At 40.3% G+C, this 121896-nt stretch overlaps 1 protein-coding gene and 1 long non-coding RNA gene across 11 annotated transcripts; both read right to left on the reverse strand.

Annotated features, from left to right (window-relative positions):
- Window positions 1–17497: 17497 nt before the first annotated feature.
- On the reverse strand, window positions 17498–19868 carry LOC114286007 (uncharacterized). Its single transcript, XR_003637381.2, has 5 exons — window positions 19242–19868; window positions 18918–19079; window positions 18252–18824; window positions 17996–18171; window positions 17498–17873 (listed from the first exon to the last, which is right to left on the reverse strand). It is a non-coding gene; the product is annotated as an uncharacterized LOC114286007 (long non-coding RNA).
- A 35546-nt stretch (window positions 19869–55414) lies between these two features.
- Window positions 55415–114523, reverse strand: LOC114256689 (serine carboxypeptidase-like 7). 10 transcript variants are annotated; one of them, XR_014332479.1, is made up of 17 exons: window positions 114295–114522; window positions 114031–114176; window positions 113433–113509; window positions 112315–112437; window positions 111959–112076; window positions 102096–102133; window positions 95842–95940; window positions 95128–95214; window positions 94864–95016; window positions 86194–86265; window positions 85712–85830; window positions 76241–76354; window positions 76096–76141; window positions 71991–72149; window positions 71659–71828; window positions 57003–57139; window positions 55415–56906 (listed from the first exon to the last, which is right to left on the reverse strand). XR_014332479.1 is itself a non-coding variant. In XM_082874011.1 (14 exons), exons 1-14 carry the CDS (start codon window positions 114423–114425, stop codon window positions 74526–74528), a joined length of 1407 nt encoding a protein of 468 aa, XP_082730137.1. In that variant the 5' UTR covers window positions 114426–114520; the 3' UTR covers window positions 74147–74525. The 10 variants fall into 10 exon arrangements, 7 of the variants coding, with proteins under 7 accessions (XP_082730143.1, XP_082730137.1, XP_082730138.1 ...); XR_003627283.2 differs by lacking the exons at window positions 55415–56906; window positions 57003–57139 and having other exon boundaries at window positions 71429–71828; XR_014332480.1 differs by lacking the exons at window positions 55415–56906; window positions 57003–57139; window positions 76241–76354 and having other exon boundaries at window positions 71429–71828; window positions 114295–114523.
- Between the last annotated feature and the right edge of the window lie 7373 nt (window positions 114524–121896).

Raw genomic sequence — 121896 nt, forward strand, 5'->3', positions numbered from 1 at the left:
TAAATTTTGCCAAGGCCACCCTTCCGAGTTTTCAACCTTGAGAGCTATGTTCTTCTCTTCTTTTCAATTCTTTTCATTTTCTTCATTTTTTCTTTTTCATTTTTTTTTTTTCATTTTTCTCTTTTTTTCTTTTTCTTCTTTTTCTTGCTCTAACTTTTGCCTGGGTCGCCCTTCCGGGTTGTCGGCCCAGCGAGCCTCTCAAGGGTAAAAGTTTAGGTTTGTCCATGTTGAATGGTTTGAGATCTAGGAGCCATTTGAATCCAAGAGAATGGCTGCTGTTCGCTGATGATGTAGAAGTCCATCCAATGGAGGGTGAATTTGCCCCTAGTGTTGTGGATAGGAACTTGGTTGTCCTTCAGCAATACTTTCTTCCTTCCCCCTTATGGGATTTGGCATTCTTGCCAGTCTTCCCTGGTTTGCAGAAAAGGCTCATCTTTGACTCTTCGAGCGCATCTGACATTTTTGCCCCTAGTTCAAGGGCTGCTTTTGATCTAGCATCGCAAGCTTCCTTTGATCACATCTGATATTCTCGCCCCTAGTTCATGGGCTGCTTCTGATTTAGCCACACGGGCCTTACATTGTGGTTGGCCGTTGAACATTCTGAATTAAGGTTCAAGGTTTGGAAGCAAAGGGGTTGAGTCTTGAGGCTGAGAGCGATCCTAAGCTGCACAATCTCAAGAGCGATTCCACACAGTTCTTCGCAGGACCGCGCAAAACATTTTTTGAAATCTTTTAAGAAAGCGACTAGTCATTCGAGCTGAAGATAGTGCGGTACGAATCTGTATCAAGCCAGGATCCTTCTCAGTAGTCACATTAACAAACATGATCTCATTCATTAAGGGCATAGCACGCCTCTCTTTCTCTCAATTGATCAAATTTTGCAAATCCCAAGGAATTCCTTCCTCTTCGTTTTCATCACAATGTTCAAAAAGTTTTGAAAAACTCGGGTAAATATAATGATTTCAAAGCACAGAACATATTCACCCAACCAGTCCATTCCCAGAATAATATCAAAATAGGCCATATCAAGAGGTAACAAATTGGCATATACCCGGATATCCCCAAGTTGGAGTTCACAAGCAACATATACAGAACCACAAATTATAGGGTCTCCCAAAGGTGAAGACACACACAACATATAAGACAGTTTTTCTTCAGTTTTATCAAAATTATGAGCAAATAGTTTCGACACAAAAGAGTGGGTGGAGCCAGAATCAAACAATACATGAGCGAAATGACCGTGAACAATAAATGTACCTGACACCACTGTTGCCGCATTTTGTACATCTCCCGAAACCAATGTGAACACCCTGCCTTGTCTCGCAGTGTCTTTATTGTTAGTAGGTTTAGCAGTGGTCTTGGTGTTGGAAGTTGGTGCAGACCCTGCTGAACTTGTAGCGGTCCTATTATTACTCTGTTGATTTCTTTGAGGGCAATCCTTGATCAAATGACCCGTCTTACCACACTGAAAACAGGCTCCAGACTTCTGGTAGCATGTTCCACGATGCTTCTTCCCACATTCCGGACAAGTCGGCATTGAATCCTGACTAGGGGTGGAAGTATTTGAACTCCATAAAGTCTGCTTCTTGTTTGGTGGAGTAGGTGACCCCTTCGACCATTGAGTATTTTGCCTCTTCCTTTTCATTCTGAAATTTGACTCTGAGTAGCGAGATTCCCTTCCGCTATAACAGCCATCTCCAACACATCAACATAAGTGGGTAACTTCAACATGTTGACCTTATCCAGGATAGCGCTCCGTAATCCCCCATTCAAATTTACGCGCCTTCTTATAATCCGTGTCCACCATATGAGGTGCAAACCGAGCTAATTCTGCAAATTGGGCTTCGTATTCGGTGACGGTTTTGTTCCCTTGTCTGAGAGTTTTGAATTCTGTTACCTTCTTATCCCGCATGCTTTGAGGGAAGTACTTATCATAAAACAATTCCAAGAATTTGTCCCATGTCAATCCTTGGTGTATAGTTCTTGTAAGCATCCACCATCTGCGTGCCTCATCCTCAAGAGTGAAGGCAGCCAGTTGCACCTTTTGAGCTTCCGTGCAGGGAAAGACTTCGAATAACTTCTCTATTCCCAACACCCACGCCTCAGCTTTCATTGGTTCTATTCCTCCTTTGAAGGATGGCAGTTTCATCTTTTTAAACTCCTTAGTAAGAGTGATAGTCCTATCTTCAGCATGGAAATCTTGTACTGCCGGAGGAGGTACCGGTGGTGGTGGTGGCAGTTGTTGTTATGGCTGTTGCTGTTGTTGCCGTAGGGTCTCCGCCATTTCTTTAATCATTCTCTCCATTCTATCCAGCCGTGCAGAAGTAGCATCTTCTGTATCTTCTGTCATTGTTCTCACCATTGCCTACATAATAATCATTTATATACAATAGACATATTTCAAAAGTGTTAGCATCATCAGAGTATACTTAACGTTGCCATCGCTCTTTCATATACTTTCAGGATGTCATGCAAGATGCCTAAAGCTTTTCTAGACACCCAAAAGCTTAATGGATCCGTGTGTGAGATAGCAACTCGTGCTCTGATACCACTTGTCATGTCCTCCAAACTCGCCCCTACAAGTTTGGGCATGACCCGTTCAAAAATGAACATTTAACCTGTTGTACATAACATACGGGGCCTTATCGGAAGCATATAATAAGAAAATAACGATACGTATAATCTCCATTAAGCTACATCTATATGCCAGGACCTGACATGCATCATAAGCACCATAGAAAATAGGTAAAGTTCCAAACTATATCTCGTAGTATTGGTTACATACAAACATACATACAGTCCCAGCCCCATCATGGGCTTATATGAAAATCATTGAAGTTCTATACATTCAACCTTAAATGGGTAATCAAAGGTAAGCCAATATCTTAATAAACTTTACAAAAATAAATGGCTTCATGCAATGCGTGGACCCTCGAAGGTTGACAAAAGAAAATGGGTGTCAGGGCTAGGACTGACCACCTGGTTGGTTACCTACAGAAACAGACATAACACAGAGTGAGCCAAGCTCAGTGAATAGTAATACATAAATAAAATAATGCTTGACTTGAAATAGAATACATCAAAGCATAAAAAGTTGCACACATAGTTGGTTTGAATCTGTGTTAATTTCATGACGGTCTTGGCTCATTCTTGAAACATGGTAGCTTGCAACATGATATCTTGAAACATGATGGCTATAAGCCCTTAAGCGTAATGGCACAAGCCCTTAAACATGGTGGTGTTAAGCCCTTGAACATAGTGGCACGAGGCCCTTGAATAAGTTAGCATTAAGCCTTTGAATCATGTGGCACTAAGCCCTTGAGTAAGTTGGCATTAAGCCCTTGGACATGCTTGTATGAACTCAAGAGGTGTCTCACACGGATTCTAGAGATGGCTCACATCGTAGCACTTAGTTCCACGTAGCACTTTGTTTCATATTACAATAACCGAATAACTTGGTTTCAGAGTCTTACTGAATGAATGTTTTTCATCTTTCCCATTTCTTTCTTTACATGTTTTGAAACATAACATAGTTGCATTTTATGCATGAACATAATACTTATGACAATCATTAGCTACATTTGAAGCATATAACGGTACTACTACTCACAGTATTGTAACGACGTGCTTGTTCCTCCCGAAGTGTGCCCTGTACACATTCAAACTTACATATTAGTTCATTTCCCTTATCAAATTACTTTCTATTCCGCTTTGCTTCGAAGGAATTTATCAATATCGAGAAGGCATCAAATATACATTTCGAAAACATTAGAGGGTCCTACACACAAAACGGAGCAACTCATATTTTTCAACATGTGCCGCACGTGCGGCTAGGATCCTCGCACGTGCGGCGGCTGGTCCCGCACGTGCAGCCCGCACGTGCCTTTTAGGCAGAATCAAAACTCCAATTTTGTTCTTCTCCCGCACGTGCGGCCACAACCCCCCGCACATGCGGCGATTGGCTCCCGCATGTGCGGCGATCCTGCATTTTCTGTCCGAAATTTGCTTCAAAATCACATTCTTTTGGGACGTTTTTATCAAGCTCAAATTAGCATGTTTAATTAATAAAACATAACCTAAAACTCATGTTAATTGGATCTCCAAATACATACATATCAATCTAGACATAAATTAGATCCTTGATTCTCAAACATAACTTAATTTTCTTATGCATTCAACATCACATATATGTATATATAGTGAGTTCTTCATGATTCTCATGAAAAAGGTAAGAAACAAAAGATAATTTCTCCACATATATGCATAATCAACTTAGATCAAAATCATCCAATTTGAAAGCATGTTCCAAGTCTAGGTTGTACAATTATGATGGAATTACACTTAAATTTGAAGAGAGGAGTCAGAGAAGCTAAAGACTTACTTCTGAGCTTAGATCTAGACTATTCAATCTCTAATCTTGTTGAAGTTTCCCCTCTAGGTCTTCTCTTAATCAAACCTTCCTTGCTCCACTCTCCCCTTCACTTGTCTCCCAAGGGGTGTTTTTTTATGAGAAACTTCTAAGTCTTAAGTTCAAATGCTTCTCATAGACATACATACATACATACATATATATATATATATATATATTGAATAAAGACAAAAATCAATCGTTTAAACATCTGAAATTGAAATTTCACAGAACCGCTTAATATTACCTAAAAATTATGCTGATCACAGATATGAACTCAATTTCAGATAATTAAGCTCCTAAGGCTTCCAATTCCTGCTTCAAACTTAGAGATTTAACAGATACTTTCTTTGTCTAACAGATAGACATCTCTAAACATGAAAGTCTCTTACTTAACCATAATTTTTCGAAGGATTTCATAATAAGCATTCAAAAACACAAAATAGGGTCTGAAAATATATCAAAAAACATGCACGAGGATCGGGTTATTACATTGTTGCATTGCATTGTGTTTGAAATGTGTTGCATTGCATTGTGTTTGGATTGAAAGTTAATCCAAACACGAGGAACGAGGGACGTTTCATACTTGAAGAGATGAAACGTGCCTCATTTCTCGGTCGCCGACCCTCTTGATCATGCATGATAGAGGTTAAGGCCCTTTTGTGTTATTTGTGCATTCATTGACATTGAATTGTGCAAACTTGGCTTCTCAGCCATCATACATTAAGATGCTCGGTTAGTGGCCTGAGAGCCGAGTACCGCACTTCCTTGAGCTTAAGAAATGATAGGGAGGGTGGTTGTGGACACATACCTTGCAAATACACTGTTGTGCCCCTTCTTGTTCTCCGTTGCAGTAAATTGGAGCTTGGCAGGAATTTTTGGTTGGAAGACTAGAAAAAGTAGCTGGCCGACCACTTTTTCTGGTCTGCAGCATGTTTAGGTGGTCTACAGGTGGTCTACAGCACCATTTTCTGGTCGGCAGCCCTCCCAGAGGTCTCCATGTTGGAGTAGAAGCTATCTGGAGGTTTGTGCAGTGTTCTGAGATCAAATGCAAACAGAGACAAGTTTGGGCATGGCAATGGACTTTCGAACAAGGCAAATCGAGCATGCATGCACTTCTCGCCCCGGGGGCCTATCTAAACTGCTTTACGCAGCTGCTTTACTTAGTTAGCTAGTTTGTCAGTTTTATACTTAATTAGTTAGCGTGCTTAACTAATCAATTTGTGTTGTAATAACTAATTAGTTAACTAGGATTAGTTAATTTGTTTTGGTTTGTAATAATTAGTTTAATTAGCTTAGATTAGCTAGTTAGCTTATTATTCAGACCCTTCGTCGAGAGGGTACATTTTTGTAATAAGCGTACGTGTGTGTGTGAATGTCTTCTAACCCCACGTCTTTCTCCCTTTTATTTATCCGCTTTCGGTGGTTAGATTAGGGTATATTTCAATTAGCATCATTATGCTTGCATGCATCCATCATTCATTTGTCTTGCATGCACCGGGCTCGGCGCATCATTCAAACTGCATTGAATCTCAATACTTACTTGAATACGTGTCTCAAAGCATGTTATCAAGTGTTGCATTCATATGCCATTCTAGATAGCCGAGCCTATTTTAGTTGCATTTTGCATGTGTTGCATTAGGCATTGTTGACATAGTTAGGATCATGCATCGATTACTAACTAGCTTCTGTTTTGGCTCGGAGTACTTAGTGAGTGTTTATGCTTTAGCATCTTTGCATAAGTGTAACTGACTGCCATGATAGCATGCTTGCCATGAGGACAACAGCTTAAGTGTTTAACTGTATGAATGCCTGTAGATGAAGGCTTCATTACTTGAATTGGAACAATTCATCAAAATATGCATTTTAAGTCTACTTGAAGTGGCAAAATCATGTTTTTCTAAGTCCACTTGAGGGTGGCAAATCCGCGACTTAGCCTACTTGCGAGTAGCAACTTCCAAACCATTTTTGAAAAACAAACATGAGATGTTTTGTTCCAACTCAAGTGATTTATTCTATACTTGTATACAGTGCGCATCACATAGTAAGGTTAGCTAATAAACCGGAATAAGAGCACGTGTGTTTTCAAAAACAACATATCATGTTAGTAGAGGCCGATCTTTGATCGGGCGAGCATGGGTGCTCATTTCAGCACCTTCCCTTCTCGTAGCCAAGTTCTCGAGCCGAGGCAACTTTGGTGATGACGGGCACGTGGCCTTAGGCACGAGCCAGGGTTTCCTAAATTTCGTAAAAATAAAATATTTAGGTGGCGACTCTGAAATCTGGCAAAGTAGTCCATGTTTGGCATTTCTTGATTAAAATCTATTTTCTAAAACGATTTGCCGGATTTGGACTCTTTGGTGATTTATCAGTCTTACATTGCACTTTGTGAGATTAGATTTAGAACCGTGATAGGAGTCCGAACTGTATTAGCTATGAACACGATTCGCGCCCTCACGCGCAAAGCGGAGTTTCGGGTGGTCTACAGTTTCTGGCGACTCCACTGGGGACAAGAGAACTTGACTCGAACTCATGATATGTTGTTTTATCTACACGTATGTGTTTCTTTGCATTGCATTTGCATTGGTGTGCCTAAGTCACAGTGTTTGCCATCTGCTATTCCTGAATGGTTTGTCGGAGGCTTGCTTGGAAAAGCATGCCATAAGGCTGACTGGTTACGGGCTCTGCCACGATGGGAACACAAACCTCGGTTTTTACCAAGGCACCATTTTTGACCATTCGACTTACCTCGGTTTTTACCAAGGCACCATTTTTGACCATTCGACCTAGTTACATATCGGAAGCCGTAGTGGCCATTCCAAACTAGGACAGGTTGCTTACCCGATTGTAGGTTGTTTCAAACCGCTGTGTGCGTAGTGAAACCCTAGCTCCTGACAAGATAGGACGGGGAAACCATACCCCTCCATAGGGGTGTTTTGGTTCTTACTTGCTTGATATGTGCTGTCAGAGTGTGTCTCTACAGGTTGTATGTATCAGTTTGCAAGTCTAGGTATCTGGCCTGCGGGCATCAGTATTTGGGAGAATCAGTTTTACCTGAGGGTATTAGATTCGGGGCAGTGATTTGGGAACAGTGATCAGTATTGAGAACAGTGTGTCCAGCTTACAATGTCAACTGTGTGTTGTCTTAATTTTAAGCCGAAGTGCTATCCATTTTTTTGCTTATTATTTCCTTATTATGCTTTATTTCTCTGTTTGCAAGGTAGTTTAGCGTCATTGCTTCCGACCAAGCAGATATTCCCCAAGCACTCTGGATCAGAGGTCGAAGACTTCATCAATCCGAGGATCCAGTTAACGGACAAGCAGTGTTCCTTTTATTACCCCCGGTTACTAGACGAAGGTCAGTTAGGCACAGTTCATCAGTACAGCGGTTATCAGATCAGCGGTCCTTATCTACCCCACCAGTGAGTAGTCGGGCTGAGGTTTCCATTTCTACCACAGAGAGAGATACACCTGTTGTTTAGTTAGATCAGCACCTTATGACAGGTATGGAGGACATGAAGCGCCAACTCCAAGAAACCATGCAGGCCATGCAGCGGGATGCTGCTCGTCAAGTAGAGTTTGTCACACGTCAGGCAGAGGTTGTGGCTCAACAGACATAACTGATTGTCAGGCTTCAGCAACAGCAACAACCACAACAAGCTGGAGCACCTGCTTCGCATCCACGTCCACCCCCACCTAGAGTTCCAACACTCAGGGAGACTGCAAACGTCCAGGATAATACGGACGTCCCAACGGGGCCAGTTCCACCCCCAATCCTACCTCAGCTGTCCAAAGCACCAACTAATCTAGTGGATACACCGTTTGAATTTGTCGTGGATCGAACAGTGCTGAAAGTGAGCAAGTTACAAAAGCTGTTCAAAAAACTTCAAGGCGTTAATTCCATTCCGGACATAGAGAATGGATACACCGACTCGGCGATGACTTTGCCGGACCAGTTCAAGATGTCGCATATAGATCGTTTTGACAGATCTGGGGACCCCATGGTACACCTGCGGTTGTTCTCAGATATCCTAAGACCAATAGGCCTCTACATATTGCAAAAGCTTTCTCTCTTCGACCAGACCCTATCGGGTGTTACGGCTATTTGATACGCAAAGCTGGAGCACTCTATCAAGAGAAGCTGGGAGGAGATGGCTGTGGCCTTTATAGCTCACTACTCTTACAACACGTAGATCGAGATCACAACTCGTGATCTCGAGACAACCAGACAAGAACTGAAAGAGCGCTTCTCTAATTTTGTAACCTGTTGGAGGGCCAAAGCTTCTATGATGACCATCAGGCCGGTCGACAAGGATCAGATACGGGTGGTTGTGCGCAACCTCCAACCCAAGCTGATGCAAAAATGATCGTCTTACCCCTTCCCACCTTTACGGATTTACACGAGATTGGGGTACAGATTGAGGACGCCATGAAGCAGGGTCTGATTGACCACGAGAGAGAGCAGCCCAAGAGGGCATTTACCCGCAGTTTGAATGTAGGCACGAGTAGTGCTGCAGCTCCCAGAACTTTCGATGTGGGCACGGTCACTACCACCACTCCAAAAACAGCCAATCCCTTTGCTGGTACTTCCACTTCAAAGCCCCAAACTCTGAATTATCCACCCTGAGGCAAAAGGGTTTTCACCCCATTGCATATGCCTTTGTCCAAAGCTCTGGGAGTCCGACTCAAGAAAGGACATCTAAAACCGTTAGAACAACGGCCTTTAGCCGATCCTCTCCCTCCAAAGCATGACACAACTAAATACTGTGCCTTCCATCAATAGCACGGTCACGATACTGACCAGTGCTTCAGGCTGCGTCATGAGATCTTGGATCTCAATGACAATAAGGTAATTGCGTCACCACAAAAGCCAAATGTCACCACCAATCCACTCCCACCATATAACCAAGCTCCACCTCCCAAACACATCAACTTGATCCAAACCACGGTCATTCCATATGACCCAAGCATATATATCACGCCCTCCCACCTACCCAATCCTAAGGTGTTCATCCCTGACAGCACGGACTTGTGCATATTGAGCACCTCCCTAACCCAACCCAAACCGGTGGTGGTGACTGTCGAAGACAGAACCGGGATGACTTTGGAGGCAGATGGGGATGTTGATTCAAAGCCAGAGGGGTCTGCAAGCTTTGCGTACAACCCGAGTGGTTACATCACATCAACAGACTAGGCTAAGCCAAGGGTAGAGTTGCCAGCTGGGGCAGAGGTCAGTGTGGTTCAAGAGAATGGACCTAGTCAGGGGTTAGATGACCTAGCAGAGCTGGAAGAGGATATTCCCAACCTTCAGTTCGTCAATGAACAGGATCTGGGGGACGTGACTGTCAATTGGTTTGATCTAGCTGGATTGGCAGAAACACAGGGTGGCTCAGTGACGAGCTAGATGTTGTTGAGCAGCCTCAACCAGAACAGGGACCGTCAGGAACGAGAACATCAGCAGTGGCCGAAATGGTTGAGAATTAGAAAGCATCGCCGAAGAGCACCAGTGTTAAGAATTTATATTAGGATCTGGGCAGTTTGAGTACAGTAGATACTGAACAGCAGGCTACACTAAAGCGGCTTGAACAGGAAAAGATTGCGGATCTTGAGAGGGCTAGGAAGGCTAAAGCCCCTGCGGGGATGGAATATGCCGTGAGCACAAGAATAGTTGCAACAGAATCGGACAGCTGTCTGTCGGTTGCCGACGGGATGTGGTGGGAAGACGATGACTTACGTCTTGCCCACACTGACGAAGATTGTGGGCAGAACCAGCCGGCTGACACCTGGTATTTGAGGAGGTTGACCATATGACTAGGAGTGGGCGGTATTTCAAGCCCCAACACTTGGATCAACCAGAGGCATCTGGAAAAGACAAAGAAGCGGAGAGACAGAAGGAAAAACTGCTAGAGGAGGAGGCTGTGCTGAGACAGCTTAAGAAAATCCAAGCAGACATCTCCATTTGGGGACTACTTATGGCTTCAAGAGTCCACAGACAAGCTGTCCTTTCTGCAATGGATAGAACCAAGCTTTCAATCGATACCACGCCTGAACAGTTGGTAGGCTTGGTTTTCCCGGGAGGAACTTCCCCGACCTTGACCTTCACTAACAAGGAACTGCTGCCTGAGGGCTTAGATCATAAGAACCCTCTCTATATCTCTGTCGAGTGTAGAAAGAAATGGATACCGGTGGTCCTTGTTGACACAGGATCTGCTATTAATGTGTGTCTGTCGAGAACGGCATATGCTATCGGGTTGAAGCCTGCAGATTTTGTGCTTACTGCCTAGGTGATACGGGCCTATGATAATACAAGCCGAGAGGTGATGGGGACTATACAGATTCGGACTCAGGTTGGTATGGGGCAACAGGACATTGATTTTCATGTCTTGGATGTTCCCGCCACCTTCAATCTACTCCTGGGGCGGCCGTGGCTGCACTAGGTGAAGGCTGTCTCTTCCATCCTGCACCAAATACAGAAGTACCCTCACGGGAAGGGGGTGACAATCGTTTTTGGGAATTCTTCAATACCTCCGCCGCCAGAGGTTTCTACACCAGTTCTGGAGATTGAGCATGGTGCAAAGGATGTATTCTTGTCAGGATTTACCCTAGTTGAGGCCTGGGTTGTACAAGACATGCTAGTTATTAATGAGGGGCTATACGTCAATGCATAATCTGTCTACCTTATGAACAAGCTTTAGCATATGCCCGGAATGGGATTAGGGCGAAGTGGCCGGAAAGGCGTCGCAGCATCGGCCGAAGTACCGCATAACCCATATACCTTTGGCTTAGGTTATCTTCCTACCAAAAAGGATTGGGCGAGGAAAGGAAAAGAGATGGTCGGAAGAGCCAGGGCAAAGTAGGTCATGAAGCATTATGAGTTGGTGCACCGACTTATCCAGGGACCCTGAATGGACGCTTTGTCCGGGAGGAGGAAGGTTTCCCGTTCTGCGGCTTTCCAGAGCCATGGCTAAATGTAGAGAGACGACGCTTGCCGGGATTTGAGATTTTCTTTGACTTGCAATTATCCGGGGATGAAGTTGCCATAGAGCAGATAGACCCACCAGCTGAGGCTGAGCAGTGCAAGGAGGAGGATTCTAAGAGCACGAAATTTGAGATGGGGGTAGTGCTGGCTTGTCTCCTTGCAGATCTTCAAATCATATTGGAGTGCTTGGGGGATAACTTCTCAGTTTCCATGATCAGGAATGAAGCGGCTATGGGCCCATCTTTAGGCATTCTTGATGCATCCATCTCACCCTCCTTCGTCTGGCAATACGAGGAGGGCTTTTTATCGAGCAGTACCGGGTCAGGTAGTGAGCCAGAATCTGATTCCACTAAGTCTGTGGAGTCGGAATCAGGTTCCAGCTCGTCTGAGTCTGAGTCTGAGTCCGATATTCTTGGGGGTGATAACCCGGATGCCACTGTCCTGTCCAGGTCGTCTTTTTCATTTTCCTTTGAGTGTGTTGTAACAGAGGAATCAGGCGGACTGTATGTTATTAATGAGAGCGGTATGGTTGTGGCTTCCGAGTACTTTTCTGTGCCCTTAATTTATTGCATTAATCAGAATTTTCAAAATTTTCATGAAAACGACGAGGAAGAAATTCCTCCAGTTTTACAATGTTTGATTGATCAAGAGCAGGAGAGGTTTGTAAAACCATTGGTTGATGAAATCACCATAATTCATGTTGGTACCGAGAAGGATCCGCGGTTGGTCCAGATCGGGTCGACGTTGTCTTCGGAGGAGCGCGAGCGCTTAGTCGCTTTATTAAAAGATTTCAAAGATGTTTTTGCATGGTCCTACGAAGACATGCCTAGAATCGATCCTGAGATTGTACAGCACCGGATCCCTCTTGACCCAAAGGCCCAACCTATTAAGCAGAAGCTCCAAAGGATCCGCTCGGACTGGCTCTGAAAATCAAAGAAGAGGTCACCAAGCAGATTGACGCAAGGTTCCTGTTAGTATCTGAATACCCTACTTGGTTGGCCAATATAGTTCCGGTACTGAAGAAAGACGGCAGAATTCAGGTATGTGTAGACTTCAGGGATTTGAACAAAGCCAGTCCGAAAGACGACTTTCTCTGTCGCATATCGATAAATTAGTGGACTTCACTGCTGGGCATGCGCTGCGCTCGTTCATGGATGGGTTTTCAGGCTACAATCAAATTTTTATGGCACCCGAAGACAGGGAGAAGACTGCCTTCACCACCCCGTGGGGAACCTATTGTTATAGGGTAACGCCGTTTAGGTTGAAGAATGCCGGAGCTACGTATCAACGGGCTGCGACCACAATTTTGCACGATATAATCCATAAAGAGGTTGAGGTGCACGTGGACGACATGATTTTCAAGTCCAAGGAAAGAGAGGGTCGCTACACCGCCATGCAGAAATTCTTCCAACGGATCAGAGAGCATTGGTTGCGGCTGAATCCACAGAAATGTACATTTGGTGTTACAGCAGGGAAAATGCTGGGGTTCTTGATCACACAGAGAAGTATTGAGGTCGATCCCTCTAAAATCAAGGCCATCTTAGAAATGCCACCACCGAGGACTGAAAAGGAGGTGCGAGGCTTTCTAGGTAAAGTGCGATTCATAAGACGGCTTATTGAAAAATTAACCTTGACTTGTGAACCACTGTTTGGTCTCCTGAAGGAAGGAAAGAAGTTCCAATGGGGCGACCGATGCCAAGTTGCTTTCGAGCAGATCAAGCAATATCTACAGAACCCACCTGTGTTGTCACCGCCTGAGCCAGGGAAACTATTGATTCTGTACCTATCAGTGACTGAAACGACAACGGGCTGCATGCTTGCACAGGAGTCTAAGGACAAAGTGGAGAAGGCTATCTACTACCTGAGCAAGAAAATGCTAGATTACGAGACTCGCTACACTCTGCTGGAGAAGGCTTGTCTGGCCTTGGTATAGGCTACCAGGAAGTTGAGGCATTACCTGTTAGCTCACTCAGTAATACTGGTTTCGAGATTAGATCCCATCAAATATCTCTTCGAGAAACCAGCACTTACGGGTAGGCTAGCCCGTTGGTTGCTTCTGCTTTCCGAATTTGATCTAAAATACATGACGCCCAAGTCAGTGAAAGAGAGAACGGTAGCGGAGTTCCTAGACAACAACCCAGTTGAAGGGGATAAAGCAGTTAAGTGTCTATTCCCAGACGAGGCCAGTCTGCATGTCAAAGAAGAGACTTGGACTATGTACTTTGACGGAGCGTCAAACCAATACGAGTATGGGATACGGGTGTTGCAGATAGCACCTGACAATTCCTGTATACCTCTACCATTCAAACTCCGGTTCAAAGTGTCAAATAATGAGGCAGAATATGAGGCATGTATTGCTGGACTAGAAGCCGCCCTGGAACTAGGGGCAAAACGGTTGGATGTCATCAGGGACTTGAACCTTGTTGTATCTCAAGCTAAAGGAGATTGGAAAGTTAAAGATGAAAATATGAGAATCTATCACCAGACCTTGGACGTTCTGATTCCTCGATTTGACAAGCTGAATTTCGCCCATCTGTTAAGAGAGAACAACAGGTTCGCTGATTCATTAGCAACTCTATCTTCTATGATAGACATCCCTTTCGGAGTCTGGATGTGTCCGATCATCATTGAATAGAAATTCGTGCCGGCCTATGAGTTGATTGTTGCCATAGATAAGGTACAAGATCAGAACCCTTGGTATTACGACATCTGGAACTTCTTGGAAAATGAGGTGTATCCACCAGGGGTAAATGCCAAAGATAAGAGGGCAATTCGAAGAATGGCTACTCAGTTCATCGTCTACGGGGGTAAACTTTACAGGAGGGGTCATCTCGGGATGCACAAGTTGTGTGTAGATGCTGAAGAATCCAAGCACCTGGTGGAGGCCTTCTATGGAGGAGAGTGCAGAGTGCACATGAGCGGGGTGATGCTAGCCCGGAAGATCCTTAGACAGGGTTATTACTGGTCGACCATGGAGGAGGATTGTATTGGCTTTGTCTGGCGTTGCCACAAATGTCAGATCCATGCAAACCGCATGAACATTCCGCCGTCGAAGCTGTACAACATGACTTTGCCATGGCCGTTTTCAGTCTGGGGGATTGATGTGATTAGGGCTGTCACTCCGAAGGGGTCCAACGGGCATGAGTACATTTTGGTAGTGATAGACTACTTCACGAAGTGGGTTGAGGCCCAATCTTACGTGGTGTTGAAGGCATCGCATGTTGCTAAGTTCATCAGGAACTACATCATCTGTCGCTCCGGGGTCCCGAATGAGATTATTTTGGATAATGGTTCCCACTTCAAGAAGGAGGTGATCGACTTGTTGGAGAAATACAACGTGACTTTTCATAAGTCATCTACATATCGGCCGCAAACAAACGTAGCAGTTGAGGCCGCCAACAAGAACATCAAGCACATTCTGTAAAAAATGGTGGAAACCTACAGGGACTGGCCAGATAAGCTGCCATTTGCTCTTTGGGGCTACCGGACTTCAATTCGAACTTCTACTGGGGCAACTCCGTATTCCTTGGTTTATGGGATGGAGGCTGTTCTACCTATCGAAGTTGAAGTTCCGTCATTACGGGTATTGGCTGAGTGTTAGATAGCTGAGGCAGATTGGCAGCAAAGCAGGTTCGAAGAACTCATGCTCTTTGATAAAAGAAGGCTGAAAGCACTGTATCACGTCCAGGGTTATCAACGAAGAATTGCCAGGGCTTTCAACAAGAAGGTTAAGTCCAGGAATTTAAAAGAGGGGGATGTAGTGCTCAAAGACAACCGAGCCCCCATCCACGACCCTAGGGGCAAGTTCAGACCCAATTGGACTGGTCCTTACATCATCAAGTCTATCTGGTTGGGTGGAGCTGTCATTCTGATGGACCTAGATGGCCTTGAGTTCTCCCAGCCGATCAACATGGACAAGTTGAAGAAATACTATCCTTGAGTGGCTCGCTAGGCCGAAAACCTGAAAAGGCGACCTAGGCAAAAGTTATAGGACAGAAAATTTGGAATAATAAAAACTGAGCTCGCAAGTTTGAAAACCCAAAAAAGGGTGGCCTTGGCAAAAGTTAGAGCGCAAAAGGAGAGTGTTAATACATGAGTGAACCTGAACCGAACTACGTAAGGCTTGATTCCCATCTTTGGGATACGTAGGTAACTTCATTTTGAAGTCCAGCCATAAACACTTCCCCGATCAACTTTGTCCATGTGATCATTTTGGTCATCTTTGTCTATTATGCATTCAAGAGCTCAGTTGTGATCTCCAATGCTGTGTTATTCAGACTAGGGGCAACTTTCCAATTGCTAGATCCGGCGTTGTGCATATCAGTGATAGATCTCAGGCATGTCCAGTTTTGATCCATATTGAAAATGGTTTTGAAAAGTTTTAATAAAAGTTGATTTTGCTCAAATTAATCTTTTATGACTTAGACCATTTGTGGACCAAACGAAAAATTTCCAGTACCCATAAGCTTCAATTACATTGATTTTAGTACAGAGTTCTCCTATTCTTGAATACAAATTGAAGTTGCTTTTTATTACATTCATAAAAAAACTTGAAAGTATTGATAAAGCAAATAAATTCGGGGCATAGTCAGGTGTTCCTGCGTCCCCTCCCAGAGCTTGTGGAAGCCTCTGATGCCAAAGTAGGCCCAACCTGCGCCTCTTCATCGAGCCAAGCTATGCACTCATCAGAGACGGTACAACTAAAATTAGAATAGAGATGTGCACGTGGAGAGAAAAGTGAGAAAAGGGTTTTGAGAGAAAAACTGAGCCTAAGGGCCGAGTGATGTGAGAAATATATGTGAGATAGGGTGGGAAACATTACCTGCAGCAGTAGTGGGCTCCCCATGAATCTAGTCGTCTCCTGGCGATGGAAGGCATCCAAACGCATCAGTGTCTCAGCTAGTGTCATGGCAATACAACTCTTGCCCTCTTTTAAACCTTGAGCAACCTCCATCAAACGGATGCTAGACCCTCCAGAGCTTGGGGCAAGCAAGAAATGAGACAACATGCACAAGCAGAGGGCGTGTCGCCGAAAACCCTGCTAGTGATGATCGTCGCAGTCACCGGCATTAGAAAACCGATGAATCAAGCTGGGGATGTCCAATTCTCCATCGCAAATCAAAGACCGAACGTCATGCAAAGTAAGCCCACGCATCCGTCCTAAGGCTTGGATGTGGCCAAAACGGAATTGGAGCAAGATCTCTTCATCGCGCTCGGACTCCATCAAAGCTTAGAAGTCTTCGAAAATGGGACACATCTCTTGTCCGCCAAAGCTAAAACATGAGTTACCGGATTCCAACACCTTGCCGCGGCATGGAGGAACGGAAAACGCAGCGGGGTGCGGCTCAGCGTGAATAGTGCATTTATTTCGAAGCCCTAGAAATTTAGCTTTTCCGAGCTATCCAAGTTAGCAATCCAATTTTTGAGATTTTGAACAAGAAATGCCTCCATTTGGTGCAAAAACTGAGTTAGAATGAGGAAACCATGAAGCTGGAAACTTTATGAAGGATAAGGCACTGTTTAGAGGACAAGTGGCAAAAATCTGGAGGTCCCTAGCCTCACTAGTCAGCCGACCACTTCTTATGGTCGACCAACCATAGTTTCTGGTCTACATACCACAAAAGTGGTCGGCAAGCTATTTTGGTGGTCGACAATGAGCAAAAAATGGTCTACAGCCACTTCTTGTCTCCAGCGGAGGGTTCCTAGCCTTCTTATGTGCTGAGAATGCTGAAGGTCTGAGTTTATTTATGCTTCGGATGCGTCCTCTGGCTTTGTTTATCCGACATGCATTTGCTTATTCGAGTTGTTAAGTTTTTCTTAACGAGTTGTTAGTCTTTGATTATCGATTTGTTGCTCCTTGCTTATCGAGTGGTTTTTAATTCGTTAATCAAATTGCTCTTTATTGTTGTTTTGTTTGTTATGTTGGTTCACTATCTGACTTGGCAATACACGAATGTTCAATTTCCATCAATCTCATTTTTGTGCAAAATGATGCGATGCTTAGAATACAAATGCAACACTTTTTGAACAAAAAGCTGTTTTCATTCCATCATGTTTTCTTTTTACAACAAGGTACAAGTTTTAAGGAAAATAAAATTGCTTAGCGCTGTACAATATGCTATAACTACTAGCAAAAAAAGAAAACAAAGCAAAACAATTGAGTCGGTGCTATCTGGCTCAAGGTCGAGAGGCCCTCTTCACCCTCTTCGGCTGAGCAGCCTCTGCACCACCGCCATCGGCACCCCCGTCTAAACCAGAGCCGCCATCCTCAGAATCCTGCTCGGTGTGGCCTCCGCCCTTAGAACATGAATCGGTGTCATCACCTCTGCCCGCGGATGCCTCTGACTGATGATGTGCTGCCTCCTCCTCCTCACTACACTCATCACCACATCTGGCAAGCGCTCGACGCCTCCCTCGACCACATGTTCAGATCCCTCTCCCTGCTACTCGAGAAGGCCTGGATGGCCAAGGCTGTAGAAGTGAGACCTGAAAAGGCAGTTTGAATACATCAGCCAGAGTATGTATATCAGATGCAAGTATGGTGCATAGAGTGAGTGCATGAAGATATAGTATGTGAATGTGATGTGTCGGGTGTGCTCTGTACATACAGTAAATTAGTGTAGTGAAGTGTTGAGCTTTGGCATGTCATCAGAAGTATGATAAATACAAGCAAACTGGAAAGTATCGGGATGTCGGGGGTGTACAACATCGTCTTCCTCCGCAAGACCACACCCTCGAGTGAGGCCATCGCCTTGAGTAACCCCTCAACATATCCTCTGGGAGGCTGCAGATGCAAGTTCAAGTCATCAGTGAATCAATGAATGTCTAAATATCTGAATGATAGATGAAAGCTGTGGAGCATACCGACGTTGAGTCAGGGGCACTGGCATATCGATGATCTGGCAATGGAGGCTCGAGCAGAATCTGGTAAAGCGTCCCATACCGCCAGCCTGTCAGCTCGGTCGGAGGATCTGGCCACCCAGCACACTACCAAATAGGGGGCATCACTCTAGTCTGACCTCTCGATGTGCTGGCCCTACTAGTCGAAGGTGTGTCTGTAGCTCGGGTGAGGCTCGATGAAGGAATGTCAGCAGCTCTCCTCATGGGGGCACAAACACCTATCAGCAGGGGCATCATGTTTGTGTGAAGGTATGTCGTGTACTCACCCTCCTCCAGGAAAAGGACTGCGTCAGCACCTTACATAAGGTCGCTAACCTCCCAGGGAGTGAGACTCTCTGTGGTCCGCATGTCTGATGGAGGCGGTGAAGGGATCTCCTGAGCGGGATTACCAGGTGTCTAGCACATGAAGCACTCCCCGAGAAACCAGGCTCTGCCAACTGGTCCCTCAAACAAAATCTGGTATCGGGAGGCGCCCCATGCACCAGCAAACTAGAACCAAGAAAACCCTGGCATCGCCACCCAAGGCTACCAACTGATCTGCGGATAGCAAGTGCATGAATTTATTAGTTGTCACAGATATGCAAGATGAGCCGAAGCAAAAAGCATGAAGAATTGAGAGTTCTGGATTACCTCGATCGCCCATACGATGTCAAAATAATGCCGGACGTACAGCAAGGTCTCTCGAGGTCTGGGCCAGCATCGACCCTCAAATCTGCACGAGTATGGCACCTCAAGTGATGCCTGAACCTTCGGATCAGGAGCAAGCGTCGGGAAGTAGGCGCATATCCACAGCTGTGAAAGGCAAGACAGTGGCAATCAGAATACAGGATGTACAAAAAATGCAGAATGCAGAGTGCAGAATGCTGAGTGCCGAATGTAATATGTGTAATGAGCAAAGTGTGCAATGTACAGGTAATGAAAAGCAGAAATGTAAATCAAGAGGGAAGAATATACCTCCCAGGCTCTCCAATAGCCTCATACTATGTTCCCGCACCCGCGGGACGTTGCGCTCATATAGCAGTAAAGGGTAGCAAGGCCATCGCCGCCCCAATCGAAGTGCTGAACCTAGGATAGGTCTACTAGAGCACTAAGAAGATATAGCCTGACCGTGTTCCCCCTGTCGGAGAACAATGTGGTCCCAAGAAGGAACATTAGAAATCCCCGGGCGTACTGCTCTGTGGCCTCAATAGTATCGGGCACAGTCCCTTAGTACTTGTCTATAAACCAGGTGTCTCTGACCATGCCCGATGATCGGCAGATCGGCGGATGGGCTCCGAGTAGATAAATTCAGGCTGCCAACCACTCACCCATATCGAAGTCATATGGGATTGGTCGACCTCCTATGTCGAGGCCCATCAGCATAGAAAAATCGTATAGGGTCATCGTCATGTCCCCAGTAGCTGAAAAATGGATGGAGTTGGTGGTGTCCCACCATCTCTCTACTAATGCGCCCAGGAGGGTCCTACTCGCCGGAAGATGCGACAACCCCACACAAAATGGGTCGAACCCCGCCTCATCTACAATCTATCGAGCACAGTCTGGGAGCTCCGTGTACCACTCCCTCGCTATGATCGACCCATATCTCCAAGTAAAATGGGAAGCCACCTGCGTTTAGAATGAACAGAAATACAATGTGACCTGCGTTCAGAATGAGCAGAAATACAGTTTGTGAGCGGTGTGCAGAACGAACAGATGTATTCAGTTTCAAGATGAACAGAATGCTGTGTGTGAGCTGTGTTCAGAATGAGCAGAAATACAGTTTGTGAGCTGTGTGCAGAATGAACAGATGTATTTAGTTTCAGAATGAACAGAATGCTGTGCGTGAGCTATGTGCAAAATGAACAGAAATGCAGTGTGTGAGCTGTGTTCAGAATGAGCAGAATTGTTGTGTATGTAAATATGTTTAGAACGAGCAGATATAATACATAACGAAAGCATGAAATCTGTAAGAAACATAAAATACATCACAGAAAATGTAAAAGTGAAGTACGCACCTCACGCACATGATGAGACAGGTGGGACTCTGGCTCCCGTAGTAGCAAGTCTGCGGGTGCTCGTCGCGCAAAATCTGTGAAATGATGAAAAGTGCTCGGTGGTAATACGTGCTCCTGAGGGTGGTACCTCTCCGGCTCGAAAGGCTGAATCTTGGGTGGCAATGGCATGATGTCAGGCTCGTCCTCTACTCGCGGAGAACCCCCATCGTGTGGGATGTGGTCAACCATCTGAAAAAAGGTAGAAAATGAGCAAAAATGAGCGAAATGAGCCAAAATTGCCGAAAGTCAACAAAAGTCAACTCTCGGGAAGAGAAAAAGTCAAAGAAAGTCAAAGCCCGAGAAAAGGTGCTAAACTTCGAGAGAAACGTACCTCAAATGGTGAAAATGGAGAAAGAAGCTCCGAAAACAAATTCTGATCGGTTCAAAACGAAGAGAATCGAAAGTTTTCCGCGAATCAACTTCGCGTGGGGCGTTGGCAAACGCGTGCAAAGCCCGGATCTAAGAGAAAAAAGGGTCTAGGAAGGGAGAGCATGAGATTTCGGCACTAGAGGTGTCAATGAAATGAAGGTGAACACTTATAGAACCGAGGCCAAAAGACCAAACTGCCCTGCATTTCATTAAACTGGTCGACCGACCAGTTTTTCAGGTCGACCGACCACTTAGGTGGTCTACAGGTGGTCTGCAGGTAGTGTATGTGGTCGGCAGCCCTCCTGGGCGGTCTTCACGGTCCCATTGTCCTCCCTGCGTGTTTTTATGCTGATTGGGGTCCTTGGCTCTCAAGAAAGTGCAAGAAAAGTTCACTATTTTCGACTCAAAATGTTCCCGCGGGAACTTCGACTCACGTATTCGATGCACGGCTCATCGTCACTCATCAAGAGCAAGGTGTATCCTTTTTAAGTATGTTGTGACCCCTCTGAGAGGTTGATCGGAGGTTGCATTTGAATTGGTCTCGTTAAGGCGTGTATTTCCTTATTTGGCATTTTACTTTAAACATGCTATTGATGCTGCATTGAAAATGCATTGTTATTGTGCATGAAATGTGTATGACACGTTGCATTGTTATGCACTTTTCACTTGCATTGCTATGCACTTTTCGTTGCATTGTTATGCACACTTTTCACTTGCATTGCTACGCATTTTTCACTTGCATTGCTATGCACCACTTGCATTGTATGTGCACGTGTTTATCTCGTATTGGAATTGTATCTTGATGTAACGTTGAACATGTGTTTTTACTATATTGTACCTGTTGAGTCTCTTTCTTATGCAGGCACGATATTGTATGTACGGTTCATTTGAAGTTGGCGCAACCAGGCGATATTGTATGTACGGTTCATTCAAAGAAGTTTCGTTTAAGATTGTTCACCTAGTGTATCTATCACACATCCTCACTTAGTGTGCCTATCACACTTTATTCACCTACTGTATCTATCACACTTTGTTTATTTAGTGTATCTATCACACTTTGTTCACTTAGTGTATCTATCACACTTTGTTTCCCTTAGTGTATCTATCACACTTCGTTCCCCTTTTGTGTATCTATCACACATGTTCACTTAGTGTATCTATCACACTTTGTTCCCTTTTGTGTATCTATCACACATGTTCACTTAGTGTATCTATCACACTTCGTTCACTTTTGTGTATCTATCACACTTTGTTCACTTAGTGTATCTATCACACTTCGTTCCCTTTTGTGTATCTATCACACATGTTCACTTAGTGTATTTATCACACTTCGTCCACTTTTGTGTATCTATCACACTTTGTTCACCTAGTGTATCTGTCACACTACGTTCCCTTTTGGGAATCTATCACACATGCTCACTTTGTGTATCTATCACACTTTGTTCACTTTAGTGTATCTATCACACTTTCTTCATTTAGTGTATCTATCACACTCTCTTCACTTAGTGTATCTATCACACTTTGTTCACTTAGTGTATCTATCACACTTCGTTCCCTTTTGTGTATCTATCACACAAGTTTACTTAGTGTATCTATCACACTTCATTCTCTTTTGTGTATCTATCACACTTTGTTCACTTTGTGTATCCATCGCACTTTGTTCATTTAGTGTATCTATCACACTCTCTTCACTTAGTGTATCTATCACACTTTGTTCACTTTGTGTATCTATCACACTTCGTTCACGTAGTGTATCTATCACACTTTGTTCACTTTGTGTATCTATCACACATCCTCACTTAGTGTATCTATCACACTTTGTTCACCTAGTGTATCTATCACACTTCGTTCACTTTGTTCACCAAGTGTATCCTCACTTAGTGTATCTATCACACATGTTCACTTAGCGTATCTATCACACATGTTCACTTAGCGTATCTATCACGCTTTGTTCACTTTAGTGTATCTATCACCCTTTGTTCATTTAGTGTATCTATCACACTCTCTTCACTTTATGTATCTATCACACATGCTCACTTTGTGTATCTATCACACTTTGTTCACTTTGGTGTATCTATCACACTTTGTTCATTTAGTGCATCTATCACACTCTCTTCACTTAGTGTATCTATCCCACTTTGTTCACTTTGTGTGTCTATCACACTTCATTCTCTTTTGTGTATCTATCACACCTGTTCACTTAGTGTATCTATCACACTTCGTTCACTTTTGTGTATCTATCACACTTTGTTCACCTAGTGTATCTATGAAACTCCGTTCCCTTTTGTGTATCTATCACACATGTTCACTTTGTTTATCTATCACACTTCGTTCCCTTTTGTGTATCTATCACACATGTTCAGTTAGTGTATCTATCACACTTCGTTCACTTTTGTGTATCTATCTCACTTTGTTCACTTGGTGTATCTATCACACTTCGTTCCCTTTTGTGTATCTATCACACATGTCCACTTAGTGTATCTATCACACTTCGTTCCATTTTGTGTATCTATCACACATGTCCACTTAGTGTATCTATCACACTTCGTTCCCTTTTGTGTATCTATCACACATGTTCGCTAAGATTGCATAATTTTCTTACATCCTTTCTGCATGAGATGTAGTTTGGTTCGTGCTTACTTGCTTATGTACGAGTTTGCTGTAGCATTTCTTTGCATAAGATTTGCACTAGATGTTTCGTTACAGCCCTCTTTGCATGATCATAAGTTATGTTCTGCATTGTGCATGTCATTTGCATCTTGCCCTTGCTTGCGGGCGCATCTCCTTGTTATCTTGCCTCTTTGTCTAAGTCTTCGGCCTTGTCAAAAATGGGTCGTCTCTGGGCTTTGACATTTACTCTCGTCACTTCTTGACTTCCGAGTTCTGTCAAAGTGGGGCAACTGTAGATGCCCCATTTTTGACCGACTTTAAGAATCAGACGTCATCATTTGTGAACACGATGATCGCGCATGTTTGTGCTCATTTCGAGTTTCTGGAGTTTTCGGCTGAGTGCCTTGCCCCTGGGCCTCAGAACTTTTTATGTTTTGGCTTGGTTTGTGGACCATGCCTTGTTGACATCTTCTGGAGGGAGGGAGAGGCCTATAGACCACTTCATGTAGTCGTAGACTATTTTTCCCTCTTGTAGGCTAGTTTCCGCTTTCCGGAGCCTTCAGCTGAGCGCCTTATCTCGGGACCTCTCAACTTTCTCCTCTTGCCCTGGTTTTTGGACCATGCCTTATTGCCTTTGCTTAGAGGGAAACGAAGGTCTGTAGACCACTTTTTGTAGTCACAGACTACCTTTCTCTCCCGCAGGCTACTTTTTGGACCTGTAGACTAGTTTTCGAGGCTTCTGGTTGAGTGCCTCACCTTGCGGACTCTTGTCTTGCTTCCTTTTTGGTTTGGTTTTTAACTAAACCTGGTTATCCCTTGCCTGGAGAGTGGAACAAGGGTGTAGACCAGTTTCTTCCCCTGTAAACCACTTTTCTTTCCTGCCAGCCAGTTTTCTGGTCGGCCAGCTAGGGTGGGTGGTCTGTGGACCACCTCAAGTGGCCGGCAGCCATGCCATCACCTTCCTCTCTCTGTGCAGACCACCTCTCCCCCCTTGCCGACCACTTTTTGTCCTTGCAGGCCACTTTTTCTGGTCAGTCGACCAGTGGGAGTGGTCGATCGACCACTTCAACTGGTCCGCAGCTTTGCTGCACTTTCTGCAGATATTTTTGATGCCAGCTGTGCCAACTGTTGGGCACAGAAAGCATCCTCCATACACAAGCTTCTAGCTTGTTCAACAAACTTCAAGCTTGGAATTCTATATAAGGGAGCCTCCTCCCTCTTGTCTCAGGCTGAGAATTTTGCATTAGGGCTATACATATCCCTCTATCTCTATACTTCTTCATTTCTCTCTATATTTGTGCTTAAAAGTGCCATTTCTTCACACTTTTTCATACAAACACCTAGTGAAACACCTTTGCTTTGGAGCTGAGGCACCTTGAAGCTAGTTTTGAGGTTTTTTGGATTGCTTTTGGTCCAAAAAAGTTGCTGGAGTTGCTGCTTTGTCCTTGTTTTTCAAGGGTAAGAAACTAGCCCCTTAAAGCTTTGTTTTTGATTAAGTCTTTGGCCCTATTTGCATGATGTTTTAGGCCTAACTTTAATCTGCAAAAATATTCATTTTCAAGTGTTTGAAATGTTTGTTTAAGGCCTCTTTGGTGTTGGGGGTGGTCTACCCCCTTTTGTGCCTTACTTGGCCTTGTTTTGAGTCATCTCTTTTAGGCCTTTGGATCACCTTTGTTTGGCCTTTCTACCACTAAAACTCAGAGAAATTTCAGTGGTGGAAAGTGTGTTTTAAGGCCCTAAATGGGTGGGGGTTGTCCCCCCCTCCTCTTCTCTTGTGTGCTTGTGTTGATGGCTCACTAAGTTAGCATGTTTTTCTACCTCCTTGAGGCCCCATCTTGGCATGTTTTAGGCCTTATTTTAGCATGGCATAACACTGTTTTGGGTTGGTTTGGTTATCTCTTGCATGCTCCTTGCACTTGTAGTGCAATTCCACTTACTAGCCTAGCATGCATCTTGCTTTGGACCATCATTCTACCATGTTTTTTGCTCCACTCCAACAAGATTTAACTCATTTTTTTCCTTGCTTAAGCTCTATTTTAAGTTGTTTTGGTCATACATGCCTTGCTTTGTATAGCCATAGTTCAATCTTGCTCACTAGCTTTGTGTTTTGAGTCCACTAGCATGCATTGCTTGGGCTATTTGCATGATTTAGCATCATTTGATACATAATTTCAGAGTATGTTTCATTGTCATACACTCACATGTGTCACTCTTTCAATGCTTTTGAAAGGTTGTGCTTTATGCCTTAAATATGAGCCAATATGTATGCCATCTTGTCTAAGCATTTGGGCTACCATATCAGTGTATTTTTGGTGTTATTTTGCCATGATACAACTCTATTTTTGGCTGGTTTGGCCACTTGTGGTTTCCATCTTGTACTTGTACAGCAAATCTCACTTACTAGCCTTGCATGCTTGTTGTTTTAGCTCATTATCCTAGCATGTGTTGGCTCCCCTACGACATGTTTTTGGCCTCGATTTGACATGCTCTAGGACTGTTTTGGGTTGTCTTGGCCATATGGTTCATGTATTGCATAGCTGTAGTGCAATGGGCTTAACTAGCCTTGTGTTTTGATGCCTCTAGCAAGCTTTGTTTGAGATGTTTGCTTGCCATGACATCATTTAACATGTTATTTCAGAGCATACAGCATTGTCATGTTCTCACTTCTTTCACTCTTTGAGTACTTTTAGGAGTTGTGCCTTTGTGCCTCGTTTATAGGCCAATGTGTATGCATGCTTGTCTAGGCTTTTGGGCTCCCATCCCAACATGTTTTGGTCTTTGTTTTGACCTAATTGAACTTTGTCTATGGTTGGTTCAATCATTTGTGCCATGTATTGCATACCTCTTGTGTAGTCCCCTTTAGTAGCCGTGTGCCTTAGGCCCTCTTGCATGCTATACTTGTGTTGTTTGAGTGATTTGGCATCATTTCACACATGATTTCAATGCATATAGTGTAGCTACACTCTCACATTTGTCACTTCTTCATCATGTTTGAGAGTTGTGCTCTTATGCCTAGTTGATGAGCCATTGCATGAGCATGCATTTTCTTGCTTTTAATACTAGTATTTCGGAGCATTTTGGCCACTCTTTGGGCATGCATGAGGTGTATCCATAGTTGGTTTAAGTCCATTAAGCATTATATTGCATGCCTCTTGTATGATGCTCTTTACTTGCTTCGATACTTTAGCCTCTGAACATGCCATGCATGCATTGTTCATATGTTAGAATCTTGTCCATGCCATTCTAGAATTGATAGAAGAGCATGTTGTTGGCATGTTGTTACATTGCATTGTGCTTGCATGTTGTTGCACTGCATTGTGTTTGCATGTTGTTGCATTGCATTATGTTTGAAATGTGTTGCATTGTATTGTGTTTGGATTGAACGTTAATCCAAACGCGAGGAACGAGGGAAATTTCATACTTGAAGTGATGAAACGTGCCTCATTTCTCGGTCGCCGATCCTCTTAATCATGCATGATAGAGGTTAAGGCCCTTATGTGTTATTTGTGCATTTATTGACATTTAGTTGTGCAAACTTGGCTTCTCGGCCATCGTGCATTAAAATGCTCAGCTAATGGCCTGAGAGCCGAGTACCGCACTCCCTTGAGCTTAACAAATGACAGGGAGGGTGGTTGTACACACGTACCTTGCAAATACACAGCTGTGCCCCTTCTTGTTCTCTGTTGCAGCAAATTGGAGCTTGGCAGGAATTTCTGGTCAGCAGACCAGAAAAAGTAGCTGGCCGACCACTTTTTCTGGTCAGCAGCATGTTTAGGTGGTCTATAGGTGGTCTACAGCACCATTTTCTGGTCGACAGCCCTCTTAGAGGTCTCCATGTTGGAGTATAAGCTATCTGGAGGTTTGTGCAGTGTTCTGAGATCAAATGCAAACAAAGACAAGTTTGGGCATGGCAATGGATTTTCGAATGAGGCAAACCGAGCATTCATGCAGTTCTCGCCCCGGGGGCCTATCTTAACTGCTTTACATAGCTGCTTTACTTAGTTACCTAGTTTGTCAGTTTTGTACTTAATTAGTTAACGTGCTTAACTAATAAAATTGTGTTGTAATAACTAATTAGTTAACTAGGATTAGTTAATTCATTTTGGTTTGTAATAATTAGTTTAATTAGCTTAGATTAGCTAGTTAGCTTATTATTCGGACCCTCCGTCGAGAGGGCACATTTTTGTAATAAGTGTGCGTGTGTGTGTGAATGTCTTCCAACCCCACGTCTTTCTCCCTTTTATTTATCCTCTTTCGGTGGTTAGATTATGGCATATTTCAATTAGCATCCTTATGCTTGCATGTGTGCATCATTCATTTGTCTTGCATGCACCGGGCTCGGCGCATCATTCAAACTGCATTGAATCTCAATACTTACTTGAATATGTGTTTCAAAGCATGTTATCAAGTGTTTCATTCATATGCCATTCTAGATGGCCGAGCCTATTTTAGTTGCATTTTGCATGTGTTGCATTAGGCATTGTTGACATAGTTAAGATCATGCATCGATTACTAACTAGCTTCTGTTTTGGCTCATAATACTCGGTGAGTGTTTATGCTTTAGCATCCTTACATGAGTGTAAGTGACTACCATGATAGCATGTTTTCCATGTGGCCAACTGCTTAAGTGTTTAACTGCATGAATGCCTGTGGATGAAGGCTTCATTGCTTGAATTGGAACAATTCATCAAAATGTGCGTTTTAAGCCCACTTGAAGTGGCAAAATCATGTTTTTCTAAGCACACTTGAGGGTGGAAAATCCGCGACTTAGCCTACTTGCGAGTAGCAACTTCCAAAACCATTTTTGAAAAACAAACATGAGATGTTTTGTTCTAACTCGAGTGATTTAATCTATACATGTATGTTGTGCGCATCACATAGTAAGCTTAGCTAATAAACCGGAATAAGAACACATGTGTTTTCAAAAACAACATATCATGTTAGTAGAGGCCGATCTTTGATCGGGCGAGCGGGGGTGCTAATTTCAAGACCTTCCCCTCTCGTACCCAAGTTCCCGAGCCGAGACAACTTTGGTGATGACGGACACGTGGCCTTAGGCATGAGTTAGGGTTTCCTAAATTTCCCAAAAAATAAAATATTTAGGTGGCGACTCTAAAATCTGGCAAAGCAATCCATGTTTGGCACTTCTTGATTAAAATCGATTTTCCAAAACGATTTTCCGAATTTGGACTCTATGGTGATTTATCAGTCTTACATTGCAATTTGTGAGATTAGATTCAGAACCGTGATAGGAGTCCGAACTGTAGTAGCTATGAACACGATTCGCGCCCTCACGCGTGGAGCGGAGTTTTAGGCGGTCTCCACGAGGGTTAACCAACCCTCAAAGCAAATGAAAAAGTAAAGAAGTGAGGGAGGTTGCAGATACGTAGGTGCTGGAATTAGGCATGAAAAAAAAAATTAAAACATGCATCCAACTCAAAAGGGTGATGATTAAAGCATTAAAACATCAAACTAGTGATGGGAATTGTACTACAACCATGCAAAACAAGCCTCAAATGAATCAATCAACCCAAAACAGAGTCATAACAGGTCAAAACAGTGCCCAAAACATGCTGAGATTAAGCTACAAAATGCTAGAAAAACATGCTCACATGTTAAGCTATCTAGGCATGCAAACAGACACAAGGAGGGGTGGCTAACCCCTCCAATTTTGGACTTCAAAAGAAGGTTTTTGTCACTGAAATAAATTTGATTTTTAGTGGTTAAGAGGCCCAAAAAGTTCGATTTGAATTTGAGAAAAGACGGCACAAAAAGCTTCACAAGCTAAGGAACAAAGGGGGGAGGGGCAACCCCTTAACTCACAAAGACTCAAACTACCATTTTTATGCCTAAAAAACAGAGTCTTTTATACCACAAAAACAGCCTTAAAATAGTTGAAAATGATGGTAAATTAAGCATACACAATAAGCTTAAATGAGGTAAGTTCTATACCTTTGAAGCAAAATGCAATTCAGCCACAAACTCAAGCTCAAATTCCCTTCCAAGGCTCAAACCAAGATCCAAGAGACCTCAGCTCAAAGGTGAGAGTGTTTGGTCAAGGGTTGATGTGCAAAAGTGTAGAGAAAACTAACTACAAGGCACAAAATAAAAAGAGAGAGAGAGAGAGAGAGAGAGAATTTTGATCTAAAATGTCTAACCCCCCAAAATGGGGAAGAACATTCCCTATATATAGAAAATCAAGATTTAAGCTTGTATTCATCTTACCATACACGTGTATGAAGATGCAGTTCAATGAGCAACAGCTGGCATAGCTGGCAAACAAATATCTGAAAACGGGGACCAATGGTCGTTGGCCACCATCGGTGGTCATCGGCCACCACTAGTGGCCGACATGCACAACTCCTGGCCGACAGGTCGCCTTCCCTTCCAGGCAAGAAGCAACAAGCTCTTGGTCCAAAAACATGCACAAAACAGATAAGTTTAGAGGCTCAAAGACAAGGTGTTCCGCCGAGGACTTTGGGTGCTCAAGACGAACACAAACAAGCACAATCATCGAGTGCACAAATGATGACGTCCAAGTCTTGAGGACGGTCAAAAATGGGGTGTCTACAGATCATCTCCCATAAAAACACAACCCAGCCAAGTACTGTGCGTTTCACCAGCAGCATGGTTGCGACACCGACCAATGCTTCAAACTGCATCATAAGATTCAAGACCTCATTGACAATAAGGTGATTGCACCACCCCAAAAAGCAAATGTAACTACCAACCCTCTCCCAGCCCACAATCAAGTTCCCCTACCTCACAATCTAAACCTAATCCATACACTGACCATCCCCTATGACCCCAGCGTATGTATTATCCCTTCCCACCTACCCAGACTGACCGTGTTCATTCCTGAAAGCACAGATTTGTGCATGATGCATGTGTCCGCACTTCAACGTAAACCTATGGTGGTGATAGTTACAGTAGAAGGGAGGCTGGCCTTAGAGGAGAGTGCGAGTCTGTTGCCTAAGTACTCTAAGGACTTGTATGAGGGGGAATATGATCCAAGCTGCTACGTTGCGCCGATTGACTAAGTCAAGCCGGAAGTGGTATTGCCAATTGTAGTGGAAGTCAATGTGGTTAGGGAGGATGGCCCAGGAGGACTTAGACAACCTACAGTTCTTTGACGAACAAGATCAAGGTGATGTGCAGATTGACAGGTTTGATTTGAATGGATCAACCGACGACTCTAGGTGGTTGAGTGATGAACCGGTGTGGACTCACCTTGTTCCGTGCCCCGCCTTTCGGAAAGGGTTTGAAAAGAAAGGCCTCACAGTTCGGACTCTACCGGGGTTCTGAATCTACTCTCACAATTGCAATGTGAAACTGATAAACACCAAAGAGTCCAATCCGACAAATCTTTTTGGAAAATCAATTTTAAATCAAATAATGCCAAAATTGGACTGCTTTGCCAGATTACAAAGTCGCCACCTAAATATTTTGTTTTTGGGAAAATTTAGGAAACCCTGACTCGTTGCAAAGGCCACGTGTCCGTCATCACCAAAGTTGCCTCAGCTCGGGAACTTAGGAACGAGAGGGGAAGGTCCTGAAATGAGCACCCCTGCTTGCCCGATCAAAGGATCGGCCTCTACTAATCATGATATGTTCTATTATAAACATCATGCATTCTTATTCCGGTTATTAGACTAACATTACTATGTGACGCACACAAGCAAGTATAGACTAACATTGCAAGGATTGGAACAACTCAACTCATGTTTGTTTTCGAAAATGGTTTGAAGTTGACACCCTCAAGTGGGCATAAAAGATGCAGATTTGCCACCTCAAGTGGGCTTAAAACATGATTTGCCACAACAAAGTGGGATTAAAACACACATTCATTGAATGATTCCAATTCAAACAATCAAACCTTCATCCACAAACATTCATGCAGTTTAACATTTAAGCACATAACCTCATGGCAAGCATGCGAAACATGGCAATATGGCAATCACACTCATGCACTCATGCAAGTATGCTAAAGCGTAAAGCTTACCGAGTACTCCAAACCAAAACAGAAACTAGTTAGAAAGATGCATGATCCGAACTATACAAGATGCCTAATGCAACACACGCAATATGAAATTAATAGGCTCGGCTACTAATATGGCTTATGATTGATTCAGTTTGATAACATGCGGTTAAACATGTGTTCAAAGCAGTATTGAAATTGCAATACAGTTTGAATGATGCGCCAAACCTCGGTGCATGCAAGACAAATGAATGAATGCAAACATGCAAGCATAAGGTATGCTAATTGAAAATGTTCCTAAACTAACCATCGAAAGTGAATAAATAAAAGGGAGAAAGGTGTGGGGTTGAAAGACATGCACATACACACGCACATTTATTACAACATTGCGCCCTCGCGAAGGAGGGTCTGAAAGAATAAGCTAACTAGCTATGCTAATTATTACAAAACTCAAAACTAATTAACTATTCTAGTTAATTAATTATTACAAAGTAAATTAAGCCGAATTAAGCTAATCAATTACAAAATGAATTAATTAACTAAATAGTTACAACACTTGTATGAATGAATTAGCTACAATTAACTACTTAAACAAAGCAAGTAAATGGCCTCAAGGGGTGAGGGATGCATGCATGCTCGGTTGGTTTCCTCCCGAAAATCCACCGCCTTGCCATTGTAGCCTCTGCTTTCACATCATTTGACCACTGAAAGTTGTGCCAACTCCCAAAACACCTCTGACCCCTTTCAAGAGCACACTGAGAAACTTTTCTATTGATGGCTAGTCGGCTACCAATGGTGGTTGTCGGCTACCATTGGTCGCCGGTTGGCCACTGCTGGTGGCCGATAGGCCACCCCTTCCCTGAACTTCTCTTTTTTCTTTGAAGCACAACAGAAAACAGCCACAATAGCATACTTAAACCTTCTTCCAAAGCTCAAACTAGGCTCCAAGGGACCTCAGCTCAAAGGTCGTCAAGTTTGGTTAAGGGTTAGTGTGCAAAAGTGCAGAGAATACTAACTACAAAGCACAAAACAAGAGGGGAGAGAGAGAGAGAGAGAGAGAGAGAGAGAATTTTTGTCTTGTGGACAAGTGGTTTGGAAATACTCTTCTGATCCTAGGAGACGCTCGTGATCTACTAATAGTCACCTGAAAATGAATAAACGCTCCGGTCGGGGATGCCGGAATTAGCACTCCTACGGACAAGTCAGTCTCCACACTAAAAAATGCTTGTATTCTAAGTTAAGCACAACAATTATCACATACCTCTTTCTGGCTGATGTTTTTCTATTTATATCTTTTCTTCCATGGGCCTCGGGATTAGGTTCATTTCCAACACCATATTTGGCACATTTTGTAGTAGACCGCTCTTTACTCGGCCCCTTGCTTAATCGGCTATTTGGCCAAGTAAAGTTGGATTCGAGCTTGTGAACCGATGCCGAGTGCCACGAATTTCGACTCTCCCAGGTCCGACTATCCAAAATCTCTATGATTCCCAATATTCAGCCCCCACTAACGACAGTTGGCTGGAGTGTTTGGCTCCGAACTAGAAAAGTCAGAGCCAAAATTCGGCAGCTGACCATATTCCAACGCAAATGTCTGAACACATGCTTCTCGGTTATCATTTCAACTTCCCGCCTCTTCGTAAACTTCTATTTATTGTGATTGAAAATTTTGACGTCTTTTAAAATGCATACACGCTTTTAGACACTCGTCGCTGGACTGCTTCCCGAACTACCTCTGCAACTTCCTTCTCTTCTCTATCTTCTTCGCCTCTTGTAAGTTCTCTCCTTATCTGCTTTGAATCTCATTCCTTGCTTTGTTTTTTAGCTTAGCATATTCCTATTGGCTGGGGAAAATGGCGAAACATTTAAAAGATCTCCTCTCATCGGATCGAATTTTTGGCTTCCGACGTCATTTCTCAATTCCTGATGACATCCGTCTGTCACTTGTGACAGACGACACCCTCGATATGGAAAGGATTGATGAAACCACGATCGTCTTCCCTCTCTTATCAATCGCAGAGGGTGGAGTCCGTTTCCCCCTTCACCCACTCCTTAGGGTCGTGCTCTGCCATTGGGGCTTAATCCCTTTACAACCCAATGTCAACTTTTTTAGGATCGTGATGGGGATTATCGCACTAAACAATCGCCACGGGCTTGGCTTGGCATTCCCACTATTCGACATTGCTACGCCTTGGCCAAGTCTTCTGGTCGGCATGAGCATTATTTCCTTAAGGCGAAAGACACCGACCATCAACTAGTGACCATGCTTTCCATCTCTGGGAAGCGAGTCGACGATGTTATGGTTGTCGTCTAAGGAAACTGGGAATTCAGTGAAGGCGAGGACCGCCTTGATCGTATTCCTAAGCGAAGGGGCAAACCAGGTGGCCAAGTATCTTCTTTTAATTATTTACTTTTTGTTATAATTTATGAAGCTTCATTTTCGGGACCTCGTGGTTTTGCTTTTGCAGGAAACGATTTGAAGAAAGTCTCAACCTCAATCGACGACGCCGTCCTTTCAGAAATCCAGGCTGCGCTAAAGTATTTCGGTCGGCCGAGTCTTCAGAAATAGGGGAGGGTGGCCCACATTCTGCTCCGCAACGAGTCCACTTATACAACCTTTTTGGTGGCAGAAAACATCCCAATTCCGAAGGGTGAGGAGTTTCTTATCGCCCTTATCTTGATTGATTTCAAAAATTTAAGGCAAGTCGGTGTTGCGGGATCAGATTTAGAGCGACCGAACCAGCTGAGGTCGCCAAGTTAGACCAATCCGAAGCCGAGGTCGACGAGGCTTTGAAGTTAGCATTCGAAGAAGCCGGCCTTAATTCAATTGATCCTCCATCCACTTCAGGTCAAGAGGACCTTCCACTTGATGATATTTTTCACGGTCTGGAGGATCTTCCCGGTGCATACACAAACAATATGGCTAGATTGAGCCTCACTAAACTTGCCAAGAAGGCGAACGCGGAAAGGATGACTGTGCGGAGAAGGGTGGAGGCCATTCAGGTTGCCGACTCTCAGCCCTCACCTACTGGCGAGTCCCAATCCTCCTTGCCTATTATTGAGGAGGGAACGGCAAAAAATGGGAGTGTCAAGGCGGAACCTTTTGTGCAGGCAAGTGTAGAGGTTTAGCAAAGGGTGGAGAAGTGCACTGCCGAGGTCGAGGCCGGCTCAAAAGAAGACCGTGCCGACAAACGACCTCGTTTGCAAGGATCGGATGTGATTGCACCTTTTGTTATTCAGTCGAAGATAAATAATACGGCGATCTCCTCCGATGCTTTGGTAATCAAAGATCCAGCGATCGCACTCGGCATGGCCACGTCCGTTTCACTGCCTGCTGACAAGGCAGCTTTTCGGGCGGAGCCGGATCTGGTTGCAATTGCGTTGGCCGCGCAATCGACTCTTTTGGTATATATCTTGACTATCTTTTGACTTTACACGTATATTGTTTTGGTCTAAACTTCCTATTTTTCAGGCCATCGGAAGGATAGCCGAGATGGGCCGTCGCCATCAGAATGCCGTCGAGCATATTGGCCATTTACAAGAGGAGGTTGACGGCCACAGGAGTAGGACCGAGTTCGAGGTGGAGAGAGCCCGCAATACTGAAGAATTGAGGTTGGTCGCCAAGAAGAGGGCGGATGCGAGCGATGACGCGCTTAAATTGGCCCATGAGGCGATCTCTAAATTGGAGGCTGAGTTGGAAAAAATAAAAGCAGCAAAGGAAACAGCCGATCTGAAGGCTTCTAGCGTATTCGATGCCGGGAAAAAATATGCTTTTGATGAATACGTAGACGAAGTCCCCAAATTTGAAAATTGGGGATTCAAACACGGCTGGCTCAAAGCCCTTGCTGTTGCCGATGTAACATTGGCTACGCCAATACCATACGAGCAAGTGGATGTTGAGCCGCTGGAGTCTGACTCCGAGGACTAATTTGGGCGGCTCTTGTTTTTGTTTTAGGATTTGCGTGTATGTTTTCAGCTTTTTATTTAGTAACTTTCATATGTAAAATGGCTACAATTTGTGCCCAATTTACTTAATGAAAATTCATTTTGTTCTTTGCTGTATTTAATGAATGGTATTGTTTTGTTGCTGTTTTAGATCAAACATTCTGTATATTTGCCGACTATATGATTAGGCCATTTTAGCAAGCCAAAAATTAGTGCATGAAGTGGCCGTGGCACATATCAATCGGCATGGGGCCGAGATGCTCGGCCAGTTTAGATTAATAAATCTGCCCTTACCTCGGCCAGTGCATAGACTTCAAGGCATTCACCTATAATTGTCGTTTAGATAATTAGGCCGTTTTAGCAAGCCAATAATTTGTGCATGAAGTGGCTGTGGCACATATCAATCGGCATGGGGCCGAGATACTCGGCCGGTTTAGATTAATAAATCTGCCCTTGCCCCAGCCAGTGCATGGACTTCAAGGCATTCACATATAATTGCCGTTTAGATAATTAGGCCGTTTTAGCAAGCCAAAAATTAGTGCATGAAGTGGCTATGGCACATATCAATCGGCATGGGGCCGTGATGCTCGGCCGGTTTAGATTAAAAAATATGCCCTTGCCCCAGCCAGTGCGTGGACTTCAAGGCACATATCAATCGGCATCCGTCGTTTAGAGACTGCCAAAAGCGTTAATGAATTTGTCTCGGGGTCGCTGCATACCTACAAATAAATGGGGCAAGTTCGCACCAGTGGATCCACTTATTCGTATCCAGACTCGATTTGGACTATCTTGGGGCGAGGGCGAATGTCAAACAGATTGTTTTTCAGCAGCAAAGGAGAGGGACGAACGCTGGCTGAACTAGATACTGCAATGAATCGCAGCAGCGAACCTGCGCGTTCGGGAGGAAGGACGCCCAAGGAAAGCGAAAAAACGTCAACCTTCAAGCCATCGAAGCAGATCACCCCGAAGAGAGAAGCATCAACGGGGAAGCTCCCCGCGACCACGACCGAGGAATGAGTCAGATGCGACGCCACGACCATTGAGTTTTGCGGTGTTCGTGAAGAATAGACCGATGACTGAGGAAGATTCCATCGTTAATGATCCAGGTGTAGCGGTCGAGTTCGCTCGACAGATCTTTCCACCGGAAGTCCAACAATCGATGGTTGGACGACAAGATTTCGAAGTGTTTCGGGAAGGTATTCATGGGGTGGTGAAGGGGCTGTACACTGCCTAGGAAGTCAGGATGCATCTGCGTGTCGCACGGCGGGAGATGGAGAAAATGGACGAACGGGTCCGCCGTTCGGAGGCTCATGCAGAGAAAGCCGAGGGTGAGCTTAGGGAGCTTAGGAAGGTTAAAGTCGCCGATCTGCATACGGCGGGTCAATCTAACCTGATTGTGGACAAGAGGGTAACCCAACGGCTATTGAGTCATGCCATCCCCGACCGAGATACGGCAAGCATGTTCGCCGTAGAAAATGCGAGGGCCAAGGGTTACGAGCAGGGCTTCCATGTGGCTGGAAGGTTGGGATCGACAAAACAAAAGAGACACTTGCTGAGGAGGTCTGCCGATGTGAGAATCGGGGCTTTAAGCATGGTTGGATCGTGGCTCTTAAGGCCGCGAAGGCTCTTCGAGCGAAGGGTGTCGATCCTAACTTGTGTGGCCTGGATCATCGTGATCATTTGCCCTTTTCTGCCTTTGAAGTTGAAAAGAGCGATGATGAGGTAGACACCGAATAAAAATATTCGTGGTAATGTCCAAATGCGGATTGTGTCTAAAATTATGTCATAATTGTTTGATCGAATGAAAAGAATGTTATTTTCAATGTTTTGTTATGAGTTTTGTTCGGCACACACGTGCTTGCATGTGTTTTATTATATAAATGCTTAAATAAACGTATTTCAGACGAGTGAATGGACATTGTTTAGCTTGATTTAACCAACATCGTGTTACGCACGAGCCGAAGGCTTAATTGGCCCAAAGACGTCATGCACCGATTGGGCTCCGAATCCGGAGACTTTATTTGGCCAATCGTGATATCCATGAAGGGCACTCTGAATATGGAGGCTTGATCGGCCCAAAGACGTCATTCGCCGATGGGGTTCTGAATCCGGAGACTTTATTTGGCCAATCATGATATCCACGAAGGGCGCTCTGAATCGGAGGCTTGATTGCCCCAAAGACGTCATTCACCGATAGGGCTCCGAATCCGGAGACTTTATTTGGCCAATCGTGATATCTACGAAGGGTGCTCCGAATCCGGAGGCTTTAATCGGAACATCTTTGAACTAGATTCTGTAGTAAGTGAATGAGAATCTTTGTATTACAGAAAAAGAGATGTACATGGCGAACAGTTCGGAATAAGCACCATGTTCCACAAGTCGGGTTAATGATAAAATTTGCGTAAATGCGCGGAATTCTAGGGCCGTGGCAGACTTCTTCCTGACATGTCCTTGAGCCGATATGCCCCTACTCCAGAAATCGAATCAGTCTGATAGGGGCCGTCCCAGTTAGGACCCAATTTTCCATCGGCCGGTTTCCTATCAGCTAGAAGTACCTTCTTCAGGACCAACTCTCCTGGTGTGTAGCGGCGCAGCTGAATCCGTTGATTATACGACTTTGCCAGCTGCTGCTGGTACCGTGCCATGGACGCAAGGGCTTGTTCTCTTCGTTTTTCGATTAGAGTCAAATCCAAAGCCATCATCATGTCGTTCGACCCATATCAAAAACTTGCAACTTGAGAGTCGGGTGGCCAATTTCCAAGGGTAAGATTGCCTGGGTTCCAAAGCATAGGGCAAACGGCGTTTCTCCAGTTGATCTTCTCGGTGTAGTTCGATGAGCCCACAATACACTCGGCAATTCTTCGACCCATTTGCCTTTGGCTTTCTCCAGCCTCTTCTTGATGCTGTCCAAGATGGATTTATTAGAGGCTTCGGCATGGCCATTGCTTTGGGGGTAAGCCAGTGTAGAAAAGTAAGGCCGGATACCATATTTGCTGCACAGCTCTCGGTACACACCATAATCAAACTGGGTGTCGTTGTCTGAGATAAGAGCTTTGGGAATGCCGAATCGTGTTATGATGTTCCTCCACACAAAGTGCTTAACGTCAGCATCTCGAATGTGTGTTAATGCCTCCACTTCGACCCATTTTGCGAAGTAATTTGTTGCGACGATCAGGTATCGCTTGTTCCCTGGGGCCCTCGGCAATGGTTCTACGATATCAAGCCATCACTGGGCAAACGGCCAGGGACTGGTGATAGAGTTCAACTCTTCAGCAGACAGATGGTTTAACGGGGAGAAATTCTGGCACTGTTCACACTTTTTTGCATAACACTCAGTGTCTGTTCTCATTGTCGGCCAATAATACCCCGGTGTTATAGCTCGATGGGCCAAAGAGCGTCCGCCAGAATAGGCAGCACAACTGCCTTCATGTATCTCAGTCAGAAGCTCCTAAACTTTGTCAGGGTGCACACATTCCAAATATGGGCCAGAGAGTGACTTTTTATAAAGCCTTCCTTGCGGATCCAAGTAGTATCGCATGGCTTTGTTTCGCAGGTTGTGCACTTCTTTCTTGTCCTCTTGGAGTTGTTCAGAAGATAGGAATGCAACAATGGGATCCATCCAACTTGGTGCAGATTCTATAACATTGATTTGGAATTCCTCCGAAGGGCCAATGCTTGGCTCTGGGATGAATCCTACTTCGATGGTCTGTTTAATCTCTGAGTTGATTGCGGAGGCTAGGCAAGCCAAGGCATCTGCATGCGTGTTCTGATCACGTGTTATCTGGTTCAACTCATGATGGTCAAATTTTGCCAACAAGGAATTGGTCGTTTTCATGTAGGCCGCCATACGGTCGTTTCTTGCCGCGTACTCCCCTTTTAGCTGATTGATCACCAGTTTTGAGTCGCAAAACACAAGCCGACGCCGGGCACCCAGAATATGCATATTCCGCTAACCGGCTAGAAGGGATTCGTATTCGGCTTCATTATTTGATACTTTGGAGCCGAACTTGACGACCTGCTCAATTATTGCACCATCGGGGGTCATGATTACAACTCCAGCTCTACTGCCCCGCTGATTGGACAATCCATCACAATACAACTGCCAGATGTCCCCAACATAAATCCGCCAGTTCGGCTTCGGTCGAATTTCATCTGATTTGAAGTCGGCAACATTAGACTTGAAGTCGGCAAGGCCCCCAGTGAATTCAGCGATAAAGTCGGCAAGCACGTGTCCCTTGATTGAGGTTCTGGGTAGAAATTGAATATCGTACTGGCCAAGTTCCAGAGCCCACTTTGAAACACGTCCAAATGCTTCTGCACCGCGTAGTACTGATCGAAGGGGATAATCTGTTAGTAGCCCAATGCTATGCCCCTGAAAGTAATGCATGAGCTTCCTTGCCGCCATAACTAGGGCTAGGATGAGCTTTTCCAGCGGAAGGTAGCGTGTTTCGGCGTCAACCATTGCCTTGCTCACATAATACACTGGCCGCTGTTTCCCCAGTTCTTCCTTTATCAATACGGCACTGACGACTCGGTCAGAAACTGCCAGATGCAAAATGAGCGGATTGCTAGCAGAAGGTGTTGTCAGGAGTGGTACTGAGCGGAGGTAGGTCTTCAGGCTGTTGAAAGTGGCTTCACACTCGGCGGACCATTAAAAAGCCTTGCCCTGCCATAGTGTATGAAAGAATTGTCGGCAACGATCTGTGGACCGGCTGATAAACCTGTTGAGTATGGCAGCCATCCCATCAACTTTTGAACCTCTTTTACTGAACGAGGGGAGCCGAGCTCCAGGATTGCTGTGATTTTCCTTGGGTTGGCTTCGATTCCTCTATGGTTGACAATGTAGCCCAAGAATTTGCCAAAGCCGATACCAAACGCACATTTGGAAGCGTTCAACTTCATTCCATATTTGCGTAGGATGTCGAATGTCTCTTCCAGATCGGCTATATGATTCTGCTCTTCTTTGGACTTGAACACCATGTCGTCAATGTACACTTCCATAGTTTTGTCGAGTTTCTCCTTGAACATGGTGGTGACCAGTCTCTGGTAGGATGCCCCTATATTCTTCAGCCCAAAAGGCATTACATTATAGCAATAGGTTCCTCTTGGGGTGAGGAATGTAGTTTTCTCTTGGTCCTCCGGATGCATAGCGATTTGATGATAACCTCTGTAGGCATCAAGGAAGCTCATACGCTGATGGCGCGCCGTAGCATCTACAAGCTGGTCTATCCTGAGAACAGAAAAACAATCCTTTAGGCAGACTTTGTTTAGGTCTGTGAAATCGACGCACACTCGCCAAGTTCCATTTTTCTTCTTCACGACTACTGTATTAGAGAGCCATGTGGGGTAGGTCACCTCCCTAATTGCCCGGCATCAAGCAACCTATCAACCTCCTCAACAACGGCGGCAGTGTGCTTTGCGGCTGACCGCCGGCTTTTCTAAATGATCGGCTTGCACTTAGGATCGACATTCAAATGGTGCTGCGAAACTGACGGATCTATACCCGGCATCTCGTACGGAGTCCATGCAAAGACATCAAGGTTGCTGAGCAGGAAAGATATTAGCTGCTGTCTGTCGGCCTGACTCAAAGAGGCGCCGACCATGAAGAACTTGTCTGGGCTTCCAGCGATTTCAACTCGTTCTAGGCCTTCCATGGCCTTTTCATTTGGGAGCCGCCCAACATCGTCGAGGCTTTCTCGATCCGACATCTCAATGGAATTCACTTGTAGTTCCTTTGGCGTTTTCTCAGCAAGGAGATAACATGTCTGTGCCGATTTTTGGGAGCCACGGATTTGCTCAATACCGCGTTCTGTCGGGAAGCGGAGCAGCTGATGATAGGTGCTTGGCACAGCTCACATAGTATGCAACCAGGATCGCCCCATGATGAGATTATACGGCGACGACAGCTTGACGACCAAGAATCCTACATCCACTGTTCGGCAACCTGCTCGAATGGGAAGTCTGATTTTCCCCAATGGGTACTCTGGATTGGCGTTGAAGCCGAATAGTGGATACGGGGCTGGAGAGAGATCCGATTCAGAGAAGCCAAGTTTGCTGAATGTCTTGTAGTACATAATCTCTGATGTGCTCCCCGGATCAATGAGGACGCACTCAACTGTGGATCGGTTTACGCGTAACTCAATTACCAAGGGATCAATGTGGGGCAGTATTACTCCGGCCAAATCCGAATCATCAAAAGTGATAACCCCAACTTCATGGGGTCGTTTAGTCGAAGTGAGTTGCTCTTGAGAGTTAGACTTTGACTGAATCGCGTGCACCACCATTGACATTGGCAGGTTGTATATCACGTGGATCAAGCGGAGCGGATGTGAATCCTATCTCAAGGCTATTTCTTTGGTTGGGTTACCTTCTCGGACGTACTGTCGTAGCCGGCCATCTTGCACCAATTTACCGTCGTACAAGGTGAACGATGGTGCTTTGCATTTCTTGAATAGCACTGTCCTTGCAATCCGTCGTACAAAAGATCGTGTTGATCTTCATCCAAACTGTTTCTTCTTTATTTACGCGTCATACGGGGACTCTCTTCAGAAGAACTGAAAATTTCAGATCGTCCCTTCTTCTTGGGCTCTGAGGACAATGGGTCGGAGTTACTATCAGTGTCTTGTTGTCAAGCTCGAGATCATCGACCAGCTGACCTCACAGGTCCTTTCGGGCCTTGGTATGCGGCTTGTTTGGACTTCGCCACCTCCAAGGCCAAATCCTGACGGAGACGTTCATTCTCTACGATCATGTTCTCCAATCTTTGTTCGTTTTGCTTTGCTTGTTCCACGATCGCTTGCATTGCTTCATGCTCTAAAGTCGAGGGTGAGGCGAAGTTTGGAGCGCGTCTTATGGCAATGATCTCCGGTCCAAGCATGTTTGATGGAGTGAGGTCGCCTCTCTCTATGGTTTCATAAGTGACTATCGAAGGGTCTTCCGTTATGCCCGCCATGGATGTGTTTGAGCATTCCTACAGACGGCGCCAATTGTGGAGAAGTGGTTTGGAAATACTCTTCTGATCCTGGGGGACGCTCGTGATCCATTGATAGTCACCTGAAAATGAATAAACGCTCCGATCGAGGGTGCCGAAATTAGCACTCCGACGGACAAGTCAGTCTCCACACTCAAGAATGCTTGTATTCTAAGTTGAGCACAACAATTATCACATACCTCTTTCTGGCTGATGTTCTTCTATTTATATCTTTTCTTCTATGGGCCTCGGGATTAGGTCCATTTCCAACTCCATATTCGGCACATTTTGTAGTAGACCGCTCTTTACTCGGCTCCTTGCTTAATCGGCTATTTGGCCGAGTAATGTTGGATTTGAGCTTGCGAGCCGATGCCGAGTGCCACGAATTTCGACTCTCCCAAGTCCGACTATCTGGAATCTCTATAATTCCCAATATTCGGCCCCCACATGTCTAAATTGTCAAACCTCTCCAAATGGGGGAGAGCACCCCTTATATGTAGAAAAACAAGATTGGAGCTTGTATTCTTCCCTCCATACACGTGTATGGAGATAAACTTCAGTGAACAACAGCTGACAAACAAATATCTGAAGAAGGAGAAAAATGGTCATCCGCCATCATTAGTGGCTGACCGGCCATCAAAGTATTCGATCAACTATCAACATAGCCGACCGACTACCATTGATGGCCGACAGCCGGCAGGCCATGGGGCAGGCTGACAGGCCACCCTCTCCTCCAAACTTGAAACAACAAGCCTTTGGTCCACAACCAAGCACAAAACAAATAGGTTTAGAGGCTCAAAGACAAGGCGCTCCATCGAGAACTTTGAGCACTCAAAACGAACAAAAACATACAAAATCATCGAGTGTTCAAACGATGACGTCCAAGCCTTGAGGACGATAAAAAATGGGGTGTGTACAACTGGATAGGGAGGAAGGAATTGAAACGAAACTGGAGGAAAAGAATGCAAGAATTGCTGAGGTGGTCAGAATGGCAGATGACAAGGGGAAATTACCGGAGAGTATCAGTATGGAAAATTCAGCTCAAGAACTGGGCACTGGAGTACTGTGGACACAGAATAGGAAGCTGCGTTGAAGCAGTTTACATAAGAGAGGATTGAAGACAACCAGAAAGCTGTATTGGCCCAACACCCTGCGGAGGAAACTTGTGATGTAAGAGTGATTAGAACGGGGTCTGACAATTATTTGTCCGCTGTTAGAGGTGTATGGTGGGAGGATAACGATCTACTTATGGCTCACACCCACAAAGACTGGGGTGAATGCCTTCCAAACAACACGTGGTACATAGAAGAGATAGACCATATGACAAGAAGTGGGCAGTATTTCAAGCCACCGCACTTAGATCAGGCTGAGGCATCTGGGAAAGATAAAGAGGTGGAGAAATAGAAAGAGAAGTAGTTGGAAGAAGTAGTGTTGAAGTAACTGAAGAAAAATTCAAGCTGACATATCAATTTGAGGTCTTCTTATGGCCTCCCAAGGACATCGACAGGTTGTACTATCAGCGACGGACAAAGCTAAATTGTCCATTGATACTACCCCTGAATAGCTCGTGGAATTGGTCTTCCTAAGTGGTGCATGCCCAATCCTAACCTTTTCTGATAAAGAACTGCCGCCGGAAGGCTCAGCTCACAACAAACCCCTGTACATATCAGTTGAGTGTAAGGAAAAATGGGTGCCAGTGGTGTTGGTTGACACCAGTTCAGCCATCAACGTTTATCCTTCCCCGCATAGCTTATGCCATCGGTCTTAAACTAGCAGACTTCGTGCCCACTGCCCAGGTGATTCATGCATATGATAATACCAACAGAGAGGTTATGGGCACAGTGTAAATCTGAGTCCAGGTAGGCCCAGCTTAATAGGATGTCGAGTTCCATATCCTAGATGTCCCGGCCACCTTCAACTTACTGGTAGGGAGGCCCTGGTTGCATTTGGTGAAAGCTGTCTCCTCTACCCTCCATCAAATGTTGAAATACTCTCACGGGAAGGGAGTGGCTATTATTTTCGGGAATTCATTCATCCATCCCCGCCAGAGGTAACTACACCTGTGTTGGAGATCGTTCATGGCGAGGAGGATGTTTTCCTCTTAGGGTTCGCTCTGGCTAAGGCCTGGGTAGTGCATAACATCTTGGCAGCAGATGAGGGCATGAATGTTAACACCCAGTCTGTATATCTCATGAACAAACTGCAGCATGTACCAGAAATGGGACTTGGAAAAAGTGGCAGAAAAGGCATCACAACACTGACCGACGTATCGCACAATCCATATGCCTTTGGTCTAGGATAGGACTAGATCAGGAAAAAAAAAGAGATGCCAGGTAGAGCCAGAGTTAAGCAGGCCGGAAAACACTATGAGCTCGTTCATAGGCCAATCCGAGGAACGTTGAATGGCCACCTTGTTTGGGAGGGTGAAGACTTCCCCTTTATGGCTTTCCCGAGCCCTGGATGAATTCTGCAAAGCAGCGTGTCCCGACTTCGAAATCTTCTTTGACCTGCAGTTGCAAGATAGTGATAATGAGGAAAAAGCTGAACCAAGTACTGAAGCTGAACAGAGCATGGAAAATTATTCAAACAACAGCGAGTTTGGAATAAGGGCAGCATTGGCCTATCTCCTTTCAGATCCTCCGGTAGACTCAGAGAACTTGGGGGATAACCTTACCATCACCATGATCGGGGACCAACCGAGTGTCAACCCATCCAGTAGCATTTTGGATGCATCTGAAGCACTATCTCTTATCTGGTAGTTGGAGGAGGGCTATATGCATAGTTCTGAGTCGGGTGATGAGCAAGAATCTGATTCCATAGAGTTTGTGGAGTCAGAATCAGATTCCGATTCTTCTGAGTCCAAGTCTGGTATTCTTGGGGCTGATAACCCAGATGCCAAGGTCTTATCCAGGTCCTCTTTTTCTTTTGCTTTTGAGTCGGTTGTAATTGAAGAGATAGACCTTATGAATGAGAAGGCTGCCGATTTTGAGTAGTTCTCTGTGCCGCTTGTTTATTGCATTGAACAAGATTTTCAGAATTTTAATGAGAATGAAGAGGAAAGAATTCCTTTGGTTTTGAAAAACTTAATTAATCGAGAGGAGGAGAGGCTTGCAAAACCCGATGCTGATGAAATCATTGCTTTTAATGTGGGTACTGAGAAAGATTCGCGTCTAGTCCTGATCGGGTCCACATTGTCTTCGGAGGAGAGCGAGCGCTTAGTCACTTTATTTAAAGATTTCAAAGATGTTTTTGCAAGGTCCTATGAAGACATGCTTGGAATCGATCCTGAGATCGTACAGCATCAAATCCCTCTTGCCCCCGAGGCTCAACTCGTCAAATAGAAGTTGCACAGAATTTGTCTGGATTGGGCATTGAAAATCAAGGAGGAGGTCACCAAGTAGGTCGAGGCAAGTTTCTTGTTAGTATCTGAATATTTGGCTTGGTTGGCCAACATCATCCTAGTGCTGAAAAAGGATGGTAGAATCTAGGTGTGTAAGGACTTTCGAGATTTGAACAGAGCCAGTCTGAAAGACGATTTTCCTCTGCCGCACATCGATGAATTAGTGGACTTCACTGCAGGTCATGCATTGCTCTCCTTCATGGATGGATTTTTCAGGTATAGCCAGATTCTGATGGCGCTCGAGGATAGAGAGAAAACTGCATTTACTACACCATGAGGAACCTACTGCTCTCGGGTTATGCCGTTTGGACGAAGGAATACCGGGGCTACCTATCAAAGGTTTGTAACCACTATTCTGCATGATATGATCCACAAAGAGGTCGAGGTGCACGTGGACGATATGATTGTCAAGTCTAAAGAAAGAGAGGGCCACTACACTGCCTTGAAGAAATTCTTTTAATGGATCAGAGAATACAAACTGAGGTTAAACCCCCAGAAATATACTTTCGGTGTAACAGCAGGTGTGGACTCGACTTTCTTCGCATCCCCTTTCGGAGAGTTAAAATTGGTCTCTTACAGTTCGGACTCCTGTCACGGTTCTGAATCTAATTTCACAAAGTGCAATGTGAAACTAATAAACACCAATGAGTTCAATCCGGCAAATCATTTTGGAAAATCGATTTTGAATCAAATAATGTCAAAGCTGGACTGCTTTGCCAGATTACAGAGTCGCCACCTAAATATTTGATTTTTGGAAAATTTAGGAAACCCTGATTCGTGCCAAAGGCCACGTGTCCTTCATCACCAAAGTTACCTTGGCTCGGGAACTTGGGTACGGGAGGAGAAGGTCCTGAAATGAGCACCCCCGCTCGCCCGATTAAAGATCGGCCTCTACTAAACATGATATGTTGTTTTTGTAAACACATGTATTCTTATTCCGGTTACGCACACAAGCAAGTATAGACTAAGTCGCAAGACTTGGAGCAAATCAATTCGTGTTTGTTTTCGAAAATGTTTTGAAAATGTCACCCTTAAGTGGGATAAAGTGCGGATTTTCCATCAAACATGATGGGCTTAAAACATGATTTGCCACTTCGCAAAGTGGGCTTTAAAACATACATTTGATTAATTGTTCCAATTCAGGCGACAAATCCTTTATCCACCGGCATTCATGTAGTTAATCATTTAAGCACATAGCCTCATGGAAGCATGCTAATCATGGTATTATGGCAATCGCACTCATGCAAGTATGCTAAAGCATAAAGCTTACCGAGTACTCCAAGCCAAAACAAAAAGCTTGTTAGAAATATGCATGATCCTAACTATGCTAAAATGCCTAAAGCAACGCATGCAACAATGCGATTAATAGGCTCGGCTATCTAAGATGGCATATGATTGCAACACCTTGATAACATGCTTTGAAACACGTATTCAAATAAGCATATTGAAATACGATGCAGTTTGAATGATGCGCCGAACCTCGGTGCATGAAAGACAAATGAATGATACAAACATGCAAGCATATGGTATGCTAATCGAAATATAACCCTAAACTGACCATCGTAAGTGGTTAAATAAAAAGGAGAAAGACGTGGAGTTGCAGACATGCACACACACACGCACACTTATTACAACATCATGCCCTCGCGAAGAAGGGTCCAAATAAATAAGCTAAGCTAATCTAAGCTAAGCTAATCTAAGCTAAGCTAATTATTACAACACAACTAATTAACTATTCTAGCTAATTTGTACAAACTGAATTGAATAACTAGCTATGTTAAGCTAATTAAGGCAATTAACTAATTAACTATCTAAGCTAATTAATTACAACAGTTGAATTGAATGATTAGCTACGCTAACTAATTAAAGCCATTAAATGGCCTCGCGGGCAAGAGAGACACGCATGCTCGGTTGGTGTCCTTCCGAAAATCCATTGCCTTGCATTCGGCTGTCTCTGTTTGCACTTGCTTTGATCACTGAAAATTGTACCAATCTCCAAATTGCCTCTGCTCCAAAACAGGAACACAATTGCACAAAAATGGATTGGTGGCCGGTCGGCCACAACAAGTGGCCGGTCGGCTAGTCAAGTGGCCGGTCAGCTATCTCAAGTGGCCGGTTGCCCACCCCTTTTTCCGAACTTCTATCTTTGCTGCAACAGAGAACAACAGAGGCAAAGCAATGTATTTTGCAAGAAATGTATGTACTGCCACCATCCTTATCATTTCTCAAGCTTAAAGGAGTGTAGCACTCAGCTCTCAAGCCACCAATCAACCATTTTCATGCATGATGGCCAAAGAACCAAGCTTGTACAAGCTTAATGATTGCACAAACAAGACTTGAAGGACCACCACCCTATCATGCATGATCAAGGGTGACGGCGACCAAGAAACGTGACACGTTTCATTACTTCGAGTATGAAACGTCCCACATTTTTTGTGTTTGGATTAACGTCTGATCCAAACACATGCAATGCAACACAAACATGCTTAACTTTCTCAAGTTTTACTTGTCATGTTTTATTTACACATTTTACATTACCGATTAGTTCTTCAATTGACTAAGTCCAACGCGAGTGTCCTCTAATGAGAGAGGGGTCAACTAAAGGATGGTTCAAGACATGAGAGAGATCATGCCTTTGATTAGTAGAAACCCTCAAAAGAGGATTAAAACTATAGAGCACAAGCTCTATCTCAAGCTTAAACACAACCTTAAGGCTAACCGACCCTCAAAACAAATGAAAAATGAAGAAATGAGGGAGGTTGTAGATATTTCAGCACTGAAATGGCATGCAAAATGATAGTACAACGTGCAAGCAACTCATGCACAACATGTTTAAAAGCCAAAAAGACCAAACTAGTGAAGACCACTACATTATAGGCATGCAATACAAAGCTCAAAAGGGACCAACAGTCCAAAACAGTCCTAAAACAACCTAAAAGGAGTTCTAAAACATGCTTGAAATTAGATAAGAAATAGCTAGAATGAAAGGCTAGCACATAGCACAAACTAGGCTCTCAAGCACAATTGCACTACAAGCATACAAAGCAAGCCTCTAGTGACCAAAACAGCTTAAAACAGAGTTCAAACATGTCAAAATAATAGCTAAAACATACTGAAGTTAAGCTAACATAAGTTAGAATAATAGGCTAAAACATTAGGCATGCTAGACTAGTAAGCACAATTGCACTACAAGTACAAAAAGCAAGCAACAAGTGTTCCAACCAACCCAAAACAGAGTTGAAACATGTCAAAATAGAGCCTAAAACATGCTTGAATTAAGTCACAAAAGGTAGAAAAGCATGCTCACAAGACACATGGAGGGGAGGCCTCCTATTTTGGACCTCAAAACATGGTTTTTGTCACTAAAAAACCTCTGAGTTTTAGTGCTAAAAAGGCCCAAAAATTTTGATTGAAAACAACTTTGAAAGATGGCACAGCAACTTAGCAAGCAAGCCACAAGAAGGGTGGACCACCCCTAACTCCAAAAAGGCCTTAAACCACCATTTTAAACCTTAAAAATAGAGGTTTTTGTAGTAGAAAATCAGGCCAAAAACAATTTGCAAAGGTGGCAAAACAAGTGTGCAAAATAAGCTCAAATGGGGTAAGTTCTATACCTTTGATGCAAAGCACACAATAGGCACAAATATGAGCTTAAACCACCATTTTAGAGCTCAAAGAAGGCTCCAAGAGAGCTTCAAGCAACCTCAGCCCAAGGATGAATCACTTTGGTTAAGGGTTGACAGGTTAAAGTTTGAAGTATGCAAGCTTCTAAGCACAAATGCTCAAGAGAGAGAGAAATCTAGAGAGAGAGAGAGAGAGAGAGAGAGAGAAAGAGAGAGATTCTAGAGAGAGGGGCTTCCAAACTTTCTAACCTTGCAATATGATAGATATGGCCTCTATATATAGCAAAAATACAAGCCTTGGTCAAAAATATCAATTCAGAAATATCTAGAGTAGTGTATAACAGCTGGAGGGGAAATATCGGCAAATTCTAAGCTTTCTGGAGACTTTTGGCCGACCGGCCACCATTGGTGGCCGACAAGAACCACTTTTGGCCAACCTATGGCCGGCAAGCACCATTTGTGGCCGGCACCCTCCACCAGTGGCCTACAGAAAAAACTGGTTCCTGACCCCGACTTCAAACAAGCATAACTCCTTTATCTGGACTCATTTTCAGGTCATTCTTGAGTCTAAATTGTAGCCCCGGAAGTATTCTTTCCAATGGAAGAAGCCTAAAATCAAAATTCAAATTTTTCTAAGAGATATCCCTCTTTTAGTGAAGACTGCTCAGTTCCGGTCCAACCGGATTGATGCCTAACTTCAACCAGCCATATCTCCCTCATCCGGACACGGCTTTAAGAGATTCTTGAGTTCAAAATGAAGCCCTGGAAGTCCACTTTCCAATGGTGGTGGCCTCATAGCTAAAATCCAAGTGTACAAATGGATAGACCTAATTTCGCGAGGGCTGCTTGGTTCTCTCTTAACGGTTCATGCCCAACTTCTTCCCCGACTTGGTTTCTTCCCACTCCTCCAATTTCCTTCAACCCCAAACCTCTAAACAAGATGTTTTAAATATTTTCTCAAAGAGTTCACCTCTCTTTCATTCATTTCTACTTTTTTCTCGCTCAGTTTACCGAAAGGCACAACATTTAACGAAATGCGAGCCTCAGAACATCGTAGGAACTTTGTTTCAAAAATATTTTGAAAGAGAAGAGGGTTTTATGGTCTAAAATCTTTGGTCAAAATTGTTTTAGTCCAAAAATCGGGTGTGAGGTTGGGATTTGACGCTCTCCTTGCCGAGGAAATCGAACATTTGCACAAGATAGCATGTATCATCAATTAAGCAATCAGCGGTGCCCAAGTCTCAAGGGCGGTCGAAAATGGGGTGTCTACAGAAAGAAAAATACGGGGCTTTTTGATCACATAGAGGGGCATCGAGGTAGATCCTCCCAAAATCAAGGCCATCCTAGAAATGCCACCACCAAGGACTGAAAAGGAGGTGCGAGGCTTTCTGGGTAAAGTGCAATTCATTAGACGATTTATTTCCAAATTAACCTTTACTTGTGAACCATTATTTGGTCTCCTGAAGAAAGGAAATAAATTCTGATGGAATGATCAATGTCAATTCACTTTTGAGCAGATTAAGCAGTACCTCCAGAATTTGCCTGTGTTATTGTCGCCAGAGCCGAGGAAGGCTTTGATTTTGTATCTGTCAGTAACAAACACCACAATGGGATGCATGCTCATTCAAGAATCAGAGGACAGGGTGGAGAAAGCCATCTACTACCTGAGCAAGAACATGCTGGATTATGAGACCCACTATACTTCGTTGGAGAAAGCTTGCCTAGCCTTGGTGTAGGCTACCAGGAAGATGAGGCACTACTTGTTAGCTCACTCGGTAATTCTAGTTTCGAGATTCGATCCCATCAAATATCTATTTGAGAAACCAGCGCTTACGGGTAGGCTAGCTCATTGGTTGCTTCTCCTCTCCGAATTTGATCTCAAGTATGTTACCCGCTAGTCGATCAATGGGAGAGTTGTAGCAGAGTTCCTGGAAGATCACCCAGTAGAAGGGGATAAAGCAGTGGAATATCTATTCCGAGATGAAGCCATTCTGCAAGTTGAGGAGGAGACTTGGACGATGTACATTGATTCAGCATCCAATTAGTATGGTTATGGGATAGATGTGTTACTGATAGCACTCGACGACTCCCATATACCTTTAGCCTTCAAACTACGGTTCGAGGTATCCAATAACGAAGCAAAATATTAAGCGTGTATCGCTGGTTTAGAAGCCGCTCTAGAACTAGGGGCGAAAAGGTCTGACGCTATCGGGGACTCAAACCTAGTTGTTTCTCAAGCAAATGGAGACTGGAAAGTCAAAGAAGAAAAGATAAAGATTTATCACCAGACCCTGGATGTTCTAATTCTTAGGTTTGAAAAGCTGACATTCACGCATCTACTAAGAGAGAACAACAGGTTCGCTGATGCTTTATCAACTCTATCTTCTATGATAGACATCCCGCTTGGAGTCTGGATGCGTCCGATCATCATTGGGCAGAGATACATGTCAGCCTATGAAACTATCGCCGCAATAGATGAAGCACAAGACAAAAACCCATGGTACTACGATATTTGGAACTTCTTGGAAAAGGAGATTTATCCACCAGGGGAAAATGCCATGGACAAAAGGGGAATATGGTGAATAGCCGTCGAATTTATCATCTGCGGAGGTAAACTGTACAAAAGAGTTCTCTGGGAATGCACAAGTTGTGTGTCGAAAAAGAGGAATCAAAGCGCCTGATGGAGGCCATTCATGGGGAGAGTGCGGAGCACACATAAACGGAGTGATGTTAGCCCAGAAGATTCTCAGGCAAGGTTATTACTAGTCCACTATGGAGGAGGATTGTATTTGTTTTGTTCAGTGATGCCACAAATGCCAAATTCATGCCAATCACATGAATGTCCCGGCGTTAAAACTGTACAACATGACTTCGCCATGGCCTTTCTCAGTCTGGGGGAATCGACGTTATTGACACAGTCACACCAAAAGGGTCAAATGGGCATGAATACATCTTGGTGGCAATTGATTACTTTACAAAGTGGGTGGAAGTTTAGTCCTATGCAGTGTTAAAAGTATTGCATGTGGCCAAGTTCATCCGAAATAATATCATTTGCTGATATGGAGTCCCAAATGAGATCATATCATATAATGGCTCCCACTTCAAGAAAGAGGTGATAGACTTGTTGGAGAAATACAATGTGACTTTTCACAAGTCATCTACATACTGGCCGCAAACCAACGGAGATATAGAGGCCGCCAATAAGAACATCAAGAATATTTTGCAAAAAATGGTTGAGACCTACAAGGACTGGCCAGATAAATTACCATTCGCACTCTGGGGCAATAGAACTTCAATCCGAAATTCTACAAGGGCAACTCCTTTTTGTCTCGTCTATGGAATGGAAGCTGTTCTACCAATTGAAATAGAAGTCTCGTCACTGCGAGTTATGGCTAAGTGTCAGATAGTAGAGGCGGACTAACAATAGAGCAGATTCGAAGAGCTGATGCTGTTTGATGAGAGAAGACTAAGAGCATTGTATCACGTTCAAGGCAATCAACGCAGAATTGCTAGGACGTTTAACAAGAAAATCAATTCTCGGAATCTTAAAGAGGGAGATGTGGTGCTGAAAGACAACCGAGCTCCCATCCATGACCCTAGGGGCAAGTTCAGACCCAATTGGACTGGTCCTTACATCATCAAAACTATCTTGTCAGGTGGAGCTATTATTCTCATGGACCTGGATGGCCTAGAATTTTCCTAACCGATCAACATGGACAAGTTGAAGAAATACTATCCCTGAGAGGCTCGCTAGGCCGAAAACCCAGAAGGGCGACCTAGGCAAAAGTTAGAGCATGAAAAATTAGAAATAAAGAAAAACTAAGCTCGCAAGGTTAAAAATCCTAAAGGGAGGCCTTGGCAAAAGTTAGAGCGCAAAAGAAGAGAGTTAATACTCGAGTGAACCGGAACAGAACTACGTAAGGCCCGATTCCCATTTTCGGGATACGTAGGCAACTTCGTCTTGAAGTTCAGCCGTAAACACCTCCAACTCAACTGTCCTGTCCATGTGTTTGATCAAGTCATCTTTGTCTATCTTTCACTTGAGAGTTCAGTTGTCATCTTCACTTTGAGAGAAGAGCTGGTTACAATGCAGAGCAGCGGTGTTCAATCAAGGGTAGTTATGATCTTTTGGATTCGGAGTTGTACATCTTGAGGATTGACTCCATGCGTGTCAGGTGGTGATCCTTTTCGAAAATAGTTTTGCAAATAAAAGTTGATTTTGTTCAAATTTTACCTATTACAACTTAGACCATTTTTGGACCAAAAGGAAAATTTCCAGTGCTCATAACTTTAATTTCATTGATTTCAACTTAAATTTCTCCAACTCTTCGATACAAATCAAAATTGTTTTTATTACATCGAAAAACTTGAAAAGAAAGGTCAAAGTAATAAATTAGGGGCATAGGCGAATCAGGTGCTCCTGCGTCCTCAGCTTGTGCTTGTCCAAGCTTCTGAAGCCAAAGTGGGCTCGGTTTGTGCCTCATCCTCGAGCCAAGCCAAGCATTCGCCAGAAAGGGCACAACTGAAACTAGGGGCAGGGGCTAGAAGCTCTCTCGTTCTCCAAGCAATGAGGTACTTGGCCAAGTGTGAACCACGGATGGGGAATGAAACTGGGTACTCTACCCTCTCTTCTAGGCGAATCTGATCATGCCCAAACTGACGTCTGAACCAGAAAGGAAAGTAGAACACACGGTGTATGAGGCCGATCAGCTATATTCCAGGTTGCTGAGCCATATTGTAACTCACCTCGGTCAGATTAAGCCAGGTGCGGCAGCGCCAAGCTATGTCAGCAGCAGACCTGTTGCACATCCAATGGAACCACCATCCCTTATTCAAGAAATCCACTAGTCGGAGGCGGAAAAAATAGCCTCGAGCTAAGTACTTAGGGCAAGAGTCCACTACCTTCAGCTTATCCGTAAGCCACACCTGGGAAGGGATGAAAGAAAAGAGAGATTAAAGAATAGAGAGATGTATGTTAAGAGAAAAGTAAGAAAAGGGCTTTGAGAGAAAAAACAGAGCATGAGTGTCGTGTGATGTGAGATATACATATCAGAAGTGTGGGAAACAATACCTGAAGAAGTAGTGGGCTCCCCACAAATTTGGTCGTCTCCCATCGATTAAAAGTGTCTAAGCCCATCAAAGTCTTGGCCAGTGCCAAACCAATGCAAGTCCTGCCTTCTTTCAGGCCTTACGCCATCTTGATCAACTAAATGTTGGACCCGCCAAAACTAGGAGCAAAAAGGAAATGAGCAAGCATACACAAGCATAGGGCATCTTGCCGAAAACCTCGCCAGAGAAGGTCGCCTCGGTCACCGGTGTCAGAAAATTAATGAATCAAGCTAGGAATGTCTAGCTCTCCATTGTGGGCCAGAGATCGAGCCTCGTGCATAGTAAGCCCACACATCCATCCCAAAGCTTGGGCGTGGCCAAAACGGGGCTGAGGCATATTTCCTCATCGCGCCGGGATGCCATTAGCGCCTGAAATTCTCCAATTGTCAGGCATATTTCTTGTCCCGCAAAGCTAAAGACGTGTGTAATCGGGTCCCAGCATCGTGCCGCGGCATGAAGGAACGAAAAACAAAGTGAAGTTCGGCTCAACGGAAAAATTGCATTTATGTCGAAACCCCATAAATTCACCTTTTCCGAGCCGTCTACAGCAGCTATCCAACCCGAGAGCTTTTCAGCAAAAAAATGGCTCCATTTGTGAAAAAATTATAGGTGAAATGCAGTTCTGGAGAAGAATTCGTGAAGCTCAACCTTTTGTAGAAGATAAGGCAATGAGTTGAAGCCAACTATCAACAATCTGGAGGCGCTTCACATTGATGGCCGGCAGGAGCCCGAAAGACCACCTCTTGCGGCCGGCATATGGCCGGTAGGCTCTATCTCTGGCCAGCAGCCTCCTTTTCAGGCTTGACTATCCACCTGTGTGCTAGGCAATACTGAAGGCATGTGTTTTGTATTTGATCTTTGAGTATTTTAAGGTCTTGTTTTGAGTCTTTTTGGTTTTAGCAAATTTGTTTCTTTTGCTTTTGAATTGTTTTGTTTTTGTTTATTGAGTTATATTTTGTATTTTGTATTTTGTATTTTGCTTGTTGGTCGGTTCATTACCCGATTAAGAACATGTTTTAATCAAGTGCTCTTAGCCAATTCAATTCCATGTCCATTTCATATGGTGTTTCTGATGCAAATATAATAACACTTTTTTCTATAAAAATTGTGAGGTTTTATTCCGATCATGGTTTTTACAGAAGAGGAGTACAAGTTTTAAAGCAAAATAAAACCTATCTAGAGCTATACATGTGCTAATGCTACCAACCAAAAAGAAACTAAGCAAAAATAAAAAATCAGCACCAGTAGCCTCATGCTCGAGAGGCCCTCTTCGTCCTCTTCCACAGAGGAGAAGACTCTGGGGCACTATCTCCATCAGCGCCGCTGTTTGATTCAGTCTCTAAGCCAGAACCAGAGCTAGCATCGTCTCCACTCTCTGCCCCAGAACCCTCCTCTGCATCATTGCCTCCGCTCTCGGAACCCAAGCTAACATCATCATCTCCACTCTCGGACGACTCAAAATGCGGACTCACTACCCCTGCGGAGTCCCTGGTCTCAGCCTCATCATGTCGCAAGATAGGCTCTGGAGGACTGCTCTGGCCTTGGGTACTCTTATCTCTCTGCCTCTCCTCCCTGCTACTGGAGGGGGTACTGCTAGTGCTGGTGCTGCTGGTGCTGCTGGAGCCATCGGTATCGATGGAATAAGAAAGTGACGGTTGTCAACATATTAGTTATGGTGTGTGTATCAGATGCAAGCATAGTATACAGAATGAGTGTATGCAAAAAGCAATTACAGTGTATGAGTACAGTGTGTGAATACTGTGTGCCAATGCAGTGTATCAGTGCAGTTTAGAACAAACTATAGTTAAAATACTAGTGCATCAATGGAAAGATGATAGCATGAAGTACAAACTGAAGAAATTATCGGGATGCCAAGGAGACCGAACAGCGTCTCCCTCCTCTGCACCATACCCATGAAGGAGGCTATCAACTTGAGATCACTCCCTGTGTACTCTATGGATGCTTGCAAATGCATTTGGATGATCAGTGTTCGCAATAAACATATCTAAAATGAAATGTGGGGTGCAAAAGTATGGTCCACACCTTAGTCAGGCCTCGAATCCCGACAAGCTCATGCTCAGCCGTTGCAGGCTCAATCGGGACTTGGTAAGCAGCCCCGGTATGCCGTCAGCATGTGAGTGCGGTAGGAAGCACTGGCTAACGGGTGCTCTACTCTACACGAGCAGCCCCTCTAGCACGGGTCCTGGTCGCCCTAGGTGCCTCTTTCGCCGCGGGAGCCCTCGCCCCCTCGCCTTCACGAGCGCCTGTCAGAGGTCGCATGAGACGTGTTTGGATAAGGTCGCGTAGTCACCCTCTGCCTTAATGTAATAAGCATCCAAGCCCACCATGAACTGTGTAACTGCATCAACGGATAGGCTATCTGCTGATCTCATAGGCTCTGTCAGTGGCATTGAAACGATCGGATCTAGTAAGCCCACAGTCTGACAGACGAACGGCTCACTCAAGAACGAAGCCCAGAAGACTGGGCCCTCAAGTAGAATGCGAAAGCACAACATGGCCCAGGCCTCTGCATACTACTCGTGTATCCCAGCCGGCATCATGGCCTAAGGTTGCCATATGATCTGTAAATAGAGTGTGTACAGATTGTTAGTTTATTTCAGTTTCTAAAGTGTGAATCGTAACAGTTGTAAAGTGAAACTGACTATGTTTTGGGTTACCTCGCGGGCAGCCATTATGTCAAAATAATTGCGAAAGAATACGAACGACTCGCGGCTCCAATGCTAACATCTGCCATCATATCGCTTCGAGTAAGGAACGGTCAGTGGGAGCTCCTCCATGGGCTCTAGGGCAAGACCTGAAAAATATGCATAAACCCACAACTGTAAGCAAAAAGTAGTGATATGTGTTCAACAATGTCTGAACAGATGCAGAAAGTGCAAAGCAGAAAGCACAGGTGTTGAATAGATATAAAGCAGAAAATGTAAAGTGCAAAGAGGAAACTAAAATGCATACCTCCCAAGCTTGCCAATAGCCTCCGATCAGCTCTCCCCTCACGCGGGATGTAAAGCTCACATATTCGTACCGGGTAGCAAGGCCAGCTCCGCTCCAGTCATAGAAGCCACTTGGGAAAGGGTCACCAAGGCACTCAACAGATACAAGCCCATGATGTTCCACCTGTTCGAAAACAAGGTGGTACCAAGGACAAACATTAGGAAGCCTGGGGTACTCCATCTCCTCTAATGTCTCCGGCTTGCTTCCTCTAAGCTGCTCAACAAACTAGCTATATCTGTCCATAGTTGTTTGGTACAAAGGTGGACACGCTCCTAGCAGCTCTATCCAAGCCGCCTCTCACTCCCCCATGTCGGTGTCAAATGGGATTGGATCACCCCCCATTCCTAAGCTGGTGATCATGGCAAAGTCGTAAGGAGTGATCATCATCTCCCCAATAGTGGAGAAGTGGAAGGAGTTGGTAGTGTCCCACCACCTCTCCACAATCGCACCTAGAAGAGGATGGCTCGTAATAATCTGTGTCAGGCCGGAGCAGAAAAGGCCGAAGCCAGTCTCATCCATAATGTCATGGACCCCTGCAGGGAGCTCGTCATACCAATCTCTCGCATTCGTAGCTCCGTAGCCTCTAAAGGCACGAGCCTTCCCTTGTGGCAAAGAACAGATGAATTAGATAAGCCAGTGATGAAAGTACAATCAGATGGAAAGCCAGCTCCCTCAGCAGAAGGTCCTCCGGTGCACTTAGATCAAAGTCGTTAAATCATCTAATGCCTCCGGGTGGCAAGATATCTATGCGGAGATAATACCTCGCTAGATTAAAAGGTCGTACCCTCAATGGTAGTAGGTCCGGCTCAAGCTCAGGCTCAAAGTCTGCCTCGAGGTCGACCTTAATACCCTAAGCCGCCTCGCCAGCGTCAGCAACGACCGGCTCCTCTACTTCAATAACAAGTGGGAATGTGGGGGAAACCTCAGGAGGGGCCCCGTCATGTGGTAAATCATCTGCCATTTGGAAAATGGGTGAAAAGTAGGTGAAAAGTGAAGAAAAATGATGAAAATAGGGTAAACTTGGAAAAAGTCAGCCCTATGAGAGAGAAAATGGGAGAAAAAGTCTAAGCCCAGAGAAGTTCACGAAACTCGAGGAAAACAAGCCTAGAAGGGTGAAAATGAGGAAAAAAGTGTCGAAACCAAATTTTGATCGGTTCAAAAGTATGAGAATCAAGAGGGTTTAGCGAAGAAAATATGCGTGGAGCATTGGAAAACGTATAAAAAGCTCGGATCTAGAGAGGGAAAGTGTCTAAAGAGAGAGGGAAGAATTTTAGACCTAGCGAAGTGAGGAAATGAAGAGTCTTGATGTATACTTAAAAACCCGTGAGTGAAATGTCCAAAAAACCCCCCAACTGCCATCAGTGGCCGGCAAGGCTTTTTGATGGCCGGCAGATGACTGGCATCCTCCCCCTATGGCCGGAAAGTGGCCTGTGGCCGTTCTCTGTGCCTTGATGTTGTTTTGTGTCTTTGTGTCCCAAGAAGTGCAAGGAAGGTTCATTGTTGGGTTCAGATTGTTTCTAAGGGAGCTCAAAACTGTGTTTTGGCGCACGATGTTCATCACTTGTCAACATGAATGAGGTGTATCCTTTTGAACATATTGCAATTCCTCCGAAAGATAACTCGAAGGTGCCACAGAGTATTGTTTTATTCAATTTAAGCTTTTGTTCATTTCTGTTGCATAAAATGTGCATCCTATATTGTATGCATATCTCGCATCATTTATATTTCGCAAAGAATATGCTTTTGTTTCTTGCATGGAATATGCTTTCAATTAACATTATACGTCGGTTGTCTATCTCGCATGGTGTATACTTTATGCATATATCGCACTTGTTCACCTTTGTGCATCTATCGGTCACCTCTCTGTTTCATCTCGAGATGCGTGAAACGTGAGCCCGAGCAACTTTTCTTATCTCAGGAAGCGTGACGAGCAGCCCTAGGCAGGTTGGGACTCGTGAAGTGCGAGCCCGAGTGACTTTTCTTGTATCTTAGGACACGTGACACACGGCCCTGGGCGTGTTGTGTCTCAAGACTCGGGAAAACTGTGTCCGAGCGACTTTTGTTGTATCTCAGGAAGCGTGACGCGCGGCCCTAGGCACGTTTTATCTTGGGATGCGTGAAATACGATTCCAAGCGGTTTTCTTATCTCAAGACGCGTGACGCGCGGCCCTGGACGGGTTTCATCTATGGACACGTGAAATGCGAGCCCAAGTGGTTCTCTTGTTTCTCAGGAGGCGTACAATGCGAGCCCGAGTGAATTCTTGTTTCTCGGGATGCGTGAAGCATGACCCCAAGCGGCTTTTCTTTGTTTCTTAGGATGTGTGAGGCACGATCTTGAGCAATTTTTTTTATTTATCTTGAGATGTGTGTAACACGACCTCGAGCAGTTTTGTTCTCAGTATCTCAGGATGTGTAAAACGCAACCCTGAGCAGTGTTTTCTTTCCTCGTCTCTTGTTTTGGCATGATTAGAGTGTGTTTTATATTTGCATGAAGCCTATTGGTTTTAAGCTTGAAGTTGCTCATTCTTTTGTTTATATCTCACTTATCGTATCTTGCTTATTGTATCATCTCGCATGTTCATGAGTTTTCAAAATAGCTTGCTTTACGAAGCGTGTGAGTCCAGCTTTCAAAATTGCATTGTGCATATCATTTGTATCTTGCCCCAGAACTACGCTGGTTTGATTCCTTGCAAAGGGATACGCAGGTAGCCTGCCGGCGCGACCATTTATTTATGTCTTGATTGTTTGTCCAAGTCTTACGGCCTTTCCAAAATGGGTCGTCTCCAGGGTTTGACATTCACTCACGTCATTTCATGACTCCGAGTTCTATCAAAGAGGGGCAACTATAGACACCCCATTTTCGATGGCCATTATGACTTGGACGTCATTGCATGCACATCTGATGATGAGTCAATATGCTTGTCAAGTGCTCAAAGTCCTCAGCGGAATGCCACAACTTTGAGCCTTTCAAATCCTGCACCCCTGTTACCTCATTCTTGGACCAAGCCATGGTTCTTCAAGCCTGCAGCTTCTGGTGCCTTGTCGGCCGCCTTTTTGGGCTGCCGGCCATCACTTCTTGGTTGCCGGCCACTGATGTGGCCTACCGGCCACCAGTGATGGTTGGCCGGCCACCAGTTTCTTTTGTAGATATTTTGTGACAGATGTGCCAACTGTTTGCACAGATGCATGCATTTGCCCTCACGTGTAGGATTGGATGTTCTTGACGAAAATTCATGTTTTCTATATGTAGGAGGCCTCTCTCTCTCATGTTTTAAGGTTAGAAAAATTTGAGATCAAAATTTTCCTCTCTCTATAGCAAATTTCTACACTTTTGCCTACAAATCCTTAACCTTTGCCTATACACCCTTAACCAAATCTTCTCATCTTTGAGCTGAGGTGCCTTTGAGGCTTGTTTGAGCTCTTCAGGGTGTTGTTTGCTTGGTTTTGTTGCTTCCACTTCATGTTCTCTTCAAGTGGTATAAGGCTTTGCTGATTCATTTGCTTTGTCTACTCCTTTTCTTGCAATTTTCCAACTATTTTTGGGCTATAAAACTTTTTTTTGGGGGGGAGAGGGGGAGGGGGGTTGAAACTTGGGTTTTAAGGCCATTAAAGGTTGGGGGGGTGGCTCACCCTTTTTTGTACCTGGTTTTGAAGGCCTTTGCCCTTGTGTTTCCCACCATTGCATCATCTTTTTCTAAGTTTTTAAACACTGATTTTCAGAGCTTTTTTAGTGGCCAAAATCATGTGTTGAAGTTCAAATTTGGAGGGGTTAGCCTCCCCTCCTTGTGTCTTGCTTACTAGCCTAGCATGTGCTATGTTTTAGACTAATAATCTAGCTATTTTTATCTTAATTCCGGCATGTTTTAGGACTTATTTTAGACTATTTTAGCACTATTTTTGGTTGATAGTTGCATTTGAGCTTTGTTTTGCATAGGGGTTTATTATAAATGGCATGACATCTCTTTCATGTCTTAAGTTAACTCTTGGTTTGGTACTTCACTCCATTGGCGGACTTAAACTCACCATTGGACTCAATTTAATAAAGAATGGATATTAATAAAGAATGGATATTAATCTAAAATGGAGTAATAAAATTGAGGCTAAAAATAGTGAAAGATAATAATTTGGTTGCGCTCAATCGGACGTTAATTGAATACATGGAAGCTTGAGGTATTTCATACTCATTAATGATGAAATGGTTCATGTATCCAAGGTCACCACTTCCCTTGATCCATTCATGAAAGGGAAGAGGTATGACTCTTATTTTGTTGCATTTATTGAACTTGCAAACTTTGGTTCACAAGCCATCATGCAATGAAATTGCTTGAGTTGGTGGTTTGTGACTTAAGTTCACTACTCCTTTGATTTGTTCATGAAAATGAGGGGTGAGTTGTGCAGACAACCCTTGAGAATACCATGTGCGTGCTCTGTTTGTTCTCTGTTGCAGCAAGTGGAACCCTGCAGCAGTGGTCGACAGGCCACCTTTGATGGCCGGCCGGCTATCACTGGTGGCCAGCAAGCCCTCATCACTGGCCGGCCAGCCATTGATGCAAAATTCAACAGTCTGTTTGTTCAGCAGAGTAGAGTTATTCTAGAAGTAAGCAGCAGTGTATGTGTTCTCTGTGCAACAGAGGCTCTCCGGAAGCAAAATAGTGGCCTTTTCGAGTGGAAACCGAGCATGCGTGTGAACATCTCTCACTTCCCAATGCGGAGTAGTTAGTGTAGTGCTTAATTGTTTAGCTTAATTACTTCTTTTAATTGCACTTGTGTTGTAATTATTTAATTAGTTAAAGTAGTTAACTAGTTGCTATGTTGTAATCATTAATTAACTAGAATAGTTAGTTAATTCATTTGTTGTAATAATTAGTTAAGTAGTTTAGCTAATTTCATTTGCTTTGTACTAATTAATAATTAGCTTAGTTTCAGTTACTTAGTTAGCTAGTTAGTTCATTTGGACTCTCCTTCGTGAGAGTGCAATGTTGTATTAACGTGTATGTCTTCTAACCCTACGTCTTTCTCCTTTTTATTTACTAGCTTATGATGGTTAGTTTCGGGACATCATGTTTCAATTAGCATTCTTCATGTTTGCATCCATTTGTATTGCATGTACCGAGGCTCGGTTCATCATTCTAACTCACATTGTTGTTTTCAATACTTCTTTGAATACATGCTTAGATTGCATGTTATCAAAATTGTTTCATATGCCATATTAGTAGCCGAGCCTATTTAGATTGCATATCGCATGTGTTGCATTAGTCATATTGCATAAAGTTAGGATCATTCATTTTTCTAACCCTTTTGATTATTTTTGCTTAGAGTACTAGGTGAGCCTTTACTCGCTTTGGCATAAATCACATGCGTGTGATTGTTGCCATATCTAGCATGCTTGCTATGAGGCTAATTGCTTAAGTGATTAATTGCTTGAATGCTTATGAATGAAGGCTTGTTACTTGAATTGGAATAATTTGAGTAATGTTTATATGCGATCACTTTTTCAAGTGGTACATATTTCAAAACAAACATGAATCAAGTGTTCCAATTCTTGCAAAATTAGTCTATACTTGTGTGTATGCGCATCACATAGTAATGCTAGCGTAATAAATCGGAACAAGTGCATGTAATGTACATAAGATTCATATCACGATTAGTAAAGGTTGATCTTTGATCGGGCGAGTGAGGGTGCTCAATTTATTCATGACCTTCCCCTCTTGTACCCAAGTTCCTGAGCCGAGACAATCTTGGTGATAATGGACACGTGGCCTTTGGCATGAGTCATAGGTTTCCTAAATTTCCCCAAAACATAAAATATTTAGGTAGCGACTCTGTATCTGGCAAAGTAGTCCATTTTTGAAAATTTGATTCAAAATCGATTTTCCAAAAGATTTGCTGGATTTGGACTCTTTGGTGATTATCTATTTTGCATTGCACTTGTGGAATCGGATTCAGAACTACGGGAGTCCGATACTGTAGGGCTTGTTGGCCTTCCAAAAGGGGATGCGGAAAAATCGAACTACAGTACGAGGCCAAGTTCACTGAATTGGCTAGGTTTGCTCCACACATGGTCGACACCGAATATAAAAAGGCAAGAAAGTTTAGGAGAGGTCTTCGCAATGACATTTTGGAAAGGGTGAACGTGTTGAAACTGCCCACTTATGTTGACGTGTTAGATCAAGCATTGATGTCAGAAACTAACATGACCAATTAGAGTAAACATCAGCTGATTGAAAAGCTAAGAGGCAGGGCTTTTTCTCAAAAAAGAGATTGTCAAAAAAGCAAAATACGGGATCCTCAAGCACTTTAGGCTCTACTAGAGATACGACACCAACATGTACTTAGTGTGATAAGAAGCATCACGGGGTTTGTTACTGTATTTCCAGGGCTTGCTATAAATGTGGTGAAATGAGACATATGGCAGGGGATTGCACTCAAACTGAGCAACAAAGAAATAGGAAACTGGCTGCTAGTTTGACTGGATCCATCTCAAAATCGGGCAATACTACGAGGCCTGCAGTTACTAGACACGCAATAAGATAAGGGAGAGTCTTTGCACTTGCCCCAAGAGACACACGAAATATTGAAGTAGTTGTCTCAGGTACTATTTCTATATGCAATCAAAATGCTTTCATGTTAATCGATTCCAGCTCAACGTATTCCTTTGTGTCTACTATATTTGCATCTAAATTGACTAGACCCCTAGAATCATTGCCATATTTGTTATGTGTATCTGCTCCATCTGAGGAATCTATATTATGTACATCTGGGTATCGTGTTTGTGATATGCAAATTGGCAAGGCTACCTTGTATGGATTTGTTACCCTTGGACATTAGGCACTTTGATGTAATTCTGGGTATGGATTAGTTGTCTAAATACTATGCCACTATCGCCTATTTAACAAAACAAGTTGTGTTTAGACCGCTAGGACATATTGAATTTGAATTTAGGGTTACGTTTGTAGTATTTTGACTAAACAATCTATGAATGTTGAAATGGATAGTATTCTTGTTGTTAGAGAATTCTCGGATGTATTTCCCCGATGGATTGTCAGGGGGATTGGTTGACAGAGAAATAGAGTTTACCATTGATGTTGTCCCAGGCACCTAGCCTATTTCAAAACCCCCTACAGAATGTCTACTGTTGAAACGAAAGAATGGAAAGAACAATTGCAAGACTTTCTTGAAAAAGGTTTATCCGACCAAGTACTTCGCCATGGGGCACACCGGTGTTATTTGTAAAGAAGAAAGACATGACTTTATGTTTGTGCATTGACTACCGGGAACTGAACACGGTAATGACCAAAAACTAATATCCATTGCCCCGAATTGATGATTTATTTGATCAATTACAGGGTTCACAAGTATTTTCAAAAATCGATTTGAGATCCGGGTACCAACAATTTAAGGTGAAGGCAGAAGATGTTGAGAAAACCGCATTCAGAATAAGGTATGGTCACTATGAATTTCTTGTTATGCCATTTGGAATAACTAATGCACCTGCAACATTTATGGACCTTATGAACTGGATTTTCAAAACTTACCTCGATGAATTTGTTATGGTTTTCTCATTGATGATATTTTGATTTATTCGAAAAATAGTATGGATCATGAACAACATCTGAGGACTGTTTTGCAAACACTTAGAGAAAAAAAAAATTATTTGCTAAACTAAAGAAATGTGAATTTTGGTTGGATGAGATTGTTTTCTTCGGGCATATCATCAACAGAGGGCGGATTTTAGTAGACCCATAGAAGATAGAGGCAATTGTGAACTGGCCTACACCAACAAATGTAACGAAAGTCCGCAGTTTCATGGGTTTAGCTAGGTACTACAGAAGGTTTGTGAAAGATTTTTAAAAATAGCAGTGCCTCTTACCCAACTTACACGCAAAGGACAACCATTTGAGTGGAATGACGAAAGAGAATCTGTCTTCCAAGAACTGAAAACTAGATTGACTATTGCACTAGTGTTGACATTGCCCACAGCTATGGAAAACTTTATAATTTATAGTGATGCATCTTACAAGGGTCTCGGTTGTGTGTTAATGTAAAATGGAAAAGTAATTGCCTATGCCTCCAAACAATTAAGATTGCATGAAAAGAACTACTCGAAGCACCTAAAATTGGCCATAGTTGTGTTTGCTTTAAAATTTTGGAGACATTACTTGTATGGGGTAAAATTGAAGGTTTATACTGATCATAAGAGCCTGAAATATTTCTTCACCCAAAAAGAGTTAAACATGCGACAAAGAAGATAGCTCGAATTGATAAAAGACTATGATCTCCAAATTCTATATCACCTGGGAACTTGACTTGCCTACTCACTGAATATAAGGAAATCCTGCAAGACTTTGAGAAGTCTGATATAAAAGTGGTATTACATTAACAAAATGGGTTGATAGCCACCATTGCAGCCCAACCGGCAATTATTGATGAAATCAAGTAGAGGCAAAGAGAAGACGAATTCTTCAAGAAGATAATTGACGAAATTAAAGTGAATCCAAAATCGGGATGTAGTGTTGAAAATGAAGTGTTGAAATTTCAAGATAGAATGTGTGTGCCGAACATTCTTGAGTTAAAGAAGAGAAATCTAGATGAAGCTCATAAGTCAATGTTTGCAATGCACTCGGGAAACAACAAGATGTACCGAGATTAGAAACAAAGCTATTGGTGGCCTAATATGAAGCTCTAAATTGCAGACTATATGTCTAAGTGCCTTCAATGTCAGCAAGTTAAGGTTAAGCATCAGAAACCGACAGGTCTACTTCAACCTCTCCCTACTCTAGCATGGAAATGAGAGCATATAACCATGGATTTTATTATAGGACTACCTTGAACCCTAGAGGTATGAATTCTATTTGGGTTATAGCTGATAGACTGACTAAATCTTCGCATTTTCTTCCTATAAAGACTTCTTATGATGCTTATAGACTTGCCTCTTTATATGTTGATGAAATTGTCCGTTTACATAGAGCGTCAGTATCTATTTTGTCGAATAGAGATCCCAAATTTGTATCTAGATTCTAGAAAAGCCTTCAAGCAGCAATGGGGACAAAACTCAGATTCAGTACTGTATTCCATCCACAAATCGATGGACAGTTAGAACGGACTATACAGATGCTAGAAGATATGCTTCGAATGTGTGCCTTAGATTTTCAGGGGAGTTGGGAAGATTATTTACCATTGGCGGAGTTTGCATATAATAATAGCTTCCACTCCAGCATCGGCATAGTGCCATATGAAGCTTTATATGGCAGAAAATATAGGTCACCAGTTTGTTGGACAAAAGTCAGGGATAGAGTTTTGCTTGGGCTCAAAATCATACAAACTACCACCGAAAAGATTAAAATTATCTAACAAAAACTCAAGACAACATAGAGTGGGCAAAAGAGTTATGCGGATGTTAGAAGAAGGCCTCTTGAATATGAGGTTGGTGGTCATGTGTTCGTTTGTATAAATCCAATGAAAGGCCAATTGAGGTTCGGTAAAAAGGATAAATTGTCACGCCCTTACATTGGGCTGTTTCAAATTTTGAAAAGATTTGGTCCAGTTGTTTATAGAGTTACTCTACCACCAGGAATAGAACAAATGCACAATGTATTCCACGCATCAATGTAAAGAGACTATCTGCGAGGTCCATTCCACGTAATTGATTATCACCGAATAGCCTTTGACAAAAATATAAAGTAGAAAGAATGGCCAGAATGGATCATTGACTGACAAGTAAAACAATTGAGGAACAAATCCATTCTGATGGTGAAAGTAGAGTGGAAAGAACATTATAGAAGGGATGCCACATGGGAGAGAGACGAAGAGATGTGACAACACTGCCCACATTTGTTTTCAATGGAAGGTAACATAAGTTTGGAGGACAAAACTTCCTAAAGGGGGAAGAATGTGATAACCCCGTTCTGTGATATACTGTTAATCGTTAATTATACTTGTGATTTGTGCTTTGATGTGAATTTAGATGCTAATTATGTGACTATGTGCATTTTTGAATTCATATATGTCCATCGTAGGAAAAATATGTCCAGTATTCTAGTATAAACTGGAAATTGAGGGTCATAAAGGCGACTAAAATCAAAATTGACTATACCATTGTGATTAGCATAATTTTTAGAGTCTATGATGAAATTTAATTAAAAATTGATTCGGATCAAAATAATTAGATTAAATTGATTAAAATAAGTGCAATTGATTAACTCTAAGCAAGTATGATTAAATTAAGCTAATCACCACTATATATGTGTGTAGTTAGTGCTTAGGCTCAAGATATTGAGCTCATTTTCATCTCTTGGCTAAGTTTATACACTTTAGAGAGGGAAAACACTTGATTTAGAGAGAGAGGGACCAAATTCTTATAGAATTGACTTAGAGATTGAAGATTTGGGAAGCTAGGCACAAGAATTTGCTAGAGTTGGAAGGATTGAAGGCTCCAAGTGAGTATTTGAACTATAATTCATGAGTTTAAGCCCATAGTAATGTGTATTCAAGAAGAATTGGAAAATAAATATTAGATACAACCTTAACATGAAGAATTTTGTGTCAAAACTCACATGTATGCATAATTTTGTTGAGTCTCATGAATTTGAGCATCATTGGTACCATTTGAGATGGAATTGGAGACTATATTTCACATGCATGCATAATTCATGAAGTTGTGAAGCTTGATTGCATGAGTTTTGAAGTTATCAAGAAGAATTTGTAATGGTTTGGGACTTGCATGATGAATTCATGATGATTTGAACTTCAATCTTGTAGAATTGACTCATATGATCATGTTAGTCCTTGTATGACTCAAATATAGGCCATAATTTGTGAGTTGTACCATTTAAAATCATATTTTGAACCTCAAGCAACATTCTGGAAAGCCCAGAATACGTGCAAGTCGCTTGAGCGAAGAAATTGTAACTCGAGCATAAAATGCAAGCTCCCAGTACTTTTACAGACAAATTGCACAGTGGCTCGAGCAACAAAAGTTGCTCTCAAGCGAACCTTGTTTTGAACTGCTCTTTGCTTGAGCAACCAGCTCTTGCGCTCGAGCCTAAAAATCAAGCAACCAGTACTTTTGCAGAGCTTTACAGACCGCTCGAGTGAAGGAAGTTGTGCTCGAGCGGAGTGCCCTGTTTTAGGAACTTTTGAAAAGTTGTTTGATGTTCCAATTTCCATTCTTTTTCATTTCTGAGCATTCGTAGGCACACATTGAGCATCCTAAATGAATTAAAAGACACGAAAGAAGCCTATGAGAATTAAGCAAACTAAAGAACGGATTGAATTGTATCATGACCCAATGTTTTGTGAATTATATATGGCCAAGTGCAAGGACGAATCATGCATCGGAACACAGTGAGTAATATCTTAGTAAAGATATTTTTTGGTGTATATGATATTTTCTAAATGTTAACTACGTAGTAAGTTTCTAAACTTCCGAATTGGTACTATGAATAAGTATTTTATCCGTTTGATCTGTAATGGAAAATGTAAATTGATTGATGTATGAGTATGAAATGGGCCCAAGGCCATTCGGTATATTTGACAAGGATACAGATTGGCCCTAAGGCTGTTTTGTATGGTTGTTAAATGGACCAAAGGTCATTTTGAATAAGGAATTGATTGGACCCAATGTTGTTTTGCATATGATGGACCTAAGGTCGTTTTGAATACGAAAGCAAATATGCATATGAAATGTTGGACCCAAGGTCGTTTTGTATATGAATTGGACTCAAGGTTGTTTTGCACATAATGGACCATGAGGTCGTTTTGTACATGGATATGATATATTGGACCCGAGGTCGTTTTGCTTTGTTATGATCTACAAATTTGACATGAATGAGGAGAATATTTCAAATGTGTAATTACAAGTATGATTTACTTAATGAATCTCATTCATGAACCCCTTTACTCTTGTATTATTCACTAGGCGTTAGCTTACTCTTTATTTATATGTATGTAGGGAAGTAGCGGGATGTCCAGCCCCAGTCCCAGTGACATGTGAGGGAACTGAGTTTTAAGGAATCAACCAAGGTCGCCTCACACAAGAGGCCTTACTTTTAATTTATTTTCTTTTGTTTCTTTTTGTGGTCATATGTGAACAACTTTGTGTATAACCTTGGTTTTGTTAAGACTAAATTTGGAATAATCGTGTATATAAGTATATTCATACTTTGGATGTTTGTATAGTGTGAGTGATTACATAAATAAGAAGAGTTTTTATTAAACCATGTATGCACAACTCATCGGATAATTTTTGCAAGTTCTGCTTCCGCAATTTAGCCTTCCTATTATTAACTATAACTTGTTTTATGACAGAGGCCGTAGGTAATCTCACGTGTACTGGCCGATTATGATCCTAATCCATGGGAGCGGGTGTGGGTCATGACAAAATGACATATATCCAAATATGTGCATTAATAAATATATATCCAAATCTATTTTTTTGAAAACCCATAACTAACAAAAATAACATATAACGAAGCTAAACAACATGCATGCCATTAAAAAAATCCCTACCTCCACTCCAGAAGAGGAGAAAGCCCCAAGTTCCCAGAATTCAACGTCGACGAAAATACAAACTTTTCATATTAGAACGAAGACCTCGACGAATTCTATCTTTTCTCTAAAGGACAAAGGTATAAAGATCAAAGGGTCATGGTGTATTTGAGGTTTAAAGGTGAGTTTTAGAGAGAGGGATAATAGATCTAGGTTTTTGAAATGTTTAGAGAGAGAGATAGAGAAATGAAATAGTGATCTAAAAAGTGACTTTTGCAGACTGATATACGAGCAGACCGCTCGAGCGACCAAAACACTGCTCAAGCGACCAGACACATTAAGTGAGATCGATCGAGCGAACAAAGTTACCACTCGAGCGCACAACGACACCCATCCAGAATTTTTGTAGACAAAGGCTAACTACTCGGGTATAAGAGGGATCGCTTGAGCCAAGACCGCTCGAGCGCAAGAAAGTTCGCTCGAGCTAAAAGCACTACACTCCCATAAGTTTTGAAGACCTGCAAAAGTACTGGGAGTTCACGAAAACTGCTCGAGCGCAAGAAAGTTCACTGGAGCGGACAAGCAGAAATTTGGGCAATAATTCCTTTGAAAGAAAAATTCCCAACCTGTTTTAAACGCAACCACAATACTCAAACAATTGAATTCAACAAGGAATAAGATGAACAAGGTTATGAACAACCATCAAGACAAAGAATCCCGGATCCAAAAAAAAAAAAGGGTCGGGTCTAAACTGGAATCGTTATAACCATGCTTTATTTATATATCATCTTCATTGTCATGAGAGAATGTTATTATTTATTATTGGTTCATATTCCTCAATGGAATGAATGGTTTAAAAATGGTAATAATATAAAGGATTTGGTAATGGATTCGGGTAATAAAAGTCGAGGCGTTACATATTCTGCTCATATTTTCAATCTTTCACTATAGACTCTTCTCACCAACTTAATCTCATTCCTTTATGTATTATATGGATTCACGATGACCATTCAATTTAAAATAATGATCTTCTAAACTCAATGTAACAACACATGCAATTCTAACGGATTTGCATCTCATGAATTCAACAATTCAATATACATCACATGAGTTTCAATTCATCATATACTGATGATTTCTATAATGATGTCATTTTCCACCAATGGCCAATAATAAATCATTACAATATGCAAGAAGTTCACAATTTAAAGGTATTCAATTGAAACAAATTAGGTATAGCGATCGATCGCCCCAACTTTGCGATCGATCATTCTGCCTTAGAAAGTTTGGTTTCAACTCTCCTATACAATGCCACTAACACCAATATCAACTTCTCAACTCCCAGACATGATTTATTGTTTTAGCAACATCATGCACGTGTGAAAATGATACATATAAGCAAATGTACATGCAAGACTAAAAAGGGTCGTGCCCAACATCAAACAAATATGAGTAATTAGGTCGAATAAAGACCCAAAGTGTTACAAGTATGGGCAATAACACATGGATGGATAAGTGGATAAATAAATGACACTTGGACCAATCGGTGATGTGGATAGCTAGACAAATAGATAGGGTAACATGGTCTTTTCAAATTATTGTATACTTTTTGAAAATCTCAAAATCCTCGAGATATTGATTTGTGATTACGTATCAATTTTAAGCAATAAATAACAATCATAATCAAACAATCAAAGACAAATCAACACAACGATTTAACGTGGAAAAACCACAATTGGAGCGCCTCCAATTGTGATAAAAAAAACCAAAGGAAAAAATCACAAAACAATCCGCTAAGAAGACAAAAATGAATTACACAAGTGTAACCTCAATTACCTAGTGAATCCACGATCGAATTGAACCGACCCCTATATGTCTCTTCCACCACTATCTTCACCTCAGAATTGTCTTGCCCAACATTGAATCGACAACGCCGATGTCGAATCCACGACGATGAACCACTCCGAAATCCACAAAAGCTTCAGGCCCAAGTTCCACATAATCTACTGAAGAATAACTCTCTCTTTTGTGAATAACACAAAATAAATAAACCCTTTGATATAATCCACTCAATTCATGATGTAAACTCTCACAGATATCAAAGGAAACAAGTAAAGAAGCTCTAAATGAAAATCCTAATACCCAAGGAAAAGATCTAGAAGCCATACCCTAAAATCTGGCTGAAAGACAACTTTATAGCAAACAGAGCCGCATTGGTCGCTTGAGCGAACAATAAACCTTCCCAATATTTTTGTTGTTAGTGAAAACTTCTGGGACTAAAGATTCTTCGCTCGAGCACACATTCCTTTGCTGGAGTGAACAAACAGCTTGATTCCCGACATAGTCAGCGAAGTAACAAACATGAAATAATTAATATCAAAAACTCTTCTGCAAGGAACAATTCGAGTTGGATTCACATTTAAAAACTCATAGCCTTCATTTAAATAAAAGATCAAATAAAATATAACTGAAAGGAGTTTTGTCAAACAGAATTGCCAATAACAAAAACCTAACACTTTTGAACTTACAAAAATACTAGACCTCAGGGCTATGGTCCCAAAAATTTTAAAATTAGACTTTACGAAAAAAACCACCAAACTGTTTGTCATCAGCTAAAAAATCAAATATAACATCAAATATTTTTTGTTTTCATTAATCAAAAGTAGTTTTTTAGTAATTTCTCAAACACATTTTAGGGTTTTAAATTTTTAAAAAAGCCAAAAATCAATTAAAAAAACAAACTTAAACAAAGAGAAAAGTGGGTTTGGTAAATTTGGAGAAAATGAAAGGAGTTGAGCGTCATGTTATGGTTGCAAGTTATGACATTTGTGGTGTTCATTATCACAAATTAATGTCATAACTAGATATTTTTAAGTTATAATTTTAAAAAAAAAAAAAGTTATAATCAAATCCCATATAAGGTACGACAAAAGACTTTTTTAAATTATAATAGAAATACTATTACAACTATCATATCAATAAGTCGTAATCAAATTATAACTAATATTACAATAACTCATAATCAATAATTATGAAAGTAAAATACATATCTAGAAAGATGTATATATAGTAGAATTTCCCTAATTTTTAATTTAATTTATTTTTTTTTAATTATGAAAGCATTAGCAGCAACACGCGGGTCACAAAGAAATTATAAAATCACCTACACAGTAAGAGATAAAGAATCAAAATCTGTAATAATTGAGTAGCTGGACATTAATCGAGATCTGTGTCATTATATTTTATTTTTAATTAAAAAATATTATATATTGCTGGCTTTTTTTTGTCCATATTTTGTATTACACCTTATAAAGAATATTAATGGTTGATTATCTTAAATAATTACTTAATACAAATAATACCTTATCACATATATCTTGATGACATAAAAATCTAAAATAAAATAATATATAGGACGTGTTTCGGTAACATTTAAATTTACAGTTATATGTTTATAGTTACAGAATTTTTAAAAAATTTATTCAAAAACTCCTTTAATTCTTGTTTTTATTTTGAAAAAAGTTGTAATTAGTTTAGTAACCACACAACAAAAAAAAAAAAAAAAAAAAAAAAAACCAAGAAGAAGTTGATTTCACTTTTTTATTTATTTATTCCATTTCTTCTTTTTTTCTCCAATCTTTTTCACCAACCCTATTGCACATCACTACCATCGACCACTATTGCCAATGACCTCATTTGCCAACCACCTCCCTCGACTACAAGCCACACCTTCTACCACTGCCAACTATCTTCCTGCGACAACCACTTTTGCCAATTGATCACAATCCCTAATCGTCGACAACCACTTTTGACCATTCCTTCCCACGGTCGACAACCACTTCTAACGACCACCAATTACCTCTTACCAATGACAACCATCCTTAGTCACCGACTCTCGCGTCCGCTAACTATCCATGACCGTCGACAATTACATCTTTCACTTGTTTTCAAAATACAAATTTTAAAATACTTGTGTACTAAGGATGAGTTATATGGCACCAAAAATATATCTGTGACATGACACCAATTATATTATTGAAGTGAATTATATATATATATATTCTAAAGTTTCATCATTGTATGGCACATTTGTTACTAAAAAAAGTAAATAAATAATTGCATGTGAAAAGTCCATACTTATGATGTCATATATGTTATTTGGTCTAAGATTTATATTTTTTTGGCGATAAGGGCACGCGTTGTCGTTGCAATAAAATTGGCCAAAAAAAGTCATTGGGCATCGAAGGAGGTGGCTGGTGGCAATGAGGTGGACAAATATGTGATATTAGCCAAATATGTGACATTTGGACAGATTGGTGTCAGCTTTTGGACAAATAAGTTACATTTTAATAGATAGACATATAAATAAACTTTTGGACAAATAGATGTGCTTTCCAACAGGTAATGTCTTGTTGGCCCCAAAAAATTTACGCATGGGGCTATTGGGCCAATAATTTAAGAAGTAAACATTTGACCTGAATACCATATTTTATTTCTAGATCCACTGGGATCATTTTTCGCACAAGCTAGTGAGCATGGACACTTGAAATATACGAGCCTATCCATTTATTGATCACTTTCTCATAGTATAAAAATAGTTGCATCAATAGATAAGACCATGTCTCCTATTGGAGTTTTCGCAGCTTGAAAATGATCACACTTTTGGGTGTTGGCACATCCATTTGGCTAAGGTAAAACATTGATCATAGGGGTTGATTAGAAATCCATCTTTCGAACATAGCACGACATTCAACAGGCTTGTCCTGTGGAGCTATATGTTCTCCTCCCTGTTAACACACACAGAGTTAACACACACAAAGGCAAAAAAAAAGGGAGGGGGGGGGGGGGTTAATTTCACTTTCTTTTATACTTTTAACTATTGTCATTTTTCATTTTTAATTTTATTCTTAAATTATTAATTTTATTTATTTAGTTATTGAAGTATTGAGTACAAACTCATCTAAAACCTGAAGTTGCTTGATAAAATGGCAACTTTGTTGTTTATATTATATTTTTAACATGCCCCTTATGTGTGCTCGAACTTTTATTCTTCATAAGAAGCCAAACATATGCAAACATGTTTTAATTATTGGGTAGGTGGTGAGGCTGAAAGACATGATATTTTGTCTGCTCATATACCTTATTGAAATATTGACTACAAACTCATCTAAAAGCTCAAGTTGTTAGAGGGAAAGGGCAATTTATTATTTATATTATATTTTTGACAGTATTCTATAGAGTGTCTTATTTATTTATGTTTCAGTTCATATGATCCAGTTCAAGATAAAATGTACAAATTAATTGTGGTGGAATTCTAACCTATTACATCCATACAAAAGTAGTTTTATAATCCGCACAATCTAAATCATATGATCAACCATTTGTCTTCTCACTCACATTATACTAGACAACTCACAACCTATAACCAAATAATCCATATTCTTCTTCACTCCTTATTTCAAAATAACGAGCAAGAAAAATGAGTGTCTTGTTGTGTGGTTTAAATTGTTTAAATTTTAAAATGACATTTTTGCCCATCAAATTAGTCTTAGTGGTTATATTTATTCTTCAATGGGCTAGCTTAAAAGCCAACTTATTGGTGAAAAAGGTTTATTTGCTAAAAAGTCTTATATCTTCTGACTAATTCATGTTTGCGAAAAAGTGAACTTTAACTACTCAATAAACGTTAAGAATATGCCAAATAAATTAGTTTTGTACGTTTTTTGTTGACTTATTTTTACCCAAGAAACTAGTTTTGAAACTAATTTTCAATAAACAATCATCTCCAAATAGACTAAGTCCACCCTCAAATTAGAAACCTAGGAACGAATTAGACAAAATTGATACAAATAGAATAAATGACGATAATTTAAAAGATAAAAGTGAAAATGACCTAAAAAACCACGAAGAACGTAAACAAAAAATAAAGAAAGAAAAAACAAAAGAATAAAAGAATGTACTTCACCTTTTGTACTATTTTCATTTTTTTCTTCAAAAAATAAAAAAAGAAAAAGAAAAATGATGCAGAAAACTCGTTTGGCTATTTTTTTTTTTTTTTTTATAAATATTTTTCAAACGTCTCCTTTGTTTAGAAATACTTTTCTCAATTTTTAATAATCACTATTTTCACCCAAAAATAAAAAGGAAAGTGTATTCATTTTTTTTTAATTATTTTTATTTTAAAAAACATGAAAACCAAAGATAAAAAATTCGAAACGATACCACACACATTTAAAAAATATGCGAAACAAGTGAAGACAAAAAATATCATACCTTAACCGTAGCAAATGTCATCCGATTGGAGTAAGTCCTTGTATAACTACACATTGTCAATGAAAAATAAATAAATAAATAAAACAATATTTGCAATAAGCCTTCTTCTAAGAAAAATGAATATGAAAAATTGAGGTGAACCCACCCGGCAACTTGACCTTGGACCCACCATGAACGCCAGTCATCAACAATGGAATAGTTGAGAGCTCTAATCCACGCTTGGGTTCCCAAGAATGGAACTACCATGTCGTGATCACCACTGTTTCAGCCATCATTACACCAACAACTTCTTTATTTTTATTTTTATTATTATTATTATTATTATTATTAATTTGTTGTTGTTGTTGTGTGTAGGAACCAATTCTCTACCATTAAAGAAAAATTCGGTTATGTCTTTAATGATCTAAACAGTTTATTACATAAATTTTTTGCATATTGACTTTTCAAAAAAAAAAATTAATTAAATTAAATTGATCTAATAATGATTATTATATATAATTTCATTAGATTTAACTTCAAAAAATAAAGGTAGGTTCTTTTCACCATGAATCTTAGTTGTTTAATTGTGTTTCAAGAAAATATAATGAAATCATGTGACAACAATTTATTACTTTTTCTTTTTTTTTTTTGAGTGTGTGTAGATGATCAATACTCAAAAGACTTAAAAAAATAAAAAGTTAGATAATTAAAATGCAATACGTGACAAGACTGACTGCCAATTGGACAGAATTAAACTTCTCTCCATGTAGAAGCCAAATCCTTTTTTTCTTCTTTTTGGATTTTATTTATGAGAGCCTTTATTTGTCCCCACAAATCAGTCTCTTTACCCTCACCATTTTATAAATTTTGTTTATTACCATTTTATCTCTAAGTAAATTACCATTTAAAAATTGAAACCTGAAAATGATACAAATATTGCATCATTGCTAAACCCTCTCCCTTTGTCATCCCATTCACGATAACGTCTTCTCTACACCTCACTACCCTTCCCCACTTGCCACCCGCTCTTCCCCACCTTATCACCATCTGCATCGATCCCTAGCAACACTTGCCTCTTCTTCTTCTTCCTTCCTTCCTTGCCGCACTCGTCCACCTCATTTTTAGTCTTTCGCACCAACTATCCGATACCATTCCTCTCTTCCGCCCTCCTCATCTTCCTACTTGCAATATCTTTCATTTCCACTACCCTACCTCTTCATTCCCTTACAATCTACGTGACATCCCCAGTCCCTTCCTTGCTCTCCTCACAACCTCCACCACCTAAAATCCTAGTTATCGTCATTGATGTTGCCTACAAAACCCTCAACTGAGAGATCTAGGTTCATCTTCTCCTACATATGAAGTATGAGAGAGAACGGAGAGTAAAGAGAGAGTGAAGAAGAGAATGGATGTAGAGAGATGGAGTGAGGTTAATATTGGACCTAAACGCATCCCTAATTTTTTTATTACAATATTATTTCCATTTCTAACCTTTCAAACCCTAACCCTAACTCTACACCACCCACTGCCACCATCTTTGGCTGCCACTCCTAGCCCTTACTAACCCTCTCTCACTGCTCCCTACCACCATTAACCCCTTCCTATTCCCACACTCTCTCTGTCTTACTGAAAGTGAGATAGTGAATGTGCCAAAAGCATGTATTGCCTTCCTGGGTCAGTCTTGGTTTCGAATCCACATCAGGAAAGGAAAGCTAGAAAGGAAGGGAACGAGGATGACATAGAATCATCTATGGTCTCAGCTATGATGGCTCTTGCTTACCCCTAGCCCCAACCTCACCCTCTTTGTAACACTTTGTACTTCTTAAACTCATGGGATTACTTTGACACTCTTATTATTGTACTTGGAGCCTCTTTGGCTGATGTTAGAGTATTGATTGGGGTGATATCACAATGGTAAAGTAAGATTAGACCAAAAACATTTATTCGAATAATTGTCCCACGAGTAGTCTTCACTATTTTGCCCTTTTCTCTTTCCACACTTTGAATTTGAATGTGCGGCTAATACCATTGGAAAGCTTGTTTCCGGGGCTTCGATTTGGACACAAGAATGACCTGAAATGGAGTTTGAATAAGAGAGTTTTGTTTGTTTGAAATTTGAGTATTTGTGGTAGAAGTAAGTCTGCTCGAACGAACTTTGCACCGCTCGAGTGGTTTACGCGAATTTCGGAGATTCTGGGAGCTTCTTTTCACTGCTCGAGCCATGCTACGACCGCTCGAGCGGTCTGGTCGATATCAGGCACTTTAAAGTCACTTTTTGGCCCAAAATCTTTATTCTTGCTTCATCTCTTCTCTTACCTTAGATCCACCCTAGATACTTCAAGGAGGTTGAAAGGCAAGCTTGGATCAAGAGTTCTGCTGATTATTTCGTAATTTTGCAAAGTTTCAAGTGGGTTCTCATCCTCAACTTCCAATCTTCAGGTAGAGGTGCCTTTAACTTGTTATATCTTTAATTTGATACCCACATGTGGTAATTTCATTAGATATTCATCCTTATATATATATATATATATATATATGTATATGGAGTGTGTTGGTTAATAAATGATTTGGAAGGATGTGGTCAATAACTCATTCATTTTGGATGGAATTATGTCTTTTATTGATGATTTTCGATGTTGATGAGGAAAAGTAGTCCTTAATTCATAAAAGAGAGAAAACCCCAAATTTTCCATAAACCCTAGTTTTGAGATTTGTTCAATAAAGAGGGGTTTTGCTCAATTGGTTTCAAAAACATGAAATTGAATGTATTTACTTAACTTTAAGGTTAAAATGTAAGCTTTGAACTTTTTTCTATATACACCTTGAGTTGGTGAAGGTTGTTAATGAGGTATCCTCTATTATTGATGTGTAAAGTAGTGAATTGTTATGAATTGAAATCATTGTAGGGAAAATTGAAGATTTATAAATTCATGCATCATATGCATTTGAAATTTCTCTTTTGACACTATGATGAAGTGATTATTGAAAAGCGGAAGGGGGTAAGTAGTCTATGAGTCCGAGTAGTGAGTCGGGTTGGTTTTTGAATTGTGTAATTGTAGACACCCCATTTTTTACAGACCTTAAGACTCAGACGTCATCGTTTGAGCACACGGTGATCGCACATGTTTGTGCTCGTTTCGAGTTTTCAGAGTTTTCGACTGAGTCCCTTGCCTCGGGGCCTCTGAACTCTTTGTGTTTTGGCTCAGTTTGTGGAGCATGCCTTATTGACCTTTTCTGGAGGAAGAGAGAGGTCCGTAGACCACTTTTTGTGGTCGTAGTCCACTTTTCTCTCCTGTAGGCTAGTTTTCGATTTCCGGAGCCTTCGGCCGAGCGCCTTTTAACGTTCTCTTTTTGGCCTGATTTTCGGACCATGCCTTGTTGCCTTTGCCTAGAGGCAAACAGAGGTCTGTAGACCATTTTTTGTGGCCGTAGACCACCTTTCCCTCGTAGACCACCTTTTTGTGCTCGTAGACTAGTTTTTGAGGCTTCCGGCTGTGCGCCTTGTCCCGCGGGCTCTTGTCTTTCATCCTTTTTTGTTTGTTTTTGGCACAAACCTTGTTTTCCTTACTTGAAGGGTGGAATAAGGGGTGTAGACCAGTTTCTCCCCCTGAAGACCACTTTTCTTCCTTACCAGCCAGTTTTCTAGTCGGCCAGCTGGTCTTGGTGGTCTTTGGACCACCAAAAGTGGTCGGCAACCATGCCACCACCTTGCTTTCTTTGTGCAGACCACATCTCCCCCTTGCTGACCAGTTGGTCTCCTTGCAGACCACTTTCACTGGTCGGCCGACCAGTACAAGTAGCTGGCCGACCACTTCAACTGGTTGGCAACTTTCCTGCACGTTCTGCAGATATTTTCCATGCCAACTGTTAGGCACAAAAAGCATCCTCCATACACGTGTACGGAGGGATTGATTCAAGCTTCAAGCTTGCTCAAAAGCTTGATGCATGTTTTTCTATAAAAGGGAGCCACCTCCCTCTTGTCTCAGGTTTAAAATTTGCATAGGGCATATACATATCATCTATCTCTATACTTCGTCATTTCTCTTCATATTTGTGCTTAAAAGTGTAGTTTCTTCACATTTTTGCACACAAACACCTACTCAAACACCTTTGCTTTGAAGTTGAGGCACCTTGAAGTTGGTTTTGGTGTTTTTGGATCACTTTTGGTCCAAAAAGGCTGTTGGAGTTGCTGCTTTGAAGTATTTCTTCAAAGGTGAGACTTTAGTCCCTTAAAGCTTTGTTTTTAGTTAAGTCTTTGGCCCTATTTGCATGATGTTTTAGACTTAACTTTGTACTGCAAAAAGCTTCATTTTCAAGTGTTTGAAATGTTCGTTTAAGGCTTCTTTGGTGTTGGGGGTGGTCTACCCCCTCTTATGCCTTGTTTGGCTTTATTTTGTGCTATCCTTTTAAGCTATTGGGACCACCTCTTTTTGGCCTTCTCACCACTGAAACTCAGAGGAATTTTAGTGGTGGAAAGTGTGTTTTGAGGTCCCACATAGGAGGGGATCATCCCCTCTCCTTGTATATTGGTTGCTTGCCTTGTTGGCCTCATCTTTGAGCATGGTTTTTTAGCATGTGTTGGCTTGTTCTCAACTTGTTTTTGGTGCTATTTTGACATCGCATACCTCTTTTTTAGCTTGGTTGAGTCACCCCTTGCATGCTTTATACACTTGTAGTGTAAATTTTGCATACTAGCCTTACATGCTTGTGTTGATAGCTCATCTTTCTAGCATGTTTTGGCCCTATCTCAGCAAGTTTTTAGTGCTATTTTAGAATGCCTTAACTCTGTTTTGGGTTGGTTTGATAGCCTCTTGCATGCTCCTTGCACTTGTAGTGCAATTCCACTCACTAGCCTAGCATGCATCATGTTTTGGACCATCATTCTAGCATATTTTTGGCTCCACTCTAGCATGCTCTAGGTCTGATTTAAGTGTTTTGGGTCATGCATGCTTTGCTTTGTATAGCCATAGTGCATTTTTGCTCACTAGACTTGAGTTTCCAAGTCACTAGCATGCATTGCTTGGGCTATTCGCATGATTTAGCATCATTTGGTACATGATTTCAGTGCATGTAGTGTGGCCATACACTCACATGTGTCACTCTTTCAATGCTCTGGAGGGTTTGTGCTTTATGCCTTAAGTATGAGCCATTGTGTATGTCATCTTGCCTAAGCTTTTGGGCTGCCATATCAGTGTGTTTTTGGTCTTGTTTTTTCATGATACAACTCTGATTTTTGTTGGTGAAGTCATCTCATTTTTCATGATACAACTCTGATTTTTGTTGGTGAAGTCATCTCATGCTTGGTTTTGGTAGGTGTAGTGTAGTCCTCTTTGTTGGCCTTGCATACTCCATGCTTCATGCCCTTCATGCTAGCTTGTTTTGGCTACACTCCATGTATGTTTTAGCCTCATTTTGACATGCTCTATGACTGTGTTGGGTTGTCTTGACCATTTGGTTCATGTATTGCATAGCTGTAGTGCAATGGGCTTGACTAGCCTTGTGTTTTCATGCCTCTAGCATGCTTCATTTGCGACATGTGCGTGATTTGGCATCATTTCTCATGATATTTCAGAGCATGTAGCATTGCCATGTTCTCACTTCTTTCACTCTTTGAGTGTTTCCAAGAGTTGTGCTCTTATGCTTAGTTGATTGGCCAATGCATGAGCATGCATTATCTTGCTTTTCATGCCATCTTTTCAGCATTTTGGCCACTGTTTTGGCATGATTTAGGTCTGTCCATATTCGGTTTAAGTCCATTAAGCATTGTTTTGCATGCCTCTTGTGTGATGCTCTTTCCTAGTTTCGATGCCTTAAGCTTCTAAACTTGCCATGGACGCATTGTTTGCATGATAGAATCCTGGGCATGCCATCCTAGCATTGGTAGAATAGCATGTTGTTTGCATGTTGGTGTATTGCATTGTGTTTGCATGTTGTTTGCATGTTGTTACATTGCATGTTGTTTACATATGCATGCATTGCATTTTGTTTGCATGCCATTAGCATTGTTAAGTTGATCATGTTGCATTGCATTGTGTTTGGATAGGGTGTTAATCCAAACACGAGAAATAAGGGACGTTTCATACTTGAAGTGATGAAACGTGCCTTATTTCTCAGTCGCCGACCCTCTTGATCATGCATGATAGAGGCGGAAGCTCTTATATGTTATTTGTGCATTCATTTACATTGAAATGTGCAAAGTTGACTTTTCGGCCATCGGGCATAGCGATGCTCGGTTGGTGGCCCGAGAGTCGAGTACCGCACTCCCTTGAGCTCATGAAATGATAGAGAGGGTGGTTGTGCACACATACCTTGCAAATACACTGTTGTGCCCCTTCTTGTTCTCTGTTGCAGCAAACTGGAGTTGTGCAGAATTTTCTGGTTGGCAGACTAGTAAAAGTGGCTGGCCGACCACTTTTTCTGGTCTGCAGCAAATGTAGGTGGTCTACAGGCGGTCTACACCACCAATAAGTGGTCAGCAGCCTTCCTGGAAGTCTCCATGTTGGAGTAGAAGCTATCTAGAGGTTTGTGCAATGTTCTAAGATCAAATGCAAACAGAAGCAAGTTGGGGCATCGTAATGGATTTCTGAACGAGGCGACCGAGCATGCATGCACTTCTCGCCTTGAGGACCACTTCTTACTGCTTTACTTAATTGCTTTGCTTAGCTAGTTAGCTATTTGGTTCTGTACTTAAGTAGTTAATGCACTTAGCTTCTCATTTGTGTTGTAATTAGTTAACTTGTTAGTTAATTAGTTTCGTTTTGTAATAATTAGCTTAGATTAGTTAGTTAGCTTATTATTCGAACCCTCCGTCGAGAGGGCAAATGTTGTAATAAGGGTACGTATGTGTGATGCGTGTCTTCCAACCCCCATTTCTTTCTCCCTTTTACTTATCAGCTTTCGATGGTTAGTTTTAGGGCATGTTTCAATTAACATCCTTATGCTAGCATGTTTGCATTCATTCATTCATCTTGCATGCACCAGGCTCGGCGCATCATACAAACTGCATTGTATTTCAATACCAATTTGAATATATGTTATCTAAATTGCATTCACATGAAATCTTAAAATAGCCGAGCCTATTTTAGCTGCATTTTTTGCATGTGTTGCATTAGGCATTGTTAACGTAGATAGGATCATGTATTGATTACTAACTAGCTTCTTTTTTGTCTCGGAGTACACTGTGAGTGTTTATGCTTTAACATACTTTCATATGTGTGAGTGTTGCCATGATAGCGTGCTTTGCATGAGACTATTTGCTTAATTACTATAACTGCATGAATGCCTGTGGATGAAGGTTGGATTGCTTGAATTGGAACAATTCATCGAAATGCGAGTTTTAAGCCCACTTAAAGTGGAAAAATCATGTTTTCCTAAGCCCACTTGAGGGTGGCAAATCTGCGTCTTAGCCTACTTGCGAGTAGCACCTTCAAACCATTTCAAACAAACAAACATGAGATGTTTTGTTCCAATTTGAACGATTTAGTCTATACTTGTGTGCTGTGCGCATCACGTAGTAAGTTAGATTAATTACCGGAATAAGAATGCATGTGTTTTCAAAAATAACATATCATGTTAGTAGAGGGCGATCTTTGATGGCGAGTAGGGGTGCTCATTTCAGGACCTTCCCCTCTCGTACCCAAGTTCCCGAGCTGAGGCAACTTTGGTGATGACGGACACGTGGCCTTAGGCACGAGTCAGGGTTTTCTAAATTTCCCCAAAATAAAATATTTAGGTGGCGACTCTAAAATCTGGCAAAGCAGTCCATGTTTGGCGCTTTTTGATTAAAATCGATTTTTCAAAACGATTTGCCGGATTTGGACTCTTTGGTGATTTATCAATCTTACATTACACTTTGTGAGATTAGATTCAGAACCGTGACAGGAGTCCGAACTGTAGGAGCTAAGAACAATGATTCGTGCCCTCGCGCGCGGAGCGAAGTTCGAGCCGTCTACAGTAATGTAATTGGTACCCGTGCGGGGAGTCAAGGTGCCCAATGGCCCTGTATGCGCATATCACCAAATGAACGTGGGAAAATCTTTTTGGATGTCCATGAGTCCGCCATTTCTAGAGCTGGCAAATGTGGAAAAACATGGTTTTTGGGTGCCCACAAGCCCGCCGTTTCTAGAGCCAGCAAATGTGGAAGGGAAAATGCTTTTGGGTGCCCATCGCCCTACCGTTTCTGGAGCCGGCAAATGTGAGACTTTTTTCAGTATACAAAACTATATTTATATATGTATGCTTTGATTTTTGGTTCATACTTGCGATGTCATAGTATATTTACCAACCGTGGATAACGTGGAAAGATTAAGCAAATTTCATGCATTGCATGTTTTCACTCGCATACATAGATACTCATATACATCTTCATTTCTATATTTCAAATGTTTGCATTGCATGTCTTTCAATTAATTATATAATTTGTTCAATTCATTACCTACTGAGCTTTGCTCACCATAAAGCTAACCAATTTCAGAAAATGAAAACTAAGCATCTCCTAACTGATTTCTTGAGAAGAAGAAAACCCTTTTGGAGTGTGAAACCTTTCGTTGAAATATTTTTGTGTTCAAGACTAAGGTTGTATTGTTATTGGATGTCACTTTTATGCTAGTGTCACAAAGAACACATTTTTTAAAGAAGTTGACTTGCGACTTGTGTTGTTACATATTTTCTTACTTTTGAACTATTTTCTTTTGTTTATGGATGTAATGAGACAATATTGTAAATCTTAAGGGATAGATTAAAAGGGAAGAAAATGTAATAAATGTTATTTCATTATTTTTGTCTCTATTGGTATGGTGTGTGTTGTATGGCAGGAATGCTCAAGTGAACAGGATTGGGAGGTGTTCTCCCAGGGAATTACATTCTTTAGTCCTTCTTTACTATTTATCACCCCTTTCTAGCCTATCCTTACCCTCTTCAACCTCTACCTCATCATTTCACTTCCCTGTGCAACCCATTTGATAGAGAAAGAGGAATTGTATAAGAGTGCATTTAATAAAGAGAAACAGGAGGAGGAGGAGAAGCTTAAGAAAAAGAAAAATGAGAGGTATCCAGGGAGGATAAGTAGGGGTTGACGTGCTAAAGAAGAAAAAAGAGGGGCTAGGGAAAGGCATGGGAGGGTGTAAATGGGGTTAGAAGCTAGTGTAGTAGGTAGAGGTGGGCTGAAATGTAGCAACAAGGTGAGGGATGGGTTACTTGAGGTGAGGTAGAGGTAGGGGCTAGGGTTACAATTTCATATGTTAGAAATGAAGGTAGAATTGAGATTAAGGTTGGTGTTCAAAGAAGGGTTGGTGGGGATGGGGGTGGGGGTGAGTGAGGGCGAGCTTTAGGGTGGCAAAGGTATGGGGGATGGGCTACTTGAAGTAATGGTGGAGACAGGGGGCTAGGATTAAAATTTCATATGTTAGGGATGATGATAGAATTGAGATTAAGCTTGATGTTCAAAATCAAAAAAATAAAATAAAATAAAAATTATGGTGGTATTGAAAGAAGATAGGGGTCCCAAAAAAATAGATGAGTGCTATTGGCAACGTTATTTTAAATAGGCACAATGAGGTGAAATATTGTGTAACTAGAAACACCATTATTTATTGCACTTAATTTCTTTGTTTTAACGCAAGATACATAGTGATCTCACCTGTATATGAGAAACTTGTAACCTTTAGTGCTGAGGTTCACATGATATTGGAAACTGTCCCAAATTGATTGAGTGTAAGGCAATCCAGAGGCGCATCTTTTCCATTCCCCTATGCTTCCCTATTTTAAGAAATACAATTCATTTTCATGATATTTTTCTTATAAATAGTTTTAAATATCAATAGAAACATAATTTTTTTCCCTTGATGCATTTCAGCAAATCAATGAAAAGGGGAAAAAAAATACATGTATATTGGCCAATTCACAATATGTAGCAATTTGTACCTGATACCATTGGTTCATAATATTGATACGACAAGTTATGCTACTATAAAACACATTTTTTTCACGGTTAATGATTTAAAAAAATTTCACAACCCATCTCTTAATTTTGAGACATTTCACTTGATCGTCTCGATACTAATTTTTCTCTCAATACAACTATTTAAACTTCTTATTCTAAACAAACAATGAAAAGTGTACCTTTCGGATATGAAGCGCTTCTCGGACTCTATCATCATTAAGCCACAAATGGGAAAGTTTATATGCATGAATCTACAATCAAGGAAGACAAGTGAAATAGTCATAAGACACAATCTCTTTCTCAAACCATACTTATGGGATCATTGGGATAAAATGCAATTTCAAATGATATATTAAAGCATCAACAGTACTAAATCTCATTGTCATATTTTAGCTATGTGACAATACAAAAAGATCAAAGTTTAGGAACCGTGCTCCAATTGAATAACACAGTTAAAGGTTTTCCATTAGGGTTTTCACTCGTCTTGGTCGTCATCTACTTTTGGAATACTTTATCATTTTTTGCACAGCTATCCAAGTAATGTTGTATCTCTATAATATATATATATATATATATATATTGTAAATCAAAGTATAATGCAGTGGGTAAAAAATTCAGATCATACCTTAGGTGATAGAACCTGAAGCGAAAAATCTCGTGGGTAAATCATGTGCTTCAAGAATACGAACAACGAACTCAGAAGTGGAGTGATACCACAATATGAGTATCACCCACACAAGTCACAGTGCAAAAAGCTTGATTGTTGTTTGCTAATGGGAGAGAGTCAGTATGGGAAAAACATACGTTGTTTCATTATGTCATATCCCATATATCATGTCAGATATATAGGATAAATATATCATCTATCCATATCAGTTGATATGATAGATATAGATATCATGAGTGGTTATCCAAATAAATTTTGAATTCAAATTCAAACTTACATGGATAAGGTTCAAAAGGTTCATGGGTCATGCCACATGGGCGCCCAATTTCTAACATCTCCCACTCGCACATGAGTTGGCATGACACTACCACATCTCTATCTTAATCTCCCCAAAAATGAACAATCTCATACTAGCCAATGCACCGTGCGACCGCTGAGAACACCTGCATGTGGGAGCTCTATACTAGAAACTCAATATGAGTCAGCATAAAGACATAAACCCAAAATGAACAGAAATAGTGTCTCATGTACCCAGACCCATCTAGCTACATCGGTCCAAAAACATCTCTAATCTCTCAAAGAGCATGTTTGACTCTCCTAGGTCCCACATTATATTCACACCCAATCAGCATCCCATAGAGAGCGATGTAAGTGGTCGACACTGAATATAAAGCAGAGATGTAGGACTAGATGATCTTCCCTTCACCCTCATATCATTTAATTTGAAATTGACCGCTTTTCTAGAAATGTCCCTTAAAGCCGAATCATACATGACCGCAGGCAACATCCTAAAGTAGCTGAACATCAACTCCTCATCTTATGACCTAGTCAAAGGTCACAAAAGACACAAAGTGAAGTCATTTAGGGAACAATGACTTTTAGGACTCACACGGTGAAGAAGCAGGGATCCATTCTTTCACCTTGCTAACGGGTTGATAAGCACATGCAGCACGAATGCATGTTATAGTGGAGTGACTCTTCCAAAGAGTGATGTTAAACTCACACACCATACAGATCTTAGTCAAGTTGCTCTTAAGCGCACAAGTCGCTTCCTAGCGTCTAACTCAAAATCTCTATTTGCTCGCCTCTCAGGCATCAAATGAGATCTCGCATCTAGCTATCCATAACAGGCACATCATGGAAAAATGGGTACTCTCATATCCATGGTCAGTCTCTAACAAGACCTCATCTTGGCTCCAACCAAGGCGACATAGCTAGTGGATAATTTTAGTTTCTCTATTTGCTCCAAATACAGTAAGCCACTAGTCTCATCCTTGCTCGCTACCTAGCGCTAAGGGCAATTTCTCGTGTGAGTGAGCCAATCTTGCCTGCTAACATCAATTTATTTATTCTGTGTATGCTAATTCACAAACCATTGCAAAAAGTAGGAAACATAAATGTGTAATAGAAACAAATATGAATACTAATGGCATAAATATCCCAAAAAATATGAGTTCAACTGAATACACATAAATATATCACCACCTACATAGTCCTAAAACCCTAACATGACTAAGATAAATATCTCTAGCAATGGGCTTAGTCAAAGGGTCCGCAACCATGCAACTCATAGGGATGTGCTCCAAGATCACTTCTTTCTGCGCCACAATGTCTCTGATAAAGTTGAACCTCACATCAATGTGTTTGGTTCTGCCATAGTATTTAGGATCCTTAGCGTAAGCGAGTGCAGCCATGCTGTCCCAATGGATAGTCACAGGGTCTAAAGTGTGTGTGACAACATCCAAATGTTGAAGGAATCTCCTCAACCAAACGGCTTCCTGAACGGTAGATGAACAAGCCACAAACTCAGCCTCCATAGTCGATAAGGTGATACGGGATTGCTTCTTACTGCTCCAAGAAATAGCACCATCGCTAAGCATGAAAGCATATCCTGAAGTAGACTTATGCTCATTTAAGTCTCCTCCCCAGTCAACATCACAATAGCCAACTAGATATAGATTTGAACTTTGGTAGCAAAGTGTGTAATCTGCAGTCCCTCTAAGATATCGTAATATCCTCTTAACTGCTTTCCAATGAGCTGGTCCTAGGTAGGATGGGTAACGACTCACCAATCTGACTGCATAACAAATGTCAAAGCGTGTACACATCATAGCATACATCAAGCTTCCAACAACATTTTCATAGGGAATACAGGCCATCTTTTCATTTTCTTCTGGAGTCTTAGGACCCATACCAAGGCTTAGGCTCTCGCCTTTTGTAATAGGAGTGTTAATGGGTTTGCAGCACTATATCTGGAATCGCTCTAGGATAGTTTTAATGTAAGTCACTTAAGACAAACCAAGAAGTCTCCTAGAGCAATCCCTAAGGATCTTAACACCGAGCACATAGCTCGCTTCACCCATGTCTTTCATCTCAAATGTTGAGAACAACCACCTTTTAGTGGCGGCAATCATCTCCTTGTCATTTCCAACCAATAATATGTCATCTACATATAATGACAATATCAGAAAAATGTCTTTGCACTGCTTAACGTACACACAGTGATCTTCATCGATCATCGTAAACCCATTAGAAATAATGGCTCGATGAAATCTCAGATTCCACTGTCTAGATGATTGCTTTAAGCCATAAATAGATCGTTAAAGCTTGCAAACTTTGTGCTCCTGACCTACTACTATAAAGCCTTATGGTTGATCCATATAGATCTCTTTGTCCAATTCTCCATTGAGAAATGCAGTCCTAACGTCCATTTGATATAGCTCTAAGTCCAATTGAGCTACTATGGCCAGAATTAGGTGAATAAAGGCAAACCTTACAACTGGTGAAAAAGTTTCCTCATAGTCCACACCCTCTTGTTGGGTGTAACCTTTCGCCACAAGACGAGCCTTATACCTTTCTATGGAACAATCCGCTTTGCGCTTGATTTTGAGAACCCATTTGTTCCCAATAGTCTTGCGCCTTGGCGGCAAATCAAACAAGTCCCAGACATGATTTTTCTTCATAGACTCTATTCCTTCATCAATTGCAGTACTCCATTCTTTACTAGCAGGGGATAAGAGAGCCTCTTTGAGATTCTTAGGCTCCATCTCATCACTCGGAGCAATCATGAATGCTTCCCCTTCAATCTCAAAGCGACGACGGGATATAGCTCCACGTTTGCTTCTACATAGTTGAGAATCCTGAGAATCCTCATCCATTGGATCTAATCCATGGGCAGGTAGATCGCTCCCACTGTCCCTAAGAGCTTGAGGGATTATCTCCTCATTCTCTACTAGGCTACTAGCTGCGCCTTCAAGTAGATCCTCCATCTCATAGAGTTCTACATCTCTAGTTACCTCACCTCTGCTAGGGAAATCCTCCTCTAGGAAATCCACATCTCGTGACTCAATTTCAGTCACACTTCCATCCGAATGCTTCCCAATAAACACATAGCCCTTAGAATGCTCACTATAGCGAATGAAGATACACTTCCTTCCTCTAGGGCCCAACTTCCCAAACTTATGAGAAACATTGTGTATGTAAGCTGCCGAACCCCAAGGTCGCAAAGTGCCCAAATCAAGCTTTTTGCCAGTCCAGATCTCATATGGGGTGGAAGGAACTGATTTGGAGGGCACACGGTTAAGGACATAGGCAGCAGTCAACAAAACATCTCCCCAATAAGAAATGAGAAGATTAGCTTACGCCATCATTGATCTAACCATGTCAAGCAATGTGCGATTCCTTCTCTCCGCTACACCATTTTGCTGCGGAGTCCTAGGAATTATCAATTGCTTGATAACTCCTTTTTCCTCACAGAGCACTTTAAATTGCTCAGATAGATACTCACGTCCCCAGTCAGTCCTTAGAGCCTTAATGCTCTTGTCTAATTGATTCTCAACCTCATTAACATACCGTCTAAAGCAATCCAATGCTTTTGACTTGTGAGAAATCAAATAGACATGACCAAAATGCTTGCAATCATCTATAAATGTAATGAAATAAGGGGCTTCATGTCTTTCCCTCACATTCATTGGTCCACATATATCAAAATGAATAAGTTGTAATGGGATAGATGCCCTTACGGCTTTCCCAAATGGTTTCCTCGTTGCCTTTCCAACAAGACAGTGCTCACAAGTAGGCAAAGTGACTCTAGCGAGTGGGCCTAAAAGACCTTCTCTAGCCAATCTAGTCATCATGTCTTGCTCTATGTGGCCTAATCTAACATGCCATCTCATAGAATCATTATCACAAAATGTTGCAACACTAGAAATAGAGCCATTGGCATTTTTATTAAAACTAGAATCATTCACATCCAAAACTAAAAAACCATTTGAAAGATAACCAAAACCATAAAAAAAAAATTTCCCAAATAAATGCTAACACCATTATTCTCAAAACAAAAGCTAAAACCAAGGCTCATCATGCTAATAACTGAAACTAAGTTTCGCCGAATATCTAGAGCATAAAGAACATCATGAAGATACAAGGTGCGCCCTTGTCGCATTTCTAGCTTGTATGTGCCAATGCCAAGCACCTCCACACTGGACTCGTTCCCCATGTAAACTTTTCTGCTCCCAGCAGGTACTCGGTGATACTCAACGAACCCTACTCTGTCCCTTGCGATGTGGTCTGTTGCTCTGGAGTCTACAACCCAAAAATGAGGAGAATGAGCAATTAATGCTTGACTAGAAACAAAGCATTGAATGCGAGAAATTAAGTAAGGGAGTACCTTCTTTTACTCAGGGCAATCCCGAGTGAAGTGTCCTTCTTTGTTACAATTAAAGCATGTCAATTTAGCCTTTAACTTCTTGCCACCTCTCTTGCCCCTACGCTTGAAATTTCTAGTGCCATTGGGCTTTAGCTCAGCTCCTGCTTACTTCTTAGGGGCACCTTTTGCTTTTTTACATTTGAACTGAGAAGTCCTACGTGAGCTCGACTCAACCACCATAGCAGAACCATCAGGCTTAGCCGCCTCAAGATGCTCAGCCTTTAGCTCCAAATGACGCGATATGTCTTCAAATGTTTTCACACTCATTATGCATCATGTTCTACTTCATCTGCTCCCAAGAATTTGGCAGAGAGCAAATCACAACTTGTACTTGTTCTTGAGTCAAATTGTGCCCAACAACCGCAAGTTCACATACCATAGCTGACATGACTGTCAAATGCTGCCTCATCAAATGATGCGCCCTTTTCTTATAGGAGTCAAACTTCATAGTCAACCCACGTAGCTTTGCCAAAGAGGTAATACCAAACTTTTGCTTGAGAGCTTTCCACATCTCAAATGCAGTCGAACAATGCTCAAACTCACTAATTAAGTCATTGTGCATGTTGCTCAACATAGTAGAGCGTGCACACCGATCTTTGCTACGCCAAGTCTGAAAGACTTCAAGATCACGACGATGTTGAGCTGTATTGCCCTACTCTAGCTCAACCATCACTTGTTCAAGTGTGGTCAACAATTCTTGCTCATTGAAGAAGTATTGGATCTTACGCACCATATGTCATAATTGTCGCCATCCAATTTCTCTACCTTAGTAAAGTCTACCACAACTGTCTTAGCATCCATTTCTACATACAGAGTAAACAAATGCGCAAGGGATATTAATGATAACAACACAAAAATTATTTTGCAGCAAAAAAAAAAAAAAAAAATTAAATTAAATTAAATTAAATAATGATAATATTAAACATGTCTCAGATCGAAAATTTTCTATGCTCATAATCATCTCTTGTGCCTCTAGTGACAATTATCAAAATTTAATTTAATTCTATGCACAAAAAAAAAAATTAATCTCCCCCTACTTATGGCATATACAAAGCATGATAAATTCCATACAATAGCATCTTAATGTAAATTTACAAATAACTCATGCTATATGCATTTAATAATGGAATTCAAATAAATAAATAAATAAACTAATCATGCTTCTCTAATCACAACATATTACAAACCAAAAAAAATATATATAATATACTGTATTTAATATTCAGATTATGCCATAATAGAATGTACATCATTCTAAAATTTTTTGGAATTTTCCTGAAATTTTCTAGAATTTTAAATAACTAATAAACACACATAAAAAACAAAAAATAAATATTGTAGAATCTGGTAAACTGAAACAATTATGCCAGTAGATAGTAAACCTTTACAGTAGTCTACAATAAAAATTTCAACCCCAGAAAATTAGTCATGCAACACCAAAAGCATTTTAAAGCAAAAATAATCAATTATTATCTCAGGAAAAATATTTTTTATTTTCATAAAATTTTTAAAATTTTACAAAAGATAGAAAATTTAATTCTGAGTCTAATAGTACCAACCACACAAAAAACAAATCTATAACGAATTATTTATGACCCTTTAAACCAATTCTGGATTAAAAAAAAACAAATAGTGTCTTAACATCAGCAGCCAAGCCGGCAGAGAAAAACGAGGTGGCTCAGCGCGCGGCTTAGAGCGCGGCTCAACGCACGGCGCGCGCGTGGACATCGCGGCTGACGCGCGCGTGATGGCGCGTAGAAACGCGTGGCACACACGTGGCACGCGCATGGCGACGCTGGCGTTGTCAGATGGCACGTGCAGCTCACACACCGCCTTCTAAGGTGTTTTCTGGTCCAATTTTGGTACTACCGGACTCCATTTTCCAAAATAAAAACATTTATGGTCTTAAAAATGACATTTAATGAACATAAAAATGAGGTGTATTACACTCTCAATCTAATGAGAGTGGAAGTGCAGAAACCCTGCACTTCATCTTCCTCCATAGTTAATTTTCATGCATATAACGTGTATATATTTATATAAAATTATACACATTTTTAAAAATAGGCACGAAAATACCCATACAAGCTTAAGGCTCTGATACCAATGTAAATCAAAGTATAATGCAGCGGGTAAAAAATTCAAATCATACCTTAGGTGATAGAACCTGAAGCGAAAAATCTCATGGGTAAATCATATGCTTCAAGAATGCGAATAACGAACCCAGAAGTGGAGTGATACCACAATATGGGTATCACCCACACACGTCATAGTGCAAAAAGCTTGATTATTGTTTGCTAATGGGAGAGAGTCAGTATGAGAAAAACATACGTTGTTTCATTATGTCATATCCCATATGTCATATCAGATATATAGGATAAATATATCATCTATCCATATCAGTTGATATGATAGATATAGATATCAGGAGTGGTTATCTAAATAAGTTTTGAATTCAAATTCAAACTTACATGAATCAGGTTTAAAAGGTTCATGGATCATGCCACATAGACGTCCAATTTCTAACAAATATATATATAATTGTTAATAGTAATGTCAAAACTTTGGCAATCTACCAAAGCTTGTGCCAACTTGGCATAAATAATAGCAATGCTAAAATTTAGAAACTTCGATGGTAACCTCATTAGAGCACCCAGTTAATTCAAATAGTTGCTATAATGTTTTAAGCTTCAAAAATATTTCATGGACAGGACTATGTTTAGTGCATTAGGTTGTCTAATGTCAGTTGTGAGAGGCTTATGGTTCCAACAACACCCATAAGGCCAGTTTTGGGACCCGCAGGCATCTCACATCCATGCAATGGACAAAAGTTATTTTTTTTCTTTGAAGTTCTTCAATTTGGCCTCCCTTACTAAGATGTTTGGCATCTAGTTGAAAAGGTCATAATTTGTTTTCTAAATTGTTTAATCTTTTAGTATTTTTTTTTTTCAAATTTGTATCGAAATTTTTACTTTTCCGATTCCTCTAGTGTAGAATAATATAAAAATTAAAATATAAAAAAATGAAAATGAAAAAACAGTTCAATGAAGACCCAAAAAAAGTTTTAAAAGTGAACAGTTTCTACTTCTTTTTTTTTCCAAATTTATTTATTTATTTATTTACTTTTTGGTTCTTCTAGTTGATTAGACTATAAAAGTTTAAATATTTTTTAATTTTTAATTTTTATTTTTATAAATTCACTAAAGATGAGAAAAGTAAAAAAATAAAATTGATAACTCATCTTCTAATGTTTAAAAAGTCATAAAACAAACTATTGAAATATAATTTGGCATTGCTATAAAATTTTAAATATGAAATAGAAGATTGCTTATAAAAATCCAATTGAATATCAAAATTTGATCCATTGGTTTTTCTTAATGCCATGGCATATTGCCACTATTTTTTAATTTTTTTAATTGATATACTATGCTAAATCTCTATTGGGACCGAATTATTGGAATTAGGAAGGCTTACAAGACTAGAATCACAGGGCGATGGTCGATCAACAACAAGCTCTATGCTTTTCTCATCGACAGATCTTCTTTCACTAAACAATTCTTGTGGTTTTGGAGAAGCAACACCACACGATGGGTTCAGAATTTGATATGTGTTAAGTCCATCAATACACTACAAAGGCAAACAATGTATTTTCATTAGCTTAGTATGTAAGTAAGGCACAAAATAAGGTAATGGAAAGGTTTGTAGAACAGACTAGAACATAAATATCAGTTTGTTGACCTGAGAGTAAGCTTGATAATCCTGCAAACACCGTGCATTACTAGGATCTATATTAAAATACTCTCCTTGACAACTTCTCTGCAATGACTGAAAAAAGAATAAAAAGAAAAAAAAAGAAGAAGATTGCTTTTAGGAGGTCATGGATTCAAGTATGGTCTCTCTCCTTATCTTTGTCATAGGACACTCAACCTATTTTGTCTATTCTTATGTTTTACGAAATGAGGTCGCACGTGATTAGGGAGAGTTCGGCAGCTATACAAGTTTTAGTGACAATTCATTGCAACAAATTAAGGTTTTAAAGACTACTTGAGAGACAAAATTACATTTCAGGGATGAAATATTTTTGGATGCCAAAAGTATATTATTATATTTTTTATCCTTAAAAGTGCATTTACTAGCAACAATTAAAATTCTTTTTTTGACTCTTTGGGATGACATTTTAGCAACTATTCTCACGACCACAGAAATTGGTCTCCAAGTATTTTTTGCAACAAAATTTTAGCTTTTGAAGATTAAAAATAAATAAATAAAAAGTTCCCAAAACTTTTATTTGTTGTAGTGTGAGGCCACACGTGATTGGGGGGGCATTTTTTACCATATAAGTTTTTGGGACAATTGTGATTTATTATCATGGTAATGGAATAACATTATACATGATATTTGAGTGGAATTTGGAAAGAGAGGGAAGGGATTCATTTCAAAGTAGTAAAGCACCTCGTAGAGTTCATCTGAAATAAGTCCCATTCCATGAGCAAATGGGATTGCATAATTTCTATCATCTGGAGTTGTTAATGGGTTGCCAAGTAAGTATCCCTGAAACCATTTCAAAACCACAACAAAAACACTTTGTAACTTTGTAAAGCGTTAGAAAGAAACTTTGAAAAGGTAAATTACACGATTGGTCCCTCTAGTTTGAATGAAATTTTATTTTGGTTTGGTCCTTATAGTTTGAAGGATTATTTACATGGAGACCTCCTAAACTATTATAAACCTCCTCTTTGACCCCCTAAACTATAAAATGCACAAATGGACCCCCTACCCTATTGCCAAGTATCACTTTACCCCCTAAATTATAAAAGTATAAAATGGATCACCTAAATTATTGGCGTTTTTTACTTTACCCCTTCTGTTAGGGGTTCCATTTTGTACTCTTTTATAGTTTGGGGGGGGAAAGTTATGTTTCTCAATAGTTTAGAGGGTCCATTTGTATGCTTTTATAGCTTAGGGGCTCAAAATGATATTTTCAATAGTTTAGGGGTCTTCATGTAAATAACCCTAGTTTTAATTTGAACAATTTGGCCCTTATACCCTTAATTTTGTTGCGGTGAGGTCGCTTGGTCAAGCGTTGCTAACATTTTGAACAAAAGAAAATCATCTTAGGGGTAGCTTCATCAAACTTTCCAAATCTACTTAAATTACAATGAATATTCATTTATTTGAATGTTGGCATCTTCCGATTTGGCAGTCATTTTCGATACAAACAATGTTCCCCTCTAACGTTTCCTCTATTATGTTCAATTAAGAGGAGACGTTTAATTGATTTCAACTTCTAGAATCTTTTTGATCTGTCGGGATCTAAAAAGAGGGGTCCCGACAGTTGTACACTTCCTCAGGCGACTGGCCTTGTGTCTCTCTCACAATGAATGGGATCGGTCAGGCGTGCAATGTGAGATATGAGTGAATGGCCTAGATTTAGCATATCCAATAAAAATCCACTAATCAAATGAAAGTGCTAAATGTAAATCAAACATGAGACATAGAGTCGCCACCTAATCTATAAGGGAAAACTAGGAAACTTTGACTCGTGCTAAAGGCCACTGTCCATAATAACTAAAGGATTCGGTCCGAGATTTAGGTATGAGTGGGAAATGTCATTAATTGAGCACCCTCACTCACCCGATCAAATATTAGCCTCTACTAGTTCTTGATATGAAAATTATTAACACAATATGATCATATGACCCAATTATTAGTGTTATCTTTACTATGTGGAGCAAGCAAGTATAGATCGGATCACCTACTTTGGAATAGTTCAATCTCTCGCAATTTGAAAAGGGTTTGAAAGTAGAAAACTCATAGAAATGTGAGATAACTAGCGTGCGAAGAGATTAGAATCATTCTAATTTTGGTAATGATGCCTCCATACAATGAGCAATCACAGAGATATAGCACGTAAACACATAGCCTCATGGCAGTATGCTAGACGTAATAAGAAACAAACACATACAAGATTCAATAGGAAAGGGCAAGGCTCACCTAGTAATCCTTTCACCATGTCATAAGTAAGGGCACAGAAATCCATGCATGATCCTAGATACCATAGTCTAGGGGATGATATGCAATGGAATAAAAAAAGATTCACCAGATACTCCAGCTATGTGTGACATAAAACAAAGGGTTAGAAAAGATATGAGATCCTAGATATGATAATCTACAAAATGCAAACACACACATGGAATAAATCTTACGAGCCCAATCACAACTAAGATGACATGCGAACTAAGGAAAGCATACCACATAACAATATTTACCAAAACATATGGACAATGGTATAAACTACCCAAATCCATGAAAAAGAGCAGGGAGAGGGGAGAATCAACTTATTATCACTGAAGAAAGCCGTGATTAGGCTTCTATAGCATCAAAAATCAACGAAACGATAAAATAAAGAATGCTCTGACGAGGATAGAGAGATTCTCACCGTCCAACACATGAAAAATGGTATAAACTACCCAAATTCATGAAGAAAAAAAAAAGTGACGAGATAGGAGATTCAGTTTATTCTTATAGAGGAAACCTTGCCTGGCTTTTTATAGCAACAAAAATCAATAAATCAATAAAATGAAGGAAACTCTAATAAGAATGGAGGGATTCTACCCCTCAAACATATGAATAAGGGTATAAAATACACAAATCCTTAAAAATAGATGACGAGAGAGGAGAATCAAACCATTACCATAGAAGAAGCTATGCACGGGCTTCTAACCCATAATAAAGAAAGAAAAACAAGTTGGACTTGGCCAAAGTCTCTATACTGGGCCTAAATGACTACAAAAATGGGTAGAGAAAGAGATGATCCAACTAATTTATCAACAACAACTCAACAACGATCTCAACATCTCAAGAAGATTTCAAAAAAAGAGGAGAATAGATAAAAGATGAAATAAAATGGAAGTAGGGATTAACTCTAAAGCTAACAGAGATTGGGCTCAAGCTAATCACAAACTCCAATCCAGGCTTCCTCAAGCTGATGAAGATCTCTAGCTCCAAATCTTCAAGCCAAATGATGAAGAAAAGACTCCAAGTGATATGTGTCTTGTCGCTTTATTTGTACTACTCAGCGGGAAACTAATGTAACTCTGGTCCGCTTTGGCTGTTGAACTAATCTTCTTTGAACCCCCAGGCCGAACTCGAAAAGTTCAACCAATGTATTTCTTGGTCCAATCTTCTTCCTCTCTCTTTCTTTCTGTCATTTTCGTCCCTTTAAGCTTTTCAAGCTTGGGTTTCATCTATTTTTACCCACCATTGACCCCTAGTTTCGTATACCAAAATGTAGAGCTTGACAAGGGCTTCCTTTTAATCTGAGCAGATCGCCTTTTCGTCGTTGGTGATTTTTCCAGCTTGTCTCCTCTTCGTTTTAAGAGGTTTAGTCTATTTCTTAAACTCGATGTCAGTTCGGTAGTGTATTTGTGACGTATTTTGATATAGATTTTGTGGTCATTTGGTTGATTTTGGAGTTATGTTTTGTAGGTTGGGGTTTTGTTAAATTAGGGGTTGTTGGGCTGTAGTTTTGCTACTAAAGCTATTTTTGGTATACAAAATTGCATATGGATTTCTAAAATTGGGAAAGCCCCAATTTGTGAAAAACCCTTATATGATATTGTTTTGGGGAGTTAGGTTCATTCTGGAAAATGGTTTGGTTGGAAAGAGATGGAAAGAACATGGTTGTGGTATTTTGGAAACAGCGAGTATTATTACTCTTTTGGAAAATCTTGGGTTGTTGAGAAATGTGCGGGTTTTGGAACAGTTAGGTTATGTATCTATATTGTTATCTTTTAATTATTGCATTAGAGGTAACTCTTTTGTCTATCGGAAGAGGATAGCATTGTCGTGTGTTAGAAATTGCATGTAGATTAGGCAAACAGAAACATTTATGAAACCATTCACATCATGGTGCATATCATAGATTTGGAACTTAAAACTGTATGTTTTGAAAAGGTTGTTTTGAAACGTCTGTATTATGTTTTAAAAACATTTGTATGGTTTTGAAAGTATTATTTTGGAACACATGTATTGTACAAAGGGGTAAATATAGTGGTAAAGTTGTAAGGAGTTGTTAGAGACGAATAAAGTTGGCCTATGTGTCCTTGGTGCAAGACCAGAAACCCGCGTGGTTGGTGCCCATTCCATCCAGAAAATCCCGTGATGTGTATAGTTACTATTATGAATACTAGCCCTAGAGATTTACCCATTTTATTTATTATCGTTTGGTTTTGAAAAGGATGTTTTAGAAAATGTTTAGCAATGTATTTGCTTTTGTTTAGTGATGTATTTGCTTTCGATTTAGCAATGTATTTGCTGGTTGGTATTGAGATACCTGGATTTGTTTTGGAAATGGGTTTTTATCAAACAGATGTTTTGATTTCGAAAAATGTTTTGATTAAATAGAAAGGTTTTGAAGCTTGGAAAGAAAGGGTTTTTGTGTTGAGAATCAGTGGAATTTTGAAAGTGCATTTGAAATAATGTATATATGTATTGCATCACGATTATATATGCTAATAGAGCATATTTAGTTTTTGAAATATACTCTACTGGGCTTTTATGCTACCCTACATGGGTGAAAATATTTTTTAGATGTGTTGTGTGTATAGATTTGGAATGAGACAATAGAGTGTGATTGGAGCTGAGTAGGGTAGTTCCATTGTTTGTAGACTGCGCGCCATTTGTTCATTTATTTGGCCGCGTACCATTCTTGCAAGGGTTACACCCTTTGTATATGATGTAAGCCTTCAGGCATTTCAATTATGTATGACATCATTGTATGTGCTATATAAAGAGCATTCATACCACTTAGATGTTGAATGTAGGGTGTATAAAATCGGATGAATTCATATATTGTCTAACTTTATAATAGTCATTTGCAGGAGAGATGTTATTTTATTATATCTTATTGTCAATTTTATTTATCGGTTTTGGATTTATTCACGTGGACCGGACTTTGTAAATCCTGGGCGTGACATGACACTTCAAGTAGAAGGCCTTTAAGGAGATAGTTTATATCACAACGAAAATATTGAGTTTCATCTCCAAATGATCAATTTCATCCATGAGCTAATGAATTGCATAGGTCAATCAGCCTTTTTCTTTGTACCCCCAACTGTACTCTTCCATAGAAGATATAAAATATAAAGGGCATAAGTTGAGATTTTACCTAGTCAATATGATAAATCTCATTTTTAAAGTTGTCAATCTCATCTTCGCATCAATGCACTTCTTCTTTACAATGCCGAATTGCTAATTCTAACTAAAGATAATGAATTGATATAATAACAAATCGGCACATTCAACCCCTTAAATTCCTTAGGGGTTGCAATGGACATAGCAAAATATGTTTGCAAAAAAACTGGCTAAGTTAGGAGAGTTAGGATGTGGGTGTGCCAAGGCAATGTTTTGCCTATGTGAAAATGGATCTGATTTCTTATCAAGAGATTGTGTAAGGGCCAAGGGGATAAAAGCCTGCTAGTCCTTTACTCGCCTCAATGAAGAGGACTTAAAATCTCCTAAGGGTTATTAGATAGGAAGAAAAGTTAGCAGGAGGAAATACAAACAAGAAACTGTCAACTTCAATGTACTCAAAAGGATTGAACATACACAAAGTGACAAAAACAATTTTAAATAAAAAGCAATTGAGTTACAACAGATTGAAATTACAATTGAAATAAGAAAAGTTTAGCCACAAATGACAAAACTAATCTACAATGACACTGATGTTAATGGCACTAATGCCAAACAACTAAACTATGGCATAGGTGCCTTAAAGATGAACTAATTGTAAATACTAAGGCTAAATTGACATTGATGTCGTTAAGTGTTTTGTTAATTTAAGTTGGTGTCGATGCATTAAACTTGAGCTTGTAAATGGCCTTTTATAGCCGCTAGGTGCCTTTTGAAAGTTACAAATGACCTCCTAAATTTTTTCGGCCACTTTGCTTAGTAGGATGCTAGGTTGGCTCTATGGCTGCCATGTGTCCTATGAACAAGTCTTAAAGCCCAAATATTTCAAACATGTGTTGAATTTATATTTACTAAATTTGCTAATTAGCAAGAAGAATAGTTTCTGCCACATACTTCTTACCGTTGGATCATAGGTAGTGGGACTCAAGATATGATGGATGAATAACATATGTCATAATCACCAAACCAAATCCCAAGATTATAGCTCTATGGTGGTATGAAATAATGGTTAATAGCCATATCTTAAAATATTAGGAACACATTCTGCTGGAGATATTAATAGAAGAATATCTCTTAACTAATTCGTATAAAATAGGAAACAATCACCAGCATTATCTGATAAGCATTTTGATAGAACCACCAAGAACATTTAGTTTCATGGATCACTAGCGCAACGTGTCACCTCCTGATTTGGCTATTCCTCCAAGAAAATCACCTTAAGGGTAGCTTTATCAAACTTGTCGAATCTACTAAAATTACCATGAACATTCATTTATTTGAATGATGATCACCAAGTGGCATCATCCGGTTGGGTAGTCATTTTTGGTACAAATAGTTTTACATATGGTCTTTTCCAGTTACAAATTTAACGGTAAGTAACGAAGATATCACATTGCAACAAAATTAAAGTGTAGGGACTAAATTCTTCAAATTGAAACTATGGGGACTAAAATGACACTTCACTTAAATTATAAGGACTAATGGTGTAATTTACCCTATAAAGAGCTACCAACCTTGAGATTGATAAGTGGTTCAATGCCAACTTCATTTCCTGCATTGCAACACAGTTAGTACATTTGAAACATGATCAAATAGAGTTTTCCTTCACTTTTTTATGGTAATATTTTCCTCCTAGCCAAATGATTTTAGGAAAATGTTGCACTTGATTCATCCATTGCTTCTTCAAATTGCTACCAAGTCCTACTTTCATCTTTGAAAAGCTTGCTATTTATTTATTTATTTATAACAAATTCAACATATATATTTATATCAAATATGGATATTTAGTGCGGATATGTATTTAAGTGTCCAATTCATCTAATCACACATCCAAGGACATGAGGACACAACAAAAAAATATCATATTTGTTAATTTACTTCTTTAATGTTTCAAAGTAAAATAATGGAAACCAGGGTTACTGCTGTAAATAAGCCATATCAGCAGCAGTTGTGACATGTATGGTGACTTTTCCTAAGCTTATTTGGATAGTCCAAATGTTTATATTGCAAGGTCTGTCAAGTAGATTGTTTATGAAAAGAATCATGTTAGTCGGATATTTAGTCCCTTAACAAGATCACAATTTTGTTTGTAAAAAAATAAATGGCTAGCATGATTTTGATAATGTTTTTAAAAATAATTAGAACTCGATAGGGTTACAGATATTTGATTAACCTAATTTTTTACATGGATGATATGTTCGACAAACCTTGCAATATGAATAGTTTGGATTATCAAAATAGGTCTAGAATAATGTTTCATGGAAATAATGTTTCATGGAAGCTCACAATAGTTACTATTGTGACTTACCGTAGTAACATTGAGTCCAAAATAATGTCAAACGATCATTTCCTTACCTACATATTCATATGTCAAGTATTTAACATGAATACTTTATATATTTAGAAAATGAAAATATATATGTAAGTGTTTGAACCAAAAATGACCGCCCTATTAGATGATACCACATGGCATTGATTATTCAAATAAACGAATGTACATGGTAATTTTAATCACTTAATAGATTTGTAAAGTTTCATAAAGTTATCTCTAAGGTGTTTTTCCCAGAGTAACATCCAAATCAAGGGGTGATATGCTGCGTGAGAGACCCATGAGAGTGAAGGTGCTTGGTAATTTTATCAAGTATCCTATTAATATGTTGAGGTATTAACTCATTATCTCAAGAAAATCATGTACCTATTTTCAAGGAGATGTTAATTAACCATTATTAACCACCATGGAGCTATCATCTTGGGATATGGACTAGAGATATGGACATGTGGCACCCATTGGGGGTATTCATTGACTAGGTTGATCCATCAAAACTAACTCGATCCAACCCAATCCATTCACTTTTAAGTGGTTTCGATAGTATGGGCAGGCAAATGCGGATGTAGATTTTTCTAATCCGCCTATGTTCGGATGGATGACAGATGAGAGACCACTCAAGCCAACTCGATCCACCAACCCTCCTTATGAAAATGATTTTATGTTTTCATGATTTGTATGTTAAAAAAAAATGACATTTTATTAGTAATGATATTAGCTACTTATAAAATATGAAAGTTTGGCCTTTAAAAATTTTGGACTCAAATAAAGCCCAAAATAGTAAAAAATTACTCTAAAATAGTTCAAATATATATATATAACAATAAAGCCCAAACCGCCAAATAGATTCGCATCCACCCACCAATCCACACAGCCTGCTCAATCCATATCTACTAACTAAGTAGATGAATGCGAATTGATTTTTTATAATCCACCTAAGTACGGACGGATGGAGAACAAGAGGCACCCAACCCAACCCGATCCACGAGCACCCTTAGCACCCATCCATTTAAATTCAAGACCCCCTACTACTTGGTCCAACGACTAGGAGAAAATGAGGCAATCACCTACATTTCTTGAGGGATACATTAGAGATATTTGGGAAATATGGTTGTCGAGGGACACTTGCCACTCTAGGAGGTGTTCTAGAAAACCACTAACCAGAAGTAGTTGAGGGATATATTAGGAGCTAGCTCAAAATAGCTAGAAGGTCAAGCATATGAAGGCCATTTCAAGATGGAAAAACCCCCTAATCAATCATCCAATCAATTCAGAAAATACTTAGCAGTTATCTCTCAAGACTCAATGTCATTTCAACATTAGATTACGAGTAAATTCATTAGCTTACCATATTTTTCATTTCTATTTCAAAAGTTAGCTTAGTTTGTCCCAATTATTGTACCTTAATTTGTTTGGATGTAATAAAATTCTTGTTGTGTTCTCTCCCAACTTCAAGCGCTTAGGAGAATCTAAGTCTTATTCATTGACGCAACAAATAAGCCAAGAGGATTTTTATCCCTGGACCTCACATATTTCCTTCAGAAGAAATTAGCAATATTTATCAGATCGGACTAAACTTAGTCCTAGCACACCGCTCACAGGCTCCTGTAGCTTCTATTGCTCATTTACACCCACTTTTGTGGAGACAGTAAAATAACAACAACAACAACCACAGTTGAGTAATTATTAAGAGGAAATGGAGCAACGTGGGGTAAAATTGGAAGGATGGAGACCAGTCTTTCGGAGGAGGCATATTAGTGGTAGATCAAACTCAACGGGTGAAGTACACAATGTTTTTGTCGACAATCTGCCATACTCAATGCATCCAAAAGGGCTATACGATTTGTTCCCAAACTTTGGGGTAGTCATTGATGTCTACATACCTAGCAAGAGGAGGCTCTCAACAGGAACCTAGTTTGATTTTGTTCGGTATGATTGCCCGATTGCAACTGAAATGGAAATCCAAAAAGCACACGATACCTGGTGTGATGACAGAGCTTTGAAGGTTAAGCGAGCTAATTTCAAAAAAAAAAAAAAGAATATAAGCAAAGTCAAACCACAAGCTGATGTTCATCATCTACCACTAGTGGAAATAGGAAAAAAGTGGATGAGAGTGGAAGAAATCAGCACAAAAGGGAAGTCTTATGCAGAAGCTGTAATGGGAGGTAAAGTAACAAATGGGAAATCTATCTCAGTGAATGTTGTGGAGTATGGAAATGGTTGGTTGTATGGTAGTGTGTTAGTAAAACTCTGGTCTCGCCATCAATGTTCTAATCTTAAAAAGGAACTGCAAACCAGAGGCATGTCTAATGTGCAAGTGAAGGATGGTGGTGGGAGAGTTGCATACTTAGTGTTTTCTTCACCAAAACCATAGGCATGAAGAATCTACAAATGGTGTGAATTGATGGTGGAATGGAGAAGGGGACTGAAGCTTGAGCAAGAAAGATACGTGGTTCTGAATTGTTATGGCCTACTACCTCATCTTTGGAACACGGCTACCTTCATCAAGATTGGGAAAATTTGGGGTAAGGTCATGAACATTAATGAGAGCACCCTCAAAATGTCATCCATGGCATGTGGTCAACTCAGGATTCTTACACCACGTATGGAGATGATCAACAATGCAGTTAACCTGGACTGTAGAGGTCATATACACTCAATCAGAGTGAGTGAAGATCTTGGTTCTAACTTGGTCAATGTCCCAGGTCATGGCAACAAGGTGAGGGATGCTTCTGGTAATGGCACCACCAGCGGTGATCAACTTTCAAACTGTTACAGAGGATGGGAGGAAGATGTAAATGATGGGATGCAACAAGGGGATGGGGTGGCCTATGAAAAGAGTGTGCCACAAGCTGCAAATGGTAATGTCAGAATGGAGGCGGAGCCTGAGGGAGCAGATACTAGCCTTTTTGCCGTCTCTATAGTTAATGAGACCTACAGCATTATGGGACCTAGAGTAGAAGAGGGTCAGTGCACGAGGCTCAAGGGAAGCTTGCTTAACACCTCAGTTGAGCATATTGCTAGTAAAAGTCGAATTGATGAGGTCAATATGGGCCAAGGTGGACTGTTGGCAGCAGTCAAGAAGAAAGGGCATAGAGTAGTTTCAGAAAGTGAAAGAGTTAAAAGTGGCTTGGGCCCTGATGGGCTTATGAGAAGTTTAAGTGGAAATGGGCCTCCAAAACCCAATATTAACTTAGAAGTAGTCTTTGATCAAGCCCATTTTGATGGCCTGCTGAATGAACTTAACAGGGATTAGTCCATGTCAAATGGGTTGGGTCTTAGTTGTAGCATGTTTGCTGAGCATCTGGATCCAACACATGTTCAAGCCTAAGTGGATAATGGCAAAGGCATTGCTGAAGACAGTGCTAAAGGAAATAGCCAAAGCAATCAAGATATTGCATCTAGCAAGCGCATAGAAGGCAAGGAAAGTAAAAGAAAGGGTCGGAAAAATCAGAGGAGAATAGTGATGAAAATGGGGTTTCAAAGAGCGGCCATTTTTAAAGCAGCTGCAGTTGCAATTTCTTCTTCACTATCTCATTGTAGTCGATCAAGCAAACATGATCTGTTAATAAAGAAGGCTCAAGATACAATTTGATTTGGGAAAAGTCTGGGCATTGATTTTGAAGGTAAAGATGATGAAGTTATAAGGAAAATAATTGAAATGGAGGAACATGACATGGAACAGGCTATTGATATGAGTGATGGTGCAGGGGCTTAGAATAGCATCATGGGCAGTTCAAGAGTGAATAGTAAGTTCTTATGAAGCTTCTTTCTTGGACTATTAGAGGGCTTGGTAGGCTTGAGAAAAAGAGAAGACACAAAGCAGTTATCAAAGAAAGAAAAGTGGATATGGTGATGTTACAAGAAACAAAAAGGGCAAACATTTCAGATCAGTTTGTAGAGTGCTGCAAACCTGTTATGTATGTGAAAGCCTAAAGTGTTTTCTCCAGCTAACTGTTGCTACAATAGGAGCTTTATCATACTATCAGGTACCTTATTTAATTGCTTGGATTGTGTGATTGTGAATGTGTATGCACCTAATGATGTGAGTGCTAGAAGAAGCTTATGGGTCTTTTTGGTCCATCTTAAGGTTGTTTTCCCCAAACCATGGTGTATAGGGGGAGACTTTAATGAAATCAAATCAATAAACGAAAGGAAAGGTTGTGTAAGAAGGGATAAGGGAATGACAAATTTTTGTAATTTGATAAGTAGTCTGGAACTGATGATTTTCCTATGTTGGGAAGAAAATTTACTTGGTGTAATTCATTGGAAAGTGAGAGATGGAGCAGGTTGGACAGGTTCCTTGTTGGGCCAGAATGGTTGGTCTGGTTTAGGTTGAAACTTTGGGGTCTCCCTAGATCCATCTCAGATCACTGTCCAATTATTCTAATGGAAGATGCCAAAAACTGGGGACCAAAGCCTTTTAGATTGATCAATGCTTGGGCATCTCATCCCTCTTTTCTAAATGAAGTGAAGAAAGTGTGAGAGGGTACTCATGTGGATGGTTGGGCAGGGTACAAACTGAAGATCAAGTTGCAAGCACTTAAACAATCTCTAAGGCAGTGGAACTCTAAAGTGTTTGGAAATATGGATTCTAACCTAAAGCAAGCTTAAGAGAACTTACATGCCATAGATCTCATTGCTAAGAATAGAGATTTGGATGAGGATGAAGGTAAAAGGAGAAGAGAGGTGTGGGGTGAAGTGTGGAAACTCAGATAAATAATGGAAAGAATTTGGCTACAGAAGTCAAGGTTGAACTGGAACTTAAGGATGATAAAAATACAAAATTTTTCAACATCATAGCTACTAATCGGCAGAACACCAATGCCATAGATTCCATGTCAGTGAATGGGGAATTAGTGAAGGAACCTTTAGAGGTTAAACATGCTGTGTATGATCACTTTAGGTTAATCTTTTATGAGCAATGGAAGTATAGACCTAAGCTTTTGGGCCCTTTTAATGTGATTGCACAGAGCCAACATTTCAAAAGCTTGGATGTGGAATTTTTTAAACATAAAATTTGGGCAGCAGTGGCAGACTGTGATGGGAATAAGGCACCGGAGCCGGATGGGTTTAACATGACTTGCTATAAAAAAGAGTGGAAATTTATGAATAATGATATTGTCATGTTTATAAAGGAATATTTTGTTAACAGTAGCTTGGTGGGGGGCTTAAATAGCTCCTTTATTACATTGGTCCCTAAAAAAGACAATCCCCTAGGAATTCAAGACTACAGGCCTATTAGTCTTATAAATTCCATTTACAAAATTCTATCCAAGGTGCTTGCTAATAAGTTGAAAAAAGTGCTTCTTGTTATTATAGATGCGGCTCAATCTGCATTTCTAAGGGGTAGGAACATCCTGGATGGTGTCCTAATAGCTAATGAGGTGGTGGATTGGTGGAAAAATCAAGAAGAAAGGGCCTGATTTTAATATTGGATTCCCAAAAAGCATATGACACTGTCAATTGGAACTATCTCCTCCAAATGCTATCAAATTTTGGGTTTGGTGATAAGTGGGTGAAGTGGATTCATACCTATATTTCCTCAACAAAAATTTATGTATTGGTTAATGGGTCATCCACACCTGAATTCTGCCCCCAAAAAGGGCTTAGGCAAGGTGATCCATTATCACCTTTCCTAGTTAATGTGGTGGCTGAGGGTTTGAACCTACTTCTTGCAAGAGCAAAAGAGCTGGGCTTGATCAAAGGAGTAATCATTGGGTCAAATGCCATCAACATATCCCATCTCCAATTCATGGATGACACAATTATCTTCTGTAAAGCTGAATGGTCTGAAGTGCTAACTGTTAAGAGAATACTTCGATGCTTTGAGATCATTTCTGGTTTGAAGATCAATTTTCAGAAGAGTGGGGTTTGTGGAGTAGGGTTGTCAGAGGAGTGTGAAAATTTTTGCTTCAAGGCTGAACTGTACATATCAAAAGCTTTCATTGAAGTATCTTGGATTGCCATTAGAGGCCAACCCATCTATGAGGGCAACATGGAAGCCTATGGTGGATAATTTCAAGAAGAAACTGTCAGGTTAGAAGATGAGGTTATTGTCTTTTGCTGGCAGAGTAACACTAATCAAATCTATCCTCTCTTCACTACCTATATACTACATGTCTCTTTTTAGGCTGCCTAGAGGTGTGGCAAAAGAGCTAGACAAGATACAAGCAGCTTTTTTGTCGGGTGATTTAGATGTGAGAAGGAAAGTTCATTAAGTAAAATGGAAGGATTTAACCATGGATAAGAAGCAAGGTAGGCCGGGAATAAGAAACCTAAGTTTATTGAATAATAGCCTTCTTTGCTAAGTGGTGGTGTAGGTTTAGGAAGGAAGACAGTTCATTATGGAAGCAGGTCATATGTAGCAAGTATAGGTCAGAAGGGGGTACATGGTTTCCATTCCATGTGAAGGCAACTAATATCTCAAGAGTATAGAGTGACATTATATCTGTTAGTGATTCTAATAGCATCTTGTTCATTTATTATTTGGGAAATGTTGAAATCAAGATTGGTAATGGGGAAAGAATCAGCTTCTGGGTTGATAATTGGATAAGAACCATGTGCTTGAAGTCCCGCTTCTGGATTGATAATTGGATAGGAACCATGTGCTTGAAATCCCAATTCCCTAGACTCTACTATTTATCAGAGGATAGAGGTATCACTTTGAAATTACAGTGGACTCAGATTAGTCAACACAAGAATTGGGATCTCAGCTTCAAACGACCCTTATTAGCATGGGAAGAATATGAACTACAGAGATTATGGGCTGTTTTAGGTGAGGGCCCTTCTTTGAGATTGGAATCGATAGATATGTTATGGTGGAAATCTGATCCTCATGTATGTTTACTGTCAAAAGTGCTACTAAATGGTGTGAATCTTTTTGTGGTCCTAATTTGGAAATTCCTGAACTGATCTGGCACAACCCCTCCCCTCCTAAAGCCCAGTTCTTCTCTTGGTTGCCTTGGAAATGGAGGATAAAGTCTTCTGACTACTTACATAAACTTGGCATTCTTAGTGCAACAGTTAGCCCTGACTGTGTGTTCTGTCAAACTGAGATTGAATCAACTAATCATGTGCAGCTGTTGTACCCCTTTGCTTGGAAAGTTTGGTCCAATATAATTAAGGGGTGGGGTTTGCACTGGGTTTCCCCTAGCTTAGTGGTCATGTTAATGCAATGGTGGTTGGGCTGGAAGGTTAGAAAAAAGGAAAAACAAATTTGGAGATCAATCCTGATTGCTGGTCTATGGTCCCTCTGGAAGTGTAGGAATGACTATCTATTCAATGGGCTGCAACCTACCTGTGAAGATCTCTCTAAGCTTATTAAAGTTAAGAGTGGCCCTTTGGCTAAAAACTCACTCAGTTGGGCAAGGGTACACAGTGGATGAGTATGTCTTTAATCTCCATCAAGTTAGAAGCTGTGTGTAGTACACAGTTGGTCTGTTTTGCTCAGTTGTGATGGTTCCTCTATCTATTCGGTTCATTATTGGTTTAATATTATTTCAGACAGGGGAGTGAATCTCATTATTTAGTTTACTGAGCTGTATGTTACTGATGCTTGATGCTGCTATATAATGTATCAAGTCTGGTTTGGTGAGGTTTGTATTCTATTCTTACTACAGAGCTGAAACTAGTTTGATGTTGCTATTGCTATAGAGCTGATGCAGGGGTGGCTACTGCTGGGTGGTCAATTTGAGTAGGCTGCTGAGTTACTGCAAGTTGGAGTTAATTTGATTAAATAGCTTAATTAGCTGAGTTCTGTTGCCCCTTTTGTTTCTACCGCTGTTCTTGGGTCTTCCTCTGCTGTCATTTTGTTTCTACTACTGGCTTTGATGTGTGGGACTACTTTAGCTTGGTTCAGGATTTATCCTGTTATGGTTTCAGGTTCTAATTTGTTGGTCTGCTTTGCTCAGTTATGGTAGTTCCTCTATTTATTTGGTTCAGTATTGGTTCAGTATGATTTTAGGCAGGGAAGTAAATCTCAAATGTTTGATGCTGCTATATATTGCGTTAAGTCTGGCTTGGTGTGACTTGTATTGTGGTGAGGCTACAGAATTATTTTTGGCAGGAGAGTGAATCTCAAATGTTTAAAGACTTGTATTCTGTTCTGCTAGGTGGTCAATTTGAGTAGGCTGCTGGAGTCAGTTTGATTAATTAGCTTATTTAGTTGAGTTACTGCTCGTTGGATTCTGAGCAGGGTTGCTGCTGTGATGGCTGCTGGTTTCTTTGGGTGTTTGCCTCTTAGCTGCTCAGTTATGCTTCGGTTCTGTTCTTGGTCTGTTCTGTTGAGCTATTTTGTTCTGTCTATTTGTGTGGTTGTTTTTGGTCTGTGTTGAAATAGGTTGTGTTCTACTGGTGTGGTTTTGGTTTGCTTTCTTGTTCATTTCTCTCCAACTCTGGGGGTGCTAGCAAATGATAGGATGGGCTTTTTGGTGCTAACCTAGTTGGGATGATTTAGCATATTGTGATGCGTTTGCACTTCCCTTTCCTTTTTTGATGTAATGTGTTTTGCACTTTGTACTTCATTCTTACATCAATAAAGTTTCTTTCTTTTGCCGATTAAAAAAAAAAAAAAAAAAAAACAACAACAACAACAACAAAAAGAACAAAAAAGAAAAAACAAAAAAAAAGAAAAAAAAAGAAAAAAAAAGAAAGGAAAAGAGAGAAGAAAAAAGTAAATACTAAGTTTATCACCGATTAAAGAAGTTTATTTCATTTTTTATTAGTCCAACTTAGAGAAGGGGGGGGTTCTATCTTGTTTTTTCCCTAATTTTAAAGAGTTAATTACAAGACCAACAACCACTTGGGAAGACGACCAATTTGGCACAAAAAGGTAATATATGTAGAAATGGGATCAATGTATGGGACTCCTGGTAGAGCAGGAGACTTCTATCTAGTAGAGTATTTTCTAAAGAGCACAAGATATATGCAGTTTTACTCTATTTTTAAAGAGATTAATTTATGATTCAAACTAACATCATGAAGGATGCTAGAGACAAATTTTAAAATTGGACCAAGATAAAAACCTAATTTTCCTAAATTTTCACTGACCTGATAGTTTCTTACCATTTGATATTAGTTGAACGATTATTGGAACCGTAATGCCAGTGTATGAGTCTCCACCCACATAAATAGGGTTCGAGAAAAACTCTGAATGATCAATCAACCACTGCAAAAATGTTTTTTTTTAGTTATAAAAATAATTGATAAATGGATACAAAAATAAACAAAATCTACTATTGATGCCAAATGGATACAAAAATAAACAAAATCTACTATTTAAAAAAAAAATTATTTTATGAAATTGTGTACAACTGTCTAATGCTATGAACAATTGTCCATTTACTACTAAAATCTACTCTTAAGCATTGTTTCTTGTTGCTTTTGTTGGAGAGTTAACAAATTACCTTCTTGAGAAATTCATAGGCTTGGTCACATGATTGCAAATCGGTAGATTTAGAAGCAAGAGAGGTAGTTCCATAGGAGAATCCAGTACCAACAGGCAAATCTACAAAGAGTATGCTCGCCACCTGATATTTAACATCACCGTTATTTAACATCGCCAGAGAAGATTGGCTTTCTTCAGTCAATTGGGCATGCAGTCCAATTTTTTGTCAGAGGACTGGTAAAGTAATAATAACAATAACTTGAAGATCTAAACAAATTTTTGTGTGGGACCATGCGTGTAGATTATTTATATAATAATAACAATCAAAAATTTGTAGCCATATGATTGACTTTAAAAAATAAATAATAGGGTAAATTACAAATATATCCCTTGAAGTTTTCTTAAAATATTATGATTCTGAAAATTACATTCCACGCTATCAAGTTTCTAATTATATAATAAATGACTCATTTTATTAATAAATTATAAAGTCAATTAAAATTTTTGAATGATATCAGAAATATATTTCAATTAACAATTTAGGTAATTTTGTTGTTGTATAGGAAATCAATTAGAAATTTCAATTTCTGTTTATTCTGTTAAATAAAATTTTTTGACAATGGGGTATTTTGTAATTTTTCATAACCACAGGAATAATTTGTATTTTAAACAAATTTCAAGAGGTGTATTTATAATTTTTCTAAAATAACAAATAGACGGCAAAGTAAACCTTTTATTCTTTTAAAGATAAATATTATATGGTTGTAATCCATCAATCAATTAGATTTATTTATTTATTTATTTATTATTATTATTATTTTGGAGTGATAAAACCACGATATGAATATATCACCAAAGTAGGACACATGGTGGATCCTATAATCCCAACAACAATGTGTAGTCACAGATTGTTAGACTAGATGTTTGGTTTACTGAAGAGAAACTCATCCCTAATCTGTATAAGCACATGTAGTTACACAATTTCTTACAAAATAGGCCAATTGTTAAACAAACTATGGTTGCTGTCAAGGCAAAATATAATATTTTAATGCTTCAGATAGTTATATATAGTTGCTCTTAACAGCATATAAAATTAGCCTGACAATAATAGTCTCAGCCTTCTTGTATTCTATCTACCTTCGTCCATGAGTTTGGATTCAAGACTAAAGTCGGCAAACTCCCATCATTCTGCTTTACCTCGAAATATAGTGGACCTGCAAATTAGTTAACCCATTATAAATTGTCAATAAATCAACAGTTCAAATCAATTAGACATAAGATATTGTATTAATTATTTTTGTTATCAAAATCGGATTGTAATGGTGTATTTTATTGTGTGAGGCTATTTTGATAATTTGACTCATTCACTCAGTCCCGTGCATCAAGATTAAAAGCTTCGCTCCATTACCCACTCAAGTAAAAATTTCATACATGTCTTAAATGTCTATTAAAACGGTTTTTCATAAATAAATAAAAATAAATAAATAAATAAATAAAATGTAGAAGAAGAAGAAGAAAAGTGTTCAAATCAAATAAAAACATGTTTTGAGAACATGTGCAAAATTGATCCTACTAAAGTGAGAAAAGAAGATCTTTAGGTTTTCGTTCATAACCAATGTAAAGGGCTTAGTGAATTATGTGAGAATCTCGATGCATAATTCAATCACTATTGTTCTGAAATATGAAATAGAAGAATTTGAGGAGAGAGAAAGTGAGCATGGAGAAGAAAGATTACCTATTTCATAAATGAAAGCAGAGAAAGCAGAGCAGCCTGGGCCTCCTGTCAACCAAAGGATCAGAGGGTCCTCTTTCGGGTTGGACTCAGACTTAACAAAGTAGTAAAAAAGCTGTACATCCTCTGATTCATCCACACCCACATACCTGAATCATTACACACATACATGTATATTCATGAACAAAGAGAGAAGAAGAAGAGGAGGAAGAAGAAGAAGAAGATGAAGATGAAGATGAATCAAGTATGCTGAGTTGAGCCACCCACCCGGTTTCAAGTTCAAAGGGAAGGGGTCCTTCAAATCCTGGGAGAGACTCAACCACAGAGTGACTGAGTACCAGGCTTGAACAAGCAATTATCAAAGTAGAAAGCAGCAAAATCAGAAGCAAGTGTGCCATTTTTTAAGCCATGTATGTGTTCAATTGGGAAGCAATTATTAATAGGGATGTTTTGAAACATGAAATTTGGTTAAATTACGCACGTCCTCTAAACTTTACAGAAAATATAGATAGTCTCACACTTTTAATATAATTATTACGACTTCTCTTCAAATTTTAAAACATATAATACTTAGGTCATTTTCATAATTAATTCGTAAGTCGTACAAATAAAAAGACATATTATCATATGGGTATGGCTTCTTTCCAGTCTAGGATCAGACTGACCGTGCTGTTGGATCCGTGAAGGCCCACCATGAGTCCCGTTTTGATAATCTGAACCGTTAAATATGTAGAAATCGTCGAGTACTATATGCCTGTTAAAAATCACGTTGATCGAATATCGATAGCTATGTGATCAAAACAGTTTTTTGTCAGCCATTATTTGTTCACCGTCCAATTTTTTTAATACGAAACTGATTTGATCAGATAGCTATCGATATCCGATCATCGTGATGTTTTACAGGCATATAGTACTCGACGAGCTCTACATATTGAACGGTTCAGATTATCAAAACGGAACCCGTGATGGGCCCTCACGAGTCCAACAACACGATCCAATCTGATCTGAACTGGATAGAAGCCCTACCCTTATCATATCTGTTTTACAAATATATATATATATATATATATTTTGTTTATTTGGGTGTCTCAAGCTTAAAGAGTTAATTCTATGACAATTTATGCATGACGTGACGGCACACAGATAAGAAAAACGGACAGGAAGGACGGGTTGTTTGGCCCACTTCTCTTTATTTTCTTTGGACTTCCTTTCTTAGAGGTTGTTGAGATTGTCATAAATAAGTGTAATTTTTATCTTTTTAGACTAAAAAAATGAAAAAAAAAATATATAAAAATATTTGGGTTAATTTTTTAATTTTTTATGAAAAAATGTGTATTAAAAAATTATATAAATTAGTGTGTAGGGAAAAATTAGAATTAAGAGTTGTGTAGCCGTAATTTTTAAAATTTGGTGAATAGTGATAACTTTTTAACTTTTTGACTTTTTTTTTAACTTGCCAAACTTGACCTTAATTTCTTGCTGATATGTTGGCAAATAAATTCGCAGCAATGATTTAGACTATTAATTTTTGTACTCTAATAGAACACTAATGGCATGGTAATGAATAAAAAAAATAAAATAAAAAAAAATCATGACTAAGACATTACATCACTGTGGGTGGAACCCACTGTCAATTCATTAGAGTTACATTTAGAGCTCAAAAATTAGAGTCCCAAAGCATTTTTCATAAATTCGTGTATTCTAGTTTCTTGGTGATAATGACAAATAATTATATTTTAACCATATAAAAACAATGACAAATAATTGTACATGTCAAATTTGTTTTCGTACATAATTTTAGGATAACGGCAGTGCTAGGGATGGCAATTTAAACTCGACCCGACGGGGACCCGACCCCCCGACCCCGATTTGAATGGTTTTTTCTCGAAAATATCTCCAACGGGGAGGGGATGGTATTCAAAAATTAATCCCCGATCAGTTTCGGGCCGGGGACGGGGATAAGTGTCTCAGCCCCATACCCGGCCCGTCCCCGGCCCCGGCCCCGTTCCCCGGTCCCCGGCCCCGTTTCCCCGATACAAAATTACTATTCTATCCCTATATATATATATATATATATATATATTTATCAAACCCTAAACACACATAACCTCTCATTCATTTCACTGAGTCACGCCGTCCCTCTCTGTCTCTCTCCCCGCCGAGCTCCCTCGTCTCCCTACCGATCTCGCCGATCTCCCTCCTCTCTTTCTCCCCGCCGATCTCCCTTCTCTACCCGCAGATCTCTCGCCGATCTCCCTCTTCCTCTTCCTCAGTTCGACCGGCGAACGAGACCCTCCCTCCTCTCCAAACACTGTCGCAACCACAGCCCTAAGAGGCTGGCCACGGCGGCTCTGTTCGGGCTCCCCGCCGATCTCCCTCCTCCTCTCTCTCTCATCGCCGATGTCATGCTTGTGTTTGTTCTTGACCCCTCTCTCTCTCTCTCTCTCTGTGAATATTTCTGATTTTTTATTTTTTATTTTTTATTTTTTATTTTTTATTTTTTGCATCTGATTTCCCATCTGTATGATTTGTTGGGTTTTGGATCTGTATTAATTTTGCCGATATGTGCGATCTGTGAATGTTGTTGTTGATGATGAAAATCTATGTTTTCAGATCTGTGAATGTTTCAGATCTATGTATGGGTGCGATTTGTGTGACTGTATCAGATCTATGTTGAATTTTTTTTTTTTTGACCGGGGAATCTTCGGGGTCGGGGATCCCCGATCCCCGTTAGGGGGCGGGGGCGGGGGCGGGGGTGGTAATAGGCTCCCCGTCGGGGATCGGGGGCGGGGCCGGGGAAATTTTGACCATCGGGGATCGGGGACGGGGAGTGTGATCCCCGGCCCCGCCCCGCCCGTTGCCATTCCTAGGCAGTGCTACAGAGCTCTAATTAGAGCTGTTACAGTGTAGCTCTAATGAGCTGGCCACATAAAAAAAAAAAAAAAAAAAAAAAAAAAAAAAAAAAAAAAAAGTGAGGTAAAAGACAAAATCTGGGGAAGAAAAAAAACAAATTAATGCTCCATTAGAGCTCTCTTTTTAGAGGTCTAAATCATTTTTCTTTAGGATAAACTATCATGTACGGCCATGTTATTTATTTTGGTTTTTTAAAATATATAATTTTTAATTTAGAGCATGAACGAATAATTTTTTTTTTTTTATAAATGTAATCCAATTGTTACCTACCATCTGTGTTTGAGGAAAAAGGGACACTTGATATTAACACGTTGCTGACTTAGCCTCAGCTCAAGAACAATTTTTAGAATGGGTCTAGCTCTTCTCCAGTCCAGAAATATTGTTGGGCTATGATGGGTCTAACTCCGATCTCATCTCAATAATTTAAATCATTCAATATGCAGAACTCGTCAAGTATATTATTTTTACAAAAAAATCACATTAATCGGATATCGATAACTACTTGGTCAGTTTGCATTTGTGTCTGCGATTTATTTTTAAAATCATATTTGCCATTGAAACAATTGCAATCTGATTAATGAAATTGATGAATGATTCTATGTGCTTCCAAGCAATTTCATTAATTATGTCCTTATTTCCATGAAAAAGTCACCAAACAATTTCATTAATCTGCAATTTGTTTAGTTGTATGTTTTGAAAATAGTTTTGTAATTTTGTAATTGGAGTTTTATAGTTCGGGATGATTTGTAGTTTTTTTTTTTTTTTTTTTTTTTTTTTTTTTTTTTTGTAATTGAATACATGAGTGTGAGAGAAATAATGATTGAATGATGTGTAGTTAACAAATGCAATTTGTGATTCACTTTTTTATGAAAATAAGGACATGATTAATGAAATTATTTGGTGAGAAGAACAAATTATTGTTTTGATGAAATTTGTTTTCTAATTTATCATCCTGATACTAGATCACTACCAGACCACCTCCAACGTTGGAAAATTTGCTAGAAAAATGGTCGAAAATGCTGCCGAAGGTGGCGACTAGTGGTGGTGGTGATATGGACAGATAGACAGATTACATGGACATATAAGTGACATGTGGATAAATATTGTCACCCCTTGGATTTTCGACATCTAAACTAATATATATATATATATATATATATTCCTGCACAATAAAGGAAAGACAATGGCTACTGAAAATAAAATATCATTCTCCATGTATATGCGTATCATTTAATACATGAAACATATTTATTACATACATCCTATATTCTATATGGAATGGATCTACAATAAATTAAAAAATATCGATATTCTTACAAAAGAGATTCCTTTAGGCTTATATAAAAAAATGTGTAACCCTTAGCAAAAATATAAGCACTCGACCTACAAAATATAAAGACCATATAGGCCAACAATTAATGGAGCTATCTCTAGCTCATGTATACATTTGATGTCAACTCAAGGTCCTGGCACGTTCTCAACACCTAAAAATTTATTGACAACGTAAGGTAAACATATGGTCCAATAGAAAATTCTTTATGTCTACTAATACGTATTCACAAAAGCATTTGATAATGATACTACACATATATAGGATGCTCAAATTCATTTTCTATCAATAACAATGTCTTTCCAAATTTCGTAAATTCTCAAAGTGTTTAGTAAGAAACCTCAATTCTCAATTCATTTCATTACATTCCGATGAAATCCTCTCAAGGTATACTCAATTGTCAGTGACCATCACTAAGCACCATCTAAACACCACACTTTACCAGTTGCTAGCTGGAAGGACAAGTGAGTACCTATTTTGGATTTTTAGTATTTCATTGTGGACTCTCTCCCCAACTTAATCTCATTCATGTATATATTATATGGATTCACCATGACCATTCAATTTAAAATAATGATTTTCTAACGTCAATGCAACAACACATGCAATTCTCATTTTCATCTAAAATATATTCAACAACACTTCCGCTCATCAACGAATTTGCATCTCATGAATTCAACAATTCAATACACATCACATGAGTTTCATCCTATAATGATGATTTCTACAATGATGTCATTCTCCACCAATGGCCAATAATCAATCTTTGCAATATGCAAAAATTTCGCAATTTAAAGGTATTCAATTGAAACAAATTAGGTATGGCGATCGATCGCCACAACTTGGTGATTGATCATTCTGCCCGCAAAAGTTTGGTTTCAACTCTCCTAGTCAATGCCACCAATACCAATATCAACTTCTCAACTCCCAAACATGATTTATTATTTTAGCAACATCAAGCACATGTGATAATGATACATATAAGCGAATCTATGTATGAGACTAAAAGGGTCATGCCTAACATCAAACAAATATGGGTAATTGAGTCGAATAAAGTGATACAAATATGGGTACATGGATAGATAGTTGAACAAATAGATGACGCTTGGACGGATAGGTAATGTGGATGGATAGACAAATAGATAGGGATAATATGGTCTTTTCAAATTATCATATACTTTTGATCATACAAAAATACTAGACCTTGGGGATATGGTCCCAAAAATTTTTAAATTAGACTTTGCACCAAAAAATAAAAATTAAAAAAAAAAACACCAACTTATGCTATAAATATATATATATATATATATATAACCACCAAACTGTTTGTCATCAACTAAAAATTCAAATATCACATCAAATATATTTTTTTTCATTACTCAAAAGTAGTTTATTTAGCCTCCGTTTGGGAAGTGGGTTGGCTTTTTGGCTTTTTGACTTTTTTGGCTATTTTAGCCTGGGCTAAAAAAGTTGGTTTGGGAAGGGCTTTTTGGCTTTTTTGACTTTTTTTGTGAGAGAAGAGTGTAATGATTATGGGTTAGATGTGATGTTTTGTTTGTTGTGGCTAAAATAGCCTATTTTGTCTTTTGTGGCTATTTTAGCCAAAAATCAATTAAAAATACAAACTTAAACAAAGAGAAAAGTGGGTTTGGTAATTTGGAGAAAATGGAAGGAGTTGAGCGTCATGTTATGGTTGTAAGTTATGATATTTGTAGTGTTGAATGTCATAAATGTCATAGCTAGATCCTTTTAAGTTACAATTTTAAAAATTAATAATAATAATAATAATAACCAAGCCCCATATAAGGTACGATCAAAGATTTTTTTAAATCATAATAAAAATAATATCATAACTATCATCTCAATAAATTATAATCAAACATAATTAATATCACAAAATATAATTGGAGCATAAAATGCATATCTAAAAAGGTGTATGCATCATAAAATTTGTCTAATTTTTAATTTTTAATAATTACAGCAATTAGCAGCAACACGCGGTCACATGCAAATTATAAACTCACCTATAGTGTAAGAGATAGAGAATCAAAATCTGTAATAATTGAGTAGCCAGACATCAATCAAGATCTATGTCATTATATTTTATTTTTAATTTAAAAAATGTTATATATTGCTAGCTATTTGGTCCATATAGCCTATAAAGAATAGGGTGATTATTTACACACTAATACTTTCAGTATAAATCATTAATAAATTGAATTTATATTGCAATAATATTCTTTAATGAAATTACTATTAAAGACAAAATGAAGTGCATTCTATCATATTTAAAAATATAAAATATTTTTCACACATCATCATTTATATGTGGTTTAGGGTTTTAATATATAAACTGTTAAGTTTTTATTCTTGGCAATCTCGGTTGGCAAAAGTCCTTTCAGATGTACTTGCTTTCGCACTTTTTATTTCAGTAAGGCTATGAGTTTTTAGATGCGAATCCAAACCGAATTGTGCTTTGCAGAGAAGTTTGTGATGATAATGCTTTCAAGATTGCCACTTCGCTGATTATGATGGCGATCGAGCTGCCCGATTAGCTCGCGAGGGTCGAGGGAGCAGTGCCCCTTGGCGGGTCTGGGGCAGCGCCACGGTGGGGTCGAAGGGCAGCGCCCCCAAAGCAAAATGCAAAATTGCATTCAAAGTTACTTGTCCGCCCTTGCTCGCTCGAACGAAGGAGTTCTCGCTCGAGCGAAGGCTGCGTCTATGTAAAAACCTGAAAGAGATGAATGTTCCCTCGAACGAATGGTACGTGGCTCGAGCGAAGCCACTTATGGAAAACACGCGTTTTTGGTTCCTCACTCGAGCGAGAGAGTCTCTTCGCTCGAGCGAGCTTCGCAGTCCCAAATTTCTATAAGTACGGGTTTCTGTCAGATTTTATGATTACTTCTCCAGATCTTCTTTTTTGATATTAAGGTTTATCTATGGAGATATTTTGCTACTTTTCTTTGATGTTTTGATTGAGTATTCAACTCATGGTTTTAGAAGTTTACATCAAAGGATTGTTTGTTTAATTCTATACAAAAGAGAGAGTTGTTCTTCGGTGGATTCTGAAGAATACAAGCCTGAAGCTTTGGTGGATTCTGGAGTGGCTCATCGTCAAGACAATTCCGAGGTGAAGACGAGGTTGGAAGAGACATATAGAGGTTGGTTCAATTCGGGCATGGATTCGCTAGGTAATTGAGAGTATACCTGTGTAATTCCTTTATATCTTCTTAGTAGATTGTTTTGTGGCTGGTGCCCGTGGTTTTTTTATCACAATTGGAAGTGTCCAATTGTGGTTTTTCCACGTAAAATCGTTGTGTCGATTTGTCTTGATTGTTTGATTGGGATTGTTGTTTACTGCTTAAAATTGATACATAATCATAAATCAACATCTAAGGGATTTCAAGATTTTTCAATTGGCATCAGAGCCAAGTTGCTCGTTTGTTTTTTAAAACTTTAGCGAGATCTTGTTTGATTTGTGATAATGGATTCAATTCGTGAGGAAAATTCTATGGTTCGACCACCCCTACATGATGGATCCAATTTTTCTTTTTGAAAAGCTCGGATGAGATCGTTTTTGAAATCTATAGATGAAAAAGTTTGGCAATCTATCATGAATGGGTGGA

The sequence above is a fragment of the Camellia sinensis genome, chromosome 6 (genome assembly GCF_055761805.1).
Source record: "Camellia sinensis isolate YWXY chromosome 6, ASM5576180v1, whole genome shotgun sequence".
NCBI classification, from domain to species: Eukaryota; Viridiplantae; Streptophyta; class Magnoliopsida; order Ericales; family Theaceae; genus Camellia; species Camellia sinensis.

Coding starts and splice junctions, on each gene's coding strand:
- LOC114256689 (XM_082874011.1), bottom strand. CDS start 114,425: ATGGCACACTTGCTTCTGATTTTGCTGCTTTCTACTTTGATAATTGCT. Junction 112,077..112,314: donor CCTATGAATTTCTCAAGAAG/GTAATTTGTTAA, acceptor ACATTTTTGCAG/TGGTTGATTGATCATTCAGA. Junction 74,610..76,095: donor TGACATTTGCTACGGTTAAG/GTATGATATTTT, acceptor GTGTGTTAACAG/GGAGGAGAACATATAGCTCC.